We start from the raw sequence: 122,827 nt of genomic DNA, 5'->3' as shown, positions 1-122,827 counted from the left end.
ATGTCCTCAGAGATATGAGTTCCCAGGAACTTGAAGGTGGAGACTCTCTCCACACAGTCACCATTTATGTGGCGAGGGGTGGGGGCAGCTCTGTGCCTCCTGAAATCCATTACAACCTCCTTTGTTTTTTTTGTGTTAAGGGTCAGGTTGTTTGCAGCACACCACTCCACCAGCCACTGCACCTCATCCCTATACGCCGACCCGTCTCCTCCGCTTATGAGCCCCACCACAGTCGTATCATCCGCGAATTTGACTATTGTGTTGGTGGGGTGGGTGGGAGCAAGGGCGTAGGAACCGGGGGGGACGGAGGGGACGTGTCCCCTCCAATATCGGAGACAGGCGTAAAAATTATACCGGATCTGTCAGGTTTCCGATATGCGTTAATGTTAAACTCATTCCTACGCCCCTGGGTTGGAGTACAGTCATGTGTGTAGATGGCATACAGGAGTGGGCTCAGCACGCAGCCTTGTGGAAAACCCGTACTGAGCATGAGGGTGGAGGAGCTGTGGGTGCCAATTTTAACAGACTGTGGTCGATTTGTAAGAAATTTTTGTATCCAAGCACAGGTTGCAGGGGGGAAGTCCAGGGCAGCCAGCTTGCTCACAAGGATGTCAGGGATGATGGTGTTAAAGGCAGAGCTGTAGTCGATAAAGAGCATCCTTACGGAGGTCCCCGGGTGTTCCAGGTGGCTGAGTGCGCTGTGGAGGGCTGTGGAGATGGCATCATCAGTTGATCGGTTTGCTTTGTATGCAAATTGGAAGGGGTGAAAGATTGAAGGGAGGCATTCTTTGATGTGATGAGTCATAAGCCTCTCAAAACATTTTGAAACCACTGGTGTTAGTGCAATGGGTCTATAGTCACTGAGGTTTTTGATAGTTGAATTTTTGGGAACAGGGACTATGGTAGCCGACTTGAGACATGGTGGGACGGTGGCATGTGTCAGGGACAGGTTGAAGATCTTAGAGGCCCTCCAGTCGGCCTGTCCAAGTCAGGCTTACTACAGGGAGTCTGCAGGGGTTCATGATCCATCACGAGATCTGGGATGGATGTCCAGTCAACTGGCGGTCTAATAATTTAAACAGGGGTTTAATCCTAAATCCAATTAAAATAGTGTGATTAAGGCAGTCTTTTGTATATTCATTTTTTTAAGGGGTTGATCGATATGTTCAGCCTTACTGTGTTGTTCAATTAATGATTGGTGCTAGTGACCTGTCCATGTGTTTTTAGATTGGTTTTTATCCTTGGACAGTCTCTTTCTGTGGGGATATCAACACGTTGCATGAAAGTATTCTTGTGGGATTCAGAGACCACGTTTCAGTGGTTCCAGAGGGGGTTCAGTCTCTGTGTTCTTCCCCGTTTTATTTCCAAAGCTCCTGCAACGGTGCTGGCTCTCAAATTCCAGCCTTACCCGTCGGAGCAGAACCAGCTTCCCAGGGCCCAGTCTCCGTACGTCATTAGGAAACGGTGCACCAGGAGAGGCGCCAAGACGCCCTACAGCCAGCACAACTTCCTAAAGTGACTTGGGTCCGTATTCACAAAGCTTTTTATCTTACCGCTTGGAGTGCTCCTAACTCGCGCTAAAAGGTTTTACGCAGGAGTATTTCACAAAGCCGCTAAGACCTAATCATACTAAGGATAAATCACTGAGATTGAACTTAGCGCGCCCTTATGTCGATTCTCATGAACAACTTTAGAAGTGGTCAGTACGGGGATTGGTATTTGAGTGCATGCAGTCTCGGTGAAACTCATCCGCAACATCCCACAAAATCAACAAAAAATAAGGAAATAGCCTAGGTAACCAATGAAGTCCTATCAAATAGTTATGGACAGTGCAGTTAGCAGAATACATGCATAATGACTAGTTTGTGCAGACCACGATAATGACGTATGTACGTTAAAAAGAGAGAGAACGCAAACAATAAAAATATGTAATTGCATTATATCAAGGATGTAATTAAAAGCACCCTGCAAACTATTATCCAATGAGCATATTTCCAGCACTTAAACTCTTTAAATATCAACCCATACTGCCGTTCAAGTCCTCCTATTATGATGAATGAAAGCGAAGAAAAAGACAAACATAAGAGTACCTATATTATTTGTTTACTTGAAACTTATAGTGTTACTGTTTAATGGTGATCATTATTATTTTTAATGTGATTTATTCCTATTATTATTTGAAATAAATAATTATCATTGAATGGATTAAATTGAGACAAATAACGATGTTTTAGTGATTTTCTTATCTTTATATATTACATAAATAAGGATTAAAGTTACATTCGTAACATTGCCCCCGTTTGTTTTAACCATCACTTATGGTTGCGATATTCCTAAATCTTCGGCATTGCAAAGTGGTATTTTCCCTGTTGCCAAACATTTTATCTATGGACTGATCGGGTTATCCAGTTTGTTGGGGACGTTATTGCATCCCACACTAATTCAACCACAAGTTTGATAACCCAACGATTTAGCCTATATCTCTTTATCAATTCGCAGTCCTCCATTGTCTCCAAAACATTTCGTCTCACTGCAGTCATTTTTAGATTCTCTGTGAATAGGTCTTACTGAGTAAGGAGTCCTCTCGAGGAATGTTAAGCTTTCCTAGGCTTAGGTGCTACTTTTAGGCCTAAAAAACGTTTAAAATTCTTCTTAGTAAAATAATTTCTAAAGTCTAAAAAGTCTAAAAAACTAAGAGCTACTTTTATCCCTAAGATTCTTTGTGAATATGACCCCTGAACTATTACTAACTAGTTAAGACGTAAATATGGCCACCATCGGTTGCTGTAAGAATTGTCTCGTTTACTGATGAAGCCAAGAACGTGGGCAGAATTATTCAGTCGAGTTGCTATGTTAAGACTAAATGTTTCTTTAAAAGTCTTCAGCAGGAAACACCACAAGATGTAACAGTGGTGTGTTCATCTATACCCTGTGTCCTGGACTCGAAGGGATCCCAGCTTTAAAGAACACAACCAAGTTGCTACATAAAGAGTTGCAAAGATTTTTATTTCAACTTGGAAAAGGTTACAACTATACTAACAGTAAAGAGCAGAATAAGATGAGTATACGACTTGGAAAATGACAATACGTAAGAAGCGTCTGGAAGGAGAGCTTCACGTAGGATTACAGACAACGGCACATGAGTCCGAGAAATCTGGCAGTCCAACTACTCAATCTAGTGGAATATAACATGCATATCAGAAAGGGTTATGTGATGAATCAAGGTGAATATAAAAAGGTAGTGTTGAGGACAAAGTTAATTTAACAATTTTACTACAGCGATACACTTTCTCAGTCAATTCCTTCTCTATTTGCTTTCCCAATTTTGAACCCTGCTATACTGAGATTACACTGATATTTACCACTGCTGGTCCAGAACACGATCAAGTGTCCCTTTGGCGTCACGCTAGCATAATGCGACTATGGGCTCCCTTTCCCGAGACGACTTCATGAAGAACGTAGAGGGGGAACGTGGGCGGGCGCTCGCAGCGGGCGGGCCGCTGGATGAAGTGCTCCGTCCCCGTCAGACCATGAGGAGGCGGTGCACCTGCTGCAGCTGGAACTGCGACAGGACGAGGCGGTGGGTCTGCTCCTGGCCCCGCGGGCAGGGGATGGCCACGCGGCCCACCAACACCGCCCCCTCCTGCCTCTCCTCCCGGGCCTGGAGATAGAGAGAGGAGGACCGTCACCTCTCTGGTGTAGCATATCATAGACTCAGAGGAAGACTCGGAAAGAGAAGGACGCAGAAAGTAATCTCTAGAGGTGGAGATAGAGGGGTGGAGATAGGGGTTTAGAGGTGTGGAGTTAGGGCTGGGTTAGAGGTGGCAGTGTATAAAAGAGGAAAGAGCAGAGGTTGAGTTTATCAACTGTGACGTGCGTTACCTTGGTGAAGGAGGAGACGGGAAAGGTGGAGAAGTCTGAGGTGACCTTGGCTCCTGGCTGGTGTGAAACCACGTGTTCCGCTACCTCGCCCTGGGGGAGAGGAGAGAAGGTCAGGCAGGAGAGACACCGGGGCAGAGAAGAGACGTTTCCCTGGGCCCGTTTCCCTGGGTTGGTGTAGCCGTCTATGAAGGCTGTGTTGGTTTACATTTGGATTTAAAAAAATAATTTTGAACATTGGTCAATAAGTCATTAAGTAATTAATGGGGTCTTTATTCTGACGCCCAGGCCGGTAGCAATGTACCGCTAACTAGAGGAGGAGGACGAGGAACGTGTAGAGGAGGAAGGTGTAGAGAAGGAGGGGGAAGGTGTAGAGGAGGAATGTGCAGAGGAGGAAGAGGAGGAAGGTGTAGGTACCTTGAGTCTGTCCACGGCGTCACTGAAACTCTTGAGCCGAGCCGTCTGCTCCAGCAGCTGGGCACTGGCACTGACTGTTGAAGACAGAGTAGAGTTATCCATTCTGACTCCTACACACCGTCACCCTGCCTCTCTACCACTACAGCCCGGTAGCACCAGCCCTAACCCAGTCTACATCCGGCCCCGTCTAGCGCCACCCCTCCCAACCTCCACCTCTTCTACCTCCACCTAATCTCTACCTCCAACTCCAACCCCCTCTACTTAAACCCCTCACCCCTTTTTACATCCCATCTGACTCTTTACGCCTCCACACCGTTTTCTTCCTCCACACCCCTACCTCCACCCCCGAATCTCCACCCCTCTCCTCCTCCACCCCTCTCCCTCTTCCTCACTCCACCTCCACACCCCTAACTCTACCTCTCTCTCCACCTCCACCCCAACACCCCAACCTCCACCCCTCTCTCCCCCTCCACCCTAACAGATTAAAGGCACCACCCACCTGGCGTCTTCCCGGTGATGTCCACCACCTTGACCTGGGAGCTGAGCTTGAGCAGTGTGGCCTGCAGTTGGTCGGTGCGCCGATAGATGGCGGTGTTGAGGCTCTCTGTGGAGGTGGAGCCCTCGCTGGTAATCTGAGGCAGCCTCGGAGGGCAGAGCGGGGCCAGAGACGCCAGCTGGGCTCTCATCTTCTCCGCCTGCGGAGAGAGAGAAGGAAGCTGCTGGTTATGTTGCGTAAACACAGCCACATGGGACAAGAGGGAATTCCCACAGGGCAGAATCTGGCTCAGGAGGTAGAGCGGGTTGACTGGTAACTGGAGGATTGCTAGTTCAAATCCCCTGCTCCTATTAGCGTCAGGGTGTCCCTGAGCAAGACACCTCACCCTAACTGACCCCGACGAGCTGGCTAACCCCTCCGTCGGTGTGTGAATGTGTGCATGAATGGGTGAATGTTAGGCAATATCATGCCTAGCTTTGAGTAGCTACTGGTTAGAAAAGCGCTTTATAAATGTAGTCCATTTACCACAACAATCATCAATATAAAATACTATTGTGTTATCATGTTGCCATGCATTGTAAAACAGAGATTCTCGTCTTATCAAAAGTGTAGAAATGCACACAAACGTCAAAGTTAAACCCGCCTAATGAGTTTTAAAGGTCTACTTCCTCGATCTTGTCCTATCACAGTGAGGTTCTGAACGGTGCCAGCCAATGACGCGCCTACCTTGAGTCTGATGTTCTCATTCTTCAGGTGCCTGATGCCCAGCCGCTGGGCATCCACCTGCTGCCGGAGGAGAGGGGAGTCCACCACCTGCATGGGGCCTGCCACGGACGGGGCCATGCCAGCTGAGGGGGAGGAGAGACGGTATGTTAGCGGCCTTGCAGCGGGCCTTAGGGGTCCTCTGTACAGGTGTGTTCATAATATATTCTCATGATAAGCTATTTAGAAGCAAACACAGCTTTGAACTGTCTTAATGTTTCACCACAAAGTGAAGGAAAGTTGAATGTGAGCAACTGGAATATCTATATCTAGTAATGGTTCTCAACCTGTGAGAACCTGAGGTCACGTTTTTCAAACCCTAAGTCATATTATCTATTTGGTGTCTTTTTATTATTTTCATCATCACACTCTTCAATACTGCTGAGGAAAGGACTCTTGAACTTGGACATCTGGAACATTACTGTCAATGGAAAGCACTGAAGCCTGAAAACTTTTGAAAAAACATTTTTAGCTTCCCAAAAGACAATTACAACCCCAAACTAGATAAGCATGGAATAAATATGTGTTTTAAAACTGCACACGAACAGCAAAAGCAATCTTTTTCACGACCTTTGATCTAGTCAAACTATATATCATATGAAAGCCAAACCACACTGAACTGGGACTAAACCTCGCCAACAGAGGCAAAAAACAATCAAGAATAAACTCAACATCAAAGTTGTGTTTGATCGCATAAAACCACCATGAACTGATGATCCAGTGTCTGGGCACCATTTTGTAACTAAACATGGTGTTTACAATCAGTGTCTGGTAGCTGAGAGAGGGTTTCAGAGGAAATGGGTGCCTTCAATCAGAACACATCTTTTTTGTCACCATCAGGTGGCTGTACCGTGCAATTACGATTGTTTGGTTGGTGTCATTCAATCATATTCTCCCTGAATATTCAATAGGGGGTTCAAGTGTCCAAATTGTACAATGGATTCTCATGCTGTCTACCTACCTTTGTGTTTAATGACATTGCATTGCATTATTTGAATGTTTATGCAAAAAAAAGGTTTTCTTGCGGTGTTCAATGTAAAACACGGTGAAATGATTTCAGTGTGTAGGGGTACTTTTTTAAAGATTTCAGCACATTGACAATACCTCGATAATACTGATAACCTTTACTGAGACCACACCCACCTGGTACGGCCGCGCCCTGCACAATGGAGGCGATCCCAGGCGCCGCCTGCTGACCTCGGAGCCCCTCTATGGTCATCTTTGATTGGTTACTGAGTCGCTGCTTCAGCTCCGCCTTCTCCGCCTCCAACTGGTCGATGTCAGCCTGGAGGGCGTCCATGGTCTCCTCAAACTCCCTGTGGGCGGAGAGGAGAGAGCAGGAGGTGAGCGCCGCAGGAGGGAGGAGCCGGTGTATCTCTGTCTCTCTCTGAAGACGCTCACTTCTCCTTCTTCTTCAGCAAGCTGTGGGTGTCGTCCAGCTTGGTCTGGATGCGCTCCACCCGCTCGTCTGCGTCCCTGGTGGAGGTGTCCAGCTTCTTCTCCAGGAGGCTGAGGCGCACGCTGGCCTCGCTCAGTTCCTCCCCCTGGGCCATCAGGGACATCACATGAACATTAGCATGACGTGTAGCATAGACATGTAGTATAGACATGTAGTATAGACATATAGCACAGACAGAGTGCCTTAAAGCTACTAGTGATATAAATGGATAGGATGTTCCCTATAGTACCAAAGGGTTAGGGGCAAAGCTCAGCAGGCCCGCTGGCGTCTAAAATCTATCGTTTGTTTACCAGAGCGTTTTTGTAAATCTCTGACGTCACTCAGAAATGTGCTTAATTATGTTTAGTCGCGTTATTAAATTCTAATGAAATTGGCATGGTCAGGACATTATTGATAAAATCACAGTGTGGCAAATCGAATCCAAATCGAGGGAGCTATTGACAAAACCAGCGACCAAAAGCAACATATGATGGTGTATTAGTCAGCAGACAGTCGGTGCAGACTGGTTCGTGTCATTAAGCATCATGTTGGTGTTTCAGGTGTGTGGAGCATCATGTTGGTGTTTCAGGTGTGTGTGTGTGTGGGGCATCATGTTGGTGTTTCAGGTGTGTGTGTGTGTGTGTGGGGCATCATGTTGGTGTTTCAGGTGTGTGCGTGTGTGGAGCATCATGTTGGTGTTTCAGGTGTGTGTGTGTGTGTGGGGCATCATGTTGGTGTTTCAGGTGTGTGTGTGTGTGGGGCATCATGTTGGTGTTTCAGGTGTGTGGAGCATCATGTTGTGGTTTCAGGTGTGTGTGGAGCATCATGTTGTGGTTTCAGGTGTGTGTGGAGTATCATGTTGTGGTTTCAGGTGTGTGTGTGTGTGGGGCATCATGTTGGTGTTTCAGGTGTGTGTGTGTGTGGGGCATCATGTTGGTGTTTCAGGTGTGTGTGTGTGTGGGGCATCATGTTGGTGTTTCAGGTGTGTGTGTGTGGGGCATCATGTTGGTGTTTCAGGTGTGTGTGTGTGTGTGTGTGGGGCATCATGTTGGTGTTTCAGGTGTGTGTGTGTGTGGGGCATCATGTTGGTGTTTCAGGTGTGTGTGTGTGTGGAGCATCATGTTGGTGTTTCAGGTGTGTGTGTGTGGGGCATCATGTTGGTGTTTCAGGTGTGTGTGTGTGTGGAGCATCATGTTGGTGTTTTAGGTGTGTGTGTGTGTGGAGCATCATGTTGGTGTTTCAGGTGTGTGTGTGTGTGGGGCATCATGTTGGTGTTTCAGGTGTGTGTGTGTGTGGGGCATCATGTTGGTGTTTCAGGTGTGTGTGTGTGTGGGGCATCATGTTGGTGTTTCAGGTGTGTGTGTGTGTGGGGCACCATGTTGGTGTTTCAGGTGTGTGTGTGTGTGTGGAGCATCATGTTGGTGTTTCAGGTGTGTGTGTGTGTGTGGGGCATCATGTTGGTGTTTCAGGTGTGTGTGTGTGTGGGGCACCATGTTGGTGTTTCAGGTGTGTGTGTGTGTGTGGGGCATCATGTTGGTGTTTCAGGTGTGTGTGTGTGTGGGGCATCATGCTGGTGTTTCAGGTGTGTGTGTGTGTGGGGCATCATGTTGGTGTTTCAGGTGTGTGTGTGTGTGGAGCATCATGTTGTGGTTTCAGGTGTGTGTGTGTGTGTGTGTGGGGCATCATGTTGGTGTTTCAGGTGTGTGTGTGTGTGGGGCATCATGTTGGTGTTTCAGGTGTGTGTGTGTGTGTGGGGCATCATGTTGGTGTTTCAGGTGTGTGTGTGTGTGTGGGGCATCATGTTGGTGTTTCAGGTGTGTGTGTGTGTGGGGCATCATGTTGGTGTTTCAGGTGTGTGTGTGTGTGGGGCACCATGTTGGTGTTTCAGGTGTGTGTGTGTGTGTGGAGCATCATGTTGGTGTTTCAGGTGTGTGTGTGTGTGTGGGGCATCATGTTGGTGTTTCAGGTGTGTGTGTGTGTGGGGCATCATGTTGGTGTTTCAGGTGTGTGTGTGTGTGGAGCATCATGTTGTGGTTTCAGGTGTGTGTGTGTGTGTGTGGGGCATCATGTTGGTGTTTCAGGTGTGTGTGTGTGTGGGGCATCATGTTGGTGTTTCAGGTGTGTGTGTGTGTGGAGCATCATGTTGGTGTTTCAGGTGTGTGTGTGTGTGGGGCATCATGGTGGTGTTTCAGGTGTGTGTGTGTGTGGAGCATCATGTTGGTGTTTCAGGTGTGTGTGGACCTTGATCTTCAGAGACTTCTTCAGCTCCTTGATGACGGTCTCTCTGTCCTCGAGCTTGACCCCCAGACCCTCTGCGTCAGTCATCTCGGCCCGCACCGCCGCGGCCCGTGCCTCCACAGGGGGAACCTGTGGAGAGAGGACCACGGGCTAGAGGGGCTCCACATCTCCTCCTACAGCCTGGTGCTGTACTCTATATTGGGGCTGCTCCTCTAGCTCACTTCCTATTCGGTAAACGGGCATCATTTTGATAGAGAAACACATCTGGACAATGAGGAAGCGAGGGTGGTCCTCAAGGCCACATGGTGCCATATTTAATGTTTAATTAATCCCAAGTGTCCGTGTTTCTGTAACCATTATTAGCAACAAAAAAGACGATTCTAACCCCAAACTAAATAAGCATGGAATAAAAAGAGTTATCTACATGCACAGCTTAAGCAATCTTTTTCACATCATTTGATCTACATCTGGACCTGACAGGAAGCGAGGGTGATCTAGAGAGAACGATCATTAGAAGGCCACCAGCAGTGGTCCATGTAGTTCGATGCTAGACATGGGCGCGGCGCTACCTTGCCCTGGGGCTTCTCGGCGTCGTACTCTCCCTCCTGCATGGCGGTGGCCATCTTGTTCATGGTGGCGATGACGGCGCAGCAGGACTGATGCAGACAGTCCTGGGGGTTCAGGTCCTGCGGGCCATAGACCTGCAGGGTGGAACAGGAAAAGCCTTAAAAGGGAGGATTGTCTGTCAGACTGACGGCGGATCTCCTGCCACAGCCTCATTCTAGATTCACCTTTACATTCAGGGCATTTATCAGACACTTTTATCAAAATTGACTAACAATAAGTACATTTGTCAGAAGAAGGTGAAACAATATATCGCTGTCGGTACAGTAAGGATGTTCATAGAACCAAGTGCCAAGCACTAACAATCACTAGGTAGACCAATTCTCTGTATACAACAAAGATAGATAGGATAAGATGACACACAACTAAGTACTATAACTAAGTAGGACACACAATATGTGCGTACATTAAGTGCCAGGTTGTACACATACGATAAGTAGGAGGGGTGGGAGAGGGTGGCTATGATGAGTGTAGGGAACTCTGAACAAGTGAGTCTTGAGTCTTTTGCGGAAGCTGTTGAGATAGATAACACATTCTACATATGATCTTCAATTTTACACAGAATACAACATAGGGGCTTCTTTATATTCCTTTCCTATTTTGTATTTGTTATGTAAATTGACCCTACAAATAATATTACATTTGCCATTTGGAGGAGCCTTTCATCCGGGGCGTCTCAACAACTCCCTGAGTGCAATCCTCTCTTAGGTATGCACTCAGAGTACCTCCCTTAGCATGGGGTGGTCCCAGAGGAAATCGACCACCGAACCACTGGCTTAATCAACATAGACCCCCACTCAATCAGGAGCCCCTTCAAGTGACCCCACCTTCTCCACGGCCTTGAAGGCAACGTCCTCCAGCCGCAGGGCCTGGAGCCCATCCTGCTCCGCCAGTGGCGCCATCATCTGGGCCCCGGCCGCCGCCAGCTCCTGCAGCACGGCCACCACCCGGGTCAGCTGACGCCTGCACTCCGCCAGTGTCTCCGCCACCTGGCCAGGAGGGAGGGGTTAGAGAGACGCACCAATCCAAAGGAGCCAGGGGGCAGGGCTTAGAGAGACGCACCAATCCAGAGGAGCCAGGAGGGAGGGGTTAGAGAGACGCACCAATCCAAAGGAGCCAGGGGGCAGGGCTTAGAGAGACGCACCAATCCAGAGGAGCCAGGGGGGAGGGGTTAGAGAGACGCACCAATCCAGAGGAGCCAGGGGGGAGGGGTTAGAGAGACGCACCAATCCAGAGGAGCCAGGGGGGAGGGGTTAGAGAGACGCACCAATCCAGAGGAGCCAGGGGGGAGGGGTTAGAGAGACGCACCAATCCAGAGGAGCCAGGGGGGAGGGGTTAGAGAGACGCACCAATCCAGAGGAGCCAGGGGGGAGGGGTTAGAGAGACGCACCAATCCAGAGGAGCCAGGGGGGAGGGGTTAGAGTGACACACCAATCCAGAGGAGCCAGGGGGCCTCGGCCTTGTTTGAACCAGAGTTATTTGGAAAAAGTTTCTTGGGATTGGGTGTGAATAGGTAGGTTAACGCCACTTGTCCCGCCTCTGGGGTTTTGCGTACAAGCTACCAAGTGATAATAGTGTGGATTTGCGAATAAGGGACGTTAGAAATCTGGTCAGAAATCCTGATTAACCCTGATGAGGAATGATGTCCATCTATAATAGGGCTGCACCATATATCGTATCACATGTGCGATATTTGAATTGCTGGACCATCAGTTAATGATCAGATCCCCAAAGCAGTCGTAGACAGCTCCCGCTAATCGTAGATCTAAACTTCAAAATGAGCCAGCAAAAATACGATTTTATTCCCAACGTCAGTTGTATGGAATTATTTTGGTTCCAGAAGACGACGTTAACCAAAATCAGGTACCGTTACCACAACCAAAGGCAACACGACTTATTTCCCCATTTAATCCACCACCATAAAGCTCTGTATAACGAGTGTGTAACGCTACAAAAATCACCCCAATCATTATACAAAGATAAAAATAAATGTCTACGATTAATTGAAACATTTGATCATCTGTGATATTGCAATAGGTATCGCAGAAAGACAAAATATCCCATTAGGGCGCAGCCCTGATCTATAGCCAATGCTCCAGGGTGTGTGCACGCGTCCTACCGCGGCGGTGAAGGTGAGCGCGGCGGGCGCTCCCGGTACTTCGGTGCCTGGCATGCGGCGGCGGATCTTCTTGCAGAACTGGCGGATGTCGGAGCAGGAGGTGTCCAGGTCCTTCAGCAGAACGGCCATGGCGGAGGTCTCCTGGCCGGCACACAGGAAGGCCCTCAGACGGGACACCTCGGCCCCCATGCAGTCCAGAGCCACCGTGGTGAACTATGGCCGGGGAGGAGTGGCTGGTTAGTCGTAGTGTTAATGGCGACCAGAGGCTCGACTTACAAGCCTCAAATCAAATGTACTTTATTCATCCTGGATGGGAAATAGCAGCAGTACACGCAGATACAATAATTGATCAATAAATAAAAGAGCAGTACAGAACAATATAATCTAAATATTGTTGATGAAGCAAAGCAAAGCTATGTTTTTCCTAGCAGAACAGTAGCGTTGACTTCTACTTTCGGGAAACAACAGGACTCTGCCTTTTGTGTGTGTGTGTTGTACCTTGATGTGGTCGGCGAGCTGCACGGTACAGTCCTCAGGTTGCTGTGACAGGTGGATGCTGTACAGGTGCTGAAAGATTCAACAAGAACAAAAGGAATACACTTTGACCCAGCACACACATTATGTAGACATTGTGTGGGTCTTCTGCTAGTGTGTGTGGGACTGTGTTTCTGAGAGTGTTTCTGTGTGTGTGTGTGTGTGTGTGTCTGCTAGTGTGTGTGTCTGCTACTGTGTGAGTTTCTGTGTCTGCTTGTGTGTGAGTGAGTGAGTGAGTGAGTGAGTGAGTGAGTGAGTGAGTGAGTGAGTGTGTCTGCTAGTGTGTTAGTGAGTGAGTGTGTCTGCTAGTGTGTGAGTGAGTGTGTCTGCTACTGTGTGATTGAGTGAGTGTGTTTGCTAGTGTCAGTGTGAGTGAGTGTGACTGCTATTTTGTGTGTGTGTGTGTCTGCTAGTGTGTGTGTGCTTCTGCTAGTGTGTGTGTCTGCTACTGTGTGAGTTTCTGTGTCTGCTAGTGTGTGAGTGAGTGAGTGAGTGTGTCTGCTAGTGTGTTAGTGAGTGAGTGTGTCTGCTAGTGTGAGTGAGTGAGTGATTCTGCTAGTGTGAGTGAGTGAGTGTGTCTGCTAGTGTGAGTGAGTGAGTGATTCTGCTAGTGTGAGTGAGTGAGTGTGTCTGCTAGTGTGAGTGAGTGAGTGAGTGAGTGTGTCTGCTAGTGTGAGTGAGTGAGTGAGTCTGCTAGTGTGAGTGAGTGAGTGTGTCTGCTAGTGTGAGTGAGTGAGTGATTCTGCTAGTGTGAGTGAGGGAGTGTGTCTGCTAGTGTGAGTGAGTGAGTGAGTGAGTGTGTCTGCTAGTGTGAGTGAGTGAGTGAGTGAGTGTGTCTGCTAGTGTGAGTGAGTGAGTGAGTCTGCTAGTGTGAGTGAGTGAGTGATTCTGCTAGTGTGAGTGAGTGAGTGAGTCTGCTAGTGTGAGTGAGTGAGTGAGTGAGTGAGTGAGTGAGTGAGTGAGTGTGTCTGCTAGTGTGAAGTGAGTGAGTGTGTCTGCTAGTGTGAGTGAGTGAGTGTGTCTGCTAGTGTGAGTGAGTGAGTGAGTGAGTGAGTGAGTGAGTGAGTGAGTGAGTCTGCTAGTGTGAAGTGAGTGAGTGAGTCTGCTAGTGTGAGTGAGTGAGTCTGCTAGTGTGAGTGAGTGAGTGAGGTTGGTTGTTCTGGGGGTACCTGGTAGTACTTGATGGCCCTGGTGAGTGAGTGAGTGAGTGAGTGAGTGAGTGAGTGAGTGAGTGAGCTTGGTTGTTCTGGGAGTACCTGGTAGTACTTGATGGCCCTGGTGAGTGAGTGAGTGAGTGAGTGAGCTTGGTTGTTCTGGGAGTACCTGGTAGTACTTGATGGCCCTGGTGAGAGGCTCGGTCTGCACGGTCTCGTCCAGCTGGTCCTTGTGCAGCAGGTCGATAAAGTAGTCGAGGGAGCGCTCGTGCACGCTCATCTCAGAGTACAGCGTGCCCATCAGCTTGAACACCTCAACGCTGCAGCCACCCAGAGCCCTGGACCACAGAGGGGAGGGGGGTTAGGAAGGAGGGCATGACGGATCCACCTGGAGGTAAGTTCTCCTACTTGGGCGGCATGTGGTTCAGGAAGTAGAGCACATCGGCTGATCACCAGAAGGTTGCTCGTTCGATCCCCGGCTCCTCGAGGTGTGTGAGTGTCGCGGTGTCCCTGAGCAAGACACCTCACCCTCATTGCTCCTGATGAGCTAGCTGGCTGTCGCCCTGCTTGGTTGTCACCGCCGTCGGTGTGCGAATGTGTGCATGAATGGGTGAATGTTAGGCAGTAAAGTAAAGCGCAATGATTGGCCACTGGTTGGAAAAGCGCTGTATAAATGGAGTCCATTTACCATCTACTCTGGATCCAGGTGTGCTCCTCCAGGTGAGGTTGAGTCACCCGTTGTTTTACGGAAGATTGGACTTCATTTATTAAGTAGATTACATGTAGATTGAGGTGAGGGCACCATTAGTCATGTGTTGGTTCCTTCCAAAGCAACTTGGATCACTAGTGGTTCATGACGGCATTGGTTCATCATGTGGGTACTACTACAGCCGAGCACAAATCATGTCAACGAACGGTGAAGCAGTTTCAGCGAGGCAAAATATCCAGAATTATTAACTCTGTAGTGTGTTGGGGTTTTAATTGTGTCAGGGATGAATCCGACAAGGTCATGAATTACATACTAGACGACAACACCACCGTGTTTAGCATCTTACGGTTGCTGTGTCTGCGGCCTACAGCAGCACAGGGTGGTCAGGTAGGGCGTGGCGGGGTCTTACTGCTGGTGTGTCTGCAGCAGCACAGGGCGGTCAGGTAGGGCATGGCGGGGTCTTACTGCTGGTGTGTCTGCAGCAGCACAGGGTGGTCAGGTAGGGCGTGGCGGGGTCTTACTGTTCGTATTTGTGCAGGGTGGACTGCAGCAGGGTCAGGGAGTAGACCAGGCCCGAGGCGAAGCTCAGCTGCTCCCCCGGAGGGCCCCGCATCTCGGGCCCCTTCAGCACGTTGCCGTTCAGGTCAAACTTCTCCTGGGCCTGCTTGCTGATCAGCTCCGCCTGCCCAATGAAACCCACAAAGACGTTGGCACTTTGGCACAGCGAGAGCTGTTCATCATTTATCTTATAATAACTTTGTCTGATTTCTGCTAGAGTTCTATGCTCTGAGTTCTGCAGCAATGGCCCTCCTTTCCCTGAAGCAGGGATCTCACTTCTGGGGTCAACCTTTCTTCCATTTTGGATTGCGGGAGTTCTCCATTGCACACACCTTGCAGATGAGCCTGGGGATGAGCAGCAGCACCAGGAGGCAGTCGTGGTCTCCCCCGTGGCGGAGGAAGGAGTCTGGCATGAAGGAGGTGAGCAGGGACACCTGTCGGTTGGCCTGGCCCACCTCCATCTTCCTCAACTCCATCTCAATGGCCTGAGGAGCAAGGGCACATATTCTCCTTTACACGAGTTGTGGGGACACAGGGGTAATAAGTACTGTTAATAAACACACCTGGTGAGTGTTGACCCAGGTCTCAGGCCTACCGATGCCACATAAGTATTGTTAAAGGAGACATATTATGGAGTTTTCCCAACAAGTAAACATAGTATACGAGTTCCAGAAAACATGTTTTTGAAGCTGTTTGCTGGAAATAGGTTTTAGGCAAAAAAATCTTGACAACCACTATTCCCCTCTGTTTCAGTCCCTTCAGAATGTGCTGTATCTGGGATCTGTAGCTTTAATGCAAATGAGCTGCTGCCCATTGCATACAAATGAGCTGTCAGAGTGAACCACAGCATGGAGGAGAAGTGATTGTTGCCGTTTGCGGACTCCTGGTGCCCTGTACCTATATTATATAATAATAATAATAATAATAATAATAATAATAATAATAATAATAATAATAAGTAGATCTATATAATATAATATCTAATATCAAAGCCAAAAGCTATGTGCGCCTCAGATGATATTATGAATCATAAAGACTGCGTCTGACGTCTCTGGTACTTCCACAACAAGTAAAGACTCGTAGTGGGGGTTATCCATGGGGTTATCATGGTTGAGAAGAATTGAGGGAAAGGAACTTTGGCTTTGACTCTTTGAAGTCCAGATTGAACCGCGACATTGAGGAGAAAGGGATTGTACTCTGAGAGCTGAGCTGCCGGACTGCCTGCCAGAGCATCGGCGGCAGTCCAGCAGCTCTGCTGGACTCCCTGCCAGGCAGTCATCTATTTTTGTATGGAATCTCCCATGCTTCTGAAATGCGCAAACATCTCCGCCCAGCGCTCATCCGCTGGCCAACAAAATCTTATCTATGCTCTGATTGGAGGGGGGTAGGGAAGTGGGTGGAAATATTCAATTGTACCCTTGTTGACTGACTTCAGAAATGCATATCCCACTCAAAAAATTGTATACAGACTTATTACAAAGTTTGTATGCGTGTGGGAGCACCAGAGACCCAAAACAACACCCCAAATCCCAGGAAAAGTGTTTTTTTCATAACATGTCCCCTTTAATAAACACACCTGGTGAGTGTTGACCCAGGTCTCAGGCCTACCTTTGCGTAGGCTTTGGTCTCGGCAAACTTAATCTTGAAGTCGAAGAGCTCAGTGGGGGCCTGGATCTGCTCGGCGTTGGTGTTCTGGGCGTTGGTCAGCTCCCTGTTGGTCTCCTAAACAACCACACACATGTTAGCACAGTGAGTAAGACATTGCCGCTTGAACCTTCAGTGCTATTATCACACTTTCTAGTGGTTATTTGTGTAATTAGCGCCTGCATCGTGGACGCTGCCACCTGTTTATAAAGAAACGTTATAACGGTATAACTTGGTGACTCCTTATGGAACCGGTCCAGAATACATTCCCCCGGTCCTGGCTCTCATTGGGGTGCATGGGGGACCCTGGCTCTAAGTGTGGGTCATGGGGGTCCCCTTGGCTCTCAGTGGGGTGCTGAGGGTCCCCACCTGCAGGCTGGCGGTGAGCTCCCTGTACTTGCTGATGGTCTGCTGGTAGTCTGCCAGCGTCTCCTGAGAGGCCTCCACCCTCTGGCCGGCCTCCCGCACCTTGGCCCCGCTCAGGTCCACCTGCTCCCGCAGCTCCATCTCCGTCTCCCGCGCGTTCTCCTGCAGCTCGTCGTTCATCTCGTTGATGGCCTCCTGCAGGAGGAGGAGCAGGAGAACACAAAGGCTTTAGAAATGAGAGGCAGAGAGAGAGCGAGGCAGAGACAGAGAGAGACTAGGAAGACTGACCAGATCAACGACGGTCTCACGCAGCTCCCGCACTTTCTCCTCCAGATCCAGGTTCCTCTCTGTCAGAGTCTCCACCATCTCCTCCGCACCAAGGGCCGCATCCACCTGTAGGGGAAGAGGCGGGGAAGGTAGAGAAGGACACAGAGGGAAGGGGTAGAGAGAGAGCGAGACAGAGAGGACGGAGATAGGACGAGAGAGAGAGAGAGCGGGAGAGAGAGAGAAAGATGTTAACAGCGACCACAATTCGTAAACAGATCCTGCATTGTACAACCCGGTCATACAGGTTTGAACCTGGGCACTGGCCCTCCAGAGCGGTTCAGATTAGCCCAGAGCGGTTCAGATTAGCCCAGAGCGGTTCAGAGTGGCCCAGAGCGGTTCAGAGTGGCCCAGAGCGGTTCAGAGTGGTTAGGACAGCTACCTGCTCCTTGAGCTCGTCGATGGTGGCCTCAGCCACCTTGGTCTCGGCCAGCAGCTTCTCCCTCTGGCCCCTCAGGGTCTCCAGCTCTGTGCTCTTCTTCTCCATCTGCTTCTGCAGCTTCACATGCTCCTGCTTCTCTGACGACGATAGGTCCCGCATCCTGGAGGAGGAAGAGTGATGCACCTTATGAGGCGAGACTTCCTACCTTCATCCAGCCGTCCTTCTTTCTGTTTTTCTTTCTTTGCCTCTCCTTCCCACCCTCCGTTTATCCCCTTTAACTCCTCCTTCCCTCCCTCCTTTCCTTACTCTCTCCTCCCTTCCTCGCTCCCTCCGCTCACTATCCTAGCAGCCAGAATGCCTGAAGCCCCATGGGTTACTTCTTAAACACAATAAGTATCATCTCATCTCAATGGTTATTCTCCTCTATCGTGTTGTTGTTCTCTATCATGTTACATGATGTGTGTTGTTGTTGTTCTCCATTGTGTTAATGATGTGTGTCATTCTCTATTGTGTTACATGATGTGTGTTGTTCACGTTACATGTGTTTTGTTGTAATTGATTGTGTTACATTGTGTGTTGTATGTGTGGTTGTCAGGGGGACACTGACCTGACCAGAGCCTCCTTCAGGCGGCCATTCTGCTCCTCCAGCTGTCTGAGGTGGTAGCTGGAGGCGGCTCCGTCTGAGCCTTGGAGAGAGACACAGCAACCCAGAGAGAGAGAGACAGATAGTAGAAATGGACGTCACACATAAATCAATGGAATTAATCAATGATCATTGCCTCAGGCAAATCTGGAAAGCTGCAACGTGTCTGAGGCCCTCCCAGTGAGTAGGCAGGACACTTTCAGAATCCAAACATCTCAATAACAAGGTTCTCCAACAGGCTGTGACCAAAACCTCTCAGCCGACTGGGAGGGTTCTTGGAGTGGCCAAAGTACGGTTCTTGTGAGCAAAGATGATGGCCAGCATTATTTGTTTGTAAAGTAATCAGTTGTAGGATAGGATTTTATTGATAACATTAATGATCGATATCAATCAGCATTGACGAGGAGTCCAGGTTATTTAAGCTACGAGCTAGTTGAAATGCACCAAGCAGGTGGCCACTGAACAAAATGTCTGCATAGGACAGACACACACAACATCAGCAAAACACACACACACACACCTTTCTCCTCAATCTCGTGCTTGAGGATCTCCAGGTCCATAGACAGCTCCTCCATCTTCTCCTTCAGGGAGTCCACCTCCACCTGCAGCGACTCCGCCCGCTCCTCCGCCATCTCCTTGTCCAGGGTGGCCATCTCGATGGCGTCCGCCGTGTCAGACATCTCCTCCATGTAGCGCTCCTTGCCCTCCACCGCCTCCCGCGCTTCCTGATTGGTGCAGAGAACGTACAACGGAAGTGAGAAGAGCCCTTATTTTGGGCTCACTCCTTCACCGCATCGGTCCGCATCCTAAATGTGGGCTTTTAAAATGTTTTAACCTGATTTTGTGTTCGTAAATGGTGCATGGACTGCATTTAAATAAAGTGCTTTTCTAACCAGTGGCTACTCAAAGTGCTTTACAATATTGCAACACACAAACACCCACACACACACACTAGCCGAGTGGACCCTCACCTTCTTGGCCTCCTTGAGCTGCTTCTGGAGGTCCAGCTGCTGCTCTTGCATCTTGCTCTTCCACTCCTGCAGCTGCTCCAGCTGGATCTTGTGCTTCTCCAGCTCTTTCACCTTCACCTTGTCCTCCGCCCGCTTCATCTTCAGGGTCTCCAGTTTCTCCTCCAGGTCCTTCACCTGGGCCCGCAGGGAGTCCTCCTCCTGGGGAAGGGGAGGGATGGAGGGAACAATGGAGGGATGGAATATAGAGGATATAGGGAGGGAGACAGGGATTGATAGAGGGATGGATGGTGTGAGTTAGGGAAGGAGGGATGGACAGAGGGATGGAGGGATGGTAGAGAGAGGGATGATAGGGATGAAAGGGGGGTCAGGAGGATTGGGGTGGGCGGATGGACGGAGGGATAGGTGAATGGAGGGGTGATAGATGGACGGAGGGGTGATAGAGGGGTAGATAGTTCAGGAAGAGGAAACCAACAGTGCAGAACTTAAGACCACATGTTGATTAAGTAAACCCTTCTGGACCTCAAGCTGGTTTTGAAAATGAGAATGCATCAATTATCAAGTATTGCTTTGTATTCATTATTAATTCTATCATTCATTATGTATGGAGAATTATGAGAAAGAACACGATGCATCCATCAGATATCGACCAACCCCCAATACACCAGGCGTTCGTTTCAAACGTCCCTGGTCAGTTAGTAAGCAATACCTGCAAGCCGACAGTCTCACAGACTCACAGGCCGTCCCCATTCCATCAACACCAACGCTCAGAGACAACATGGTCCCAGGCCTCCCATCCGACATTCACCCAGTCACCAAACAGTTATTGTATTATTCTCTAACATCATTACCTAAATTAACCCTTCATGCCAGATATTAGCAGCATGCTGTCAGGCGTGAGATGAAGACTCTACCTGTTTGGGCTCGACAAGCTCCATCTGGACCAGGTGAACAACAACCACAACACAGGTCAAAACTGTGACATCTGAATGACTGTATGATGAGGCTGAGAACCCTGCATGAACCACTATACTGAGCTGTGTTCGAAGCGCTAGGGGTGGTGCAGTTCTCCAAATCTCCAATCTAGGTTCTGGTCGGGGCTTTACCAGTTTTTGCCTCTTGCTCCCCATCCCATATTTTTTGAACATATTTCAAACTCAAAAGCGATACACACAATTAACATGAAATTCTTAAATAAATTCATAAAATCTATGCACATGAGCATGGCTCCAGCCACACCCAGTTGCATCTCTTCCATCACCTCCTTGACACCTGAATAATGCTCAGCGTAACCCTATAAAACATCTTAGTTGAACTGGATGTCAGTGCAGGGCCGGTGAGCTGAAGGGGACCCACCTTGGTTGGGCCGGAAAGTGCGGGGGCCAGCGTGGCTGCAGCCGAGGGTGAGCCACTGGGCTGGGGGACGACCGGGGCCGCCAGGGCACCCTGGGAGGAGGAGGAGAGGCCTGCCTCACTGACATCACTGAGGAGAGAGGAGGAGGAGGAGAAGGTCGAGCGAGGGGTCTGGAGAGAGCGGGAGAAAAAAAAAAGAGCGAAATAAAAGAGCGAAAGAGGTTAAAGGACCAAAAAAAGAAAACGAGTGAAGGCGGAGAGAAATAAAAGCTAACTGACAACTTAACAGAGAACAGTGAAACCATGTGACCCAAGAAGCCATCCTCTCACAAGCAATCGTTGCTGAACCCAGAGTGTGTGAGAGTTGTGCAGTCCTTGTGAAGTTCCCCTCATGCCGCAGCTGTAAAACAGTGTTTCTAGAAGATGACCCGGTGACGTTTCTCCACAAGAAATAGCCAACTCCTGTGATTTGGATAAGAACCAGTGAAACCTTTAAGGAACCTCTGAATAAAGGGTTCTCCCCACCACCGCGGACCTCATAACACCGCATACAACCCCCGTCCCGAGCATGACGGGGGAAGGTGAAGTCCTATCTGTAGTCGGTGCGGTCTGGGTCCTACCACGGGGGTGGCAGGTGAGCGGCCCAGGGAACGAACCGACAGGGAGGGGAGGGAGGTGGCCGATACCAGACGACCTGGCGTGGCCAACTGTTGACAGTGTGACCCCACACACACACACACACACACACACACACACACACACACACAGCTGTCCGTTACTAATTCTAATGCAAACATGTGTGACGAAATCTATTATAAATGCTAATGATGCCAACATGGGTTTGCACAAAGACTACAAATGTAAACTAATGTAACAATGTAAATAAAATACCAAATGTGTATAAAATAAATAACAGATTAGTATTCAACTTTGGATTCACCGACAATATCTTCCATGACCCATTCAGGGTTATCCAAGTCTCCAAGCTGATGACAGTCTGCAGCAGGCTCATTGATCATACAACTAACCAACCCTGAGATGCTTGCTGGCTTCCAGATCTACCCTTGGTGAACAACCACACGTTTGACCCGGTCCGATTGAGAACATAAAACATGGACTGTATGAAGAACTATGACGAGAGGCGGGCGTGCAAAGGTGTGTCAGCCCCGTTCTGACCTCCGGGTCAGCGGGGGGGCAGGCTCACCTTGGCAGAGCGACGGGGAGCAGGCTGGGGAGGAGGGGAGGAAGAGAGAGGAACAAGAGGCCGGAGAAACAGAGGAACACACACAAACACACACATACAGAAGAAGAGGAGAAGCAAGGGAAGAGGTTAGCAGCACAGAGATGGCATTCTGCGAGTCTGTATCCAAAGAGCGCATCTTTAAGAAAGTTCCACACAAGTGACTACGGAATGTTTCCCTCCACCCGAACCAATCACGTTTGTAGCAAGTGATGTTCAGGAGATCCATTCAAAACCATAGGTGGAGTAGATGGTAACTTAACAAATCAAAAGGCAAAATCCAATGTTTCTCTGAATGACATTTGAAATGTGACAATACTCAAACGTCCCCATGATAGAAAGAATGATATTTATATTCTGTTGATGTCAAGCATGCCAGGTGTCTGTTGAAAGAAAAGATAACAAAATGTCGAAGCTAGGGCTCTCTCTCGTTTGCTGGGATTCTTCCCATTGACCAAGAGGGATGGGAGTGAAGTGGTGACACTAGTTGTGACAGACGACCAAGGGGTCCCAGTTGACCATGGAAGCAAATGTAAGCTTTTCTCATGGAGCTTCATTGACTCAGACAACACAATCTAAACCTAAACTCTTGAGTAACTTCATACTGAACACAAATAAAAAATAAATCCACATTGTTATCATTTGTTAATTTTCTATTTATTTTAATACTTTAGATTTAGTTTTTTTTTATCTTGGTTGGCACTGCATATTCTTGACATCTGCAATAATAATTAATATTTATAACACACGGCGCTTGCTAGCATGGTCCCTGTGCTTTTTAGCTGATAAGTGGCAGTAAGGAAGGGCCCCAGCAAAGAAGACAGACCCAACGTGCATACAGATAATCACATTGAAGACGGCCGCCATAAATAGAGCGAGTGAGTTGGCCCTGTGAGGAGTGACCGTGCAGCGACCAAGCGTATGAAGCTGAAACCTGAAGGAAATGCGTTTCCAGCCTGATGACGAGGGGTGAGCAACCATAAGTAGAGGTGAAATAATAGGGTGGATTTCAAAATGGCTACCTTCTTGATGCTCACGGGGGTCTGGAGAGTGTGTCGTTGGGAAGGAGAAATGCATGTAAAAAGACACAAAAGTGAAAACACAAAAAGGTAAATCCATCCAGTCTTGATGTGAAACGTAGGGTTCAAAGTCGCTGAGCCAGATTCAAGTCTCAGGTTCCAACGGTAGAAGCCTTGAGGCACTCGCATGCATGTGGAAATCAGGGGAGTTCTCCCCTGCTACCCAACAGTATGTTATGTTAATAACTAGCTACAATAATAGTCCGCAGTCAACTCTTGCAACAACCATTTTAATTCCGCTCTCCACAGCATTAACATATCACGTCGCCACACTGGCGGTCAACTCCCACGGCACGCTCAAAAGTACCTGCTGGCTGCGCGCTCACGAGTAACATTCTAAAAGCAATACAACTAAAAGAATAGAGGAGCAAACAAATTAAACTTAACAATCTCCTCTTTTTTTAAAAAAATTAAAAATCTGCAAGTAAAATAAAAATGTCTTTTGACGAATAACATTCAGTGAGAAATAACCCTTTTAAACAGTCTCTTAAAAACTGTAACAAACAATAACGGTTTTTAAACTGTAACAGTCTGTTTAAAATAACAGCAACAACCAGAAATGATTTCAACAGTCATTTGTTTTGTTTTAGTCATTAACAGTCACTCCTCAAGCTTCCACTTTCCATCCTTCAGCGCTTTCAGAAGGAGCATGGAAGAAGCTCCTTTTTTGGTCAGACAGTCTGCCAGCTGTTCCTTTGTAGCTGACCAAAGAACATGTTGGATCCTTTTGGTTTGGATTAGTTCTTAAATGCCACTTATTTCTAGTCTCAGTCTTTTCTCAGGCACAGACTTGGTGGACTTGATGGCATCCATAAGAGAGTAGTTGTCTGTGACACATATCACCGGCAAGATGCCCTTTGTGACATTTCCTGTGGTGAGTTCAGAGTAAAGGGATGACAGAAAAATGGCATGGTCAATCCCATCAGCAAGAACAAGTGTTTCTCCTGCCAGTGTACTCCGAACCACTCTCCTGATCCTCTTCGATTGCCAGCAGACAGGTGAGAATATCACTTCCTTGCCCATCAGTACAATGAGATGCCCCCCTTGTGTTCCACCGTCAGGTAGGTTTCCCATAGAAGCATCACTAAAAACAATAAGTTTCGAAGGTTCATCATCTCCTAAGTTCTGAAATTTTAGGGTGACATGTTCTGACTTTAGTTTTTTTACAACTTTATTTGCTTCATGCATAGTTTGCACAGTACCATGTTTTAGGGTGGATGCAAGAATGCACGCAAACATGATATCTGGCCTGCTTTGTCTAGCCACCCATAGCAGCTGACCTATCTTTGACCACAGCTTGTCAGTCTCACAGTCTTTGAGAGGAGAATCACGCTCCAAAGCTCTAGATGAGTCCATGAGAACAGGCTGCAGATTCTTTATGTATACGTCTTGTTGCATCTCCACTCCTCCTTCAACAGTGGCAAATTCCATCCCCACATAACGAAAGCGATCATGCTCCTCGCGTCCCACTTGAAAGGCAGTTTTGATGTGAGGAATGACTGTAGTGGCAAACATGTGAGAGCCCCCACAGATGAAGTCATCCACGTGACAAGCAAGGATACCATTTACACTACCTTGTTCTTCAAGCCAGTAGAAAACAGCAGGATCCACTTGTGACATTGTGGCCCCAGTTTTCAGCATTGTTGCTTTAACTTTGTTGTACCAGTAAAGGGATGCATCTGCAAGCCCATAGACACATTTGTTTAGCTTCCACACCTTTCCTTTCGACTTCAGGAGGAGGCAAATGTGAATGTCCCGAGACAGCTCCGCCCCCTGAAGAAAAGCTGACTTGATGTCCATGGAGTGCAGCGTCCACTGTCTCTGACATATAACTGACATAAGTAACTTGAGTGACTCTGGAGCACGTAGGAGAGTCTTTTGGAAGATCTGTAGTGTTAAATTCTTCAAAACCCCTAGCTACAAGACTCGCTTTGGGTACTATACCATCAGGGGTTTCTTTTAGTGTACACACCCACCTGGTGGACACCTGCTTTTGACCAACGTCATTTACCTCCTCAAACACTCCATTTCTTTTCCAGTTACTGATTTCATCAAGTTTTGCAATATCAAATGAGACATCTCCTGTGACTAACACATCATTTTCATGCACGTCAGAGCATACTTCAACATTGTCCAGAGGCTCAACCTGAAGATCCTCCACCTGAGTAAGATCAGCTGACCTCATGGTACCTGCTATGTCAATGGGTTCTGAGTATTGTAGATTGAACCAGTTCTTATGTTTTCCTGTAGCCTTTCCAGCTCGCCCCATCACTTTTGCTGTATGAGAAACACCAGTGTCTCTGTCCAGATAACTGATTATTTGTCCTGTCTTTAGTGCTATGGAGCCTGCCACTCTAATGTAAAGTGGCTGTTGATCATCTTGATGATTGTCCCCCACGGTCAGCAACAATGTCAATGTCCACATCGCTATCAATAGCAGATGCATCAGTATTTCCACCTGTGTCATTTTCTGCAGGTTGCTGTGGACTTTCAGCACCAGCTACTTCACTGGAGTCAGCATTAGCCTTCCTTAGCCTTGAGTGGTGAACACTGACATAGGTCCCACCATGACGTAAAAATATCACGACTCCATCTTGTCCTATCACAACTCCAGGGCCTTTCCATTCAACACAGTCCATCCTCTTGTAATAGACTTTGTCCCCGGTTTCATACTTCTCATCGTTTGAACAGAGTTGCTTTCTCAGAGCTCTCCTTATTCTCTGAGCACTCTGCCTCAGTGAAGGCTTTTCTTGCTGTGTGTAACGCTGTTATATGTTGTCCCACTCATGCACTGATAGTAGTGCCTTTCAAGGCAGGTGGCTTATCGACTAGGACAGATGGAAGATTTGGATTTTGTCCAAATACAAGCTGGTATGGACTGAAGCCATGGACATTCTGCATTGTGTTCTTCGCCATGAGTGCCCAATCCAGGGCCGTTCCCCAGTCACATCTGTTTTTAACTTTCAACAGTGTTTCTGTGAGTGTTTGGTTATGGCGCTCCAGCAAACCATTACTCCAAGGGCTGTAGCCAGCAGTAGCCTTTATCTCAATATTGAAATTCTCAGCCATGTCTCGCATTTCTTCATTATTAAATTCCCCTCCATTATCACTGAAAAGCCGCTCCGGTGGACCGTGGACACTAATCAGGGCTCCAGAGTGCGACCAATTTTGTAACTTGCGATTTAAGGGTTTAAATCGCATATTTAAGGGTGCGACTAATATTTTTTATAGGTCGCACTGGTGCACCTGACGCTGCCCGGGTGAAAAAAATAATTTCCTTCGCAATCGCATCATCTCTCTGTGTTCTCCTGTAATCAAACTTACATTCATGGTTAGGGATGGGGATCGTAACCCGGTTCTATCAAGGACCCGGTTCCACTTTTTTCAAAACCCGAAAATCATAGAGTCCCGTCGTTCAATTATTGTTTTTTTTGTCTTGTAGGTCCTGTAACGTAATGTTGTGTCCCTCGAGTCGCGTCACGCATTTAAATCAAATCAATCCAATCACTGCAGTGTGTCCACCAATGTTTTTGAATGGAATTGTAGGCAAACAGGTATTACAAGTAAAACAAGTGAAGTCTGGCAGTTAACTTTGCTCGCAAGGATGGCTGAACGGGCGTATAGGGGGGAACACAACCTCAAAGGCCAAGCACATTAGCATTGTGCATCAAATAAAGACCAAATGCAGTACCTTCGACTGTCTCCGAGTTGAAAAGATTCTGTCTCCTCCTTCTCCTGTTACACCACAGACGGGCCCGTCTTAATCATCCACTCAATCTACGAGCGGTAATCGCACACACAGATACTGTCGCTAGTCCCGTCAGTTAAAAATAGTAATCCAATTGTGAAATCGGTGTTGTAATCAGCAGCATACAAGCTAGTTATCTTAAAACCTAAAAAAAAGTTTCAGATGTGCTGCGTGATGATGTGTTGAAGTTGGCTCAGTTAAACGACTGTCAGGTTATCATGATGCGTTCAAATGTAACAAACGGAAAATTGAGTTTTTGGTGAGAAACATGGTAATACTGTATTACTCATGTTTTTGTATTACTAATACAGTTGTATAGTGCTCTAATCATTTTATTTTATATAACTAAAACTACTGATCAATTTTTATTAAGAATTACATATTTAATTTAAAATGCAATTATTTATTTCCTAAATATTTTCCTCATCACTAAAAACGCTCCATATTTCCAACAATTAATAGAAAAGTATCGATAGTGGTATCGATAAAGAATTGGATCGTTAAGGAGTATCGAAAATGGTATTGATATCAATAAATATTAATGATCCCCATCCCTACTCATGGTAGGATCATATCGTGGTCTAAACCAATAAGAGAAAAATCTTGGTCGGTTCTTTGCCTCTGATTGGCTCTTGGCCTGTTCACTGCTTGTGTTTTTTTTAAAAATTGCAAACGACCTGAGCACCAGAGTAACTAAAACGGATAAAGAAAATAAACGTGACAAAAGAGGGGGAAAATTAAGCGAGGTAAAAACATAAAATGTTTTTTCATTCAAAAAAACTAAGCTTACTGTTCCAACCTGCCCTACTACTGAGAGTAGTTATTCAGAGAGTCTGAATTACCTGCACAAGCCCTTTAATTTGGAAATGTTTTATTTTGCTTAATTTTTTAGTTTTAAATGTTCCATTTCAGCTCAGAGAAAAACTTGAAACACTTTATTTTTATATATAATTGTGCTTCAAATAAAGACAAGCATTTCTCTACACCTCATGCTGTGCTCCAGGGACACTTTTTAGCCCGTAAGTTACGAGCTGGAACTGGGAGTGAATCGGTCTGGTACGAGTTCACGGGTAGTGAGTTGCAGGTTTGTCTGCCGTTCCAGGGCATTTTCACAGGTAGAAGGTTGTGAAAACACGGGTTACGGGTTGCCTGGAATGCACCATTATTCTTGTTGAAAAATCATTCACATTATATGAAAGTTATGGAGAGCGATAAAAGGTGACCTTATTGAAAAATTTGGTGCACCTGAATTTTGTGCAGGTGCACCTAAAAATAAAAGTTAGGCGCACCAGTGCAACCAACGCATAAAGTTAGTCTGGAGCCCTGCTAATCCATGAATGAATGAAGTGTTTCACTATCACGCTTGGCTTCTTGGAGGTGACGATGCTACCAGTGCTGAAGCGAGTGAAATGATCGATAATGTGAAGGTACCACACATTTGGTTCTAGTTCATGTAAATCCACTGCTACAGTCTCGTTGTATCGAGAAGCCATGGGCACGCCAACAGCAGGCTTAGGCTTCGGCTTGCTGTGCTTGAGACATATCTCACATTTGCTCACTATCTCTTCCAAAATAGTCGTGTTCTCATCATCAACATTTCCAGCATTCATCAGCAGTTCCTTCAGTCAATCAACTGAGGCATGGCCGAACTGCTTGTGAAGTTTCAGTAAAGCTTTGTGCTTTTGTTCCTCAGTCATATTTTCTGTAATAGCTAACACTATGTCCTCATGTGTATCACTTGGGAAGACTTTACCTGATATGTTTATACAGCAATGTCCTGAGGATGTAACCTCTAGAGCTAACTGTTGTTTCAACATGGCTGCTGTATCGTTCTCAGAGTCTAAAACAACTCCTGCTCTCTTTAGCACAGCTTTACTTAGCAGTAAAGGGATGTCACATGGTACTACTTCTGTTTCAATGCAGCATTTTGCTTTCCCTACCTTAGCTGGAATCTTGACCTTTTTAATGGAGTGTACAACTTTACCATGTCCAAACTTGAAAGGCTTGCTGCTCTCCATGTTTATCACTCGCTGTATTTCGCTCTCATCCAGTCCCTGCACATAGTTATCGAGCCACTTTTCACCACAGACCGTTCTTGTGCAAGCTGTGTCAATTACAGCCGAGCCTAGAGCTTCAACCATGAATATCTCAATCAGATTCCTAGGAAAACAGTGTTATGTTACACTCATCAGGGTTTTCACTGCACTGATTTTCACTTGTCATCTTTACATGCTCTTTCTTGTGTGGACAATCATTTACCCAATGGTATGTGCTCTGACAAATACCACACTTAGCCCATCTTCCGAATTTATCAACAGGGTTAGTGCCTGCAAGTGGTCCTCGAGCTTGGCTACTTTGGGCTTCTGGCCTCTTCTGTTGTCTGTGTAGTATACAGCGTCTTTGCTCACGCTAATGGTTCTCGCTTTCCCCTCTGTCTTCTCTCCGAACACTCGTTTGAGCGCCGTTTTCATGTCAGCAAAAGTATGTGTTCCACATGCAGTTAAAGCCAGTTGCTTGTCTTTGACATCGAGAACGGCTGTATCCAGTAGTTGAAACGCCAAAACTGCGTCGGGCAAAACCATATTAAACTTACTGATCTTGTTGTATTTCTGTTCAAAGTCCGCAATATATTCCCCCATCGTGACGTCGACTTTCCGTGATATCCGATCAAACTCAGAGTACGCTTCATAAGCCCGGTCCTTTTCTTCTCTCATGAAGACTTTGTCAAGTTCCTGAATCAACGTGGTCATTCCATTATCCTTATCCAGATCGTCAGATGGTATTTCCAGAGCGATATCCCTAGATCTACCTTTCAGCGATAGAGCTACTGCTAACGCTTGTTTTTTCCCGTCGAAGTCCGTCACCCGTTTCCACATTTCCACTTCATTTTTCCAATTCTCGTAGGACTTCGCTTCATCAAAACCCGGAGGCAATTTGTAGTTTTTAGAATTAGCCATCTAACAATAGTCTGCAGTCAACTCGTGTAACAACCATTTTAATTCCGCTCTCCACAGCATTAACATATCACGTCACCACACTGGCAGTCAACTCCCACGGCACGCACAAAAGTACCTGCTGGCTGCGCGCTCACGAGTAACACTCTAAAAGCAATACAACTAAAAGAATAGAGGCGCCAACAAATTAAACTTAACATGTTATGTTATGTACGCATGTTACTAATTCACCAACAGCTACTGTAGCGTTTCTGCAGGTTTCGTCAAGGTTCATTTAAGACTTTAAAAACTTTTTAAGGCCATTATGAATGTAATTTAAGAACTATTTCACCTCCATATCTACAAAAAGAAGAATATGAAGGAAAATCATAGTCCACGATTTACTTGCAAAGTAAATAAATGAACATTATAATTTTGTAATTTATGTAACCACGTCTTATAGGTGCCTGTAATGTAGTAAATGACGAATATGCAGATATTCCTGATTTGAGTGTTTTCTTGCACAAGTTGCAGCGTAGTTTTCCAGACAGATCTTCTTGAAGTTGCCTTTACTCATAAAGGTGAAGTGAACGTTAACAGTAACAAGTAGCTATTTTTTTAACGAGAGGAGACGCCACTAGCCCCCGCAACACACTAGCTGGGGGGGCCCTGATCAATTCCAACCGGGCTGCTCAGTTTTTGCATTAGTTTTTTTTTTGTTCCTTAATTCAATAATTTTTTAAGACCTGACACAATCGTATTTAAGACTTTGGAAGGAACCACGGAAACTCTGTGCTTAAGATCAGCCTGTGTGGACTGCTTTGAGACACGCACTCAAATGTTGTGCTTCAACCATGCAAATTTAGGGCATGGGCTTTCCCTCTCTTATAATCGTACCTGTTTGGTTGCTCTCGGAGTCTCAGGGATATCTGACGGAGAGAGAGAGGGATGGAGAGAGACAGAGCAAAGAAGAATTAAATTTGGTGATGTCCACCACACACACACCACTTATGTCCTGTTAGGAAGTGTTTGACAATGTAGGGTTTTGCCAGAACAAGCTCAATCGTAGATTGAGCTTGGTCTGGGGAAGCTGCTGTCATTTTCTTCAGCACAAGAGCCGTGATCAACGGGCCTAGTTCAAATGACTCTGTACGCAATTGGCTGCTTGCCTTGTCGTCATTGTGTTCAACCAGCCAATAGCATGCCAGGGGGAAAGCCAGCATGGTGATTGGCTCCAGTAAAAGCGTATCAGAAGCAGAAAGAAATGGATTTGTTCCTCTCCAGACCCTGCTGCAGGGCGAATTCAAATCGCCGGCAGAACGGGCTGGGGGTACCCAGTCTATATATCCATGCTACAGAAACATATTTTGACAATATGCCAATGTGTGCTGACATAATGAATGATGCCTGGCAGTAGGTGTTCTCCATTTTAAAGGAGTGGTGTGACTGGCCCTCACCTCTCTGCCGGGGGATTTTGGAGGTGACAGAGTCTGGAGTCTCTGGTGACGTGGCGGCCGAACCGTCCTCCACCAGCTGGATCTGAAGAACACCCGACACAACATCAACAACAACAAACAGGCAGGGAATCAAATCGCAGGCAGCAGTGTATAGTCGTATGAACCATCTTTTAGAGCAACGCAGTGATGCCACGGTGTCTGTGCGCTCTGTTCCAATACCCAGGTATTGTGTGTTTGTGCGTGCTGCTCCAATACCCAGGTCTTGTGTGTTTGTGAGTGCTGGTCTAATAATCGGATATTGTGTGTTTGTTCGTTCGGTTGCAAAACCAAGGTATTGTGTGTTTGTGCGTGCTGTTCTAATAATCGTATATTGTGTGTTTGTGAGTGCTGTTGTTCTAATACCCAGGTATTGTTTGTTTGTGCTTGGTTGTATCGGGTAGAATCTGCAAAGTCCCTCCACAACAAGGGTCATGTTTTCAGCTTTGCAGTTATGGCTCATAGAATCAGAGCGAGTTAGCGAGGAGAAGAATCATGAGGTAAAAAGTGCTGACACACTCTGATGTGTGCACACATCAGAGTGTGTCTGCACTCATGTAAATTAAGTCATGTAATTTAAAAACAAATAATCTATGTTACTGATGAGAGTACAAGCAGACAAAGGGTGTGGCGATAGAGAGGATCAGAGCCAGGATGCAGGACAGGAGTGCCAGCGTTTAACACATCAGTCCTTTGCTGTTATGTTATATCTAAGGTTGAACAGGCATCTTTTTTTTCAATAAAATCTGCTCCCTGAAGGAGCCAATAAAAATGTCTCGCCACCTGAAAGGCACCTGGGTACCAACTCTGCCTAATTTATATCCCGGTAACTGAAAGACTTTACTCGTTTACATGCAGAGTCATTATCGGATAAGAAACTAATAAGACCTCAACCAGACTTTTAAAATGCATGTAAACACCTTTACCCAATCTACTTCGGACCGAAATCGGTACATGAACGGACAAGAGAGACCGAATAAGAACACCTAGATAACTCAATCATATTCCGGTTTCTACCTGCATGTAAACCCTCGTCGGCGTTCTGTCCATGCTCGAGATCTTGCGGCCGGGGGACGCGAGCCGGAAGTAGAAGGAGACCGTAGTCGTGTTGTCGCCATAGACATATAAACAATTCTCATTTCTTTATAAATATAAATATTTAATTATTTCTTTATATGTTTATGGTTGTCGCCGTCGGAAAACGAGAAACGCGATTTACTTAAAAAGGTGACGCAGGAGATGGAGGAAGCTGGTGTCATGCCATTACCCCCTCTAAAGTGACACCCCCTAACATCATCAACATGCATTCAGTACACACTACGCTTCGATTTCACCCAAGGCTGAATTAAAAGTACATGTTTTCCTAAACGTTGGTCATCAACAAGGTTGTAAAGTAGTAACATCGGTCACATCTGTCAAAATAAACGTTTTTTTCTTCTGACGTGAATAATGATCGTATGATCATTATTCATTCATTGGGCCGCGACCGAACTGACGAGGATATTCTCTGATATTATGAATCTTAAAGACCACGTCGGGTTTTCCGACTCTCTTGTACTTCCACAACAAAGACTCGTAGTGGGTTTTCTTTTTTTACTTTGACAGTGAAGGCAAGTTTTAAACGCTACATTGAGGAGAAAGGGATTGTTGCCGTATGCGGGACAGCTCACTTTGGGTCCATGTCATTTCTCCGGCGCTCCATTGTTCCGACCTCTCGGTCGTATGCGGACTCCTCCAGCTGGACTCCTCCCGCTGCTCCGCCGCCAGAGGAGTCCACAAACGACCGAGAGGTAGGAACAATGTAGCGTTGGAGAAATGACATGGACCCGAAGTGAACTGACAGCTGTCTACTGAAAACATCTTTCTCGAATGCCGCCTGTGTTTGTTGTTGCTGGGACGTAGAGGTCAACCGGGAGTGGCACTATAACCACTTGTTGAAAGGGCTACAGCGCCACCTAGGGTAGCGGATTCAGCCATGCTCCGGCCATTATCCGATCTCTTAAAGGCCATGTACGTTCGGATAATTGACACGGTCCGTTCGAGTAGCAAAATCGGTATAAGGCTTAATCCGATGTAGCTGTCCCATGTAAACGCACTGAGGGATGCTAACTGGTGACGGACTGTAGTGGTATTTACTTTTGGAAGACTTTAGCCATCTTAGAGGTTTGGAAAAGATGTGCGACATGAACCATTCTGGATCAATCCTGTGACAGAATAGAACAGTGAATTTGGAGATACTATAGGACCTACATGAATTTTTGGTTTAGCTTTTATGGTTGTCATGGCTATTGTTTAGAGCATAACACTTTATAATCTGCCTATTGTGTCGAAATATTGACCAAATGATTTCAAACTACTTAAAATCATATTGAGTTGTGTGATTCTTTTGAACACCACCACAGTAGCTATGTTGTAGCTATGTTGGTATATTTTTCTCTTTTTTTTTTTGTTGGTGAGAGTGCTGCTCACTGCAGAGCCAATGGCTGGAGCTTGACTTAGTCCAGCTCCACCTCTAGGTCCAGCTGCACCCCCGGCTTGGGTCCAGCCCCTCCCCAACTCACTCATACTAATGGGTAGCACAAGTTCAAGTAGTTTCTATCTATAGCCCTGAAGAGTGAGCTCTGTCTGGGCGGTGGTTGACTGCGGCCGAGAGAGGGTTATGCTTCTCGGGAAACTTATAGTGTAACGGTTCGGTGTGTTTTTGGATGTGTGGAGCTCCGTATGAGCAGTGATTTATTTATGGTTTATCTCTGCTTCAGAGTGACGGTTAAGCATCTCAGTATAACGCCACAGTGTGTTTCGCATTGCATATACAACACCGCTCATACACAGCTTTTTTGTTTATCTCAGTGTTCAACAACAAACAACTAAACCTAACCATAACCTTATGCCTGTAAACCTTACCACAACCCTAATCATAACTGGGTTGATTGGCTAGCGTAAAACCAAATTCGCTGGGCTTGGTCCAGAGAGGTGGAGCCTGACTTCAAGCTCCACGCATTTGGCTCTGCGGTGAGGACCCCTGGCTAGTGAAAGACGCCAACAGGTGCAAATCAACTCATACGGTTCAGAGCAACTCAACGTTTCCATTACCTGGGACTGTCTGACAAAGATCCCGTGGTTCTCCTCGCAGGTGAAGTAGCGTTTGCCCTGCACAGTGCCGTCGTTCTTGCCCTTGGCCTCGTCCAGGATGACGCCTACCCATTTCCCCGAGGCGAAGAGGGTGGCGCCCACGTAGGCCACAGTGCCCCGCTGGCCCTTCCCGATGACCTCCACCACGGAGCCGACCTTGAACAGAGACAGAAAGAGTGGAGGGTCTTACCTAAGCTAAGGCACATGAGCTAATGGGAGCTCTGACATTGGGGTAGGTTTGTGTTGTTGAAGTAAGTATTCATCACTAAGAACTGTTCCAGGTATTTTTGCAACATAGGTCACATGTTCTCCACACCCATGTGGTACACTTCAGAGAATGTATACATGGCCCTTACCTTGGCGGGCCTCCCACTCTCTATCCCTCCTCCACTGCTCATTCTGCTGATCAACGGGCTGGTCAGCTGGAGGACAATGAAGAGATGATAAACAGGTATGAAGGGAGGAGAGAGGCAATAGCAGAGAGTAGAAGAGAGGAGAGGAGTAAATGTATTTATTGTACATCATTATATATAATTATGACCATCACAACTGACACTCACTAGACCACAGCGAGTTTCAAGTTTCATAACAAACACCACTGAATAAGGTTAACTAAGTTTTCAGGAAAGAGCAAAAGCATGTGACACATTTTTCCAGTGGAGCCAGCTCCACTGTGAACTCCTCGCCTCCCATAGCAGGGTAAACAGCGGTAAACAACAGAGCTACTCAGTAGTGACCACTGGGTCGAGGGAGGAGAGCCTCAAGCCATGTGTCGAGGAGACAAACAACAGACTCATAGACAACAAGTCATATGGCAGTAAAACAAGCAATAGACACAAAACAGGAACTCCCCCTGACAACAAAGACACCTATTCACAGTGACGCGGACCGCCACAGATGTAGCAGCCTGAAACCCTCTCATATGACGGGACCATGTGAACTTCACGCTGCCTGGAAGTCATATTGATATACAGGATAGGGAAACTAGACAGGCTTTCTTTTCATTTCGTACTTCAGCATAGAGGAAGAAACACTGCCTTTAGATGAAGGGAATGGTTATGAGATACACTTAAATTAAAACAAAATGTCCTTCACAGAAATGGTTAACATATTTAAATGTGTATTACAAACCTGTCTGACAACTCACAGAGAAAAGGACAATGCTACATGTCAAGATTCAGGTAAGTATTGTCTACGGATGTCCGTATCCCTTTTCTTTCAACATTTGTAGAAAAGAAAGCTAGCATTAATTTATTTATTTTTTTTCAATGAAAGTATACTACTCAATATGTAATCTCACTTACCCGCGGGGTAAACGAGTGCCTCCTGTTTAACGCCATGGCACTTGTATAGAAAATATTTTTATATCTCAGTATAGATGTGCTAAACTAAAGAAATTCCTTTCCTATCATCAAGTTCACATCTCTCTGGGAAAAGACGAGACGAGAAGAGGATAAAGGGGGAGGGGTCTCCATGATGCAGTACAAAGTGTCATCATATCTTCTAAAAGTAAAAATGTCTTGGATGCTATTGGAGAGGGGGAGGCAATCTGTATTGTACTGCATTCACCCACCACAGAGCTGATTTTAGATCATATACTCGATGGGGAAAACAAAATGTGAACATGCCTCCTCGTAGATTTAGAAAATATTTGTAGGGAGGGGCGAGCTGTCAAATATCTAACTCTGCCAACTCTCAATGGACATCTTGGACGGACCTGTCTGCCACATTATGAACACAACTAAGGGATACAACTCCATAAGGAATACAACTCCACAATGAATACACCTCCATAATGATTAAGTCCAACACGTTAGGAGGTCTATGTGTCCATCTCAGCTGACACCTCAGGCACCACTACACTGGCATTAAAACACCTTAACGAGTGATACCTCTCCAACACAAACCAAGTATATGCTGAGAATGAGGGGGATCTAGGAACATACTTTACATTACACCAATAAATATAATAAATAATAATTCATTAAAAATAGGCTAAATTAGCAACGGAGCTAATCGATGCTAGCTGTGTGTGGCGGGCCAGGGCTGGTGACAGCGGGTCATATGAACCGTCCTCATACTAACTCTTACCTGGTCCCAGCTGTATGTATTTCGTATATAGTTTGCTGTGTCCACAGTTAGTAACAGAGAGACGGAACAATAGGACTGTTTGGAAACCTACTAGGGTTGACAGCAGAGAGGAAGTACGTACACCGCGGACACTTCCGGTAAGACAGCTGGAACATCCGGTGTGTGACAGGAATTACTACCCGCCGCAACGCACAAAATACTGGACTGTCTGTGTGTGTGTGTGTGTGTGTGTGTGTGTGTGTGTGTGTGTGTGTGTGTGTGTGTGTGTGTGTGTGTGGTTGTGTGTGTGTGTGTGTGTGTGGTTGTGTGTGTGTGTGTGTGTGTGTGTGTATATATTTTTTTTATTATTTATTTTTTTATTATGATTATTATGATTATTATTATTATTATTTTATGTTTTTATTCAATGATACATATTTTCCCTAATTGTTTTCTACTTTTTCATAGAATGGAATCGCAATTGGTTTGTTATTTACTGTCCTAGTTATATCCTCATCGTCAATCTGCTTATCCGGGTTCGGGTCGGGGGAACAGCAGCTCAAGAAGGGGGTCCGACTTCTCTTTCTCGGGCCATATTGACCAGCTCTAACGGGGGGATCATGAGGCGTACCCAGGCCAGTGTTGCGATATAATCTCTCCACCTAGTCCTGGGTTTTCTCCGAGGTCTCCTCCCCACTGTATTGTACTCGTGCCACGAACACTTCCCAAGGGAGGCTCCCAGTGGGCATCCCTACCATATGCCCGAACCACCTCAACTGATTCCTTTCTAAGCAGAGGAGCAGCGGCTCTAATCCGAGCTCCTCACGGATGTTATATATATATATATATATATTCTTCAGTGCTATTCATACTTTGCACGTGACGTCACGACGACTGGCTGGCGGGCAAGAACAACGTTCTTTAGCAACTTAGTAACCTAATCAAGGATCTACCAGGTCGTCCCCAGTTTAACCATACGAATGAAAGTTGGTATTTTGAGGTGAAAACGATATGCCAGAAAGTTGCTGTGCGATTGGATGTATTAACTGCCGAGGAGTGAAGCCGGGGTTATGTTTTTACCGGATCCCATCTGAAAAGGAGAAAAACTGTATTATTTTCTATAAGATTAGAATTTGCCATAAGTAATATGTATCGTTTAATTGAGCATTAGAATTACGATTATTTCAAAATGAAAATAACCATCCCTCTGCCCTCATCTTGAAAAAAAGTTATCTATCCGTACTTTCTTAGGCTTTCATTTTTTGTGCGGTATAAGGTGACGGATTCTCTATAAGATAAATGTAAATATCTCGAAACTCCACGTCTGGTCGAGACGTTGCCAACTTCAAAGCAATGAACACATCAGCGGGTGCTGTGTATGGATCACACGTTTCGAGTATTTTTATCTTTTCTTGGTATCTAATTTGAACAATTATGGTCTAAATAGTTGATTGATTGCAGTATTGGAAATCTGCAAGGCTGCAATTTCCCTGGCTGGCCGCTGTTCGTCGCCATTTTGTCGGCGTCTGTTGCCCTCCAGGTAGCCATGGTAGTCACGTGACTGCAAAGTATGAATTACCACTCAATGTGGCGTATAATATGATCCATTAATCTAAGATAACATATATATATATATATATATATATATATATATATATAAATATATATATAAAAAAAAAAATATATATATATATATATATATATATATATATATATATATGTGTGCATACACATAAATACATATGCATACATATATACATATATACATATATATATATATATATATATATATATATATATATATATATATATATATATATATATATATATATATGAACTATATAGTTGTACGTTCCTGTGTGTCCGGGGTGTCGCCGTGGAGATGATTGCGTCCCGACGTTATGTTAATTAACCCGGGACGGTGTGCAGCCAGCCAATCAGGGCCCGGCTTGAGTCCGGTAGATCGACTCGGTAGGGAGCAGACAGACTGACAGCAGGACCCGGTGGGACAGACAGACTGACAGACTGACAGCGGAACGCGGCAGCAAGAGGTCCTCCACTCAGTACCCAACCACCCAGTCTGTTTCTCAAGGTATAGACCGACTCTGTGCCCTTGTCTTATGGTATGTGTGAGTATATGCGTGTGTCTACGTGTGTGTGTGAGCCGAGCTATGCTGGGTGGGGTTTGATGTTAACTTGTGTTTGATGTTAACTCGGGTCACTTTATCCTCACCCAAGGTTTGTAACGTATGCGGCGGATCACTTTGGATTACATTGAAAACAGATGACAGGCGTGCGAACCGGTTAGAAAGTTAGTAACAACAGTAAGGACGTCGCACAAACAGGGTGACTTGAAAACTGGGTTCCGATGAAAAGAGAGTGAAACTTTACCCCGGTTTGTGTGACGATAGGAGACAGAATGGGTGTGGAGCGGCAGCGTGACGGATGACGTCACCGCCCCCTCCCGATTAATTCTGCATCGCTATGCGATCACAATTCAGTGTTATAAATGCAGTTTTAGTCCATGGCTAAAAGGGAATGTGCAACATCCAAGACTTTTAGTGCTTTTCTTCACTACTTGTTTTTTACTTTTTATATCCCATTATAGTATGAAAATGCAATTGGTTTGTTATTTATTATCCTAGTTATATCCAATACTTTTAGATGTTATTGTGTTTGTAGGACAATGAGTGGATATTAGCCCCCTCACTACACCCCACCGAGACACTGGGGTACCCTCGGTATAGGTTATTGTCACTGCAACATGTTTTATAATAGTCATTTAATAGGCATAGTCCTACTATAATAATGTCAAAGGTGCACTTAAGGCAAGTTGTCGAGCAGTCTAAAGTGAAAGAAAAGTGAAAATGTTGAGGGTGTGTCCCTGGTCTCTGGGCCGAAGTCCATCATGTTTTGCCGCAATATTTTATAGCATCTTTTCTTTCATCAAGTTTTAACAGCTGTGATAAATACTAACAAACGAAAGGTTACGTTGTTTGGTGGGCCATATGGCTATTTGAGTCCTCAGGAACAGAACAAGTGCAAGCTATGTGTGGATAAAGTTCAGTAGAAAAACGGTACATAAAACTGTAGGCATACTAAATTCAAAGCATTCAACTATGTTCTTGTTGTCACTTTAATGGAGTTCAGTAAACATAGTAATTGTCTGTGTTTCTCCATTGTTAGAGCAGTGTTTAACATTAACCCGTACCAGTTTATTAATGATTAATGATGATTAAAGTACCAACCCTATTCACAGAGCTCGCTCCTATCACTCAGTATGGGTCTGGTAGAGCTACTACCAGGTAGTAGGAGACCAGTAGGTCTCCTACTGGTCTCCTACTGGTCTCCTACCAGACCTACTGGTAGGAGACCAGTAGGTCTCCTACTACTAGTGGAGATAAAGCACATTGACACATAGAAAACCACCTTCTGACTACCCGGTGTTGGTGTTTGGAGCAACACCAACTTCTGCTCTGGTGTTTGGGGCCACACCAACGTCTACTCTGGTGTTTGGGGCCACACCGACGTCTACTCTGGTGTTTGGGGCCACACCGACGTCTACTCTGGTGTTTGGGGCCGCACCAAAGTCTGCTCTATAGAGCCGCTCTGTGAGGAAGGCCACTGGGAGGAAGGCCACTGTGAGCGGCTTTGGATGAAGGCTAATACATAATGATCTGCTTCATTTTGGAAGAGCACTTAACCTCCCTTTGGTCGTGCACAATCCATGGTTGGTCCCGTTGTGCACAAACCCTTGGGTGATAAACATGCCTCTCCTCTCCAGATGGCGGACGCGGAGCTGGTGAAGAAGATGCTCCGGGAGGTCCTTCAGGCGAACCCGGCCGGGGTGTCCCTGTCCCGCCTGACGGCCCAGTACAAGGCCCTGACCCAGGAGCACATACCCCACAGGCTGCTGGGCCACGACCAGCTGGAGGGCCTGCTGGCCAGCATGCCCTCTGTAGTGCGGACCGAGCGCCCCCGTGGAGGAGAGGTACTTGATGGAGGGGTAGAGCAGGGGTGGGGCAGGGGCTCTGATCCAACATGGAGGGTTGGAGGGGTGGAGGAGGGGCACTGACCACCATGGAGGGGTGATGGATCAGGTGGTGGATCAGGTGGTGGGCCGAACCCAGGACCTTTCACATGGGAAACAGTCAATTGCAATGTTTATTGATTGATACTAGAATAGATCAAAATAATATTTAATATTGTGTCAAACTAGATGCAGCCCTATTTCCATAGACAACCTTGTTATATAGGCTGCCCATAAACACTGAAGCATCGTGCTATCAATTGAACAATTTCTTTATTTTTTATTTATTTGAAAGGGACAGTGTGCATTATTCAACATGGCCATTACATCAGACATATAAATGCACCAGATTTAGTTAAAAAAATATTTTTCATCTGTAGTCCCTGGCAGGTTGATGTAAGATAGAACATACAAAAGCATAAAAGCAACACAACATATAGTTATACAGGTGATTGACATTGACATTACATGGACAAGGATACAAACTAAGATGACAGAGACGTAATGTATCATGCCAGAATAAAAAGGATTAAAAGTGAAGAGAATAACAAACAAAAAACATAAAACAGTTAAACAAGCAGTGAGTAAACTCGCAATCACAGACAAGAAGGAGGTTAGTATAGCAATACCACACTCAAGGTAACACATTATCTATGTTTACATGTTTGTTTGTCCAGTAGCCATTGCTTTATGGATTTAGTGAAATCGTTTATGTTTGGATTATTCCTAAATTCAATTGGTATGGAGTTCCAGGTGTGTGCTGCTCGATAAGAGAAGGCTGACTGAGCAAAATATGTTTTTCTGTATGGTATTTTGCAGTCCCCTCTAGCAGAAGATCTTGTCGATATATTTAGATTTTGTTTGATGAACTGACTAAGTGGAGGAGTGGCTAAGCCATTGAAGATCTTGTATGCTAGTAATATATCAGCAAACTTGATCATGTTTTCCTAGCTTAGGAAAACATATTTTGCTAAAATGTTACAATGGTGATAAGCATTTGATTTTTTGAGAGGATCATGGCATGCATGTACATTTTAGATGCTTCAGTTGTTAAATTATTCATTATATATCTAAAATTGTTTAAATTGAATTTGATTCTGTTCAAGCTTTTTCACTTGAGTTTTAAAAGTGAGTTTTGAGTCAATTACTATACCAAGGTACTTATATTCATTCATAACTAACTTTGTTATGAATGACAACTAACAGACTTTGAAAAAAACATACAAACAGACTTGCTAATATTGAGATGTAAACATGAACTGGTCAACCAGTTAGAAACATAAACCATGGCAGCTGATAGTTCATCTGCAGCTCTTTTCTTATTTTTAGAATGTATATAGATGACCGTGTCATCAGCATATATCTGACAAGTTACAGAAGGTGGACAAGCATCAGGAAGTTAATTTATGTACAAACTGAAAAATAAGGGGCCTAAAGTAGAGCCCTGTGGGACACAACACAGTTTTCGACTATTTGTGAGATTTTATCACCTATACGCACACATTGTTTCTTCTCTGCAAGATATGATTTAATCCATGTTATCACATTAGGTGAGAAATTAAATTTAGTTAACCTTGCAATTAAGATTTCATGGTTGACAGTATCAAAGGCTTTTTTAAGATCAAGGTAGACGGCTCCCACTACGCCTCCCTTGTCAAGTCTAGCCTTGATATTTTCCAGAAGATAACAGTTTGCTGTTTCAGTGGAATGATGTTTACGAAATCCAAACTGCAATGGATGCAATGAGAAGCAGGATGCATTCAGATGTGTGATAATCTGTTCGGATATCCATTTTTCAGCAACTTTTGATACAGTTGGTAAGATACTAATTGGTCTATAGTTACTTGTGACCATGGGGTTCCCTGCTTTAAATACTGGTGTGATCATAGCAGTTTTCCAAACACTTGGAAACAATCCTCCCTCAATGGATTGGTTTACAATCCTGGTAAAAGGCGAAATCAGTGAATAAAAAAGAATGAACAAATGTATTTATTAATGCAATTATGTAATAACATAAAATATAACAAACATATAATGATATGCTATGTGTATCAACCGAAACACCAAGGTGACTAAACCATGGAGCACCTCTCTAATCTCTCCCGCCTCCTCTCCCGCAGACGGCGTACTTTGCGGCGGCCAGCGGAGAGACCAAGGTGGCCAAGGTGGTGGCCCGACAGCGAAGCTCCAAGAGGACGGGCCCCGCCCACCTGGTCAACACCCAGATGAGGGTGAAGCCTGCCGTGCCGCTCATCCTCAACGGTAGGCCTCCGTCAGCACGGCGCTCGGGGCTTGTCTTTAGAAGGAAAGTGAAGAAGAAGAGGAAGACGGTTAGGAGGAAGAGGCGTCATGGCAGGAGACACATGTGTCGCTCATAGCACTGATGACGGGTGGGCCATGTTTATGTGCTGAGGCCCGGGGTAGTGGAGTAGACCCTAACCAGTGTTAATAGCAACACCTGTGTTTGTCCTGCCATGACACTTCTGTGAAATAGGGCTATAACGGCAGTGAGGCTGGTCATTGTGGACGTACACACAGGCTGGGGTCAGGGACTGCCGGCTAGCCCGGGCCGACCAGCAGGGGATGAACCGATTCGCAGGGATTGAAAATATCCCAAATGAAAAATGTGAATAGGAAACCGAACTTTTTTTGGAGAAAACCGCATGTACAGAAACAAAAAGAGACCACAGAAAGTGGCTCGCATGGGGAACAGAATTATGGCGCATTTCCACCGGTGGGTACTCTTCGGCCCAGCACGCCTCAGCCCAGTAGTGAAGGAGCACTATAGCCCAGCTCAGTTAGGGCTCGCGTTTCCGCTGCCGACAGTACCCTTATGGTAGGGCGAAGTTTAAGCCGGGTGTATTGTTGAGGTTTATTGCCGCGGCAGCTACGTAAGTAACGTGACCTCATAGTAGCCCGACACAGTGCAGCCTGATAATAAATCCAAGGATAAAGAAGAACGCGACATAATGAACAAAGAGCAACAATGGAGGACGTCCAAAAAGGAGGTCAAACTTTTGGGCGGCATTTTCTTCAATAAACTAAGCTTTCACCGTTGTCCAGAAATGCCTCGCGGGTACTGGGTTTGTTTGTTATTATCCCTATGTCGCACGGAACTGACGATTCTGTCGACTAATTAACGGACGGTGTGTGTAGCTCGAACTTGTTGGCACCCTTTCAGACGCCTCAGTACCCAAACGGAGGAGTACTGCGAGATGAGTACGGCTCACTACGGCTCAGTCTGGCTCACGCCCACTTTTGGCAGTGGGAATGCGAACTGTGCCTCACCTTTGAATACCGAACTGACCCGCACTCGCCGGTGGAAATGCGCCATTAGTAATCCACACAGGAGACACACTTTGGACAAGGAGAAAATAAATCATATTAGTATTTCTCTCAATTCTGTCCAAAGTGTGGTTTCAGATAGAGGTCCGTAGGCGGCCCTCGGTGAACCAAGTGCATTGTGTCTTGGATTCAAACAACCTAGAGAGTCTAGACACTAAAACATCAAAACCTAAATATGTTAAAAAAAATTTTTTTAGGAATTTACACTTTTTTTTTTTTTTTACAATGACAAACAATTGAATAATATGACGTTAGTACTAGAAAAATTACACATGTAGAGTCAGTCACTTTCATCCCTCGTTCTTAGGGGATTTATATGATTATGTTATTATTTTGTTGATATGCTCGAGAGTTCACATCAGAATAGTATTTGGGTGTGGTTTGGTCAGAAGCTACAATTTACACGCCATGAGTTTGGTATGCACAATCTACATTTGTATTGAATCCAACTTCACACCCGGTTAATACAAAAGACTATTCCTGAATGCACAACCAACACTGTAATCCGATATTGGAGAACATTTGATTAGCTCCATTAAACTATATGGTTGTGTTTTGGTTTGGTTGGGACCAGTTTGACAGCATTACTGTCACAATGTTAAGGTAAGGAAAGATTCATCGTACTTGTTATGTTTCTGGTGATGCAAGTTGAGATTGTGACTGGTTTTGTGAGTGTGTTTGTGTGTTTCTGTATGTGTGTGTGAAGGGGGCCTCATTTAGATGCAATTGTTGGAAAAATCGATGGCATGAATCCATTTGTGAACCACAACAGCGATCGAGAACAGTTGGAATTGGTGGTCGGGACTGTTTAAACAATTAAACATGTCATGGGTTCAACTTCCCGTCTGTGAAAGAACAACAGTTAGACCTAAGCAGGTATCCTACCTGAATGGGTGAAGGATTCATTTTTTAATCCAGACATAGCCGACAGCACTGAGATCATCAAAATATTTGGTAATAAGTCATTCAGTTTGTCGCAACATGCTGATTGTTTCCAACTTTTGGCCATTGAGTGGCCGCAGGATCTGGCCCTTCCTCACAAGGGAACAAGGGCTCCCTGTAATAGCTCGCATCAGATTCAAGATGATGGTACTGGCATACAAGGCAGTCGATGGAACTGCCCCTGCCTACCTCCAAGCATTAGTAAAGCCACACACCCCAGCTCGAACTACCTCAGCTGGACGTCTGGTACCGCCATCGCTAAGAGCAAGCAAAGGTTGATCAGCGAAGACACAACTTTTCTCTGTTTTGGGACCTCAGTGGTGGAACGAGCTCCCTACCGATGTCAGGATCGCAGAGTCGCTCACCAGCTTCCGCAAAAGACTCAAAACTCACCTGTTCAGAGTTCACCTCGACTCTGCATAGAAACCAATGCACAGCCACCATTGAATGTTGTACGTCCTTGTACATTGCACTTATTCAAGGTACTTAATTGTGTAGCATCTACAGTAGCTGCTATCATTGCTTTACACGGGGAATGGGTTAGCCTAGCGATTGTAATACTTGCACTTGGTTCTATGAACATCTTTACTGTACCAACAGCGATATATTGTTTCACTTCTTATGACAAATGTACTTATTGTAACAAATGCATTTATTGTAAGTCGCTTTGGATAAAAGCGTCTGCTAAATGCCCTAAATGTAAATGAGTGAATCATACCATAAAAAGTACATTGGTAAATTTACTTACTTTGGTATTTGGGGTATTTTGGTATTATAAGCCATTTTCTCTGATATAGAGTAGATGAATGACTTGCCTATTTTGCCTGCCTGTGTGTGTGTGTGTGTGTGTGTGTGTGTGTGTGTGTGTGTGTGTGTGTGTGTGTGTGTTTGTGTGTGTGCGTTACTAACAATACATAGTGTAGTTTGAGGTGTGACTAACACACAAAATCACACACTCTCACATGAACTCACATGTGATGTGTACTTCACATGTGTATATGACAAGCTTGAACACTGAGCTGTGATACACAACCACACACACACACAAGGAAGGAAATGGGGAAGAGATAGGAAGTAATTATGAAAAATATTTGCTAGCAAATGAGATGATGTAAAACATTAAAGTTTTAAGGAAACAATTTACCCTAAAATAAAAAAAAAACATAATTTGACATTACATTTTGGATCTGAACTCCATGACACAACTCCCTGTAGCTCCTTCATTATCTTCTCATGGAAAATAGGTGGACTGTTCCTTTAAGAGAGAGAACAGAGACCACACAGGCCAGTAAGAGGGAGAGAGCAGAGAAAGAACGTCTCCGAGAGCCTAAGAGAGAGAGAGGGGCAAGGGATGTAAATAAGGGGATGAGAGGGAGGGAGAGAGAGAGAGAGGCTGAGTACCAATTGATGTCTGCTTTCTCTCTCTCTCTCTCTCTTTCTCTCTCCCGCGACTGTGTTTCTCTCTCTCCTCCGCTTTCTCTCATTCTCTGTCTGCTCCTTGTCCGGGTTGGAGAGACAGGAATCGTGGCTGTGCTTCCATGTTGTTGAGGTGACGTTACGTCTGCTTTCCCTGAGCAACTTGGTGTTAGTGTGTGTGTGTATTGAGTGTTGTTATGTATATGATTTTTTCTGCGTGTCTATTCTTCGTTAAGGCAATTGATATGCGTGCTCATATGTCTATGTGTGCACATTCTGGTTAGGTGTGTGTTTTTCGGCGGTGCGTGTGTGTATCTGAGGGTGTTTAAGTTTGGAAGTCATACATAACTTCCCCTGTGCAACAGAGCAGGGGTGTGGACTTGTGTGTGTGTGTGTGTGTGTGTGTGTGTGTGTGTGTGAGTGTGTGTTATATATAAAACAAAGGCTGGGTGATTGTAAGGGCAGTGAAAGAGACGGAAGAGGAGGAACACTTGAGAGGGAGAGACGAACATAGGAGAGAGAGAGAGAGAGAGAGAGAGAGAGAGAGAGAGAGAGAGAGAGAGAGAGAGAGAGAGAGAGAGAGAGAGAGAGAGAGAGAGAGAGAGAGAGAGAGAGAGAGAGAGAGAGAGAGAGAGAGAGAGAGCGAGCAGCCGGCCCATTGATCATCTGTGCTGTGTCATTGGGAGAGAGAGCTAGAGAGAGAGAGAGAGAGAGAGAGAGAGAGAGACAAACAGTAGAAAGATGACTTGCACACACTAGGAGGGCTAGTGAAAGGAAATGTTCTTTATAGAGTTGGCTTCGGAAATAGTATATCTGATGTCCATCAATGTATATATCTATGAGACTGAAAGACAGAATAGACAAGTGGAGCGAGACAGAGATGGGCGGGAAAAGGTTTTGGGGCTAATGTGTGTGTGTGTGTGGGTGTCTGTACACCTGTGTGTGTGTGTGTGTGTGTGTGTGTGTGTGTCTGGACAGCCTTTCAGGTGTCAGACCCTACGTTGACGTCCGTCTCTCTCCCTGACAGCCAAGCCTCAGACGTCTCTCAGACAGCCGGAGCACCGCGGCCGAGGGGGGGGCAGAGGCCGGGGGGCAGGACATGGAGACTTCAGACACGCGAGGGACGTGAGGGACAGCCAATCGGAGGGCAAGCCTGGGCTGCATCCAAATAAGCCTCCCAACCAGAACTCGCCTAGCAAGAAACCAACCACGCCCACGGAGAAGTGAGTGACTCTCTCAATCGACCTCAAATGGGTTCGTCCTGACAAAATGACAAAGTCTGATTTGTTAATCAGGAATTGCTCTTTTTTTTTTTTATCCCTATTAGTGCCGTATATAACTAACAATGTCTGAATGACAAATATTATTATCTACTAAGTTATTATGTATTATCTATTTTACTCTATATTTATTATGTTTAGTTAGGTATTAATAAGTATTCATATTATTATTTTTGGTAGTGTGGGTATTCAATTATTTAGCTTGTGTGAGTCATGGTGCTATGTAGATAACAAAAATCCAGCTAACATACATCATCCTGCTCTAATACTGGTTACCATTTTATGGTAACATTTTGGTTGCTGCAAATGTCTTCTCCCCCTCCAAAGACTCAGCATGTCGCTTTCTGCCATCCATTATAAAAAAAAAGGACATCACTCCTCTCTTTCTTTCTCTTTTCCTTTCTCGCCAATACTCTCTCTCTTAAATGTGTTTCTGTCTCGAGCTCTCTTTCTAACTCCCTCTCTCTATCTCTATGTCGCTCGCCCTCTCTAAGAGACTGTGTCCCTCTCCTCCCTCTCTCTCTAACTCTGGGACTTTCTCTCCCACTGTCTCTCTTTAGCTCTGTGTCTGTGTCTCTCTCATTCTGAACCACAATGGGGGGTCTCTGGAAGCCATGGCGAGCGGAGCTGGAACTAATCCCTATTTTATTCTCTGCTAGCTTAGCGCCGCTAACCCTCTGCTGAGTGAATCAGCACATCTCTCTGTTTAGGGTATTTATCACACCCTGTCTGTGTGTGTGTGTGAGTGCATATCCACACATGCATGTGTGTATGCACTTGTATCCACATTCATACACACTGCAGACACACATTCATACACAACACGGATACACATATATATACACTACAGATACACACTAGGAGTGACCTCGAAACTTTGATGATTCAAATGTCTGATTGTTTTTATGGACGTCATCTCTAATAGTCGTCTGGTTGTGTGCGTGACATCCAGATGTCCCCTTGGGAGCATGGGTGAATGAATGATATCACAGCATTGCAGAGGTTGTAAAAGGAAATGTTTTTAGGGCCGAAATCTTGTGTGTGCAATTTACTGTGTTACTCTTTCCTTCAATAAATGTTGTTATTGTTTGTTTGATAGCCCCTTATGTATAATGGCAGTGGCATTTCCAATTGTTTGTTATTCTGGGGAATTCTCATTCTGAGTCTTAAATCTACAAGGATTCACAATATAAGGGAGAATGTGTGACAGCCTTTCAGAGCTGTAGGGGTCTTTGACCGGGATGGCGGAGGTGCTGAGACGCTTTATTGTAGAGTTTGCTGCTGGTGCTCCATGTTGCTATGCAAGATATGTTTTTACATATTCTAGTAGCACCCCTAAATGCAATTATTAACACTAAAAATGCATGACATGGGATCTTTAACACTTTAGCACACCGATGACTCAATGTGCCCCAGCCCCAGACTCCAAACAGATGGGGCCAGGTGGGCTTCTTCACGTATTGTTTGCATTGTGTATTGAATTTATGTATTGATGCTCTCTCATCTTCTCCTGGTCGTGCCAGCAGGCTGGACAGGAGGATGACCCTCCCGTCCCGGTTCCAGAAGGAGCTCAATGCTCACCTCTCCAGGAACCCTCAGCCACCCAGTAGGCCCGCCTCCACTCACTGGCACTTTACACGCACTTGACACTTTTATCAAGAGCGACGCACAACCATTCATTCAAACATTTGCACACCGATGGCGGAGTCGACCACACAGGGCAACAGTCAGCTTTTCAGGAGCAGTCAGGGTTAGGTCTCAACTAGGAGGAGCCCGGGATCGAACTAGCAACCTTCTGGTTACCTGCTCTACCTTATGAGCCACATGCCAGCCTAACACTTTACACCACATCATCGTTGCTCCTCCCCCATGAATTGCAAAAGCATCTCACAAAAGAAGCCTCGTCGACAAGTACACACACTCACAAACGCTGAAAGGTCTGAAACATGGGCTCTTTTTGAATGAGTTAGCAAGCATCCTCTTCCTCCTGTTCATTAAGCGCTGGTCGGGGGACAGGAAGTCAGAGGAATACAATGGAGTACACGGCATGAAATGAAGACTGAGGTGTTTTCCTGTTGTAAAGGTAGAGAGAGAGCAAAGAACAAATGATTTAAAACATGGTGACGGTAGAATAGCTAAGGGCTCACACTGGAAGATTTGTTTTTTCTTCCTTTTTTGGTTTGCTTTCAGCCCCAATCTGGATTAAAATGAATGCAGTTCATTGAACATCAAGCTCTTTCTTTCTTTCTTTCTTTCTTTCTTTCTTTCTTTCTTTCTTTTCTTTCTTTCTATACTTTTAGCTCCTACTCAAGCCTCTAGGGCAGGGGTCAGCACCCCGCGGCTCTGGAGTTGAATGAGGCTGTGAAAGACTCTGCAGTGGCACCATGTAGCTTTTTTTTTTAATCCTAAATAATAAAAACTATTTACTTTTTATTTCAAAGGGTCCAACTCTTATTTTGGTGATACTGGGACACTAAAAAAGCTGAATAAAGTGTTTCAACATTTAACAAAGTAAATGCCCCATTTCACACACCCACACATTTCATAAATGCAACAAAGAAACTATAGGCTATTAGTTATTTTATATGTAGCATAACTATTCATAAAATGTTAGATGCTGTGTAATCTTAATTTTAAGGGTCGAATAGGTTTTGTGGTTCCAGATACATTTTATTTGACGGGAGGGACCAGAAATGTCTCTTGATGGTGAAGGTTGCAGAACCCCTGCCCTAGAGGCTGCTAATGAGACCCCGTGGTGGTGGTGCAGGTTGAATCTAGATCTGATATGTGTTTCCTCAGCCCCATCCAGCCCCAACGAGGGCGGCCGGGGGAAGGCTGGAGGCACGCAGCAGGTCCAGGCCCACCTCAAGGAGATCCTGGCCAAGTACAGCAACGGCTTCTGGGCCTCGAAGCTGCCCCACACCTACAAGGAGCTGTACCAGCAGGAGCTCCCCGCCGGAGTGCTCCAAGACCTGGAGGCCTGGACGCACATCTGCACTGTAACGGCCCCCTGCTGCGGTTGTTTTGGTTGAGGAGCCGAACTCACGATACTGTACTGACCTGTCCCTCCCCTGTGTTCCAGGTAGAGAGACCCTGTAGCAGCAACCGGTCCGAGCTGCTCCTCTACCCTGCAAAGGAACCTCCTCCCCCCACGCCACCGACCTCCTCCACCTCCTCCTCCTCCCCCCCGTCCTCCCCCCCATCCTCCCCCGCCATCCCCGTGGACACCCCCACCGACAGGCCCCCAATGCGCCCCCCCGCCCCTCCCAACCACCGGACCCCCACCTCCACCGCCCGCCCCAGCCCCCGACACCAACCTCAACCCCAATCCCACTCTCCCTCCCCTTCCCCTTCCCCCTCCCGATCCACCTGCTCCCCCGGCCGGCCCGGCTCCCCCCCAGGCCTCACCCCCCAAGGCCTCACCCCCGAGCTGCGGCGGCGGCTGGAGGAGCTGCTGCAGAAGTACCCCAGCGGCCTGTGGACCCACGCGCTGCCCAAGCTCTTCAAGGACACCTACAAGGTCAGCTCTCACCAGGGGTTTAGACACGCCTATGGAAGGTCTCAGGGTGAATGTGTTAAAGGCACAGGGTTTACCTACGCCTCTTGAAGATCTCAGGTCAGGTCTCAGGGTGAATGTGTTAAAGGCACAGGGTTTACCTACGCCTCTTGAAGATCTCAGGTCAGGTCTCAGGGTGAATGTGTTAAAGGCACAGGGTTTACCTACGCCTCTTGAAGATCTCAGGTCAGGTCTCAGGGTGAATGTGTTAAAGGCACAGGGTTTTAATAAATATATTCAAGATCTCTGGTCAGTTCTCAGGGTGAATTAATAAAGACACAGGGTTTTAATAAATATATTCAAGATCTCTGGTCAGTTCTCAGGGTGAATTAATAAAGACACAGTGTTTTAATAAATATATTCAAGATCTCAGGTCAGTTTTCAGGGTGAATGTGTTAAAGACACAGGGTTTTAATATGGGATGTCCCGGTCCGATCCACGGCATCGGTATTGGTCCGATATTGGCCAATTACGCTGGATCGGATATCGGAGGGGAGAAAGATATGATCCGATCCGCGCAGCGTGTACCGTGATAGCAACAGTTAGTCGTCAATTAGGCGCATACGCATGAGAGCTACCGCATGAGAGCTTCCTGTTGAAAATAAATGTCAGCAGTGTGGCTGTATTTCAACCTTAAAGAAGAAAAAATCCAACAGCCTGGGCCTGGCTGCTCTCCTCGGTTTTTGCCGTGGAGAGGCGCCATCACGCACCGTCACGTCACACGCACCAACCTCGGCTATAGCGGATCACAGCTCTTGTGATAGCCACAAGCTTGGCGATCGCAAAGCTAACCATTTCGGACGTCGCAGACATCTAATCGATTAAAATAACTAATCAATTGGAAATATGATTATTATAAATCGGGCGTTTGTGTGTCGGGACCCCCATTTATATGGCTAGAGGCTACCTGCTTCTTACATATCCGATGTACTCTCGGTAGAAGCTAAATGCTAACGTAATGTACTCCCGGTAGAAGCTAAATGCTAACGACTCTGACCCTAACGAGAGGTTAGGATTAAAATGATAAATGACCCTTACAACCCTAACGAAACGTTAGGGTCAGAGTCAAGGTCAGGGTCAAGTGAGTTAGGGTTAGGGTCAAGTCCGGAATATCCTCGGCTAACAACAACCAACCGTCTTTCCTCGTCAGACCAAATTGCCCGGACACATCCTGGAAAACCTTGAGCTGCTCTCCACCTTCTGCACCATTGACTACCCCATGCCGGACAACCCAAAGCGGGCCATCCTGTACCGGAGGTGCAGTGGAGGAGGCGGGGAGGACTCCCGGCGTCAGGGCTCGGCGCCGGGCGAGGAGCAGGAGGGGAAGCAGCACGAGGAGCAGAGGGAGGCAGGGAGGTCTCGGCTGAGCGGCCGGGCCTCGCCTCCTCCGCCTCCTCCACTCCTAATCCCCCGGGAGGAGTACCCCTCGGTGCTGGTGGTGGAGGCCAGCAACACCAACACAGTGCTGCTCAGGTGAGGAACACCTCGGTTTGTGGGTGGAAAAGTGTCAAACAGGGGATTTGAAGTTCTTCATGTTATGTTACAGTGTATATTATTATGGATGAATGCAATGAACATTTCTGGTCATTTTTTCTATCCGGTTTCTCATCATGGATTCTTTGTACTTTAAGAATGACAGCTAAACAGCCGCTAACTCTCTCCACTCACCTCTCCTGGTAACCCTTCCATCTCCCGACTCCCCCCTCTCCCCCTTCTCTTCCTGGTGACCCTTCCACCTCCTCTCTCTCAACCCCCTCTCCCCACCTCCACACTCTTCTCCCCGCTCCCACCGCCCCTCTCCCGCTCTCCTCCTCAGGTACATCGGAGAGGGCTACTCCCTGGCCCAGGAGTCCATGGAGGACGAGATGAGGGAGTGTTACGGCTCCTCTTCCTCCTCATGCTTCTCCCCTGCCGTGGGGCAGCTGGCCGCCGTGCTGGCCGAGGAGGAGGAGGAGGTGCTGCGAGCGCAGGTCTGCGAGGTCATGGGAGACAAGGTCAAGGTGAGGTTCAAAAGGTCAACTTTCTTCAATCTGGCCTACTGTTGTGTTTGTGTTTTTGTCGACTCACTGAGCAGCTCGTTTGATGAATGCAAGACTTTCAGCGGAGTAGATGTCGTCAGTTTTTTGTCTGAAACAACATTTGCCTTTTGATTTGATCGAAAGAGTCATTCCTTCCTTTTTTATTCAAAAGTTTTACCCAAAACAATTGTGTTTGATACTCGTTATTTAAAACTGGGGGGGGGGGGAGTAGCATTTCAATCATAGAGTTGTTCATATTTTAGAATTTAGTTTTTCCAGCACACATAGCAATATAACCATTATAAACCAACATACCGTTATAAAGGGATTGTAACAATGTAAGCGTCTCTCTAGGTCTTCTACGTAGATCACGGCTTTTCGGAAGTGATCAGTAAAACCAAAGTGTTTGAACTCCACAAGAAGTTCTCCAAGCTGCCTTTCCAGGCGACCAAGTGTCAGCTAGCAGGTAAGTCCTGTGTGTTCAACTCTGATAATTGTGTTTATACAACTTGTTTAGTCCATTTATCTATAGCTCTCCACAACATCACAACACAGCGGGAAACTGTCGGCACACAAAAAGTACATAGTCATAACTGTGCGCTCCCTAGTAACAGGTAGATTGCCAGCGTATATAACTCAAAACTTTTATCCAAAGCGACTTACAGCCATTCATGCACACGTTCACACAACGACGGCAGAGTCGACCACTCAGGGCGACAGCCTTCTCATCAGGAGCAGTCAGGGTGAGGCGTCTCGCTCAGGGACACCTCCACACTCAACTAGGAGGAACCGGGGATTGAACTATTAGCCCTCCGGTTACCAGTCAAGCCGCTCAATCTCTTGAGCTACTGCCGCTGTCCACCTCTAGAGGACCATCATGCTGACGTGTGCCATGTGACTTCGGTCCCCCCAGGCCTGGAGCCCTTCAGCCAGGAGCCCCTTGTCCTCAAGACCTTTGAGGCCATGGCCGGCGGCAAGATCCTATTGGCCGAGATCCTGGAGCGAGGCCCCGTGCCGCTGATCGTCCTGTATGACACGTCTCAGGACGACGACGTCAACATCAACGCCGCCTGTCTTAAGGCCCTGCGGGACAAGACACTGGCCAGCCCCTTACAGGTGTGTGTTGGTCTGTGTGTGTGTGTGTGTGTGTGTGTGTGTGTGTGTGTGTGTGTGTGTGTGTGTGTGTGTGTGTGTGTGTGTGTGTGTGTGTGTGTGTGTGTGTGTGTGTGTGTGTGTGTGTGTGTGTGTGTAACAGGTGTCATCTCAGAACAGCCACAGGTGTCGCCTATAACGCACAATGGGGGTTGTCTCTTTTGATCTGCTGTCATCTGCCTGATCACCTTGCATGTCTTACTGCCACAATCACCCCCACCGGGGTCTCTAATCCCCTTTTTGTGTGTGTGTGTGTGTGTGTGTGTGTGTGTGTGTGCGTTTCCCCAGGGGAACAAGGTTTACACGAACGTGGTGGTGAGCAGCGTGTGTTCGGACGGGACCCTCTACTGCCAGCCGCCCTCCAGGGGTCTGACCCTGCTCACTGAGACTCTGGAGCGCACCGAGGCCTACCTGCACTCACAGGCACGCACGCACGCACGCACGCACGCACTCATCACTCACTCACTCACTCACTCACTCACTCACTCACTCACTCACTCACTCACTCACTCACTCACTCACTCACTCACTCACTCACTCACTCACTCACTCACTCACTCACTCATACATGATTCTTCCACACATTCAACAACTCAATGAACACCTTAACATGCAACTCTGTCAACAATATGATGAACGCTTTTCTTTAAAGGAATCGCATACACATATTTTCCCCATAAATCAATTCATCATATGTTTATTCATTCTGATAATATTGGTAATATTGCTTCATCAATATTGCCCAATGTCAATACGAACAAGCAGTCCTCATAGAAGACATCCAGCCTGAAATAGGCTGTGTTGATGTATAAAGGAGCAGTAGGCTGCCTCTCCCTCAACAGAGCTGTGAACAGATTGAGATTAGCCCTATAATCTCTGTCTGGGAGGCCTGGCCAAGCCCTTTAATCTGCAGGCTGGCCTCACTGCCTGGTTAGCCTGTTGCTGGCGTTATTCTGCTGAGGTCAACCTTACTGTGGCACAGACTCAGTCACAATGCTCACCCCAGGCGGACCTTTGTACAAGCACAGCGGTGAATACAAATAATGATAGTATGTACATTTGGGCTTTATCTGTCATGAAGTCATATCTTTGTAGGGAGCACAACGTTTATTCTACTTCACATGAAGGACTTAGTTAGGTGCTATGGATGTCAGCTATGAGCTTGCTGACAAAAAATGAATACATTTAATTTGGTTATTAGGGGCAGCAGTAGCTCAGGAGGTAGAGCGGGTTGACTGGTAACCGTAAGTTTGCTAGTTCAATCCCCGATTCCTCCTAGCTGTCCTGAGTGTCGAGGTGTCCCTGAACAAGGGGACTCACACTGACTGCTCCCAATGAGCTGGCTGACCAATGTCAGAGTCGCCGTCAACAGGCTCCAGGTCTAACATCTTCATGTACGGTGAATCCCTCTGTGCTCCAGGTGACCTCGGACTTCCTGGTCTCCAGGCCCTTCTGTGGGAAGCGCTGCCTGGCACGCTACAAAGGGAAGTGGTCCCGCGTGGAGGTGAGGCTAGGGGGGTTTAAACACACAGCTCTTCTTTAAGAACCATTTGACTGGGAACAGAGACATGCGACATCCTGAGCAGAACGGGGCTGATGTGATCAGGGGTGGGATCAGAGTACCTCACGATATAACACGATAGAAGATGAATGGTCCGCAATACGATAATATCACGATACAGCGATTCTGCAATAATCAAATAATCCTGCAACGATACATCACGATATATGACTAACGATAAATACAAAATGGCCGTGAAAAGGTAAAGTGCTGGATTTCAGTCTTTATTCCTGGTCCAAACTGAGTTTTTCATTTACTCGTCTTGTAGTTTTCTTCATTCATGTGTTGAGCACCACCTCGATGAGCAGGGAAATCTGTTTAGTGCGCCTTATTTTATTCATTCAAATATTGATATTTGGAGAGATATTTCCTGTCTAACTCTTCAGGCATAAAGCATAAAAATGCAAAACAGATTTTCCCCAAAAAAATCATATAAAAATATAACATCGATATTTGGCGCCAGTGTATCGATTCTCGTATCGCACGAAGAAGGGCGGCGATGTAAGCCTCTCCTCCCCGGCTGCAGATCACCAACCTGCATGGCAGCCGCGTGCTGGACCTTCTCTTCGTGGACCTGGGGGTGCAGGCGTCCGTGGAGGTCTTTGAGCTCCGAGAGATCCCACCGCAGTTCCTTCGAGACCTCACCACCATCCCACCACAGGTGTGTTTGTTTGTGTGAGTGAGTAGTGATAGAGCAGGACCAGATGAGGCCCCTCTGTTCACCAACGGTTTTCTCTAACACTCCCAAAGTGCTTTCCTGCTCGTGGTTTCGCTTAGTGTGTATTGCTAAACAAGGTTGGTTTGTTTGATTATGTATATATATAATTAATGGTGGTTCACATAATTAACAGTTTGGTTTTTGGGTTTTGTTTATTTCGATACAGTTTGTTTTTGGTAAGGCAGATAAAAATATATTAACTCTCCCTAAACAATTAAATAGTGGCACTTTGCCACCATGTATCATTTGTCTTTGTGGCTGTCGCCACAAGGACCTTTCCTTTCTGAAACTGTCTAATCGGTACAAAAACAAACCGTAGTGCCCTCAGAACACGTGTTATCGGAATAACGCTTCAAAAAGTGTTATTTGCATTATCACAAAAGTGCTGTGTGGATCAGTGGCTTTGGGATCCAGTCTTGGTCCAAGTCGAACTCTGTTACAGCAGAAACACACACTATACACAAGCACTACACTTCACACACTACACAGACCAGATAAGCAACCGAGCGCCGCGTCAGGCAGTGTCCATCTTGGATCTGGGTCTGGTTCTTGGTATGATGAGTGGTAATGGCTTGGAGCTGCGATGGGCTCGGCTGTATGCCGGCGTTCGATCTCTCATTGGAAACATGACCAACTTAAGTTCAGATGAAGATATGGTGCTTTGAATGTAGGGGGGTATTTCAATGAAATACTAAGAAGGTGGTTTGTATGTTGTCAATCAATTGCACCACATCACTGGAGGAGCCCTGTAAAGCCCCCTAGGTCGATTGTTGCATTGGACCTTGTTACACTGCGCTTGCCTGATGTACTAAATAAACCGTCCAGGCTCTCTCAAGAGAGGGATTCAATGACCATGGCTGGCTCCTCTCACTTGGTGCGACAGGGTCCCCCAAAAAAGTAATTGTTGTGTGCTGATGAACTGTACTGAAGCTGTGTGCTTGCATTAAGTATCCGGCATGTGTCTCAGGAGGTAGAGCGGTTTGGCTGGTAACCGGAAGGTCGCTATTTCGATCCCAAGCTCCTCCAAGTGTCGGAAGTGTTCCTGAGCACGACACCTTACCCTCAGTGCTCCTGCCGAGCTGGCTGTTTCCCTGCGTGGTTGGCTCCGCCGCTGGTGTCTGAATGCGTGAATGTGTGAATGAATGTGTGAATGTTAGGCATATTGTAAAGTGCTTTGAGTGGCCACTAGTTAGAAAAGCGCTGTAAGTGTCCATCATCATCGTCATCAAACTGTTGTGTACTGATGCATAAGCTGTGTGCGTGAGTAAAGTTATTTTAGCTGGCGGTTCTTGGCAGCGAAATGCCACCGAGCAAGGCAACAGTCCCAGACCCTCATGATCTCCCACGGTGTGTGTTCAGGCCGTACGTTGCCGTCTGGCGGAGCTGGACCTGGGTCTGGGGGCCTGGAGCCCTGAGGCCGTCCAGTGGCTCCGAGAGAGGGCCCTCAGCTCCCCGAGCTGCTCCATCAAGGTGGGTGGGGCCGGGCTTCATCATTCATGGGGACCTGGCTGAGGACTCTCCATGTCCTCAGGACTACTGGGGGGTTGAAGATGTTCACATGGATTTGACGTTGAGGATTAAAAAACATATCTCTGATTAACTGATTAACTCTCTCCTTGTTAACAATTATGTTTTTAACTAGTTATTATTCAAATTTGTAACAGTAAATTTATTTCTTTCGTTCTTTCTGTATTTCCGTTTTTCTTTTATTATTTTCCACTTCTCCTTCCTTCCTTCCTTCCTTCCTTCCTGATCCTTTCTTCCTTCTTCCCTCCCTCCCTCCCTACCTTTCCAGGTGGCCAGGGTGGATGGCGCCAAGCGCTGCGTTCACGTGCACCTCTTCACCGACAAGAGCTCCACTGATAACGAGCACAGCCTGAACCGCCAGATGCTGCAGTCGCAGCTGTTCAGGCAGCAGCCGGACGCCTACCTCACCAGCCACAGGTCTCTGCTCCGCCGCAGCATGGCTGTACTCAAACAACCTGGGCTATAAGGGGTGATATCATATGTTTCCAACTTTTTATTTTGCTTTAGATGTATGTATGTATGTCAACATGTCTGAGCCAGGGGCAGTGTTCACGCCCACCGAGAACGCCCCTAAATAAGTGTGTGAAACTGCTTGTTTGCGCTTTTACTTCCGTAATAGTGTGACGTCAGACTGCAGTGGGCGGTGCTGTAGTGCAGAAGTCAAGCCTCCTGGCTACCCGCAATGTTTACAACTTCTCGGGGGTGTGAATTTGCCAACACACGTGCAAAGCGTTTAACTTCATGTTTCAAGTTTCAAGTTTTATTCTAACCCAAATGCAATTATTAACCCTAAAAAAGCATAATATGGGATCTTTAAATGGTTTACGGTTGGTAGGTAAAAAGGCCACTGCCATTATGATGGTTTAATCATTCACCAATTCATTAAAAGCTTTATTTCTAAGAGGCAGCGATCGGGCCATTGTACATCCAGTGCTGCAGTATTTTCAGTGCTGTTGTGGTGCTGTTCTTTGGTCTGAACCTGTGAGATAAGCACAACTCATTTGAATATAACGGATGGAAAGTAAGAAATGGTCGTATGAAATAAGTCTCCTGAACTAAATAAATGAAATACAGAACTTGATTTCACAGCAACGTGAAGGCACCTTCCCCCCCGGCGTCCTCCACCACCAAGGGCAGCGTGGAGGCCACCAACGGGAGCCCCGGGCCACCTGCCCAGCCCCCGCTGAGGAGGACTTTATCTGGGCTGGGCTCCAGAGGAAGAGGAGGGGACGGAGGAGGCGGAGGAGGAGGGGGGATGAGCCCCCTCGGTACTGGCTCTCCGTCTCCTCTCCTGCTGCCCCCGCTGTTGGAGCTCCCCCCAGTGGGTAAGGACATACTGGAGGAGCCAGTTCAGACCCTCCCTGGTGGAGGTTCAGGGGGTTTGAAATGAGTTCATAAGCCGCAACATGCTGATCACATCCCCTTAATATTTACCTCAGGTCTCCTTAAGTACATTCATTAGGTCTTCGTAAATGATGTGGACTTTCATCATTAACACGTTTATTTGGTTAATTTGTACAAAAAATGAAATATATTATATTAACATACTTAATTTACAAAGGGGACATCAAATACGTTTGAAAGCTTGAGGAAGAACACATCATCAACATCTTACTACTATATAATAGCAGGCCTGTCGGACAAGTTACTCCGGCACACTTTGTCAGTAAGCATGTGCCAAGCAGCCTGCAGCTCACACACACACACAGCACGCGCAAACGCACATACACACCGCATACACACACACCGCACATACACGCACAAGTGCCTGAACACACACACACGTGCACACACGCACGCTGACGCAGACGTTTCAAGACAACGGCAGCGAAGGATCAACATAACGGCCCCGCCGTCGACACACTCTCCCAGCTGAGACGTTGTGTCTATAGACTACACTTTTTTGCCAAAGTTTATTTATTTTTTTAATATTACGCACCTCCTTGAGCATCCCGCAATGTCTTGCGATATTGATATCCCCAATTCAAATTTAGCCAATAGTAGTTGCCATGTCGCATGCCAGTCGCGTGTTAATGAGGCTTCGGTCTGCATTTGCATGTCATTGAGTGGCCCACTAAATGATAATCAGCCTGTTGCCTTTTGTTCGCACTGCTTTTCAGAGTCATTTGTTGTGAACGCTAAAAGATATGTCTTATCATATCCCTACAAGTACACGTCATAAAATAAATTACAATGCATGATTTCACAGCTGCACACGTTGGAGGAAATGTTTTTTTTATTATTATCACTGACAACAGTTAGCTGAACATTATAGGGTCCCGTCCTTCCACTCCCTGTTTTCTCAGTTAAACACAGAAATCAACATTTTTCCCAGTGTTTGTTATATATGAAATGAAGCAAGAAAAGACGCTCTTTCTCCAGTAACGAAGTCTTCAAGACGCCTGTCTTCTTGGTTGTTTCTTCAATTTGTCTTTAACTCATGCTCCAATCTTTCATTGATCAATGCTTTGGATGTTGTGAATGCAACGAAATATATGATGCATCGGTGCTGTGCCAGTACTGCCCGTTCTGCCTCCATGCTGTCTGTGGTCAAACCAAAACAAACTACAGTGACAGCGGCCGCACTTATCCCACCTCTTACAAACTTCAGGACCCCTCAATGAGCCCTAACTGCTCCTCCTCTCCTCAGGCAGCAACCTGGACGCCTCAATGAGCCCTAACTGCTCCTCCTCTCCTCAGGCAGCAACATGGACGCCTCAATGAGCCCTAACTGCTCCTCCTCTCCTCAGGCAGCAACCTGGACGCCTCAATGAGCCCTAACTGCTCCTCCTCTCCTCAGGCAGTAACCTGGACGCCTCAATGAGCCCCAACTGCTCCTCCTCTCCTCAGGCAGCAACATGGACGCCTCAATGAGGCCCAACTGCTCCTCTTCTCCTCAGGCAGCAACATGGACGCCTCAATGAGCCCTAACTGCTCCTCCTCTCCTCAGGCAGCAACATGGACGCCTCAATGAGCCCTAACTGCTCCTCCTCTCCTCAGGCAGCAACATGGACGCCTCAATGAGCCCTAACTGCTCCTCCTCTCCTCAGGCAGCAACATGGACGCCTCAATGAGCCCCAACTGCTCCTCCTCTCCTCAGGCAGCAACCTGGACGCCTCAATGAGCCCTAACTGCTCCTCCTCTCCTCAGGCAGCAACCTGGACGCCTCAATGAGCCCTAACTGCTCCTCCTCTCCTCAGGCAGCAACCTGGACGCCTCAATGAGCCCTAACTGCTCCTCCTCTCCTCAGGCAGTAACCTGGACGCCTCAATGAGCCCCAACTGCTCCTCCTCTCCTCAGGCAGCAACATGGACGCCTCAATGAGGCCCAACTGCTCCTCTTCTCCTCAGGCAGCAACATGGACGCCTCAATGAGCCCTAACTGCTCCTCCTCGCCTCAGGCAGCAACATGGACGCCTCAATGAGCCCTAACTGCTCCTCCTCTCCTCAGGCAGCAACATGGACGCCTCAATGAGCCCTAACTGCTCCTCCTCTCCTCAGGCAGCAACATGGACGCCTCAATGAGCCCTAACTGCTCCTCCTCTCCTCAGGCAGCAACATGGACGCCTCAATGAGCCCTAACTGCTCCTCCTCTCCTCAGGCAGCAACATGGACGCCTACGTGTCGGTGGCCTGCCACCCGGGCCACTTCGTGCTGCAGCCCTGGGGGGAGCTGTACAAGCTGGTGGCCCTGATGGGGGAGATGATCCTGCACTACAACCAGACGGAGGACCCCCCGACGCAGGTGGAGAAGCACCATATCTATGCCGCCAAGGTGGAGAACAAGTGAGTCTGTGTTCAGTTCAGTACTTTCTTTGTCCTGTAAGGCAAATTTGGTTTACAGCAATGGTAAAGACACAAATAATATAAAAAGACTTGAGACAAAACAATCTGACAAACACAACCAATAAAATAAAATACCGCTGTTCGCTAATAAAAGTCCCTCCCATTCCAATTCTTTAAGAAATAAAGCGCTTTAGTGCTGTTCTAAAGTGCAGTCAAGCTTTACACGTGGGTGGGGGTGTGCGTCTGTGTGTGTCCCATCAAGCCCTGCCTTGGTCTGTATTCTTTCTACTCTGTTTAATGCTGCTCCGTGTCCCTGTTAACCCCCCCTGCTGTCCCTGTTAACCCCCCATGCTGTCCCTGTTAACCCCCCATGCTGTCCCTGTTAACCCCCCATGCTGTCCCTTTTTACCCCCCATGCTGTCCCTGGTAACCCCCCATGCTGTCCCTGTTAACCCCCCATGCTGTCCCTGTTAACCCCCCATGCTGTCCCTGTTAACCCCCCATGCTGTCCCTTTTTACCCCCCATGCTGTCCCTGTTAACCCCCCATGCTGTCCCTGGTAACCCCCCATGCTGTCCCTGTTAACCCCCCATGCTGTCCCTGTTAACCCCCCATGCTGTCCCTGTTAACCCCCCATGCTGTCCCTGTTAACCCCCTATGCTGTCCCCCCCCACAGCTGGCACCGGGTGCTGGTGAAGAGCGTGCTGACCAACGGCCTGGTGTCCGTGTACGAGCTGGACTACGGCCGCCATGAACTGGTGGGCCGCGCCCTTTTGCGGACCCTCACCCCGGAGTTCAGACGCCTCCCCTTCCAGGGGGTCACCGCCCAGCTCGCGGGTGAGTAGGGGTGAGGGGAGTAGTGTAGTTGAGGGACTTAACCTGCATCCTGGTTATTCTGGTGACCTTTTGAGCGACCCATGTTTAACACTTGGTCAAACCGAGTGCTCTAGTCCAGCGGTCCCCAACCACCGGGCCGTGGCCCGGTACCGGGCCGCGGGACATTCCTAACCGGGCCGTAGGTTTGTAGGCTACGACATGAGTAAAAAAATAATAATAATAAAAAAAAAAAGAATTCATGCAAAATGCATGCATACTTAATAAACGTCATTTACTTTGCAATACTGTCACTCTTTTACATGCCATAAGTCTATATGCAGTTGTTAGATTGCATATAACATGTTTGCATTTTTGGCAAGGTCTTAACTTCTTTTCTTAGGCATAACTGTCTGTCGGTCCCGCCCCCAACACGTATTGGCTGTTGAACGTGTTCAGTTCAACAGTAGTGTCACACTAAGTTAGCTAAACTGCGAAAATGAGCAACTCAAAACAGACGTGTTTAGAAAGTTTCTTTGAAAGGGGTAGCGGGGGAAAAAGACCCACTGACGATAATGAGCAAGAAACCGCAAAGAAAAAGAAAGGGTCTTTCAATCTAAAATATGACGAGTCGTACCTAAAATATGGGTTTATAGAGACCGGTGAGTCACATGCACCAAGTCCGTTATGTGTGGTATGTGGCGATACGTTGTCGAATGAAGCTATGAAACCGTCAAAGCTTATTCGACATTTAGAATCCAAGCATCCTACACTTAAAGACAAACCCCTTGACTTCTTTGAGCGTAAAAAACGTGAGCAAGAATCACAAAAAATAGTGCTTAAAACAACCACATTTGTGAACGTGGCTGCGCTAAAAGCCTCATACTTAGTGGCTAGTCGCATTGCTAAGTGTAAGAAGCCCTTTACTATTGGGGAAGAGCTAATTCTGCCTGCTGCAAAAGACATGTGCAATGAATTCCTTGGGGAGGCTGCAGCAAAAAAGATAGGCTCGGTACCTCTTTCAGCCAGCACCGTCCATAGGCGAATTGATGATATAGCGGAGGATTTTGAAGCACAGTTGTTGGAGAGGGTGAATGGTTCACCGTGGTATGCGATCCAGGTCGATGAGTCCACTGATGTGGAAAATAGGGCAATTCTGCTTGTTTTTGTACGGTACAGTTTTGAGGACGATGTGCAGGAGGATTTGTTGTGTGTGCTGTCACTTCCAACGAACACCACAGCTGCAGAATTATTCCGGGCTTTGGATGGTTATGTGTCAGGAAAATTAGTCTGGTCTTTCTGTATTGACGTTTGCACTGATGGGGCTGCAGCCATGACTGGAAGGCTGTCCGGTTTCACTGCAAGGGTAAGAGAGGTTGCACCTGACTGCGAGCCCACACACTGTGTCATTCACAGGGAAATGCTGGCTAGCCGAAAAATGTCGCCCGAGTTAAATGGGGTATTAAATGATGTAGTTAAAATAATCAGCCACATAAAAGCACACGCACTCAACTCTCGTTTATTTGAACAGCTCTGTGAAGAAATGGACGCAGAGCACAAACGCCTTCTCTTGCACGCAGATTTCAGATGGCTGTCAAGGGGCAGGTCATTGGCCAGAGTGTTTGAGTTGCGAGAGCCGCTGCAGAGGTTTCTTACAGAAAAAAAAGTCACCATTGGCAGCACATTTTAGTGATGAGCACTGGGTGTCCAAACTGGCTTACCTGTGTGACATATTCGGATTGCCTAATGAGCTCAACCTGACACTCCAGGGGAGAATGACCACTGTCTTTAAACTGGCAGATAAAGTTGCTGCATTTAAAGCCAAGCTTGATTTGTGGGGACGACGAGTGGACAGGGGAGTATTCGATATGTTCCAAACATTAGTGGGGATTTTGGGAGAGACTGAGGCAGGGCCCATTCTCTCGCAGCTGGTGCGCGATCACCTTGTTGCGCTTTCAAATGAATTCGAACGTTACTTCCCATCCTCCAAAGATCCACGGCGAACAAATGAGTGGATCCGCAACCCATTTGTCAATGTCCCGAATCACTTCTCAGTGCAGGAGGAAGATCAATTGATCGAAATAGCTAATGATGGTGGTCTTAAAAATGTGTTTGAGCAAACCTCTCTGGCGGGTTTTTGGATCAAAACCAAAGCGGAGTATCCCGAGATATCCGTAAAAGCGCTGAAAACGTTGCTTCCATTTCCCACCACGTACCTATGCGAGGCCGTGTTTTCGGCAATGACTGCCACTAAAACAAAATTGCGCAATCGATTGGACATTTCAAACACGCTAAGCGTGTCACTGTCTTCCATCACCCCCAGATGGAACCTTCTTGTTGCAGGGAAACAAGCACAGGGCTCCCACTGATTTAAAATGAATTGTAGCCTATTCTGTGGCCTCACAAACGCGTGTTGAGTTCCCTTACTGACATTTTGTGTTGTGCATGTTTACACTTGATAGATGTTACTTCAAGTTTAGTTCAATATATTTATGTTCATAGTTGTTCATTTTTCACTTGTTCACGTTCTTTTTTAAGAGTTTGTTACCTTCACTGTTAATAAATAACTGGAACTAGTTATTTTAAATGAATGCATGCACAACACTATATGAAAATATCAACAAATTGGCAACTCCTGCGCAACATAATCCAACCCCCCCCCCCCCCCGGCCCGCCGGTCCGTGAAATTTTTTGGAGAATCAAACCGGTCCTTGGTGCTGAAAAGGTATGGGACCCCTGCTCTAGTCGGTTCATGGACCAGGGGAATTTCCAGATGTTTTTTTTAAGATAAGGAGTCGTTCTGTGTCCTACTGTATGGAGGAGTGCATCAGGCGTCAGTCTTAATCTCTCTCTCTCTCTCTCTCTCTCTCTCTCTCTCTCTCTCTCTCTCTCTCTCTCTCTCTCTCTCTCTCTCTCTCTCTCTCTCTCTCTCTCTCTCTCTCTCTCTCTCTCTCTCTCTCTCTCTCTCTCTCCCTCCCCAACCCCCAGGGGTGCGGCCCCGACAGTGGTCGGAGGAGGCCTCCATCGTGTTCAGGAACCACGTAGAGAAGCGGCCCCTGGTGGCCCAGCTGGAGTCAGTGACGGAGGCAGCGTGCGCCTGGGACCGGAGGCTCAGCGTGTACCTGGTGGACACGTCGCGGGAGGAGAGCGACGTCTGGGTGCATGACATCATGACGGAGGTGGCCGAGGACCTGGCCAGCGCGCCGTGAGGAGGCCACCGGCGCGGCCGGAGAGCCACCGCCGGGCCCCATGTCCTCGTTTGTGTGCTGCTTGTGTTGATCCTTAAAAGAAGAGATGGAAGTCTGAGCTGCTTCTTGTGCGCCGCTCAACATGGACGAAAGGAAGCAGAGGTTTTTATGGGCGGGGTATGGTTGTGTTGAGCGGAAGGGAGCTATGGCTGAAGATGATGAGGTCCTCCCCGCTTTCTTGTTGTGTTCTGGGCTGTGCGGCGCTTATCTTGTGATTGTTGATATGATAAACATGCTTTGCACGTTCATCCACTTGACGTGGACCACACAGCGAGACCACTTTAGGTGCACACACACACACACATACACTCTCACACACACATACCCCTCTGCTAGATGAGGCTTGTATTCCAAAAAACTAACTTAGGTTGGTGCATCCATGTAATGTGTTGGCTGTCATGCTGGTGGGGGTTGACTAGGAATCAGCCACCCTTTGAGCCTGTGGGAGAGGGGGGTTCCCCACTTCTGGGACCACTGTGGACTAACGCCGGACCAAATGCAGGACATAGCGAGAAGGGTATTCTGGGTTAAAGAATAAAGCGACAAAGAGGTGCCTCTGAGATATTGAGTGGTTCCGTTTACAGACATCTCACCGGCCAGGAAGATGGAGACATGAATGTAAACCACTTTCAGCCTTTCTCCACTTATGCAAACCAGTCCTGTTCTGCCCGCTTTGTTCATCTGGTTGAATATGAACGCATTCATTTATCTATCTAGAAAGAAGATATTCCGCGTTTTTGAATGTGTTGGATGGACGTTACTGACGAGTTGAGGGTCAAATATTCCGTTTTAAAATGGCCGTCGGACACAATGTCAGTTGTGGAGTTTTACGGATTGAAGCTTATGTCCGTAGATTTGGTTTGGTGTAGATTAGAAGATGAGATAACATTTAGTTTGTTTTTCCCTTTAATATACATTGTAGTTTGTTAAGCAAATGCATGATGAACAATTGGATACACAGTCAATTCAAGAAGGTAAATTGCAAAATCAATATTAGTTTTTAAATGAGCAGGATGTGCAAAGAAAATATGCTTGTTTTGTAAAAAAAATTTAAAAGAAAATGCTGTTAGGGTTGAAAAAAAACTATTTGCTGTGAATGTGTGTTGAAGCCCATTTCCACACTTTGTATCTCTATTGCAACTATATTTACCTCCTTATCTCTTTCAACACTAAGGCCAATTCGGCATCCACTTTGTATTTCTCTCAAATTACTTAACTGTCTCTCCAAATGATGTGAATTACTTGGTTACTGTATAAGCTCGAGTCTTAAGACTCAAGACTTAAGACTCACAAATGATGCTTAGGAATGCTGAATGGAACATTTTTGAAAGCAGAATTGGCACATATAACTTAATAGTAAATATATTGTGTTACAGATAGTTTTACTATTAGAAATGAATAATATATGAATACGTTTGACGATTCGGTTTGTTCCTACAACTCTTAACACGTTAAACCTTTTGCAAACGTGTTGTGACACGAAAGCATGGGTGAATAAATGAGTATAATTCTGTTATCTTCCCCCCGGCTTGATAACCGCAAATGTTTGTCATTCTTTAAAACGACAGACTTCGACAAAGCTGCATTAAGATGCATTATGGTTAGTAAATTATGAGATTATAGTGACATGAGTTTGAATTGCTGTGTTCATTTATTCTCTGAATAAAAGCCCATTATTGAATGGTTTCCATTTGTTAACCAGGAGTGGTACAGGCTGTAATACTATACCACAGAGAGAACAGCTCATTAAGTTTATCCTGGGTCTGAAGGCCAGCCCATAACGCTTGAGAATCTCCTGTCTGTGGGCCTCCGATCTCTCTGAAGGCCTTGTGAGAGACATTTTTGGGTTAACACGATAAGTTGGTTGTGGTCTCGGGATTTTTTTTTTATCACCTTTTATTAGTGCACAACAAAAGTAAAGTACATCGTTTTCAAAGTTTGAATTATTAAAATAGCAAAGCATACATTTTTGTTTCAAAAATTGTATTACAGTAAGGGGTTCATATTCTCACAAATGTAGGCACTATTTCTCTCAGTGACAAAGTACAGCTTGCTTATATCTTTCCTGGAATATACCATAAGATGACGCAGTCTATGCTTTAAGTTAAGATAGCATTCTTCTCAACTGATCACATATACTCTGTAGTTATATTAGTGACAAAGTGCATCTGTGATGTACATTATCTGGAATGTTAAACTCAATTGTTATGTGTTCACTTATTCTTTGATACGTCTCTATGCCAACCACGGACACAAGGGAAAATCATGCAAAGTTATTCAGAGGTCAATTATAGGCTATCACAAATGGTCACCATAGCAACCACACAACGCTAGTAGCATTACTATTGCAACAGTGTTGCACCCGTCCATTCACTCTGTGTGACCATGTGACGCATCATAAAGAGGAGGAAGTGATCCAGGATGTCCTTACTCCAAAACATCTCCTGGCGGCTAGGGGATTGACAGCATCATCACAAACTCTGCAGAGGGATGAGAGACAGACAGAAGCATCCCATGTTACCCATGGCAGGTCAAAGGTCAGAACAGAGGCCTCCAGACCGAAAACATTATGGTTCAAACTAAGCCGACACCAGAGTCAGACCCCTCTGTTTTCAGTGAGCCCCCAGAGAAATATATAGTCCATTATACTCTGATACTCAGAGCCACATCATGTGAAGTCTCCTCTCACCCTCGAAGTCGATGTCTCCGTCGGCGTTGATATCCAGCTCCTTCAGGATCTCCTCCAGCTCTCCTTTCTTCAACTTCTCCCCCAGCAGCGTCTTCACTGCCTCCTTCATCTCCTCCTGGTTGATCTTCCCGTCCCCGTCCAGGTCGAACTGAGAGAGAGAGAGACAGAGACAGAGAGAGAGAGTGACAGAGAGAGATAGAGAGGTAAGGAGACATGGGGATAACAGTGAACGAGAGTTTCCGTTCTCCACGACAGTAAATAGTTTGAACAAAAACATGAATGATGAAAAAGAGGTGCTGTGTGGGGAGAGGCGCTGTGTGGAGAGGTGCTGTGTGGGCCCACCTGAACGAAGGCGGACTGCAGCTCCTTCAAGCCCAGCATGTCCGCAGTCTCCCCCATCATCCTGGGACCCATCAGCTCAGTGAAGTCCTCAAAGTCCATCAGCCCCCCCACTGAGAAACACGGGGTGGAGGGGAGGGGAGGGGAGATGAAATGAAAGCAGGGTTATGGGGACGAGAGGAAGAAGTTGAGGGGAGGTGATGGAGGGGTGAGGAGCGGGGGAGGAGAGAGTAGGTGAGGTGAGATGATGGTAAATAAAAGAACATGAATTGAATGCACACCAAAAAATAAAAGCACATTGATACGCCAATGACTGTATAAACATTTATTATAGTCAGCAAGGACTTTACTTTTGAATCCAGGGTCCTCATTATTGAAGCTTCCCTTACTAACGTTTGTCTTCCTTCTACTCACTCCTCATCTTGATCTGCTGGACGATCTCCAGCAGCTCCATCTCGGTGGGCATGTAGCCCATGGTCCTCATGCACTCCGCCACGTCCTTGTAGTTGAGGTAGCCATCCTGGTCGTAGTCAAACTCTTTAAAGGCATCTGCCAACTCTAAGGGGGTGGCAGAATCAGCTGTTACTGAGGCAATAACAAAAGAATGGGCAGACCAGAGAAAATTGGAATCTATGCTTAGTAAAGCATGAGGTGTCCCTTTGTTGTTACTCACCGTCCAACTCTGCCTGAGCCAATTCTCTCTCCTGCATTCAAAAATCAAATGATCACACAAACAAAATATATTAAACCATTTGGATAACACTTACTGTACTGTACGGATACGTCTCAGCGGTCCAGCCCAGCTGGGATTTGCATTTCCATTACATTCCGGCTTTCTGCTTGAATGTCTTTAACTGATGACTTTTATACTATAGCCTACCTTATTGATCGGATGGATTCGTTTAAGGCACATTTAATATATTTGGGCTGTTTCAGACAGACGGCGACACACAATGATATCCGCGATGATGAATTCAGTTTGACCTTCAATATTCCCCCTTATTTGCCTTCTAATCTCAAAAGCTCATTAAGGGCGGATTTATTTCAGATTAGACCTGTTTACACATTGGACAATGTTTCACACATATTTTTCCAAGTGCCACACAGTGTCCTTGACATTAGGAATCAGCAATCTAATAATGTGAAATATGAAATATCTAATATTATTTTTGCAGGAAAATATCGTCAAACTATCATACACCCGGGGTGCTTTATAAAACCTTTAATAACCTTTTTAATTCGTCTGGGACTTTTCTGTTCATTCTCAATGAGCAAGGGGCGTCACGAGCGTTGACCAAAGTGCCTCTGGACGCAATTGGATAGGCCTCCAACCAATCATAGCAATGATACAGATGGTCCAGCACTGAGCAATTAAAAAAATACATCTATCTTCTTGACCTGGTATCCCGTCCAGTTTGATTAAAACCGTCTACGTAAAAGAAATCGTTATATCAGCGGCAGCCATCTTTGTTGTGGTTGTCTTTTTTTGTATGCGAGCGGAGCCGGACCTAATCTGCAGAGCAAATTAACTGGCAGGATTGGTCTGGTTCCCAGGTTAATGAAACTGGCAGATTTGGTTTGGTTCCCAGGCTAAACAGTTGTCGCCCGACCAGCCACCAGCGCTGATGTCCCCGCAGGTCGCAGCACGGTGCGTTTCAACTGGTAGTGAAACACAAATCGCAGTATGGTTCGGTAAAAGCGGTATGGTTCGGTAAAAGCGCCATTGACTCTGGTGTACAGTAGTTTCAGAGGCCTTATGGATAGAAAGGCAAATAAGCCGGCTGGTTTGAATTTTAGGTTGGCCCAAGTGCCAGACCCATCAGAACTAGCACTGCTCCACACCTAGTTTGTTGGTGAGTTAGTGACCATGTTTCCTAGGAAGCGTAATGAATTTACTTGAGAAAATAAATTCCGCTCTGCTCATGTTTTTCTGGATTAACCACATAAAACTCAGAATACGGGTTTGTAGAATGAAAATTCGGCTGTTTTTCTGCATGAACGAGATACCTTAAAATCCCAAGAAAAGCTCTCATTCACCTAAGAGCTCTATTTCATAGAAGCAAACACTAAGCAGCGATGTGTTTAATGTCCACTTCCAAGTGAGGGTTAGGCTTTCCGGACACCTATTATATAACGCTACGGTTTGTGGGGGATTTCATTGCATCATTGCATCATTAAAATGCTACAGTTTCACAACGACGGTACGAGAAAAGTATTGTAAAGTTGTCATGGGTCGTAAGTTAACCATGGGGATAACACAGGCGGGTTTCTCTTTCTTAAACCACATAGTGTTTGAATTAATCCTGAAACAGTGGGCTCACTGGCTCTTTAAGTGAATGAGGATCCCACTCAAAAACAAATCCAACTCTTGGGATTTTGAGGTATCTCGTTAATTCAGAAAAACGGAGCAATACTTTTTTAACCATTACAATTTCAAGAATTCAGAAAAAAAGACAGAATTGATATTCCTTAAAGGTGAAACCACTCACCGAATGTGTGTGTAGGATGGGAGGGACTTAGTAGGACATTCTGAACGTGTCCCTGTAATCACTTAAACCTTCCACTGTTCATTTCCTTGACGTCATGCAGAATCCCATTTGTGAATTGTTAGACGACACACTTGAAATGCATTCAAGCAAACTAATGAGGTAGATAAACAGAAATCCACGGGAGGCTTATGTCTAAGAGCTCTCTACCTGGGAGTGGATTAACACACACACACACACACACACACACACACACACACACACACACACACAGGCGCACACACACAAACAACCTCAAAAGGTCAGAGGTAAGCTGTCATGAGTTCGATTGCCTTTCTGTTTCTAAGTATATGTTTTGCATGAGTAGTGTTGTGTTTATAAAGTCAAGAGGTGCTTTAATATAATATAATATAACATAATAGGATACATCACTGAGATAACAAAACCAATTGAAAAAACAGTACTTTCATGTCCAATATCCTACCAGCACATAACCAAAACGAAACGAGTCAAGCACCTCGTGTATAGACCTGGGTGTTCCTGGTGTGCGCTTTGCGTACCGCCCCGAACACGCTGTTGAGCACCGACGTGTACACCACAGTCATGGCCTCCGTAGTCTTCTTCTTGGTCTTCTTCTTGGACTTCTTGGGGGGCTCGGAGGACGAGCCCGACTGGGAGCCGCTCTCCGTACTACAGGATCAGAGACAAAAATCAAGAAATCAAATAAGACTCTGAAATTCTAAATAACAACTGGAAACTGCTGGTAATGACAAAAGCATATTCAAAGTCACCTTGATTATAAATAGTGATCCGGTTCTACATTCATTGCGTATTGAGAAACATAATAAATGTATGCATTTCATTGATGAGCGGTTAGGGTAAGGGCTAGTGCTGTTCAAGGATATTGTGGGCAACAGTAGCTCAGGAGGTAGAGCGGGTTGACTGGTCGCTAATTAGATCCCTGGCTCCTCCTAGCGGGGTGTCGAGGTGAACAAGAAGCATCTCAAGACACCTCACCCAGACTGCCCCGACGAGCTGGCTGTTGACCTCCGTGGTTGACTCCGCCGTCGGTGTGTGAATGTATGAATATATGGTTGTAAGTCTTCTTTGATAAAAGAGTCAGCGAAAATCCCCTAAATGTAAATTGTAAAAAATATCGGGGGAGATTGAGATTTTATTCCTAATTATTTCAGTACTTTGATTTGTGGGACGATTGTATCCGAAGAGTCTTACAATGCAATTACTGAGTTCATTCTTGGCATGGGACTTGAACCCATAACCCTGGTACTGTCAATTTCAGGCTCTAGTATCGGTTGGGATTGACAGCGTCATTCATAACAAAGGTAAGGGGTGGGCAAATCTAATCCTACCCCTCTGCTGAGGATGTGGAGACATTGGAGGTGATGGAGAGGGAGGAGGTGGTCGAAGGAGTCCTCTCTGCTGCCTTGGACATGCTTCAAGGGGGGAGTAGAGAGACATATGTCATAGGTCACAGAGTTATACAGAGACAGCGCTTCAGAGCTGACTGGACTGGGTGTCAGAGTACACAGGATGGGGTCAGGTGGTCCACTCATTAAACTTCTGATTATGTTTCCCAGTACCTTTTAGTTGATAAAATGTAATTCCTGAAATGTCGATTTACATTTTAATTGACAAATTAACCAAAATAGGCCTACTTCTAGCACTAACAACTTTATCCCTTTATTGTCAGACGGTCCTATCCAGCTCACAAATGTAAGCCTAGAGGAGCAACAGTTTAACATGGCCTTGCTCACCTGGTTCACAACTCCTGAAAAAGAGAGAAAGGGGAAACGTTGTCCTCCTCTTCTTCTGTTCTTCTCTGGTCCACGGAGGTCTCACTCTCTCCCTTCTTCTTCTTCTGTTCTTTGTCCGCGGAGCTCTGAACTCTCCCTTCCCGAGAGGCTTATAGTGTTAATGACCTCACCTGGCTCAAGGAGCGGTCAGAGATTAGAGAGCAGGACGTCACGTGAGAGAGCAGGTACAGACACATCCGATTAGAATGACGTATAAAACACATTGTTGGATTTGATGTTTAAATGTCAGGGAAATTAACAGTGTGTCAATTAGCAGATGACAATTTTTTTTGCTATCTTGCTCAAGAAACCCAGTACCTTTTGGCTGGGTGTCAAAACACACTACAATAACGATCCTGTACACAAGCCATGCAAATGAATATGGATATTTGTCATGACCTCTATAAAACATAGCCTATTCTTGAGGGTGTGTTTGAACATTGGCCTGCATGGTGCTGGTCGCTAGAATGCTGGGCGGGGGTCCGAGCACTTTGCTAGGCTGTCAAGGCAACCCCCCCAGCCTAAGCGCTGGGTTTTCCTATTTTCAAGACAACTCACTAGTTCATTCGCTCTCAAGTCTGAGTCATAATAACGCCTTCTTTGCTGCAGTAAGACTGTACCCAAACACAGACTCACACAATTGGAGTGAGAGGGTTAATCAGGGGTTTATTGTAGGAGGAAAGGGGAATAAGAACTGTAGGAAAGACAGGAGGTGGAGAGGCCACGACGGATGACAGAGCTGGCTTAGACAAGCTTGAGGGGGCGGAGCAGAGAGACTTTGGTCATAAGTCACGCCTCATCGCTATGTAATACAGAGACAGAGATTCAGAGTTGACTGGACTGGGTCTCAGAGTACACAGGATGGGGTCAGGTGTTCCACTCATTATATTTCCAATTGCATTTCCCAGTACCTTTTATTTAATAAAATCTAATTACTGAAATGTCGACGAACATTTTTGTTGACGAAAAAACAACATAGGCCTGCATAGAAGAGACTTGATAGACAAGCAAAATGAAATTCATAAGTATCTTTAAATGAGTCTAGGATCAAATGAAAATTAGTAGCTTTTGCTTTTCATTTCCTAGAATTATCATTTCAAATATACATAGGGAGTTCTAACTCTATGCCACAGAGTCCACCATGTTTCTACAGTAGCCAAGAACAGAAAACTTGCTCTAGAAAGGACTCCTTTTTAAACCTACCTCAGGTTCAGCTTTTTTCTTCAGTGTTATCTGTCAAATAAAGTGTTCCCATTCCATTTTGAAGTATATTTCTTTTCCAAATGTTGACCAATCACATCTTCCCATCCATTGTCTAATTCCATTTTTTACCAAGTGCTAAGTCAAACACAGACAGAGCTATCCAGGCTTCAAAAAGCTGATTCCCTCAATAAAAATATGTATTTTACGTTATCAAATATCAAATATCAAATACAGGTACCTCTAAGCCACAAGCAATTGACCTATGCTGAAGATATAATGGCAATGAAGCTATTACAATTGAAATGCCGCCAGAACATGGACTTGAACCCTGGACCAGCAGTATAAGTATATGATGCTCTACCAGCTGAGCTATGGTTTTGATTCTATGTAGCTGGTACAGGTACTATTAATGGAAAATTGAAATAGATTTTTAGTGTGCAAATATTGCGAAATCAAAATAGCATGGATAGCTCAGCCGGTAGAGCATCAGACATTTAATCTGAGGGTCCAGGGTTCAAGTCCCTGTTCAGACGCATTTCAAATGTAGTAGCTTCATTGACACTATTCCTTCAGAATTGGTCGTTTATTACTATTAAAGTAATTGATACTGTCTAAAATACTGAATAATGTGTTCAATTGGGTTTAACCTCGCAGCTGCAGAGGTTAATTGCAAAGAACCATATGTTCTCCAACAAGCTCTAGTTCAATTCTGATTAACAGTCATTGACATGGAAATTCTTTGAAAATTGCAAGACATTGAAGAATGCAGGCATCGATCCCGCTACCTCTCACTTGCGTTTACTGTGTTCCGGTGGCGGATTCAGAACGTAATTTGTTGGTGGGCCTAGGAATATCTGGATGGGCCTTGGTTTTTTCAAACATTAAACAAACATATACACACACACATATATATATATATATATATATACAGTGGGGCAAAAAAGTATTTAGTCAGCCACCAATTGTGCAAGTTCTCCCACTTAAAAAGAGGAGAGAGAGGCCTGTAATTTTCATCATAGGTAAACCTCAGCTATGAGAGACAAAATGAAAAATCCTGAAAATCACATTGTCTGATTTTTTAAGAATTTATTTGCAAATTATGGTGGAAAATAAGTATTTGGTCACCTACAAACCAGCAAGATTTCTGGCTGTCACAGACCTGTAACTTCTTCTTCTTTAAGAGGCTGTTTACCTGTATTAATGGCACCTGTTTGAACTCCTTATCAGTATAAAAGACACCTGTCCACAACCTCAAACAGTCACACTCCAAACTCCACTATGGCCAAGACCAAAGAGCTGTCAAAGGACACCAGAAACACAATTGTAGACCTGCACCAGGCTGGGAAGTCTGAATCTGCAATAGGTAAGCAGCTTGGTGTGAAGAAATCAACTGTGGGAGCAATTATTAGGAAATGGAATACATACAAGACCACTGATAATCTCCCTCGATCTGGGGCTCCACGCAAGATCTCACCCTGTGGGGTCAAAATGATCACAAGAACGGTGAACATAAATCCCAGAACCACACGGGGGGACCTAGTGAATGACCTCCAGAGAGCTGGGACCAAAGTAACAAAGGCTACCATCACTAACACACTACGCCGCCAGGGACTCAAATCCTGCAGTGCCAGACGTGTCCCCCTGCTAAAGCCAGTGCATGTCCGGGCCCGTTTGAAGTTTGCTAGAGAGCATTTGGATGATCCAGAACAGGATTGGGAGAATCTCATATGGTCAGATGAAACCAAAATATAACTTTTTGGTAAAAACTCAACTCGTCGTGTTTGGAGGAGAAAGAATGCTGAGTTGCATCCAAAGAACACCATACCTACAGTGAAGCATGGGGGTGGAAACATCATGCTTTGGGCCTGTTTTTCTGCCAAGGGACCAGGACGTCTGATCCGTGTGACGGAAAGAATGAATGGGGCCATGTATCGTGAGATTTTGAGTGAAAACCTCCTTCCACCAGCAAGGGCACTGAAGATGAAACGTGGCTGGGTCTTTCAGCATGACAATGACCCCAAACACACCGCCCGGGCAACGAAGGAGTGGCTTCGTAAGAAGCATTTCAAGGTCCTGGAGTGGCCTAGCCAGTCTCCAGATCTCAACCCCATAGAAAATCTTTGGAGGGAGTTGAAAGTCTGTGTTGCCCAGCGAAGGCCCAAAAACATCACTGCTCTAGAGGAGATCTGCATGGAGGAATGGGCCAAAATACCAGCAGCAGTGTGTGAAAACCTTGTAAAGACTTACAGAAAACGTTTGACCTCTGTCATTGCCAACAAAGGGCATGTAACAAAGTATTGAGATGACCTTTTGTTATTGACCAAATACTTATTTTCCACCATAATTTGCAAATAAATTCTTTAAAAATCAGACAGTGATTTTCTGAATTCTTTTTTTTTCATTTTGTCTCTCATAGCTGAGGTAAACCTATGATGAAAATTACAGGCCTCTCTCATCTTTTTAAGTGGGAGAACTTGCACAATTGGTGGCTGACTAAGTACTTTTTTGCCCCACTGTATACACAGCGCCGTCGTATAGGGGGCAAAGGTTATGACAATTATAAGGGCCCACAGCCCGCTAGGGCCCACACACAGCCCCCAGTAGCCTCTATGACAAAATGATTATGCATACACTGAACTAATATATATTCATAAGAATGAATCCTAATTAAAGCAAAGCCACAAATCATACAATATTCTAATTTTAATCATTTCAATAATTACCTTGGCCCCTTCTTAAAAAATGGTTTGGTCCACACCGCAGTTCGTTCTTCCCATGGTTCTTCCTCATCGGAAGTGAGTGAGCGCGAGCGAACTCCAGCAGGGTAAGGATCGTAAGGATGCCCCCCAAAAAACACAAGTCTGCACACCAGAAAAGATTAGGGAAGGAGGCCAGGAGTAGGAGCGGCAGAGCAGGGGCCCAGGATATCAAACACTTTTTTTTCGAAGAATGGTGAGAGTCGTGTCATTTAAAAATCGAATCCCTTCAGTGTCATCATTTATCACTGGTCCGCATCATAGACTGCATATAAAAGTGTTGTAGGCCTACCTTCAACTGTCTTTGACTGTCTTTTAAAAAAAACTCCTTCAACTCAGTATCCGTCTAGTCCAAAAAAATAAAAAATAAAAAATCCCAGCTGCTTCTGATGCTGAAGACGGTGTGCAGACTGGCTCGGAGTCGGCACCGCGCGCATCAACAGTCATTCAAAGCAGTGGTAGTAATCACACAACTGGACGGTGTAGAAAGTCCCTTCAGTTAAAAATAGTAAATCCAGTTTTCAAATCCATGTTAAAATCTGCAGGATATAGAGCTAGTTAGCTTCAAAAAAAGTTGCTCACGGTGTCGAATGTGATGTGTTCAGGTCGGCTCGGTAATATGAATATTAAGCAAAGGTCTATAAAAGGTCATCATGATGTGTTCAAATATTAAAAAAAAGAAGAAAAATAAAAAAGTTTTTGGCTAGAAACTTGAATACTACAGTTTTGGTGAAAAACTTGTTTATTCAGCAACATAAAATAGATAGTAAATATGGAATTATCAGCTGTTTAACGTCCTATCTTGAGCTCTGATCATCTTATATGCAATTAAAGTAATAATACAAGTTCTGTTTCAACAAAAAAGTAAAAAAGACTATTTAGAATTTTGGACAGTTTGCACTGACTTTTGAATGGTTTAAAAATATTTGTTACTTGGGAAAGTGAAGCTGTCCACCTAGAGCTAGGTACTAAGAAGCCCATTTAGATTTTGTCCAAGAATAGGTTAGTTCTGCAACAGTTTTTCCATGAAACATGACATTTAATGTTTACAATATATTTAATGGACCAATAAACCTTTATGATCTGCTGCTCCAGAATCAGCAGTGGCTGCTTCATCTGAGTTTGACCCCACAGCAGATGCTCACCCCCAGCAGTCCAATGATGCCTTTGATGGTGAGTGAGTGATGTACAGTAGACAGTGGTTGGCTGTTTTTGTTTATTAGTAAACTGCTGTATCACTGGCAGTGAATAAAATATTAATCAACACCTTGGCTATTTCAATTATATAATAGCAAAATATAGGCTACATTTTTTTATAACTCAATTTATGTCACTGTTGCTGTTGACAGAGCCAGGCCCAAGTTCCCAAAGCAAGGCTACTTCAGATAGTGAAGGAAATTTTGAAGCAGATCAAAGCTGTTGCAGTCATGAAACTGCTGAAGACAGAGCACAGGAAGTACAGAAAGGCAGGAAAGAGAACAAGGAGGAAGAATATTTAAAATGTGACCCAGGATTATGGCCAGAGAAGCTCACAGACCACGATCGTGAGATAATTGTCAAAAAGCTAGCCAGAGCCACTAAGAGATGTCTGACCTTGATAATGCCAAAGGATTCAGATGGAAAGAAATTTCCAGAGTACTTAGAGTATACAAAGTCAACAAATGGACGGGAAAAACAGAAGAGAGACTGGTTAATGTACAGTGAAAGTGCAAGATTAATATACTGTGTACCATGCATGTTATTTTCCTGTGATGGCCTAAAAAAAGCATCAGCCAATGCACTTAACACCAAAGAAGGGAACAAAATATCAGATCTCAAATGGAGGAGAATGTACAACAAATTCCCTGACCATGAAGTTTGCAAGGCACACAAAACCTGCTACCTCAAGTGGAAGAATCTGAAATACTCTTTGATGGAAGCAAAGGGGATAGACAGCCACCTGCAACAAGAAATCCAACTTGAAGTTGACAGAAACAAAACTATTCTTGAGAGAATATTTTCTTTTTCTGGCCTCAAGAAATTAGCATTCAGAGGGAGCACAGAAACGCTTGGTGATGTAGAGCTTGTAGCCAAGTACGATCCTCTGTTGAATGATCATCTGAGAAAAGTAAAGGAGAAAAGACCAAGCACCAGAGTGACCCATTACCTTAGCCCAGAGTCTCAGAATGATTTAATAGAACTCTGTGGAGAAAGAGTTTTGAAAGAAATACTGAAGGAAAGGGAGTGTGCAATTTATTACTCATTAATATGTGATGCGACTCCTGATGTCTCCCACAAGGAACAGAATGTAATTCTGTTGAGATATGTCGTTCAGAAGGAGAATGATCAGTGAGATGTAACTGAACGTTTCTTGAAGTTTGAAGAATTCAGTGGCAAGACTGGCCATGAAATATGAGAGCTGATACTGAAGACATTAGTGGAGCACCACAGTGCTATTGCAGATTGCAGAGGCCAGGGCTTTGACAATGGCTCGAACCAGGCTGAAATAAGGAAAATAAATCCACTTGCTACATATTCACCATGTGCCTCGCATACTCTTAATCTTGTTGGAGTACATGCTGCAGAGTCATGTAACGATGTTGCAACATTTTTCGGGTGTTTGAATCGCTTGTACAATATCTTCAGTGCCAGCCCAGAGAGATGGGCCATTCTCAAAGAGAAGACTGGCTGCTCTCTTCTCCGCATGTCTGATACCCGTTGGAGTGCCCGCATAGCGGCGTTAAACCAGTTGCAAATCACTTACCATCTCTCCTAGAGGCCCTGGATACCATCTTTGCTAGGTGCAGCTTGACTAATGAAGTCCAATCAGAGGTCACTGGTCTCAGGAGTTATTTTACATCTTTTAAAGCCATTGTTCTCCTGACTGTCTGGAAAAAAATACTGCAGTTCATTGAAGACAGAAACATAATTCTGCAGTCAGGAAAAATGACACTAGATGTAGAAGCAGCCAATATAGAGGCATTGAAGGAAGAAATGCAGCTTTCGCAACTCATGGGATGACTTACTTGCAGAGGCTTCCCTTATCGCAGAAGCTATGGATGTTCCCACTGGATTTCCTGTCAGCCACAAGCGAAAGAGAAAACGTTTTGCAGATAAGAGTCAGATGTCAGAAGAAGAGGGAAACGAACAGGAGACAGAATCAAATCTGTTTCGCAACAGTGTGTTCTATGTGGCTTTAGATAACATCATCTGTGCCTTGGACACACGCTTTCAATCCATTGCAAATATCTGTGAGGAATTTGCTGCAATGCTGAAAATCAAGGATTTAAAAGATGATCAGATTCACTCAGTTTGCCATTCATTAACAAGCAAATGCAAACAGGATCTTAGTGCTAATTTTGAAACTGAAGTGCAACATTTGAGGTCTGTTTATAGTGCCACATTTTCAGACTTCCACTCCCCCCTTAAATTGCTGATTTCCATTCATAAACTTCAGCTTCAGAGCATTTTTGGTGAACTAAGTTTTGCCATCCGAATCTTCTGTACATTACCTGTGACTGTTGCAGGTGGAGAAAGGGCGTTAGCAAACTGAAACTAGTTAAGAACTATCTCAGATCCACAACAATCCAAGAGAGGCTAAATAGCCTTACTAGACTTTCAATTGAAAGTCAGCTAAACCGACAATTGGATTTCAAAGACCTCTTCAACACTGCATAGTTCACGTTATAGTGACTACAACCCGAAAATGAATATGGACCAAACGAATCGAATGAATTAATATTCAGAAAAAAACTTTCAGAAACAGCAATAATGCCACGGAGGGCCAGCATACAAAAACCCGGTCTAACCGGAGATCTACACTAGGCGGAGTCTTATATAGCTTACCTATATAAAATTATTAAGTGGAAAGAACTTGCAAATCGGTAGTATTTTAATATGCCTTATACTCATGTCATATCACATAGGCAGATGTAGGATAATAACAAAATAAAAACACAAATCCAACACTGCATAGCTCACGTTATATAGTGACTACAACCCATAGGCCTACATGAATATAAATGGATCAAACGAATCGAATGAATTAATATTCAGAACAAACTTTCAGAAACAGCAATAATGCCACAGCGGGCCAGCATAGAAAAACCCGGTCTAACCGGAGCTTCAACAAAAGGCGGAGTCTCCCAAGTTTCGAGTTGAAAAAGTTGATTAAGTCATCATAAGTGACTCAAAGAGAGCTGTTTAGCCATTGCTAATTAGGGCTGCTATCTGATGGTGCACGAAACCGCCATCCGCTGCCTGCGTCGACCATGATGTTACGTAAAGACGTCACTGGACAGAAGTAATGAGTGCGAGAGGGGTTTCTGAATATTATTATTTTTTGGTAGCTACTGTAAATATTTTAAATTATCAATGTATTCAAGAAAAATCCTAACCCTAACCCTAACCCTAAACTATATTGTATTAGAAAAGGCAATTAAACATTAAAAAAAAATATATATATATATATATATATATATTTTTTTTTTTTCCATGAATCTGATTGGATGGGCCCACTGTCAATCTGGGTGGGCCTGTACCAATCACGCCCACCCGTAGATCCGCCCCTGCTGTGTTCTGCCAGTTCCGCCAAAGTAAGTCCAAAGTAAGCCCAAAATTAGAAAATCACTTACCTTGGGCTTACTTTTAACCAATCACGTCGTTTCGGGGATTTAAACGGAAAAAAAAATTGGCTTGCTGTTGACGTTGCCGATGGCCATTCACGTTTCTTACCGGGGGCTTACTTTAAACCTATCACGTTGTTTCGGGGATTTCATCTGAAAAAAATTCAAATCGGTTGCTGTTGACATTGCCGATAGCTTGCAAACGGTAAGTTGTTGTTCATTACCGTTGTTTTAATGTGCCGTTTCTGGGTAGTAATGTTGCCATATGTTTTGATAAGGGTGTGTAGGCGCTGTACAGACTGTGTTAAAATTTCTCCTTAAAGGACAATAAAGAATCTATCTAGGTGTTGTTCGGTAGCAGGTGCTATTGAAAAATAGCACCTGCTAAATAATGACAGTAATCTATGTGACCCTAGGCTTACAATCAATAATGGCTATTTGTTTTATCCTGTCTAGCCTAGGCTTACAATAAATGTGATAGTTTTGTTTTATCTGTATGAATGGTAGATAATCACTGTAGTAATGGTTGCCTCCCCTCTTTAAAATAATGCACACAGACAAATAATGATTTAGGCCTTTGCCCTGAGGCAACCTCTGTTATACTTGAATATATAGTTGAATGTACACACTTGAATATACAGGTATTTGATTGGCACAGTCGACCAGGCTTTTCATGGCGCCGTCAGAGCAGGCAAAGGGCATGGGAAAAGGGCCTGGAATGGCTTAACCAAAAGAGGAGGTGATGACAGAGGCCCACAATTTCATCGCCAACAATGGAGGGGACCCCAACGATAACTTTCTGACACTGGCGCACTGCCAGCTTCAGTTTGGCATGTACCAGGGCCAGAGGTTCAGGGGGTTGATGGAGAACAGCCTTGGCTATGCTCTGTATTTATTGGAGAGCATTTCCAAAGAAAGGGCACAGGCAAACCCTATATCTGAGAAAAACAGCTGTTCCTGCAGTATGCGTCTCAGATCACAGAGGTGAAAGAGGAATTGGAAAAGTTCCAGAGGAAGATGAGGATGCAGGCTAAAGCCTGTGAAACTGGAGACCAGGGTTGTTTGATGGTGGAGATGGTGAGTTTCAGGGCCAATCCATGAAGGAGGTTAATGAGGACAAAACCTTGAAGGCCAAGAAACTCATTAACTACCTGGTTCGAGCAGATGCCCGGCCCAACACCAACATGGCCATTTTCAAGGCTTATGTCTTGAAACGTGACGTGTCTGCCTCCAGCACCTCTGCTCCGCCACCTGCAGTCTCCAGCACCTCTGCACCTCCACCTGCAGCCTCCACATCATCCGCACCTCCACCTGCAGCCTCCACTTCCTCTGAAGCCTCCACATCGTCTGCTCAGCCACCTGCAGCTTCTGGAACTGGTGCATGGAAAAAATCCACTGTGAAAGCGCTGCTGGCGCGTGGCAAACATTTATCTCCCTTACAGCTGGCAAGAAAGCTGATGTCACCAGTTAAATCCTGAGAGTAGGAGTGTGACTTTTGAATTTTCCCTACAGCAGTTCTACTTGTAGCTTAAGCTATAGCTTTACCATTTTACCTGACTACACAGGCTTGTCAACTTTTTACCAGCTGGAAAAATGACCAACGTTTACTTCAGTCCACTGGGTAGACTGGTTGACTGATCTATCCAGCACAGATCTAGGTGGACACGCCCACTAGTGATGTCATATGGGGCAGATTTTCGAAACGGCTTGTAAGACTAATCACACTCACACCTGGTGGTTTAATATGGCCCCTTTAAGTTTCCCCTTATCTGCGTTGGTCCAGCCTGTGGCAAGCACAAGCTAACAGCAGCAGGACTCTACCAGACAGTTCGCCAGGTGTTGGACATCGACGGCTGGTATGACCTTGCCACTGAGTACCTGGAGTGCAAAGGATGCTCAAAGAAGTATCCTGGTTGGTCCGAGGACATCTTAGGACAGCTGGGCATGGGCCATCGCAGCCAGTTTCCAGCTTTGCTGACATACAGGTAATTCAGTCTTTCAGTAAGGGGAATTAGCTCGTAGTGCGGCGCCGCTGGATCGTTGGTGCACGTGGAGTGGGGGAGGGGAAAGGGGGTGAGTCGAAACTGCCGGATACAAAGGGAGAGGGGGGACACCTCCCTTGTAGATGGGGTGAAGATCGGCGGTTCTGCCTGGTAGGGGGGTTTGAACCCGCCTCACGAACCTCGTCTGGATCGAGGGAGACCAGCCTCTTCCTGGGTCCCTCTGGCGACTGGGCCGCGAGCGCGTGTTCCTGGATAGCGCTCTTCACCGCGAGAAACACTAGCGGGCGAACGGACGGCAAACGCACCTCCGTCTGCCGATACACCGTGCTGCCGACAGCACGAAACACACGAATATTCCAACCCGCTACTTCTCGACTCTACGTCCGCACCGCGCAGCCTCCAACCGCAGGTTGCTAGCAAGAAAAAAACCCTTGCAAGTGGCCGACTACGCGAGACTGATCAATAGGGTGTATGCACTAAGCTGTGTGACGTACTTCCTGTTTCAAATAATACAGCTCGGTTGCTTCCGGTCTGTGTGTTTATCGCGCTAGCCTGCGGACTTTGATACTGTAAACATGGATCAAGACCTCAAACATCTAAAAACTGGAAATTTTCAGAGGCAGGAGACAACCTACGCAGAGCACTGCTGTGTCCCCCACTGTACAGCGTCAGCTAAATTCAACGGGGTATTAAGTTTTCATGGCTTTCCGAGCCAAACTGACGTGAGGAGTCGATGGATTGTGAACATACGCCGGGATGCATATGTCATCACTCACTCCAAGGTCTGTAGCAGACACTTTAGTCCCGACAAGTTGATTGAGCCAACTACTCCAAACCGTTGCTGGATTGCAACGGTTTGCTGGCTCCGACGCAGACATACGATTTTACACCAGGGAAGTAATTTCCATTTTTTGTATTAGCCTATGTGATGTTAGCCTATGTGATATTAGCTTTATCCCTAAGTGACGGGGATATGTGCCATGCAGGGACAATAGCTCTACGTTACAGAATAATTTATAGTACTGTACCGAATTACTTCGGTCTATGTGAATGATAAATAGCACACAAGTAGTGTCATGTTGAGAGATGGTGTAATTCAGGACAGGAGTTGGGAATGTCCATGTCTTATCAGAATTTATATATTTGAATGTGACAGCATCAATAGTTCAGAAAAAAACATTTACAATACAGATTTGTGTAAAGACTTACAGAGACGTTGCCAGTTAAAGACTACAAAAGTTTATTTTTAAATAATTGGAAAAAGTCATTAGTTATTCTATGAGAGGAAAATGGGAGCACTGAAGCGACAGCGCCAGAATGTGACCGTCTCCAGCTCCACCAATGTGGGTCCTAGAACAAAAATACTATTAAACAATTGTAAAAATGTGAACTTGTAATTGAAATTGTTTAACTTACCATTGTTCGCGGCTTGTGCCATTGCTGCTCCGACTCCGTACAGCTATGCACAGGGGGCACGACAGGAAGCTTCAACGATGAATAGTGTGCTGTCTGAAACAATAATGCTGCTAAATGGTTGCACAGAACAGTGCCAGCCACACAGGAGCAGTGGTGGTGACTTAGCATCACTGGGGATGAATCACAAAGCTTGATCTAAGAGAAAAAGGTAAATCATTAGAAATTATAACCTCAGCATCATGGGTGTAAACAACCAATTGGTTCTTATGAAGGTAAGCACTTGAACTGTGCTAGAAAAAGCCTACCATCCTGAATGCTTACTGTTATATTCTCTCCCTCTTAAAATAAAGATGTGATTGTTTTTAAAGCGGACTCCAAGAATCACACAATTATTCCACTGTACCTGTACTTCTGCTTTGCAAACGACCATAAATATCTTGAATATTGAAAAGTTGTAGTCTTGTACTCATTACCTTGACTAAATTAAATTGTGTGCGGAAAAAAGGGAGGCATAAACATTCAAGTTGGTGGCCCTTGAGGACTACACTTAGCTACTGCTCAACCGAACAAACCCCACTGAACAGGGATGAACACAGCATCCTGCCTACACTCAAACTGTTTGGTGCCTCGCTCTTCCTCATCGACCTGTAGCACAAGGCTCTCACGCTGACCTGTCCTGTCAGCTTGTCTTTATTGGACACTGAGTGAAATAACATACAAATTCATTAAGCTTCAATTGTACTGGGTTACGCATCATCACTATCTATAACAAGTGACTACATGGAAAGTAAGGTTAGGCAGCTACATAACGTTACTTTTGTATACGCAAAACTGTGGCTATAAATTAAACAAATATTACTTAACACAACAGGCAAAAACATCAAGGCTGATATAAAACACTGGTTAAGAAATCTTGTTTTTGAATTTGCTGTTACTGCATCGTAAGACACGTTAGTAAGTGACAGTTAACTGACAGACTAGCCTTTGACAGTAGCTACTAGCTAGCGTCTGTTAGAAGTAGTTTTCTTACCTTCGTAGCTGTGAATGTAGGTCGCAGCATACAACCTAAACCCCTTCTCCAATTTGCTCGTCGGAGTTTTTGTTTCCCGACATAAACGGTGCACATCTGTGATATTTATTGCCGGCAGCTCCTGTAAACACCGGGTGTAGAACGTTGCCATCTTGGAACCGGAAGCTGATGAGCTGTATTACGGCAAATCAGGAAGTGCTTGTGAAAGTAGCCTATTGACTGCGCGAGTGACCGTACCACCGGTAGACCAAATCACTCCGCACAGATAGGTCCCATCACAAACAAACACACAACATGCCCAAACTTGCTGCACGGACCAAACCGACACAACAAAAAGGCAAAACAAAAGAAATGAGTAATACAACACCCCATTAACGTAAAATCAACCAGTACAGCACGATTCCACACAACAAATGAAATAAACGTTTAATCCCTGCAAGTATGAACTATAATTGCCCTTATATGCAATTAAAGGGACAACAATATGAACATATGCAATCCTTCAGAACAAGTAGATAATACCACAGTGTTTTCCAGTAATCATCAACCTATACTGAAGGAATAGTGTCAATGAAGCTATAATATTTGAAATGCCGCCTGAACACGGACTGGAACCCTGGACCCTCAGATTAAAAGTCTGATGCTCTACCGGCTGAGCTACCCAGGCTTCAATATAACAAAAATATTTGCATATTAAAAATGGATTTCAATTTTCCATTAAAAGCACCTGTACCAGCTACAGAGTATTGAAGCCATGAGCTATCCTTGTTGCAGGGAAGTGTTTTTTATCTTATGATCAGTCTTTCAGAAAGGGGAATTAGCTCAAATGGTAGAGCACTCGCTTAGCATGTGAGAGGTAGCGGGAGCGTTGCCTGCATTCTCCAATGTCTTGCGATTTTCAAAGAATTTCCATTTCAATGACTGTTAATCAGAATTGAACTAGAGATTGTTGGAGAACATATGGTTCTTTGCCCCCAACTGCTGCAGCTGAGAGGTTAAACCAAATGAGACATTTTCTGCCCTTTTGACAGTGTCAATTACTAAATCGCAATAAATACAAATAACTTGTTAAATGTTCGATTTGCATGGGTAGAAGGCTTCAAATTTTTTAAATCTCTGTAAAGAATAGATAATACCACAGTTTATTCGAGTAATCATCAACCTATGCTGAAGGAATAGTGTCAATGAAGCTATAACATTTGAAATGTCGTCTGAACAGGGACTTCAACACTGGACCCTCAGATAAAAACTCGGATGCTCTAACGGCTGAGCTACCCAGGTTTCAATATACCAAAAATATTTGCACATTAAAATGGATTTCAATTTTCCATTAAAAGCACCTGTACCAGCTGCAGAGTATTGCAGCCATGAGCTATCCTTGCTGCAGGGAAGTGTTTTCTATCTCATGATCAGTCTATTATGAAGGGGAATTAGCTCAAATGGTAGAGCGCTCCCTTAGCATGTGAGAGGTAGCGGGATTGATGCCTGCATTCTCCAATGTCTTGCGATTTTCAAAGAAATTACATTTCAATGACTGTTAATCAGAATTGAACTAGAGTTTGTTGGAGAACATATGGTTCTTTGCCCCCAACTGCTGCAGCTAAGAGGTTAAACCAAATGAGACATCATTCTGCCCTTTTGACAGTGTCAATTACTAAATCGCAACAAATACAAATAACTTGTCAAATGTTCGATTTGCAGGGGTAGAAGGCTTAGAATTTTTTTAATCTCTGTAAAGAATAGATAATACCACAGTGTATTCCAGTAATCATCAACCTATGCAGGAAAGTGTTTTTTATCTTATGATCAGTCTTTCAGAAAGGGGAATTAGCTCAAATGGTAGAGCGCTCCCTTAGCATGTGAGAGGTAGCGGGAGCGATGCCTGCATTCTCCAATGTCTTGCGATTTTCAAAGGATTTCCATTTCAATGACTGTTAATCAGAATTGAACTAGAGTTTGTTGGAGAACATATGGTTCTTTGCCCGCAACTGCTGCAGCTGAGAGGTTAAACCAAATGACACATCATTCAGCCCTTCAGACAGCGTCAATTACTAAATTGCAGCTAATACAAATAACGTGTTAAATGTTCGACTTGCAGGGTTACAAGGCTTCAGCTTTTCCAAATCTCAGTAAAGGATCTAAAATACCGCAGTGTAAAATACCCAGTTATCATCAACCTATGCAGGAAAGTGTTTTTTTCTTATGAGTAGTCTTTCAGAAAGGGGAATTAGCTCAAATGGTAGAGCGCTCGCTTAGCATGTGAGAGGTAGTGGGATCGATGCCTGCATTCTCCAATGTCTTGCGATTTTCAAAGAATTTCCATTTCAATGACTGTTAATCAGAATGGAACTAGAGTTTGTTGGAGAACATATGGTTCTTTGACCCCCAACTGCTGCAGCTGAGAGGTTAAACCAAATGACACATCATTCTGCCCTTCAGACAGCAGCAATTACTAAATTGCAACAAATACAAATAACTTGTTAAATGTTCGATTTGCAGGGGTAGATGGCTTAGAACTTTTTAAATCTCTGTAAAGAATAGATAATACCACAGTGTATTCCAGTAATCATCAACCTATGCAGGAAAGTGTTTTTTATCTTATGATCAGTGAACCTCCCAACTGCTGCAGCTGAGAGGTTAAACCAAATGACACATCGTTCAGCCCTTCAGACAGCGTCAATTACTAAATTGCAACTAATACAAATAACGTGTTAAATGTTCGATTTGCAGGGTTACAAGGCTTCAACTTTTTCAAATCTCAGTAAAGGATCGAAAATACCACAGTGTTTCCCAGTAATCATCAACCTATGCTGAAGGAACAGTGTCAATGAGGCTATAATTTTTGAAATGCAGCCTGAACATGGACTTGAACCCTGGACCCTCAGATTAAATGTCTGATGCTCTACCGGCTGAGCTACCCAGGCTTCAATATACCAAAAATATTTGCACATTAAAAATGCATTTCAATTTTCCATTAAAAGCACCTGTACCAGCTACAGAGTATTGAAGCCATGAGCTGTCCTTGTTGCAGGAAAGTGTTTTTTATCTTATGATCATTATTTTAGAAAGGGGAATTAGCTCAAATGGTAGAGCGCTCGCTTTGCATGTGAGAGGAAGCGGAATCGATGCCTGCATTTTCCAATGTCTTGCGATTTTCAAAGAATTTCCATTTCAATGACTGTTAATCAGAATTGAACTAGAGTTTGTTGGAGAACATATGGTTCTTTGCCCGCAACTGCTGCAGCTGAGATGTTAAACCAAATGACACATCATTCTGCCCTTCAGACAGCGTCAAATACTAAATTGCAACAAATACAAATAACTTGTTAAATGTTCGATTTGGAGGGTAACAAGGCTTCAACTTTTCCAAATCTCAGTAAAGGATCGAAAATACCACACTGTTTTCCAGTAATCATCAACCTATGCTGAAGGAATAGTGTCAATGCGGCTATAGTATTTGAAATGCTGCGTGATCAGGGACTTGAACCCTGGACCCTCAGATTAAAAGTCCGATGCTCTACCGGCTGAGCTACCCAGGGTTCAATACACAAAAATTATTTGCACATTAAAAATGGATTTCAATTTTCCATTAAAGGCACCTGTTCCAGCTACAGAGTATTGAAGCCATGAGCTATCCTTGTTGCAGGAAAGTGTTTTTTATCTTATGATCAGTCTTTCAGCAATGGGAATGAGCTCAAATGGTTGAGCGCTTGCTTAGCATGTGAGAGGTAGCGGGATCGATGCCTGCATTCTCCAATGTCTTGCGATTTTCAAAGAATTTCCATTTCAATGACTGTTAATCAGAATTGAACTAGAGTTTGTTGGAGAACATATGGTTCTTTACCCCCAACTGCTGCAGCTGAGAGGTTAAACCAAATGACACATCATTCTGCCCTTCACACAGTGTCAATTACTAAATTGCAACAAATACAAATAACTTGTAAAATGTTCGATTTGCAGGGGTAGAAGGCTTAGAATTTTTTTAATCTCTGTAAAGAACAGATAATACCACAGTGTATTCCACTAATCATCAACCTATGCAGGAAAGTGTTTTTTATCTTATGATCAGTCTTTCATGAAGGGGAATTAGCTCAAATGGCAGAGTGCTCGCTTAGCATGTGAAAGGTAGGGGGATTGATGCCTGCATTCTCCAATGTCATGCGATTTTGAAAGAATTTCCATTTCAATGACTGTTAATCAGAATTGAACTACACTTTGTTGGAGAACATATGGTTCTTTGCCCCCAACTACTGAACCTGAGAGGTTAAACCAAATGAGACATCATTCTGTCCATTTGACAGCGTCAATAACTAAATTGCAACAAATACAAATAACTTGTTAAATGTTCGATTTGCAGGCTTACAAGGCTTCAACTTTTCCAAATCTCAGTAAAGGATCGAAAATACCACAGTGTTTTCCAGTAATCATCAACCTATGCTGAAAGAATAGTGTCAATGAGGCTATAGTATTTGAAATGCTGCCTGATCAGGGACTTGAACCCTGGACCCTCAGATTAAAAGTCTGATGCTCTACCGGCTGAGCTACCCAGGGTTCAATACACCAAAAATATTTGCACATTAAAAATGGATTTCAATTTTCCATTAAAAGCACCTGTACCAGCTAGAGTATTGAAGCCATGAGCTATCCTTGTTGCAGGAAAGTGTTTTTTATCTTATGATCAGTCTTTCAGCAATGGGAATGAGCTCAAATGGTTGAGCGCTCGCTTAGCATGTGAGAGGTAGCCGGATCGATGCCTGCATTCTCCAATGTCTTGCGATTTTCAAAGAATTTCCATTTCAATGACTGTTCATCAGAATTGAACTAGAGTTTGTTGGAGAACATATGGTTCTTTGCCCCCAACTGCTGCAGCTGAGAGGTTAAACCAAATGACACATCATTCTGCCCTTCAGACAGTGTCAATTACTAAATTGCAACAAATACAAATAACTTGTTAAATGTTCGATTTGCAGTGGTGGAAGGCTTAGAATTTTTTAAATCTCTGTAAAGAATAGATAACACCACAGTGTATTCGAGTAATCATCAACCTATGCAGGAAAGTGTTTTTTATCTTATGAGCAGTCTTTCATGAAGGGGAATTAGCTCAAATGGTAGAGTGCTCGCTTAGAATGTGAGAGGTAGGGGGATTGATGCCTGCATTCTCCAATGTCGTGCGATTTTCAAAGAATTTCCATTTCAATGACTGTTAATCAGAATTGAACTACACTTTGTTGGAGAACATATGGTTCTTTGCCCCCAACTGCTGAACCTGAGAGGTTAAACCAAATGAGACATCATTCTGTCCATTTGACAGCGTCAATAACTAAATTGCAACAAATACATATAACTTGTTAAATGTTCGATTTGCAGGCTTACAAGGCTTCAACTTTTCCAAATCTCAGTAAAGGATCGAAAATACCACAGTGTTTTCCAGTAATCATCAACCTATGCTGAAGGAATAGTGTCAATGAGGCTATAATATTCGAAATGCCGCCTGAACAGGGACTTGAACCCTGGACCCTCAGATTAAAAGTCTGATGCTCTACCGGCTGAGCTACCCAGTCTTCAAAACATAAAAAATATTTGCACAATAAAAACGGATTTCAATTTTCCATTAAAAGCACCTGTACCAGCTACAGAGTATTGAAGCCATGAGCTATCCTTGTTGCAGGAAAGTGTTTTTTATCTTATGATCAACATTTTAGAAAGGGGATTTAGCTCAAATCGTAGAGCGCTCGTTGTGCATGTGAGAGGTAGCGGAATCGATGCCTGCATTCTCCAATGTCTTGCGATTTTCAAAGAATTTCCATTTCAATGACTGTTAATCAGAATTGAATTAGAGTTTGTTGGAGAACATATGGTTCTTTGCCCCCAACTGCTGCAGCTGAGAGGTTAAACCAAATGACACATCATTCTGCCATTTTGACAGCGTCAATTACTAAATTGCAACAAATACAAATAACTTGTTAAATGTTCGATTTGCAGGGGTAGAAGGCTTAGAACTTTTCAAATCTCTAAAGAATAGATAATACCACAGTGTATTCCAGTAATCATCAACCTATGCACGAAAGTGTTTTTCATCTTATGATTACGCTTTCAATAAGGGGAATTAGCTCAAGTGGTAGAGCGCTCGCTTAGCATCTCAGAGGTAGCAGGATCGATGCCTGCATTCTCCAATGTCTTGCGATTTTCAAAGAATTTCCATTTCAATGACTGTTAATCAGAATTGAACTAGAGTTTGTTGGAGAACATATGGTTCTTTGCCCCCAACTGCTGCAGCTGAGAGGTTAAACCAAATGAGACATCATTCTACCCTTTAGACAGCGTCAAATACTAAATTGCAATAAATACAAATAACTTGTTAAATGTTCGATTTGCAGGGGTAGAAGGCTTAGAACTTCTTAAATCTCTAAAGAATAGATAATATCACAGTGTATTCCAGTAATCATCAACCTATGCACGAAAGTGTTTCTTATCTTATGTTCCTGATTTCTAAAAGGGGAATTAGCTCAAGTGGTAGAGCGCTCGCTTAGCATGTGAGAGGTAGCAGGATCGATGCCTGTATTCTCCAATGTCTTGCGATTTTCAAAGAATTTCCATTTCAATGACTGTTAATCAGAATTGAACTAGAGTTTGTTGGAGAACATATGGTTCTTTGCCCCCAACTGCTGCAGCTGAGAGGTTAAACCAAAGGAGACATCATTCTGCCCTTTAGACAGCGTCAATTACTAAATTGCAATAAATACAAATAACTTGTTAAATGTTCGATTTGCAGGGGTAGAAGGCTTAGAACTTTTCAAATCTCTAAAGAATAGATAATACCACAGTGTATTCCAGTAATCATCAACCTATGCACGAAAGTGTTTCTTATCTTATGATCCTGATTTCTAAAAGGGGAGTTAGCTCAAGTGGTAGAGCGCTCGCTTAGCATGTGAGAGGTAGCAGGATCGATGCCTGCATTCTCCAATGTCTTGCGATTTTCAAAGAATTTCCATTTCAATGACTGTTAATCAGAATTTAACTAGAGTTTGTTGGAGAACATATGGTTCTTTGCCCCCAACTGCTGCAGCTGAGAGGTTAAACCAAATGAGACATCATTCTACCCTTTAGACAGCGTCAAATACTAAATTGCAATAAATACAAATAACTTGTTAAATGTTCGATTTGCAGGGGTAGAAGGCTTAGAACTTCTTAAATCTCTAAAGAATAGATAATACCACAGTGTATTCCAGTAATCATCAACCTATGCAAGAAATTGTTTCTCATCTTATGATCACGTATTCAAAAAGGGGAATTAGCTCAAGTGGTAGAGCGCTAGCTTAGCATGTGAGAGGTAGCAGGATTCTCCAATGTCTTGCGATTTTCAAAGAATTTCCATTTCAATGACTGTTAATCAGAATTGAACTAGAGTTTGTTGGAGAACATATGGTTCTTTGCCCCCAACTGCTGCAGCTGAGAGGTTAAACCAAAGGAGACATCATTCTGCCCTTTAGACAGCGTCAATTACTAAATTGCAATAAATACAAATAACTTGTTAAATGTTCGATATGCAGGGGTAGAAGGCTTAGAACTTTTCAAATCTCTAAAGAATAGATAATACCACAGTGTATTCCAGTAATCATCAACCTATGCACGAAAGTGTTTTTCATCTTATGATTACGCTTTCAAAAAGGGGAATTAGCTCTAGTGGTAGAGCGCTCGCTTAGCATGTGAGAGGTAGCAGGATCGATGCCTGCATTCTCCAATGTCTTGCGATTTTCAAAGACTTTCCATTTCAATGACTGTTAATCAGAATTGAACTAGAGTTTGTTGGAGAACATATGGTTCTTTGCCCCCAACTGCTGCAGCTGAGAAGTTAAACCAAATGACACATCATTCTACCCTTCAGACAGCGTCAATTACTAAATTGCAACAAATACAAATAACGTGTTAAATGTTCGAATTGCAGGGTTACAAGGCTTCAACTTTTTCAAATCTCAGTACAGGATCGGAAATACCACAGTGTTTTCCAGTAATCATCAACCTATGCTGAAGGAATAGTGTCAATGAGGCTATAATATTTGAAATGCCGCCTGAACAGGGACTTGAACCCTGGATCCTCAGATTAAAAGTCTGATGCTCTACCGGCTGAGCTACCCAGTCTTCAAAACATCAAAAATATTTGCACATTAAAAATGGATTTCAATTTTCCATTAAAAGCACCTGTACAAGCTACAGAGTATTGAAGCCATGAGCTATCCTTGTTGCAGGAAAGTGTTTTTTATCTTATGATCAACATTTTAGAAAGGGGATTTAGCTCAAATGGTAGAGCGCTCGTTGTGCATGTGAGAGGTAGCGGAATCGATGCCTGCATTCTCCAATGTCTTGCGATTTTCAAAGAATTTCCATTTCAATGACTGTTAATCAGAATTGAACTAGAGTTTGTTGGAGAACATATGGTTCTTTGCCCCCAACTGCTGCAGCTGAGAGGTTAAACCAAATGACAAATCATTCTGCCATTTTGACAGCGTCAATTACTAAATTGCAACAAATACAAATAACTTGTTAAATGTTCGTTTTGCAGGGGTAGAAGGCTTCAAATTTTTTAAATCTCTGTAAAGAATAGATAATACCACAGTGTATTCCAGTAATCATCAACCTATGCACGAAAGTGTTTTTTTTCTTATGTGCATCCTTTCAAAAAGGGGAATTAGCTCAAGTGGTAGAGGGCTCGCTTAGCATGTGAGAGGTAGCAGGATCGATGCCTGCATTCACCGATGTCTTGTGATTTTCAAAGAATTTCCATTTCAATGACTGTTAATCAGAATTAAACTAGAGTTTGTTGGAGAACATATGGTTCTTTGCCCCCAACTGCTGCAGCTGAGAGGTTAAACCAAATGACACATCATTCTGCCCTTTAGACAGCGTCAATTAATAAATTGCAATAAATACAAATAACTTGTTAAATGTTCGATTTGCAGGGGTAGAAGGCTTAGAACTTTTCAAATCTCTAAAGAATAGATAATACCACAGTGTATTCCAGTAATCATCAACCTATGCACGGAAGTGTTTCTTATCTTATGATCAACCTTTTACAAAGGGGAATTAGCTCAAGTGGTAGAGTGCTCGCTTAGCATGTGAGAGGTAGCAGGAGCGATGCCTGCATTCTCCAATGTCTTGCGATTTTCAAAGAATTTCCATTTCAATGACTGTTAATCAGAATTGAACTAGAGTTTGTTGGAGAACATATGGTTCTTTTCCCCCAACTGCTGCAGCTGAGAGGTTAAACCAAATGACACATCATTCTACCCTTTAGACAGCGTGAATTGCTAAATTGCAAAAAATACAAATAACTTGTTAAATGTTCGATTTTCAGGGGCAGAAGGCTTAGAACTTTTAAAACCTCTAAAGAATAGATAATACCACAGTGTATTCCAGTAATCATCAACCTATGCACGAAAGTGTTTCTTATCTTATGATTATGATTTCTAAAAGGGGAATTAGCTCACGTGGTAGAGCGCTCGCGTAACATGTGAGAGGTAGCAGGATAGATGTCTGCATTCTCCAATGTCTTGCGATTTTCAAAGAATTTCCATTTCAATCAATGTTAATCAGAATTGAACTAGAGTTTGTTGGAGAACATATGGTTCTTTGCCCCCAACTGCTGCAGCTGAGAGGTTAAACCTAATGAGACATCATTCTGCCCTTTAGACAGCTTCAATTAATAAATTGCAATAAATACAAATAACTTGTTAAATGTTCGATTTGAAGGGGTAGAAGGCTTAGAACTTTTTAAATATCTAAAGAATAGATAATACCACAGTGTATTCCATTAATCATCAACCTATGCACGAAAGTGTTTCTTATCTTATGATCATGATTTCTAAAAGAGGAATTAGCTCACGTGGTAGAGCGCTCGCTTAGCATGTGAGCGGTAGCAGGATAGATGCCTGCATTCTCCAATGTCTTGCGATTTTCAAAGAATTTCCATTTCAATGACTGTTAATCAGAATTGAACTAGAGTTTGTTGGAGAACATATGGTTCTTTGCCCCCAACTGCTGCAGCTGAGAGGTTAAACCAAATGAGACATCATTCTGCCGTTTAGACAGCGTCAATTACTAAATTGCAATAAATACAAATAACTTGTTAAATGTTCGATTTTCAGGGGTAGAAGGCTTAGAACTTTTCAAATCTCTAAAGAATAGATAATACCACAGTGTTTTCCAGTAATCATCAACCTATGCACGAAAGTGTTTCTTATCTTATGATCTTGGTTTTCAAAAGGGGTTTTAGCTCAAGTGGTAGAGCGCTCGCTTAGCATGTGAGAGGTAGCAGGATCGATGCCTGCATTTTCCAATGTCTTGCGATTTTCAAAGAATTTCCATTTCAATGACTGTTAATCAGAATTGAACTAGAGTTTGTTGGAGAACATATGGTTCTTTGCCCCCAACTGCTGCAGCTGAGAGGTTAAAGCAAATGAGACATCATTCTACCCTTTAGACAGCGTCAAATACTAAATTGCAATAAATACAAATAACTTGTTAAATGTTCGATTTGCAGCGGTAGAAGGCTTAGAACTTCTTAAATCTCTAAAGAATAGATAATACCACAGTGTATTCCAGTAATCATCAACCTATGCACGAAAGTGTTTTTCATCTTATGATTACGCTTTCAAAAAGGGGAATTAGCTCAAGTGGTAGAGCGCTCGCTTAGCATGTGAGATGTAGCAGGATCGATGCCTGCATTCTCCAATGTCTTGCGATTTTCAAAGAATTTCCATTTCAATGACTGTTAATCAGAATTGAACTAGAGTTTGTTGGAGAACATATGGTTCTTTGCCCCCAACTGCTGCAGCTGAGAGGTTAAACCAAATGAGACATCATTCTGCCGTTTAGACAGCGTCAATTACTAAATTGCAATAAATACAAATAACTTGTTAAATGTTCGATTTTCAGGGGTAGAAGGCTTAGAACTTTTCAAATCTCTAAAGAATAGATAATACCACAGTGTTTTCCAGTAATCATCAACCTATGCACGAAAGTGTTTCTTATCTTATGATTAGGCTTTCTAAAAGGGGAATTAGCTCAAGTGGTAGAGCGCTCGCTTAGCATGTGAGAGGTAGCAGGATCGATGCCTGCATTCTCCAATGTCTTGCGATTATCAAAGAATTTCCATTTCAATGACTGTTAATCAGAATTGAACTAGAGTTTGTTGGAGAAAATATGGTTCTTTTCCCCCAAATGCTGCAGCTCAGAGGTTACACCAAATGACACATCATTCTGCCATTTAGACAGCGTCAATTACTAAATTGCAACAAATACAAATAACGTGTTAAATGTTCGAATTGCAGGGTTACAAGGCTTAGAACTTTTTAAATCTCTAAAGAATAGATAATACCACAGTGTATTCCAGTAATCATCAACCTATGCACGAAAGTGTTTCTTATCTTATGATCATGATTTCTAAAAGGGGAATTAGCTCACGTGGTAGAGCGCTCGCTTAGCATGTGAGAGGTAGCAGGATAGATGCCTGCATTCTACAATGTCTTGCGATTTTCAAAGAATTTCACTTTCAATGACTGTTAATCAGAATTGAACTAGAGTTTGTTGGAGAACATATGGTTCTTTGCCCCCAACTGCTGCAGCTGAGAGGTTAAACCAAATGAGACATCATTCTGCCCTTTAGACAGCGTCAATTAATAAATTGCAATAAATACAAATAACTTGTTAAATGTTCGATTTGCAGGGGTAGAAGGCTTAGAACTTTTTAAATCTCTAAAGAATAGATAATACCACAGTGTATTCCAGTAATCATCAACCTATGCACGAAAGTGTTTCTTATCTTATGATCATGATTTCTAAAAGGGGAATTAGCTCACGTGGTAGAGCGCTCGCTTAGCATGTGAGAGGTAGCAGGATAGATGCCTGCATTCTACAATGTCTTGCGATTTTCAAAGAATTTCCATTTCAATGACTGTTAATCAGAATTGAACTGGAGTTTGTTGGAGAACATATGGTTCTTTGCCCCCAACTGCTGCAGCTGAGAGGTTAAACCAAATGAGACATCATTCTGCCCTTTAGACAGCGTCAATTACTAAATTGCAATAAATACAAATAACTTGTTAAATGTTCGATTTTCAGGGGTAGAAGGCTTAGAACTTTTCAAATCTCTAAAGAATAGATAATACCACAGTGTATTCCAGTAATCATCAACCTATGCACGAAAGTGTTTTTCATCTTATGATTACGCTTTCAAAAAGGGGAATTAGCTCAAGTGATAGAGCGCTCGCTTAGCATGTGAGAGGTAGCAGGATCGATGCCTGCATTCTCCAATGTCTTGCGATTTTCAAAGAATTTCCATTTCAATGACTGTTAATCAGAATTGAACTAGAGTTTGTTGGATAACATATGGTTCTTTGCCCCCAACTGCTGCAGCTGAGAAGTTAAACCAAATGACACATCATTCTGCCATTCAGACAGCGTCAATTACTAAATTGCAACAAATACAAATAACGTGTTAAATGTTCGAATTGCAGGGTTACAAGGCTTCAACTTTTTCAAATCTCAGTACAGGATCGAAAATACCACAGTGTTTTCCAGTAATCATCAACCTATGCTGAAGGAATAGTGTCAATGAGGCTATAATATTTGAAATGCCGCCTGAACAGGGACTTGAACCCTGGACCCTCAGATTAAAAGTCTGATGCTCAACCGGCTGAGCTACCCAGTCTTCAAAACATCAAAAATATTTGCACATTAAAAATGGATTTCAATTTTCCATTAAAAGCACCTGTACCAGCTACAGAGTATTGAAGCCATGAGCTATCCTTGTTGCAGGAAAGTGTTTTTTATTTTATGATCAGCATTTTAGAAAGGGGATTTAGCTCAAATGTTAGAGCGCTCGCTGTGCATGTTAAACCAAATGACACATCATTCTGCCATTTTGACAGCGTCAATTACTAAATTGCAACAAATATAACTTGTTAAATGTTCGTTTTGCAGGGGTAGAAGGCTTCAAATTTTTTAAATCTCTGTAAATAATAGATAATACCACAGTGTATTCCAGTAATCATCAACCTATGCACGAAAGTGTTTCTTATCTTATGATCCCGATTTCTAAAAGGGGAATTAGCTCAAGTGGTAGAGCGCTCGCTTAGCATGTGAGAGGTAGCAGGATCGATGCCTGCATTCTCCAATGTCTTGCGATTTTCAAAGAATTTCCATTTCAATGACTGTTAATCAGAATTGAACTAGAGTTTGTTGGAGAACATACTGTTCTTTGCCCCCAACTGCTGCAGCTGAGAGGTTAAACCAAATGACACATCATTCTGCCCTTTAGACAGCGTCAATTAATAAATTGCAATAAATACAAATAACTTGTTAAATGTTCGATTTGCAGGGGTAGAAGGCTTAGAACTTTTCAAATCTCTAAAGAATAGATAATACCACAGTGTATTCCAGTAATCATCAACCTATGCACGAAAGTGTTTTTCATCTTATGATTACGATCTCAAAAAGGGGAATTAGCTCAAGTGGTAGAGCGCTCGCTTAGCATGTGAGAGGTAGCAGGATCGATGCCTGCATTCTCCAATGTCTTGCGATTTTCAAAGAATTTCCATTTCAATTACTGTTAATCAGAATTTAACTAGAGTTTGTTGGAGAACATATGGTTCTTTGCCCCCAACTGCTGCAGCTGAGAGGTTAAACCAAATGAGACATCATTCTACCCTTTAGACAGCGTCAAATACTAAATTGCAATAAATACAAATAACTTGTTAAGTGTTCGATTTGCAGGGGTAGAAGGCTTAGAACTTCTTAAATCTCTAAAGAATAGATAATACCACAGTGTATTCCAGTAATCATCAACCTATGCACGAAATTGTTTCTTATCTTATGATCAAGATTTCTAAAAGGGGAATTAGCTCAAGTGGTAGAGCGCTCGCTTAGCATGTGAGAGGTAGCAGGATCGATGCCTGTATTCTCCAATGTCTTGCGATTTTCAAAGAATTTCCATTTCAATGACTGTTAATCAGAATTGAACTAGAGTTTGTTGGAGAACATATGGTTCTTTGCCCCCAACTGCTGCAGCTGAGAGGTTAAACCAAAGGAGACATCATTCTGCCCTTTAGACAGCGTCAATTACTAAATTGCAATAAATACAAATAACTTGTTAAATGTTCGATTTGCAGGGGTAGAAGGCTTAGAACTTTTCAAATCTCTAAAGAATAGATAATACCACAGTGTATTCCAGTAATCATCAACCTATGCACGAAAGTGTTTTTCATCTTATGATTAGACTTTCAAAAAGGGGAATTAGCTCAAGTGGTAGAGTGCTCGCTTAGCATGTGAGAGGTAGCAGGATTGATGCCTGCATTCTCCAATGTCTTGCGATTTTCAAAGAATTTCCATTTCAATGACTGTTAATCAGAATTGAACTAGAGTTTGTTGGAGAACATATGGTTCTTTGCCCCCAACTGCTGCAGCTGAGAAGTTAAACCAAATGACACATCATTCTGCCATTTAGACAGCGTCAATTACTAAATTGCAACAAATACAAATAACGTGTTAAATGTTCGAATTGCAGGGTTACAAGGCTTAGAACTTTTTAAATCTCTAAAGAATAGATAATACCACAGTGTATTCCAGTAATCATCAACCTATGCACGAAAGTGTTTTTCATCTTATGATTACGATCTCAAAAAGGGGAATTAGCTCAAGTGGTAGAGCGCTCGCTTAGCATGTGAGAGGTAGCAGGATCGATGCCTGCATTCTCCAATGTCTTGCGATTTTCAAAGAATTTCCATTTCAATTACTGTTAATCAGAATTTAACTAGAGTTTGTTGGAGAACATATGGTTCTTTGCCCCCAACTGCTGCAGCTGAGAGGTTAAACCAAATGAGACATCATTCTACCCTTTAGACAGCGTCAAATACTAAATTGCAATAAATACAAATAACTTGTTAAGTGTTCGATTTGCAGGGGTAGAAGGCTTAGAACTTCTTAAATCTCTAAAGAATAGATAATACCACAGTGTATTCCAGTAATCATCAACCTATGCACGAAATTGTTTCTTATCTTATGATCAAGATTTCTAAAAGGGGAATTAGCTCAAGTGGTAGAGCGCTCGCTTAGCATGTGAGAGGTAGCAGGATCGATGCCTGTATTCTCCAATGTCTTGCGATTTTCAAAGAATTTCCATTTCAATGACTGTTAATCAGAATTGAACTAGAGTTTGTTGGAGAACATATGGTTCTTTGCCCCCAACTGCTGCAGCTGAGAGGTTAAACCAAATGAGACATCATTCTACCCTTTAGACAGCGTCAAATACTAAATTGCAATAAATACAAATAACTTGTTAAGTGTTCGATTTGCAGGGGTAGAAGGCTTAGAACTTCTTAAATCTCTAAAGAATAGATAATACCACAGTGTATTCCAGTAATCATCAACCTATGCACGAAATTGTTTCTTATCTTATGATCAAGATTTCTAAAAGGGGAATTAGCTCAAGTGGTAGAGCGCTCGCTTAGCATGTGAGAGGTAGCAGGATCGATGCCTGTATTCTCCAATGTCTTGCGATTTTCAAAGAATTTCCATTTCAATGACTGTTAATCAGAATTGAACTAGAGTTTGTTGGAGAACATATGGTTCTTTGCCCCCAACTGCTGCAGCTGAGAGGTTAAACCAAAGGAGACATCATTCTGCCCTTTAGACAGCGTCAATTACTAAATTGCAATAAATACAAATAACTTGTTAAATGTTCGATTTGCAGGGGTAGAAGGCTTAGAACTTTTCAAATCTCTAAAGAATAGATAATACCACAGTGTATTCCAGTAATCATCAACCTATGCACGAAAGTGTTTTTCATCTTATGATTAGACTTTCAAAAAGGGGAATTAGCTCAAGTGGTAGAGTGCTCGCTTAGCATGTGAGAGGTAGCAGGATTGATGCCTGCATTCTCCAATGTCTTGCGATTTTCAAAGAATTTCCATTTCAATGACTGTTAATCAGAATTGAACTAGAGTTTGTTGGAGAACATATGGTTCTTTGCCCCCAACTGCTGCAGCTGAGAAGTTAAACCAAATGACACATCATTCTGCCATTTAGACAGCGTCAATTACTAAATTGCAACAAATACAAATAACGTGTTAAATGTTCGAATTGCAGGGTTACAAGGCTTAGAACTTTTTAAATCTCTAAAGAATAGATAATACCACAGTGTATTCCAGTAATCATCAACCTATGCACGAAAGTGTTTTTCATCTTATGATTACGATCTCAAAAAGGGGAATTAGCTCAAGTGGTAGAGCGCTCGCTTAGCATGTGAGAGGTAGCAGGATCGATGCCTGCATTCTCCAATGTCTTGCGATTTTCAAAGAATTTCCATTTCAATTACTGTTAATCAGAATTTAACTAGAGTTTGTTGGAGAACATATGGTTCTTTGCCCCCAACTGCTGCAGCTGAGAGGTTAAACCAAATGAGACATCATTCTACCCTTTAGACAGCGTCAAATACTAAATTGCAATAAATACAAATAACTTGTTAAGTGTTCGATTTGCAGGGGTAGAAGGCTTAGAACTTCTTAAATCTCTAAAGAATAGATAATACCACAGTGTATTCCAGTAATCATCAACCTATGCACGAAATTGTTTCTTATCTTATGATCAAGATTTCTAAAAGGGGAATTAGCTCAAGTGGTAGAGCGCTCGCTTAGCATGTGAGAGGTAGCAGGATCGATGCCTGTATTCTCCAATGTCTTGCGATTTTCAAAGAATTTCCATTTCAATGACTGTTAATCAGAATTGAACTAGAGTTTGTTGGAGAACATATGGTTCTTTGCCCCCAACTGCTGCAGCTGAGAGGTTAAACCAAAGGAGACATCATTCTGCCCTTTAGACAGCGTCAATTACTAAATTGCAATAAATACAAATAACTTGTTAAATGTTCGATTTGCAGGGGTAGAAGGCTTAGAACTTTTCAAATCTCTAAAGAATAGATAATACCACAGTGTATTCCAGTAATCATCAACCTATGCACGAAAGTGTTTTTCATCTTATGATTAGACTTTCAAAAAGGGGAATTAGCTCAAGTGGTAGAGTGCTCGCTTAGCATCTGAGAGGTAGCAGGATTGATGCCTGCATTCTCCAATGTCTTGCGATTTTCAAAGAATTTCCATTTCAATGACTGTTAATCAGAATTGAACTAGAGTTTGTTGGAGAACATATGGTTCTTTTCCCCCAAATGCTGCAGCTCAGACGTTACACCAAATGACACATCATTCTGCCATTTAGACAGCGTCAATTACTAAATTGCAACAAATACAAATAACTTGTTAAATGTTCGATTTGCAGGGGTAGAAGGCTTAGAACTTTTCAAATCTCTAAAGAATAGATAATACCACAGTGTATTCCAGTAATCATCAACCTATGCACGAAAGTGTTTTTCATCTTATGATCCTGATTTCTAAAAGGGGAATTAGCTCAAGTGGTAGAGCGCTCGCTTAGCATGTGAGACGTAGCAGGATCGATGCCTGCATGCTCCAATGTCTTGCGATTTTCAAATAATTTCCATTTCAATGACTGTTAATCAGAATTGAACTAGAGTTTGTTGGAGAACATACTGTTCTTTGCCCCCAACTGCTGCAGCTGAGAGGTTAAACCAAATGACACATCATTCTGTCACATCATTCTTCTCTAAAGAATAGATAATACCACAGTGTATTCCAGTAATCATCAACCTATGCAATAAAGAGTTTTTCATCTTATGATTACGCTTTCAAAAAGGGGAATTAGCTCAAGTGGTAGAGCGCTCGCTTAGCATGTGAGAGGTAGCAGGATCGATGCCTGCATTCTCCAATGTCTTGCGATTTTCAAAGAATTTCCATTTCAATGACTGTTAATCAGAATTGAACTAGAGTTTGTTGGATAACATATGGTTCTTTGCCCCCAACTGCTGCAGCTGAGAAGTTAAACCAAATGACACATCATTCTGCACTTCAGACAGCGTCAATTACTAAATTGCAATAAATACAAATAACTTGTTAAATGTTCGATTTGCAGGGGTAGAAGGCTTAGAACTTTTCAAATCTCTAAAGAATAGATAATACCACAGTGTATTCCAGTAATCATCAATCTATGCACGAAATTGTTTCTTATCTTATGATCAAGATTTCTAAAAGGGGTATTAGCTCAAGTGGTAGAGCGCTCGCTTAGCATGTGAGAGGTAGCAGGATCGATGCCTGTATTCTCCAATGTCTTGCGATTTTCAAAGAATTTCCATTTCAATGACTGTTAATCAGAATTGAACTAGAGTTTGTTGGAGAACATATGGTTCTTTGCCCCCAACTGCTGCAGCTGAGAGGTTAAACCAAAGGAGACATCATTCTGCCCTTTAGACAGCGTCAATTACTAAATTGCAATAAATACAAATAACTTGTTAAATGTTCGATTTGCAGGGGTAGAAGGCTTAGAACTTTTCAAATCTCTAAAGAATAGATAATACCACAGTGTATTCCAGTAATCATCAACCTATGCACGAAAGTGTTTTTCATCTCATGATTAGACTTTCAAAAAGGGGAATTAGCTCAAGTGGTAGAGTGCTCGCTTAGCATGTGAGAGGTAGCAGGATTGATGCCTGCATTCTCCAATGTCTTGCGATTTTCAAAGAATTTCCATTTCAATGACTGTTAATCAGAATTGAACTAGAGTTTGTTGGAGAACATATGGTTCTTTGCCCCCAACTGCTGCAGCTGAGAAGTTAAACCAAATGACACATCATTCTGCCCTTCAGACAGCGTCAATTACTAAATTGCAACAAATACAAATAACGTGTTAAATGTTCGAATTGCAGGGTTACAAGGCTTAGAACTTTTTAAATCTCTAAAGAATAGATAATACCACAGTGTATTCCAGTAATCATCAACCTATGCACGAAAGTGTTTCTTATCTTATGATCCTGATTTCTAAAAGGGGAATTAGCTCAAGTGGTAGAGCGCTCGCTTAGCATGTGAGAGGTAGCAGGATCGATGCCTGCATTCTGCAATGTCTTGCGATTTTCAAAGAATTTCCATTTCAATGACTGTTAATCAGAATTGAACTAGAGTTTGTTGGAGAACATTCTGTTCTTCGCCCCCAACTGCTGCAGCTGAGAGGTTAAACCAAATGACACATCATTCTGCCCTTTAGACAGCGTCAATTAATAAATTGCAATAAATACAAATAACTTGTTAAGTGTTCGATTTGCAGGGGTAGAAGGCTTAGAACTTCTTAAATCTCTAAAGAATAGATAATACCACAGTGTATTCCAGTAATCATCAACCTATGCAGGAAATTGTTTCTTATCTTATGATCAAGATTTCTAAAAGGGGAATTAGCTCAAGTGGTAGAGCGCTCGCTTAGCATGTGAGAGGTAGCAGGATCGATGCCTGTATTCTCCAATGTCTTGCGATTTTCAAAGAATTTCCATTTCAATGACTGTTAATCAGAATTGAACTAGAGTTTGTTGGAGAACATATGGTTCTTTGCCCCCAACTGCTGCAGCTGAGAGGTTAAACCAAAGGAGACATCATTCTGCCCTTTAGACAGCGTCAATTACTAAATTGCAATAAATACAAATAACTTGTTAAATGTTCGATTTGCAGGGGTAGAAGGCTTAGAACTTTTCAAATCTCTAAAGAATAGATAATACCACAGTGTATTCCAGTAATCATCAACCTATGCACGAAAGTGTTTTTCATCTTATGATTAGACTTTCAAAAAGGGGAATTAGCTCAAGTGGTAGAGTGCTCGCTTAGCATCTGAGAGGTAGCAGGATTGATGCCTGCATTCTCCAATGTCTTGCGATTTTCAAAGAATTTCCATTTCAATGACTGTTAATCAGAATTGAACTAGAGTTTGTTGGAGAACATATGGTTCTTTTCCCCCAAATGCTGCAGCTCAGACGTTACACCAAATGACACATCATTCTGCCATTTAGACAGCGTCAATTACTAAATTGCAACAAATACAAATAACTTGTTAAATGTTCGATTTGCAGGGGTAGAAGGCTTAGAACTTTTCAAATCTCTAAAGAATAGATAATACCACAGTGTATTCCAGTAATCATCAACCTATGCACGAAAGTGTTTTTCATCTTATGATCCTGATTTCTAAAAGGGGAATTAGCTCAAGTGGTAGAGCGCTCGCTTAGCATGTGAGACGTAGCAGGATCGATGCCTGCATTCTCCAATGTCTTGCGATTTTCAAATAATTTCCATTTCAATGACTGTTAATCAGAATTGAACTAGAGTTTGTTGGAGAACATACTATTCTTTGCCCCCAACTGCTGCAGCTGAGAGGTTAAACCAAATGACACATCATTCTGTCACATCATTCTTCTCTAAAGAATAGATAATACCACAGTGTATTCCAGTAATCATCAACCTATGCAATAAAGTGTTTTTCATCTTATGATTACGCTTTCAAAAAGGGGAATTAGCTCAAGTGGTAGAGCGCTCGCTTAGCATGTGAGAGGTAGCAGGATCGATGCCTGCATTCTCCAATGTCTTGCGATTTTCAAAGAATTTCCATTTCAATGACTGTTAATCAGAATTGAACTAGAGTTTGTTGGATAACATATGGTTCTTTGCCCCCAACTGCTGCAGCTGAGAAGTTAAACCAAATGACACATCATTCTGCCCTTCAGACAGCGTCAATTACTAAATTGCAACAAATACAAATAACGTGTTAAATGTTCGATTTGCAGGGGTAGAAGGCTTAGAACTTTTCAAATCTCTAAAGAATAGATAATACCACAGTGTATTCCAGTAATCATCAACCTATGCACGAAAGTGTTTTTCATCTTATGATTAGACTTTCAAAAAGGGGAATTAGCTCAAGTGGTAGAGTGCTCGCTTAGCATGTGAGAGGTAGCAGGATTGATGCCTGCATTCTCCAATGTCTTGCGATTTTCAAAGATTTTCCATTTCAATGACTGTTAATCAGAATTGAACTAGAGTTTGTTGGAGAACATATGGTTCTTTGCCCCCAACTGCTGCAGCTGAGAAGTTAAACCAAATGACACATCATTCTGCCCTTCAGACAGCGTCAATTACTAAATTGCAACAAATACAAATAACGTGTTAAATGTTCGAATTGCAGGGTTACAAGGCTTAGAACTTTTTAAATCTCTAAAGAATAGATAATACCACAGTGTATTCCAGTAATCATCAACCTATGCACGAAAGTGTTTCTTATCTTATGATCCTGATTTCTAAAAGGGGAATTAGCTCAAGTGGTAGAGCGCTCGCTTAGCATGTGAGAGGTAGCAGGATCGATGCCTGCATTCTGCAATGTCTTGCGATTTTCAAAGAATTTCCATTTCAATGACTGTTAATCAGAATTGAACTAGAGTTTGTTGGAGAACATTCTGTTCTTCGCCCCCAACTGCTGCAGCTGAGAGGTTAAACCAAATGACACATCATTCTGCCCTTTAGACAGCGTCAATTAATAAATTGCAATAAATACAAATAACTTGTTAAATGTTCGATTTGCAGGGGTAGAAGGCTTAGAACTTTTCAAATCTCTAAAGAATAGATAATACCACAGTGTATTCCAGTAATCATCAACCTATGCACGAAAGTGTTTTTCATCTTATGATTACGATCTCAAAAAGGGGAATTAGCTCAAGTGGTAGAGCGCTCGCTTAGCATGTGAGAGGTAGCAGGATCGATGCCTGCATTCTCCAATGTCTTGCGATTTTCAAAGAATTTCCATTTCAATTACTGTTAATCAGAATTTAACTAGAGTTTGTTGGAGAACATATGGTTCTTTGCCCCCAACTGCTGCAGCTGAGAGGTTAAACCAAATGAGACATCATTCTACCCTTTAGACAGCGTCAAATACTAAATTGCAATAAATACAAATAACTTGTTAAGTGTTCGATTTGCAGGGGTAGAAGGCTTAGAACTTCTTAAATCTCTAAAGAATAGATAATACCACAGTGTATTCCAGTAATCATCAACCTATGCACGAAATTGTTTCTTATCTTATGATCAAGATTTCTAAAAGGGGAATTAGCTCAAGTGGTAGAGCGCTCGCTTAGCATGTGAGAGGTAGCAGGATCGATGCCTGTATTCTCCAATGTCTTGCGATTTTCAAAGAATTTCCATTTCAATGACTGTTAATCAGAATTGAACTAGAGTTTGTTGGAGAACATATGGTTCTTTGCCCCCAACTGCTGCAGCTGAGAGGTTAAACCAAAGGAGACATCATTCTGCCCTTTAGACAGCGTCAATTACTAAATTGCAATAAATACAAATAACTTGTTAAATGTTCGATTTGCAGGGGTAGAAGGCTTAGAACTTTTCAAATCTCTAAAGAATAGATAATACCACAGTGTATTCCAGTAATCATCAACCTATGCACGAAAGTGTTTTTCATCTTATGATTAGACTTTCAAAAAGGGGAATTAGCTCAAGTGGTAGAGTGCTCGCTTAGCATCTGAGAGGTAGCAGGATTGATGCCTGCATTCTCCAATGTCTTGCGATTTTCAAAGAATTTCCATTTCAATGACTGTTAATCAGAATTGAACTAGAGTTTGTTGGAGAACATATGGTTCTTTTCCCCCAAATGCTGCAGCTCAGACGTTACACCAAATGACACATCATTCTGCCATTTAGACAGCGTCAATTACTAAATTGCAACAAATACAAATAACTTGTTAAATGTTCGATTTGCAGGGGTAGAAGGCTTAGAACTTTTCAAATCTCTAAAGAATAGATAATACCAGTGTATTCCAGTAATCATCAACCTATGCACGAAAGTGTTTTTCATCTTATGATCCTGATTTCTAAAAGGGGAATTAGCTCAAGTGGTAGAGCGCTCGCTTAGCATGTGAGACGTAGCAGGATCGATGCCTGCATGCTCCAATGTCTTGCGATTTTCAAATAATTTCCATTTCAATGACTGTTAATCAGAATTGAACTAGAGTTTGTTGGAGAACATACTGTTCTTTGCCCCCAACTGCTGCAGCTGAGAGGTTAAACCAAATGACACATCATTCTGTCACATCATTCTTCTCTAAAGAATAGATAATACCACAGTGTATTCCAGTAATCATCAACCTATGCAATAAAGAGTTTTTCATCTTATGAATACGCTTTCAAAAAGGGGAATTAGCTCAAGTGGTAGAGCGCTCGCTTAGCATGTGAGAGGTAGCAGGATCGATGCCTGCATTCTCCAATGTCTTGCGATTTTCAAAGAATTTCCATTTCAATGACTGTTAATCAGAATTGAACTAGAGTTTGTTGGATAACATATGGTTCTTTGCCCCCAACTGCTGCAGCTTAGAAGTTAAACCAAATGACACATCATTCTGCACTTCAGACAGCGTCAATTACTAAATTGCAATAAATACAAATAACTTGTTAAATGTTCGATTTGCAGGGGTAGAAGGCTTAGAACTTTTCAAATCTCTAAAGAATAGATAATACCACAGTGTATTCCAGTAATCATCAATCTATGCACGAAATTGTTTCTTATCTTATGATCAAGATTTCTAAAAGGGGTATTAGCTCAAGTGGTAGAGCGCTCGCTTAGCATGTGAGAGGTAGCAGGATCGATGCCTGTATTCTCCAATGTCTTGCGATTTTCAAAGAATTTCCATTTCAATGACTGTTAATCAGAATTGAACTAGAGTTTGTTGGAGAACATATGGTTCTTTGCCCCCAACTGCTGCAGCTGAGAGGTTAAACCAAAGGAGACATCATTCTGCCCTTTAGACAGCGTCAATTACTAAATTGCAATAAATACAAATAACTTGTTAAATGTTCGATTTGCAGGGGTAGAAGGCTTAGAACTTTTCAAATCTCTAAAGAATAGATAATACCACAGTGTATTCCAGTAATCATCAACCTATGCACGAAAGTGTTTTTCATCTTATGATTAGACTTTCAAAAAGGGGAATTAGCTCAAGTGGTAGAGTGCTCGCTTAGCATGTGAGAGGTAGCAGGATTGATGCCTGCATTCTCCAATGTCTTGCGATTTTCAAAGAATTTCCATTTCAATGACTGTTAATCAGAATTGAACTAGAGTTTGTTGGAGAACATATGGTTCTTTGCCCCCAACTGCTGCAGCTGAGAAGTTAAACCAAATGACACATCATTCTGCCCTTCAGACAGCGTCAATTACTAAATTGCAACAAATACAAATAACGTGTTAAATGTTCGAATTGCAGGGTTACAAGGCTTAGAACTTTTTAAATCTCTAAAGAATAGATAATACCACAGTGTATTCCAGTAATCATCAACCTATGCACGAAAGTGTTTCTTATCTTATGATCCTGATTTCTAAAAGGGGAATTAGCTCAAGTGGTAGAGCGCTCGCTTAGCATGTGAGAGGTAGCAGGATCGATGCCTGCATTCTGCAATGTCTTGCGATTTTCAAAGAATTTCCATTTCAATGACTGTTAATCAGAATTGAACTAGAGTTTGTTGGAGAACATTCTGTTCTTCGCCCCCAACTGCTGCAGCTGAGAGGTTAAACCAAATGACACATCATTCTGCCCTTTAGACAGCGTCAATTAATAAATTGCAATAAATACAAATAACTTGTTAAGTGTTCGATTTGCAGGGGTAGAAGGCTTAGAACTTCTTAAATCTCTAAAGAATAGATAATACCACAGTGTATTCCAGTAATCATCAACCTATGCAGGAAATTGTTTCTTATCTTATGATCAAGATTTCTAAAAGGGGAATTAGCTCAAGTGGTAGAGCGCTCGCTTAGCATGTGAGAGGTAGCAGGATCGATGCCTGTATTCTCCAATGTCTTGCGATTTTCAAAGAATTTCCATTTCAATGACTGTTAATCAGAATTGAACTAGAGTTTGTTGGATAACATATGGTTCTTTGCCCCCAACTGCTGCAGCTGAGAGGTTAAACCAAAGGAGACATCATTCTGCCCTTTAGACAGCGTCAATTACTAAATTGCAATAAATACAAATAACTTGTTAAATGTTCGATTTGCAGGGGTAGAAGGCTTAGAACTTTTCAAATCTCTAAAGAATAGATAATACCACAGTGTATTCCAGTAATCATCAACCTATGCACGAAAGTGTTTTTCATCTTATGATTAGACTTTCAAAAAGGGGAATTAGCTCAAGTGGTAGAGTGCTCGCTTAGCATCTGAGAGGTAGCAGGATTGATGCCTGCATTCTCCAATGTCTTGCGATTTTCAAAGAATTTCCATTTCAATGACTGTTAATCAGAATTGAACTAGAGTTTGTTGGAGAACATATGGTTCTTTTCCCCCAAATGCTGCAGCTCAGACGTTACACCAAATGACACATCATTCTGCCATTTAGACAGCGTCAATTACTAAATTGCAACAAATACAAATAACTTGTTAAATGTTCGATTTGCAGGGGTAGAAGGCTTAGAACTTTTCAAATCTCTAAAGAATAGATAATACCACAGTGTATTCCAGTAATCATCAACCTATGCACGAAAGTGTTTTTCATCTTATGATCCTGATTTCTAAAAGGGGAATTAGCTCAAGTGGTAGAGCGCTCGCTTAGCATGTGAGACGTAGCAGGATCGATGCCTGCATTCTCCAATGTCTTGCGATTTTCAAATAATTTCCATTTCAATGACTGTTAATCAGAATTGAACTAGAGTTTGTTGGAGAACATACTGTTCTTTGCCCCCAACTGCTGCAGCTGAGAGGTTAAACCAAATGACACATCATTCTGTCACATCATTCTTCTCTAAAGAATAGATAATACCACAGTGTATTCCAGTAATCATCAACCTATGCAATAAAGTGTTTTTCATCTTATGATTACGCTTTCAAAAAGGGGAATTAGCTCAAGTGGTAGAGCGCTCGCTTAGCATGTGAGAGGTAGCAGGATCGATGCCTGCATTCTCCAATGTCTTGCGATTTTCAAAGAATTTCCATTTCAATGACTGTTAATCAGAATTGAACTAGAGTTTGTTGGATAACATATGGTTCTTTGCCCCCAACTGCTGCAGCTGAGAAGTTAAACCAAATGACACATCATTCTGCCCTTCAGACAGCGTCAATTACTAAATTGCAACAAATACAAATAACGTGTTAAATGTTCGAATTGCAGGGTTACAAGGCTTCAACTTTTTCAAATCTCAGTACAGGATCGAAAATACCACAGTGTTTTCCAGTAATCATCAACCTATGCTGAAGGAATAGTGTCAATGAGGCTATAATATTTGAACTGCCGCCTGAACAGGGACTTGAACCCTGGACCCTCAGATTAAAAGTCTGATGCTCTACCGCCTGAGCTACCCAGTCTTCAAAACATCAAAAATATTTGCACATTAAAAATGGATTTCAATTTTCCATTAAAAGCACCTGTACCAGCTACAGAGTATTGAAGCCATGAGCTATCCTTGTTGCAGGAAAGTGTTTTTTATTTTATGATCAGCATTTTAGAAAGGGGATTTAGCTCAAATGTTAGAGCGCTCGCTGTGCATGTTAAACCAAATGACACATCATTCTGCCATTTTGACAGCGTCAATTACTAAATTGCAACAAATATAACTTGTTAAATGTTCGTTTTGCAGGGGTAGAAGGCTTCAAATTTTTTAAATCTCTGTAAATAATAGATAATACCACAGTGTATTCCAGTAATCATCAACCTATGCACGAAAGTGTTTCTTATCTTATGATCCCGATTTCTAAAAGGGGAATTAGCTCAAGTGGTAGAGCGCTCGCTTAGCATGTGAGAGGTAGCAGGATCGATGCCTGCATTCTCCAATGTCTTGCGATTTTCAAAGAATTTCCATTTCAATGACTGTTAATCAGAATTGAACTAGAGTTTGTTGGAGAACATACTGTTCTTTGCCCCCAACTGCTGCAGCTGAGAGGTTAAACCAAATGACACATCATTCTGCCCTTTAGACAGCGTCAATTACTAAATTGCAATAAATACAAATAACTTGTTAAATGTTCGATTTGCAGGGGTAGAAGGCTTAGAACTTTTCAAATCTCTAAAGAATAGATAATACCACAGTGTATTCCAGTAATCATCAACCTATGCACGAAAGTGTTTTTCATCTTATGATTACGATCTCAAAAAGGGGAATTAGCTCAAGTGGTAGAGCGCTCGCTTAGCATGTGAGAGGTAGCAGGCTCGATGCCTGCATTCTCCAATGTCTTGCGATTTTCAAAGAATTTCCATTTCAATTACTGTTAATCAGAATTTAACTAGAGTTTGTTGGAGAACATATGGTTCTTTGCCCCCAACTGCTGCAGCTGAGAGGTTAAACCAAATGAGACATCATTCTACCCTTTAGACAGCGTCAAATACTAAATTGCAATAAATACAAATAACTTGTTAAGTGTTCGATTTGCAGGGGTAGAAGGCTTAGAACTTTTTAAATCTCTAAAGAATAGATAATACCACAGTGTATTCCAGTAATCATCAACCTATGCACGAAATTGTTTCTTATCTTATGATCAAGATTTCTAAAAGGGGAATTAGCTCAAGTGGTAGAGCGCTCGCTTAGCATGTGAGAGGTAGCAGGATCGATGCCTGTATTCTCCAATGTCTTGCGATTTTCAAAGAATTTCCATTTCAATGACTGTTAATCAGAATTGAACTAGAGTTTGTTGGAGAACATATGGTTCTTTGCCCCCAACTGCTGCAGCTGAGAGGTTAAACCAAAGGAGACATCATTCTGCCCTTTAGACAGCGTCAATTACTAAATTGCAATAAATACAAATAACTTGTTAAATGTTCGATTTGCAGGGGTAGAAGGCTTAGAACTTTTCAAATCTCTAAAGAATAGATAATACCACAGTGTATTCCAGTAATCATCAACCTATGCACGAAAGTGTTTTTCATCTTATGATTAGACTTTCAAAAAGGGGAATTAGCTCAAGTGGTAGAGTGCTCGCTTAGCATGTGAGAGGTAGCAGGATCGATGCCTGCATTCTCCAATGTCTTGCGATTTTCAAAGAATTTCCATTTCAATGACTGTTAATCAGAATTGAACTAGAGTTTGTTGGAGAACATATGGTTCTTTGCCCCCAACTGCTGCAGCTGAGAAGTTAAACCAAATGACACATCATTCTGCCCTTCAGACAGCGTCAATTACTAAATTGCAACAAATACAAATAATGTGTTAAATGTTCGAATTGCAGGGTTACAAGGCTTAGAACTTTTTAAATCTCTAAAGAATAGATAATACCACAGTGTATTCCAGTAATCATCAACCTATGCACGAAAGTGTTTCTTATCTTATGATCCTGATTTCTAAAAGGGGAATTAGCTCAAGTGGTAGAGCGCTCGCTTAGCATGTGAGAGGTAGCAGGATCGATGCCTGCATTCTGCAATGTCTTGCGATTTTCAAAGAATTTCCATTTCAATGACTGTTAATCAGAATTGAACTAGAGTTTGTTGGAGAACATTCTGTTCTTCGCCCCCAACTGCTGCAGCTGAGAGGTTATACCAAATGACACATCATTCTGCCCTTTAGACAGCGTCAATTAATAAATTGCAATAAATACAAATAACTTGTTAAATGTTCGATTTGCAGGGGTAGAAGGCTTAGAACTTTTTAAATCTCTAAAGAATAGATAATACCACAGTGTATTCCAGTAATCATCAACCTATGCACGAAAGTGTTTCTTATCTTATGATCATGATTTCTAAAAGGGGAATTAGCTCACGTGGTAGAGCGCTCGCTTAGCATGTGAGAGGTAGCAGAATAGATGCCTGCATTCTACAATGTCTTGCGATTTTCAAAGAATTTCACTTTCAATGACTGTTAATCAGAATTGAACTAGAGTTTGTTGGAGAACATATGGTTCTTTGCCCCCAACTGCTGCAGCTGAGAGGTTAAACCAAATGAGACATCATTCTGCCCTTTAGACAGCGTCAATTAATAAATTGCAATAAATACAAATAACTTGTTAAATGTTCGATTTGCAGGGGTAGAAGGCTTAGAACTTTTTAAATCTCTAAAGAATAGATAATACCACAATGTATTCCAGTAATCATCAACCTATGCACGAAAGTGTTTCTTATCTTATGATCATGATTTCTAAAAGGGGAATTAGCTCACGTGGTAGAGCGCTCGCTTAGCATGTGAGAGGTAGCAGGATAGATGCCTGCATTCTACAATGTCTTGCGATTTTCAAAGAATTTCCATTTCAATGACTGTTAATCAGAATTGAACTGGAGTTTGTTGGAGAACATATGGTTCTTTGCCCCCAACTGCTGCAGCTGAGAGGTTAAACCAAATGAGACATCATTCTGCCCTTTAGACAGCGTCAATTACTAAATTGCAATAAATACAAATAACTTGTTAAATGTTCGATTTTCAGGGGTAGAAGGCTTAGAACTTTTCAAATCTCTAAAGAATAGATAATACCACAGTGTATTCCAGTAATCATCAACCTATGCACGAAAGTGTTTCTTATCTTATGATTAGGCTTTCTAAAAGGGGAATTAGCTCAAGTGGTAGAGCGCTCGCTTAGCATGTGAGAGGTAGCAGGATCGATGCCTGCATTCTCCAATGTCTTGCGATTATCAAAGAATTTCCATTTCAATGACTGTTAATCAGAATTGAACTAGAGTTTGTTGGAGAAAATATGGTTCTTTTCCCCCAAATGCTGCAGCTCAGAGGTTACACCAAATGACACATCATTCTGCCATTTAGACAGCGTCAATTACTAAATTGCAACAAATACAAATAACTTGTTAAATGTTCGATTTGCAGGGGTAGAAGGCTTAGAACTTTTCAAATCTCTAAAGAATAGATAATACCACAGTGTATTCCAGTAATCATCAACCTATGCACGAAAGTGTTTTTCATCTTATGATCCTGATTTCTAAAAGGGGAATTAGCTCAAGTGGTAGAGCGCTCGCTTAGCATGTGAGAGGTAGCAGGATCGATGCCTGCATTCTCCAATGTCTTGCGATTTTCAAAGAATTTCCATTTCAATGACTGTTAATCAGAATTGAACTAGAGTTTGTTGGAGAACATTCTGTTCTTTGCCCCCAACTGCTGCAGCTGAGAGGTTAAACCAAATGACACATCATTCTGCCCTTTAGACAGCGTCAATTAATAAATTGCAATAAATACAAATAACTTGTTAAATGTTCGATTTGCAGGGGTAGAAGGCTTAGAACTTTTTAAATCTCTAAAGAATAGATAATACCACAGTGTATTCCAGTAATCATCAACCTATGCACGAAAGTGTTTCTTATCTTATGATCATGATTTCTAAAAGGGGAATTAGCTCACGTGGTAGAGCGCTCGCTTAGCATGTGAGAGGTAGCAGGATAGATGCCTGCATTCTACAATGTCTTGCGATTTTCAAAGAATTTCCATTTCAATGACTGTTAATCAGAATTGAACTAGAGTTTGTTGGAGAACATATGGTTCTTTGCCCCCAACTGCTGCAGCTGAGAGGTTAAACCAAATGAGACATCATTCTGCCCTTTAGACAGCGTCAATTAATAAATTGCAATAAATACAAATAACTTGTTAAATGTTCGATTTGCAGGGGTAGAAGGCTTAGAACTTTTTAAATCTCTAAAGAATAGATAATACCACAGTGTATTCCAGTAATCATCAACCTATGCACGAAAGTGTTTCTTATCTTATGATCATGATTTCTAAAAGGGGAATTAGCTCACGTGGTAGAGCGCTCGCTTAGCATGTGAGAGGTAGCAGGATAGATGCCTGCATTCTACAATGTCTTGCGATTTTCAAAGAATTTCCATTTCAATGACTGTTAATCAGAATTGAACTAGAGTTTGTTGGAGAACATTCTGTTCTTTGCCCCCAACTGCTGCAGCTGAGAGGTTAAACCAAATGACACATCATTCTGCCCTTTAGACAGCGTCAATTAATAAATTGCAATAAATACAAATAACTTGTTAAATGTTCGATTTGCAGGGGTAGAAGGCTTAGAACTTTTTAAATCTCTAAAGAATAGATAATACCACAGTGTATTCCAGTAATCATCAACCTATGCACGAAAGTGTTTCTTATCTTATGATCATGATTTCTAAAAGGGGAATTAGCTCACGTGGTAGAGCGCTCGCTTAGCATGTGAGAGGTAGCAGGATAGATGCCTGCATTCTACAATGTCTTGCGATTTTCAAAGAATTTCACTTTCAATGACTGTTAATCAGAATTGAACTAGAGTTTGTTGGAGAACATATGGTTCTTTGCCCCCAACTGCTGCAGCTGAGAGGTTAAACCAAATGAGACATCATTCTGCCCTTTAGACAGCGTCAATTAATAAATTGCAATAAATACAAATAACTTGTTAAATGTTCGATTTGCAGGGGTAGAAGGCTTAGAACTTTTCAAATCTCTAAAGAATAGATAATACCACAGTGTATTCCAGTAATCATCAACCTATGCACGAAAGTGTTTTTCATCTTATGATTAGACTTTCAAAAAGGGGAATTAGCTCAAGTGGTAGAGTGCTCGCTTAGCATGTGAGAGGTAGCAGGATTGATGCCTGCATTCTCCAATGTCTTGCGATTTTCAAAGAATTTCCATTTCAATGACTGTTAATCAGAATTGAACTAGAGTTTGTTGGAGAACATATGGTTCTTTGCCCCCAACTGCTGCAGCTGAGAAGTTAAACCAAATGACACATCATTCTGCCCTTCAGACAGCGTCAATTACTAAATTGCAACAAATACAAATAACGTGTTAAATGTTCGAATTGCAGGGTTACAAGGCTTAGAACTTTTTAAATCTCTAAAGAATAGATATTACCACAGTGTATTCCAGTAATCATCAACTTATGCACGAAAGTGTTTCTTATCTTATGATCCTGATTTCTAAAAGGGGAATTAGCTCAAGTGGTAGAGCGCTCGCTTAGCATGTGAGAGGTAGCAGGATCGATGCCTGCATTCTGCAATGTCTTGCGATTTTCAAAGAATTTCCATTTCAATGACTGTTAATCAGAATTGAACTAGAGTTTGTTGGAGAACATTCTGTTCTTTGCCCCCAACTGCTGCAGCTGAGAGGTTAAACCAAATGACACATCATTCTGCCCTTTAGACAGCGTCAATTAATAAATTGCAATAAATACAAATAACTTGTTAAATGTTCGATTTGCAGGGGTAGAAGGCTTAGAACTTTTTAAATCTCTAAAGAATAGATAATACCACAGTGTATTCCAGTAATCATCAACCTATGCACGAAAGTGTTTCTTATCTTATGATCATGATTTCTAAAAGGGGAATTAGCTCACGTGGTAGAGCGCTCGCTTAGCATGTGAGAGGTAGCAGGATAGATGCCTGCATTCTACAATGTCTTGCGATTTTCAAAGAATTTCACTTTCAATGACTGTTAATCAGAATTGAACTAGAGTTTGTTGGAGAACATATGGTTCTTTGCCCCCAACTGCTGCAGCTGAGAGGTTAAACCAAATGAGACATCATTCTGCCCTTTAGACAGCGTCAATTAATAAATTGCAATAAATACAAATAACTTGTTAAATGTTCGATTTGCAGGGGTAGAAGGCTTAGAACTTTTTAAATCTCTAAAGAATAGATAATACCACAATGTATTCCAGTAATCATCAACCTATGCACGAAAGTGTTTCTTATCTTATGATCATAATTTCTAAAAGGGGAATTAGCTCACGTGGTAGAGCGCTCGCTTAGCATGTGAGAGGTAGCAGGATAGATGCCTGCATTCTACAATGTCTTGCGATTTTCAAAGAATTTCCATTTCAATGACTGTTAATCAGAATTGAACTGGAGTTTGTTGGAGAACATATGGTTCTTTGCCCCCAACTGCTGCAGCTGAGAGGTTAAACCAAATGAGACATCATTCTGCCCTTTAGACAGCGTCAATTACTAAATTGCAATAAATACAAATAACTTGTTAAATGTTCGATTTTCAGGGGTAGAAGGCTTAGAACTTTTCAAATCTCTAAAGAATAGATAATACCACAGTGTATTCCAGTAATCATCAACCTATGCACGAAAGTGTTTCTTATCTTATGATTAGGCTTTCGAAAAGGGGAATTAGCTCAAGTGGTAGAGTGCTCGCTTAGCATGTGAGAGGTAGCAGGATCGATGCCTGCATTCTCCAATGTCTTGCGATTATCAAAGAATTTCCATTTCAATGACTGTTAATCAGAATTGAACTAGAGTTTGTTGGAGAAAATATGGTTCTTTTCCCCCAAATGCTGCAGCTCAGAGGTTACACCAAATGACACATCATTCTGCCATTTAGACAGCGTCAATTACTAAATTGCAACAAATACAAATAACTTGTTAAATGTTCGATTTGCAGGGGTAGAAGGCTTAGAACTTTTCAAATCTCTAAAGAATAGATAATACCACAGTGTATTCCAGTAATCATCAACCTATGCACGAAAGTGTTTTTCATCTTATGATCCTGATTTCTAAAAGGGGAATAAGCTCAAGTGGTAGAGCGCTCGCTTAGCATGTGAGACGTAGCAGGATCGATGCCTGCATTCTCCAATGTCTTGCGATTTTCAAAGAATTTCCATTTCAATGACTGTTAATCAGAATTGAACTAGAGTTTGTTGGAGAACATACTGTTCTTTGCCCCCAACTGCTGCAGCTGAGAGGTTAAACCAAATGACACATCATTCTGCCCTTTAGACAGCGTCAATTAATAAATTGCAATAAATACAAATAACTTGTTAAATGTTCGATTTGCAGGGGTAGAAGGCTTAGAACTTTTTAAATCTCTAAAAAATATATAATACCACAGTGTATTCCAGTAATCATCAACCTATGCAGGAAAGTGTTTCTTATCTTATGATCCTGATTTCTAAAAGGGGAATTAGCTCAAGTGGTAGAGCGCTCGCTTAGCATGTGAGAGGTAGCAGGATCGATGCCTGCATTCTCCAATGTCTTGCGATTTTCAAAGAATTTCCATTTCAATGACTGTTAATCAGAATTGAACTAGAGTTTGTTGGAGAACATTCTGTTCTTTGCCCCCAACTGCTGCAGCTGAGAGGTTAAACCAAATGACACATCATTCTGCCCTTTAGACAGCGTCAATTAATAAATTGCAATAAATACAAATAACTTGTTAAATGTTCGATTTGCAGGGGTAGAAGGCTTAGAACTTTTTAAATCTCTAAAGAATAGATAATACCACAGTGTATTCCAGTAATCATCAACCTATGCACGAAAGTGTTTCTTATCTTATGATCATGATTTCTAAAAGGGGAATTAGCTCACGTGGTAGAGCGCTCGCTTAGCATGTGAGAGGTAGCAGGATAGATGCCTGCATTCTACAATGTCTTGCGATTTTCAAAGAATTTCCATTTCAATGACTGTTAATCAGAATTGAACTAGAGTTTGTTGGAGAACATATGGTTCTTTGCCCCCAACTGCTGCAGCTGAGAGGTTAAACCAAATGAGACATCATTCTGCCCTTTAGACAGCGTCAATAAAATAAATTGCAATAAATACAAATAACTTGTTAAATGTTCGATTTGCAGGGGTAGAAGGCTTAGAACTTTTTAAATCTCTAAAGAATAGATAATACCACAGTGTATTCCAGTAATCATCAACCTATGCACGAAAGTGTTTCTTATCTTATGATCATGATTTCTAAAAGGGGAATTAGCTCACGTGGTAGAGCGCTCGCTTAGCATGTGAGAGGTAGCAGGATAGATGCCTGCATTCTACAATGTCTTGCGATTTTCAAAGAATTTCCATTTCAATGACTGTTAATCAGAATTGAACTAGAGTTTGTTGGAGAACATTCTGTTCTTTGCCCCCAACTGCTGCAGCTGAGAGGTTAAACCAAATGACACATCATTCTGCCCTTTAGACAGCGTCAATTAATAAATTGCAATAAATACAAATAACTTGTTAAATGTTCGATTTGCAGGGGTAGAAGGCTTAGAACTTTTTAAATCTCTAAAGAATAGATAATACCACAGTGTATTCCAGTAATCATCAACCTATGCACGAAAGTGTTTCTTATCTTATGATCATGATTTCTAAAAGGGGAATTAGCTCACGTGGTAGAGCGCTCGCTTAGCATGTGAGAGGTAGCAGGATAGATGCCTGCATTCTACAATGTCTTGCGATTTTCAAAGAATTTCACTTTCAATGACTGTTAATCAGAATTGAACTAGAGTTTGTTGGAGAACATATGGTTCTTGCCCCCAACTGCTGCAGCTGAGAGGTTAAACCAAATGAGACATCATTCTGCCCTTTAGACAGCGTCAATTAATAAATTGCAATAAATACAAATAACTTGTTAAATGTTCGATTTGCAGGGGTAGAAGGCTTAGAACTTTTTAAATCTCTAAAGAATAGATAATACCACAGTGTATTCCAGTAATCATCAACCTATGCACGAAAGTGTTTCTTATCTTATGATCATGATTTCTAAAAGGGGAATTAGCTCACGTGGTAGAGCGCTCGCTTAGCATGTGAGAGGTAGCAGGATAGATGCCTGCATTCTACAATGTCTTGCGATTTTCAAAGAATTTCCATTTCAATGACTGTTAATCAGAATTGAACTGGAGTTTGTTGGAGAACATATGGTTCTTTGCCCCCAACTGCTGCAGCTGAGAGGTTAAACCAAATGAGACATCATTCTGCCCTTTAGACAGCGTCAATTACTAAATTGCAATAAATACAAATAACTTGTTAAATGTTCGATTTTCAGGGGTAGAAGGCTTAGAACTTTTCAAATCTCTAAAGAATAGATAATACCACAGTGTATTCCAGTAATCATCAACCTATGCACGAAAGTGTTTCTTATCTTATGAATAGGATTTCTAAAAGGGGAATTAGCTCAAGTGGTAGAGCGCTCGCTTAGCATGTGAGAGGTAGCAGGATCGATGCCTGCATTCTCCAATGTCTTGCGATTATCAAAGAATTTCCATTTCAATGACTGTTAATCAGAATTGAACTAGAGTTTGTTGGAGAACATATGGTTCTTTTCCCCCAAATGCTGCAGCTCAGAGGTTACACCAAATGACACATCATTCTGCCATTTAGACAGCGTCAATTACTAAATTGCAACAAATACAAATAACTTGTTAAATGTTCGATTTGCAGGGGTAGAAGGCTTAGAACTTTTCAAATCTCTAAAGAATAGATAATACCACAGTGTATTCCAGTAATCATCAACCTATGCACGAAAGTGTTTTTCATCTTATGATCCTGATTTCTAAAAGGGGAATTAGCTCAAGTGGTAGAGCGCTCGCTTAGCATGTGAGACGTAGCAGGATCGATGCCTGCATTCTCCAATGTCTTGCGATTTTCAAATAATTTCCATTTCAATGACTGTTAATCAGAATTGAACTAGAGTTTGTTGGAGAACATACTGTTCTTTGCCCCCAACTGCTGCAGCTGAGAGGTTAAACCAAATGACACATCATTCTGTCACATCATTCTTCTCTAAAGAATAGATAATACCACAGTGTATTCCAGTAATCATCAACCTATGCACGAAAGTGTTTTTCATCTTATGATTACGCTTTCAAAAAGGGGAATTAGCTCAAGTGGTAGAGCGCTCGCTTAGCATGTGAGAGGTAGCAGGATCGATGCCTGCATTCTCCAATGTCTTGCGATTTTCAAAGAATTTCCATTTCAATGACTGTTAATCAGAATTGAACTAGAGTTTGTTGGAGAACATATGGTTCTTTGCCCCCAACTGCTGCAGCTGAGAGGTTAAACCAAATGAGACATCATTCTACCCTTTAGACAGCGTCAAATACTAAATCGTAATAAATACAAATAACTTGTTAAGTGTTCGATTTGCAGGGGTAGAAGGCTTAGAACTTCTTAAATCTCTAAAGAATAGATAATACCACAGTGTATTC

General features: G+C 43.4%; 3 protein-coding genes across 9 annotated transcripts; 1 reads left to right on the top strand and 2 right to left on the bottom strand.

The window, feature by feature from the left end:
• Nucleotides 1–2,999: 2,999 nt before the first annotated feature.
• On the bottom strand, nucleotides 3,000–36,478 carry LOC307091234 (dynactin subunit 1-like). 4 transcript variants are annotated; one of them, XM_079758170.1, is made up of 30 exons: nucleotides 36,325–36,478; nucleotides 34,590–34,655; nucleotides 34,195–34,389; nucleotides 31,066–31,147; nucleotides 30,506–30,537; nucleotides 22,871–22,891; nucleotides 21,229–21,315; nucleotides 20,612–20,779; nucleotides 19,259–19,456; nucleotides 18,808–19,012; nucleotides 18,252–18,330; nucleotides 17,645–17,804; nucleotides 17,227–17,331; nucleotides 16,942–17,133; nucleotides 16,537–16,650; nucleotides 15,261–15,413; nucleotides 14,892–15,052; nucleotides 13,831–13,999; nucleotides 12,472–12,540; nucleotides 11,974–12,186; nucleotides 10,682–10,843; nucleotides 9,800–9,931; nucleotides 9,234–9,359; nucleotides 6,956–7,098; nucleotides 6,698–6,870; nucleotides 5,519–5,640; nucleotides 4,796–4,991; nucleotides 4,297–4,370; nucleotides 3,883–3,972; nucleotides 3,000–3,661 (listed from the first exon to the last, which is right to left on the bottom strand). In XM_079758170.1, the coding sequence occupies exons 2-30, from the start codon at nucleotides 34,629–34,631 to the stop codon at nucleotides 3,524–3,526; spliced, it is 3,801 nt and encodes a 1,266-aa protein (XP_079614296.1). In that variant the 5' UTR covers nucleotides 34,632–34,655; nucleotides 36,325–36,478; the 3' UTR covers nucleotides 3,000–3,523. The 4 variants fall into 4 exon arrangements, with proteins under 4 accessions (XP_079614296.1, XP_079614295.1, XP_079614297.1 ...); XM_079758169.1 differs by lacking the exon at nucleotides 36,325–36,478 and adding an exon at nucleotides 35,538–35,588; XM_079758171.1 differs by lacking the exons at nucleotides 21,229–21,315; nucleotides 36,325–36,478 and adding an exon at nucleotides 35,538–35,588.
• Nucleotides 36,479–38,266: 1,788 nt separating this feature from the next.
• On the top strand, nucleotides 38,267–67,330 carry tdrd7b (tudor domain containing 7 b). 4 transcript variants are annotated; one of them, XM_079757838.1, is made up of 20 exons: nucleotides 38,267–38,395; nucleotides 40,088–40,294; nucleotides 42,454–42,595; nucleotides 47,064–47,259; nucleotides 48,840–48,922; nucleotides 50,116–50,315; nucleotides 50,399–50,836; nucleotides 52,023–52,345; nucleotides 52,689–52,872; nucleotides 53,245–53,356; nucleotides 53,804–54,006; nucleotides 54,331–54,465; nucleotides 55,463–55,546; nucleotides 56,130–56,264; nucleotides 57,681–57,791; nucleotides 58,117–58,265; nucleotides 58,938–59,173; nucleotides 61,449–61,632; nucleotides 62,308–62,468; nucleotides 65,433–67,330. In XM_079757838.1, exons 2-20 carry the CDS (start codon nucleotides 40,088–40,090, stop codon nucleotides 65,651–65,653), a joined length of 3,504 nt encoding a protein of 1,167 aa, XP_079613964.1. In that variant the 5' UTR covers nucleotides 38,267–38,395; the 3' UTR covers nucleotides 65,654–67,330. The 4 variants fall into 4 exon arrangements, with proteins under 4 accessions (XP_079613964.1, XP_079613966.1, XP_079613965.1 ...); XM_079757839.1 differs by having other exon boundaries at nucleotides 38,284–38,426; nucleotides 48,843–48,922; XM_079757841.1 differs by having other exon boundaries at nucleotides 38,284–38,426.
• An 813-nt stretch (nucleotides 67,331–68,143) lies between these two features.
• On the bottom strand, nucleotides 68,144–72,659 carry LOC307091275 (calcium-binding protein 2-like; the record flags this gene model as incomplete). The annotated part of the gene is made up of 7 exons (XM_079758225.1): nucleotides 68,144–68,172; nucleotides 68,382–68,529; nucleotides 68,724–68,833; nucleotides 69,135–69,278; nucleotides 69,394–69,424; nucleotides 71,767–71,896; nucleotides 72,577–72,659. The coding sequence occupies 7 exons, from the start codon at nucleotides 72,657–72,659 to the stop codon at nucleotides 68,144–68,146; spliced, it is 675 nt and encodes a 224-aa protein (XP_079614351.1).
• Nucleotides 72,660–122,827: the final 50,168 nt, after the last annotated feature.

This window comes from Pollachius pollachius, assembly GCF_949987615.1.
Source record: "Pollachius pollachius genome assembly, chromosome: 20".
Classification (NCBI taxonomy): Eukaryota; Metazoa; Chordata; class Actinopteri; order Gadiformes; family Gadidae; genus Pollachius; species Pollachius pollachius.
This window is presented reverse-complemented; position numbering and strand designations above follow the sequence as displayed.

What these genes read in the sequence shown, in the direction of transcription:
- LOC307091234 (XM_079758169.1), bottom strand. Translation starts at nt 35,573, where the DNA reads ATGGCGTTAAACAGGAGGCACTCGTTTACCCCGCGG. An exon ending in GCTCACCTGCCACCCCCGTG is followed by an intron (nt 20,780 to 21,228) that starts GTAGGACCCAGA and finishes CGCTCTCTCCAG; the next exon opens with ACCCCTCGCTCGACCTTCTC. An exon ending in CATCACCGGGAAGACGCCAG is followed by an intron (nt 4,371 to 4,795) that starts GTGGGTGGTGCC and finishes TGTCTTCAACAG; the next exon opens with TCAGTGCCAGTGCCCAGCTG.
- tdrd7b (XM_079757841.1), top strand. An exon ending in CACTGGCCAGCCCCTTACAG is followed by an intron (nt 54,007 to 54,330) that starts GTGTGTGTTGGT and finishes GCGTTTCCCCAG; the next exon opens with GGGAACAAGGTTTACACGAA. An exon ending in GCCGCCAAGGTGGAGAACAA is followed by an intron (nt 61,633 to 62,307) that starts GTGAGTCTGTGT and finishes CCCCCCCCACAG; the next exon opens with CTGGCACCGGGTGCTGGTGA.